The sequence below is a fragment of the Xiphophorus maculatus genome, chromosome 4 (genome assembly GCF_002775205.1).
Source record: "Xiphophorus maculatus strain JP 163 A chromosome 4, X_maculatus-5.0-male, whole genome shotgun sequence".
In the NCBI taxonomy this organism is placed as follows: Eukaryota; Metazoa; Chordata; class Actinopteri; order Cyprinodontiformes; family Poeciliidae; genus Xiphophorus; species Xiphophorus maculatus.
The window spans coordinates 27,196,405-27,340,583 of NC_036446.1; the positions used below are offsets into that span (position 1 = coordinate 27,196,405).

The 144,179-nt window shown below is 39.7% G+C and overlaps 1 protein-coding gene across 3 annotated transcripts; it reads right to left on the reverse strand.

The window, feature by feature from the left end:
- Positions 1-6,626: 6,626 nt before the first annotated feature.
- On the reverse strand, positions 6,627-70,141 carry c4h15orf59 (chromosome 4 C15orf59 homolog). Of its 3 annotated transcripts, none has more exons than XM_005807104.2 (3): positions 69,372-70,141; positions 67,242-68,875; positions 7,145-7,939 (listed from the first exon to the last, which is right to left on the reverse strand). In XM_005807104.2, the coding sequence occupies exons 2-3, from the start codon at positions 67,383-67,385 to the stop codon at positions 7,145-7,147; spliced, it is 939 nt and encodes a 312-aa protein (XP_005807161.1). In that variant the 5' UTR covers positions 67,386-68,875; positions 69,372-70,141. The 3 variants fall into 3 exon arrangements, with proteins under 3 accessions (XP_023187515.1, XP_005807161.1, XP_005807160.1); XM_005807103.2 differs by lacking the exon at positions 69,372-70,141 and adding an exon at positions 69,077-69,286; XM_023331747.1 differs by lacking the exon at positions 69,372-70,141 and having other exon boundaries at positions 6,627-7,939; positions 67,242-67,385.
- Positions 70,142-144,179: the final 74,038 nt, after the last annotated feature.

The following is a 144,179-nucleotide window of genomic DNA, read 5'->3' on the forward strand; positions in this document are numbered from 1 at the left end:
ATTGGAATTAATACTCATCTGTTTACTATGCTTTGGAACATGTTTCTTTTTTTTTAATCAGATACAAGCTTTCTTGGTTGAGTTGTAGTAATTTTTTAAAAGTATGAATATGCTATGACTATAAATGTATATGGTATGAATATTTTAGGGCTTAACTATGTGAGCTTCTTAGAAGTTAAAAGCTGCCACAACACACATGGCTGAGAAAGCTTCTGTGTTGGAGCAAGAAATTTGCATCCAGCTTTAACTAGTTTAGCAACAGTGTTAAAGACATAAATGCTGATGTTCCCAACCCTGAGACAGTTGCTCAGTGGTTGTCACGAAAGCGCTTCATATTGGTAGAAAATGTTCATAAGGCTGTTGCAAACTTTTAATATATTCCTATTTTAATAACATTACAACCTAAGCGCAACCTGGAACTGTGAGCTTGTGGATTTGAAAGCATGCTGTATTTATGTTGTTGACAATTTCTGACGTTTAGTCAATAATAAATAGCCTGATGTGTCCATAGTTGGAGTCAAAATAAAGCTAGAATTGTATTAATTTATTTATTGTAGTAATTAAACAAAACCAAATATCTTATTTAGACTATTTTGACATTTTTTAGTAAAATTTGTAATTAAGCTAATTTGTAATTTAGATCTTTGTCTAATCAGAAACATTCCTTAAAATGCAAATTGTTGCACCAATTTTGCTGGTTGATTCTAATAGTTTATTATATCAAAAACAGAGCTTTAATGGAATTGATTTCAGCTTTTCCAACGTCATCAATCACTCTTTGTCTTTGTACGCCTGGCTTTGATGGCTTTATGCATTAAGACTTTGTAAGAACTTTTCATCTGTCACCAAACATTGTCTGTTTTGTGCCTCATGACGTTTGTTTCTCTTAGAATATCATACTTTATTGTAAAAGTTTTCTTTTACAGTGAAGCAGGTCATCTGATGGCATTGTTTTTTTTCTTTGTCCCAAGAGCCACCCCTTCCCCCCCTCTCACACATATCCACAGTCCATGCCCTTCATCACCTGTGAAGGTCTAATCTTGTCTGCGGTGGTTGCATGGCTCATCATTAATCACTCCGCAGACCCAATCAGATGGTGACTGATGGTTGATCTGGCCTTGTCCGGCCATCCCTCAGTTCTGAGGGTGGCTATTTGCTCTGCTGGACCACTATATTGTACTGCGCTTGTGGCTGATTGTAACTGCTGATTGTGTGTGCATAAAAACAGGAGTGTTGTCTTTATCGGGCACAACATGTGCCGTGCAACCCTGTGTCAACTGTTTTGTAGACGTAAAGGTTCAGCACTTTGCTCACAGTTTGACTTTGCACGAGTTTGAACAGAAGCTGAGACGGTGCATTATTTATCTGCCGGTCATAGGCAGTGTGGGGTGTGGGCCGAACATAAAAGTGTGTGTGCACTCAAAGATAAGGAGGATATAAATGTCGCATAGCTGCAACAAATCAAATTTAGCTACTCCAGCTGTTAGCCGATCTATTGTAATCAATGAGACGGTGTTGACCTCCTCACTGCTCACTTCATGAACCTTTCGCAGTCGGCACAGAATGTAAAGATGTGTCCATCCATTTCCCTCAACTCGCTTTCAAAAAGGCCAGAGAAAGGAACGTCAAGGATGCATATGAGAGGCAGTAAAGAACACATCTAGGCGCATATGTGCATGACACCCGTCCGTATGCCCTAGACATTCAGCAATACATCCAATATATAAAAAAAGTCAGTGATTGAAGCCCCCATACCCTGAGGCTGTGATTAGAGAATCGATCAGCGATGAGAACCAATACATGCCCAGTGCTGATGTCAAAACACAGATGGCATGACTCATTTCACCACCTTCTGAAAGAGTTGTTTTGTGTAATCCCCTCCTATGGACTTGTCTAGCCAAACAACTTCCTGGGGGGGATGTGCTCCGTCTGGTTGTATTGATCTCCATTAATTGCCGTGACAGGAAAATATGGCATTAAATACGAGTCTGAAAAACGCCACTTTTCTCCATGCACAAGGTGCAATGGCAGCAATGACATATTGGCACAACGCACATTCACAAAATACAAAACAACTGCTTGGTGCTCAGCGTTACTGGTGGTGGAGGGGCAGGATCTTTCCGCTTGACGGATCATTTTGGCATCAGCCCGCTCTGGTTTTCGTAACCTGTGGATGCCTCCTGTCCCTGTGCTACAGAGAACTGAGGATACATCTCTGCCCTATTAGGGATGAATAATGAGCTTGTTGGCAAAAGAGACATTGCTAATATTTTGTCCAAATATCTCAAATCTGCCCCCAATGATAATGTATTCCGTGTCGGTGCCAAACGGCTCTGTGTTTGAGGAGATGATTTCACTGCAGATACGACTAATAAATTCTCCGGGTGCACAAGAAGGAAATAACTACCTCCTATCGGGCAGGTGCATTGCCATCACAAGATGAGCTTTGTTTTACTGTAATTGATGCTCTGCTTTTGCAGAGGCATATTTTTGTTTGTTTATGCTAATGGCCATGATGGCCTGTTGGTCTATCCAGCAGGGAAATGGCAGCCTATGCTTCAGGGAGCGAGTCATTGATCTCTCCTCTGTGCTTTTCTTCACAGGCACCTGACGTTGTCGGAGTCGACTCTGTTTTCTTAGACTAAAGAAAACATGTGAAAAACCAGGGGAAGAAATCACTTCTGCCTTATTCATGTATACCACATCAACCTCGAGTTAATTATTGCTTGTGGGGCGTCTACCAAGCTGCCTGCGTCAAAAGTGCACTGTCCGCTCTCCTTGTATTGGGCTCTTGAGGCTTAATGCTGCCTAACCAGCAGAGCTGTAATTCCCTTAAGCTGTGCTCTATGCAATAACTGTTACGCAGGAGTACACAAACAAAAACAGAGGTGGTCTGTTTTGGATGGAAATCTCCGCAGCCCCTAATAATCTTCGGCGTTGCGGCGGTCATTTGTACTTATTGAACACCTTACACATCACAAAGTGAAGAACAAGAGCTGCTGGCCTCAGATAAAAATCAACCTGACTTGTTTCTTTAAGTTGTTGGTTTTTTTTTCGCCGTTTGAGGAATTTCCTGTCAATTTTGGCGATTCAGAAAATGTATCTTGTGATTTACAAAAAAAAAAAAGCATTCATGCTTTTTTCACAAACGTCTGTGTATTTAACTTTTTTTGTGACAGGTAAACAGGAATTAAAGCCTAATTGTGAATTGGAAGAAAAATGATCAGTTGTTTTAAAAATGCAAATAAAAGTGTCATGCTTTTGTGTTCAAGCCCTCTACATTCATTCAGTACTTTGTAGTACTTCCAATTAGTAGAGACACAGAAGCAAGTCTTTTATCTCAACCAGCTTTCTACATCCAGAAATTGACATTAACGGCCCTTTATGTCAAAATAGTGTTGGACTGGATGGATAGGATATGTGAATATACAGTAAATTTGTATGCCTTGCTGCAGATACATGATTGAATTTAGGTCATGGCTTTGACTGGGCCATTCTAACTGGTCCACTGCAACTCTGGTACTATGTCATATTCTGGCTAAGCCATGGTTGTAGCCTCTGTATGCTGGACACCTGCCCTACATCTACACCACTCAGCATTGCGCTTTGTCATCCCTTCTAAAGAAAAACATTGCAACAACATGACATTGCAACCAATCGTGAGCATCGTTTGTTCCGAAGGATGTGCAAAACGGTTCTTTTTCCATTAGTCCCAAACAGTCTCTTCCGACCAGAACTCGTCCTTCCACATGGCTCATGGCATAATTCATGCGGGACTTCTTAAGGCTTTCGTTCCACCATGGCGTTCATATTGTCTGATAAAGACTAGATTTAACGACTCTTTGGATGCTTCAGACATGAATTGCTCTTTTTGCCCAGCGTTGCCACATTAGGTGTACAGCCATGTCTTGGCAGTTTTCTTTGTGACATACTGAACAGTGCTTTCTGAGATGTCCAATGGCGATATGTTTTTTAAAACTTGACAGCCTGTATATCTTGATTTCTCTGGTGTGTTTTTCTTTCCCTTAATGCTGTTTGTTTGTTAACGTTCTCTGACAAACCTCTGAGGTCTTTCTAGGACGTATACTTGAATGAGATTACATACAGCAAGGCAAGTGACTGGATTTTAAATGGAGCATCAGGGTAAAGTTGGCTGAATACAAACATGCACCAATCTTTTCAAATGTTAATGTGTAAAGAAATAATTCAAAACCATGGATGTTCTTCTTGCTGCCTAATTATAGCACTGCATTAGGTTGGCAGGTCAAATAGCACCCCAATAAAATGAACTGAACTTTGGTACTATGGTGAATAAAAGGTGAAAAGGCTCAAGCGGTATAAATTCTTGCGCAAGGCACCGTATATAGCAGAAAAAGAAGGCTCCATAATCCCTGCCTCCTATGAAAGGCTAAGTACCCACTGGGTGACCAGAGGCAGAAAGGTCGGCCTCACCGGAGTCAGCAAGGATTTTCCCGTTAAAGATTTCAACATTTCACTTTTCTTTTCAATTCTGAAAACACAAGGGTATGAGGACCGCACTCACAAAGCTGTTTCCCAGGGTAGGACATTGGTGTGTGGGGAAAGCAAATAAAAAAAATAGAGGAAAAAAGAAATAAAGTAAAGAGAAATCATTGAGCGAGTACACTCTTTTCTTCAGCCACCAGCTCCCACTCCTGGAACCACACTTTTTGAAATGTCAGTTCTTTAGGGCTACAATTCTAATTTTTGTCCTGCTCAGTGTAAGTAAATAGATCTGACTGTGAGTTTTTGTTCACAGATCCCAGGAGAGTGGCTTGCACGCTCAGCAAAGAGACCCCTCACTGCAACCTCCCTCTAACATATTGATCAGGAATGGCTATTGGCGCTGGCCCTGTGAATAAAATGCTGCTGTACCGAGTTCAATTCCCCGCTGGGCCACTGAATGAAGAGACAAAACCTTTAGCGCTTGTTCCCCCCCCACCACCAAAGCCCCTCATCCACCCAATTGCTATTTAGCTCCGCTTCTACATCGAGTGTCGCCGCTAGCAGGCACATCGAAGGACAAAAATTGAAATGTCACTTTTGTGGAGCTCTACTTCCGAAGTGCCTGTGTATCTGTTTTGCTGCCTGTCACTCATACGTTTCAGGCTCCGCGGCAGACCAAGGAGCGATCAGAATGAGATGGTTTATGAGACCGAAGGTAAATGGTGTTGTTTTTCTGACTCTACGCTCAGAGTCGTTTGTTGACATCAAAGAGAGGAGGAAGCGCCTTGACACATGCATCTAGAGACATTTCCCTCCTGGAAGCAATAATCCTCCTGACATTTGAAATTACCAGAACATGAAAAAACGCCAATGTTTATACAGATTTAGGGTACAGAATGAGTGGCGTTTTGCTTACACATGATAGACAAACCTTTGCTTTTTTTCTCTCCTTGTGACTCCTTCAATTGTGTGACGAGGGGGGAAGATTTTTGAGATCTTTCTCTCTCTGTTTAAAATAATTCACTTAAATGCAGTGGGGTAAATAATTATTTGATCTTCTGCTGAATTTGTCAGTTTATCTCCTTACCAAGAAATTAATGGTTTGGACTCGTACTGTGTTAAAACTACATCAAATACTCCATACAATCCGCCACCTCCATTGAACCCTCTCCACCGTCATGGGCAAGACCAAAGAGCAGTCAAACGATGTCTTGTGGATTTCCCCCATTCATTAGCAAGACGTTTGGTGAAAAAGAGGGCGCTGCTGGTCCAACAACTTTAAAACAAAAGAGATGCAAAAATAAAAGTGAGTTTTATTTTGCAATAAAATAAAACTTTAGAGCTCCATGCAAGATCTCACACTATGAAGAAGATCAATTAGGGACATTTCTTACAGTATGAAAATGACCCACACCATAAAGTGGAGGAAACATGGGAGGGGCTTAATGGTGCGTTCCAGTTTTACTCGGAACGGGGAAAATCCAGGAAGATTAACAGAAATGCCCTCCGAAGTTGGATTTCCCACAGGGAAACATAGGAGCAATTTTGACTATCCTCAGTTATGACTTGAGGCGGACTTCGTGTTTCAATATGGCCGTTGCTCACATCAACTGGAGTTGGAAGTTGGAGTGAAAACATGTTTATTTTACAAGACACACATGCAAAAGTGTGTCTAAAACCAATGTTACATGTAACGCCTGTAACTCTAACCTGAAAAACTAAAAGTGATGTTTGCTTATGGAAATTAAAGCAAATAACGTTTACAAGACCTATTGCAAGCAATGTTTGTGCCCATGTTGAAATTCCGACTTCTCAACCAGAGCGCTGCTACTTTGGGTGTGACTTCAAACCCAGCTCAGAGTTCCCACTTCCCAGGTAAATTGATTGCAGCACGAGAAGCAACACATTAAAGTTCTACAGAGAACTAAACCAACCAGGGTTTAGATCAGGGGTGGGCAATTCCAGGCCTGGAGGGCCGGTCTCCTGCAACTCTTAGATGCATCTCTACTTCAACACACCTGAGTCAAATGAGGTCATTAGCAGGACTCTGGAAAACCTGACTGCACGTGGGAGGTGATTCAGCTGTTGAATTCAAGTGTGCTGGACCAGGGAGACATCTAAGAGTTGCAGGACACCGGCCCTCGAGGACCAGGATTGCCCACCCCTGGTTTAGATCATAATCCCTTTAGAAATGACAATGTGGACTTTTGAAGGAGCAGACACTTCGAGTTGTCAAAATAAAAGTCTCAGCACTTTTATTTTAAGTGGCGTAAACAAAAAAACCCTCCTGAAATGTCTGTGAATCTAGTCACCAACTACGGAGTGCTACTTACGAATCACCACCAAGCATTAAGTCACGTTTTGCTTCAGGATCAAATTAGTATTTCACTAAATTAGAAACAAAATTCAGCAATAGATAAAATATAATAATTTCACCCACTGTAGGTCCCTTCATTGTAGTTTTAACCTGAGTATGGATAGACTTCTTTGGACTTTACGTTGTATTTTATATGATTTCCTTTTGTGTGTTCCCTGAGCCACAGAATGAGTTTGGGTAGTCAAGTGATTTCCCATATATCATTTATTTATTTAGTAATTTATTTATTTGTGTATTAATCTATGAGCTATGTATTTAATATTAAATAATGCACAGTTCTCTTCATGAGATTCGCCTGCTTCCTCAGTGGTCCTTTGCTTTCTGTTTGGTTGGAATATAGGGCAGTACAGTTTGAGTGCTCTTGTCAGAGACAGTTTGTGTGCTGCTATTTCTTAACAGTTTTTTGCGGCAGCCGGGATTTAAGAGACCTTTCCTGGGTAGCGTGTGGGCTCCCGTCATCGCCGTCACCGGCGAGGAGCCATAGGAAGGGTCCAGACAGTTATATAGGAGCGAGTGCTCAGAGGAAGAACGCTTGGGACCGACTGAGCTGCCCAGGAGACCCGGCTCTGTGTCGCTGTCTGGCGTGGCACAGCCGCTCTTGTCCTCCCGCAGCTCCTCCTGCTCCTCCTCTTCGTCGTCGTCGCAGCACAACGCGTGGTAAAGAATCTTGTCGCTGAAGCGGACTCTCTCCCGCGTGCCAGAGGTGCGCGAGGTCTTTTGGCTGTGCGTGGAGCTGCTGGCCTCCTCGCTGGAGGAGTCCGGAGTAATGATGCGTGGCCCATTGGGGATCGGAAGCCCGCCATTCATCTGGGAGTAGACCGAGGCAGTGGTGGGGGGCAGGGTCTGGGTCGGGATAGTTCCTTGACCCAGGTCCTGTCGTAGGTCGCTGGATCTGCGGGCGGCTGCGCCGGCGGCCTCCAGGTAACTGCAGAACTCCCAGCTGTCGGAGAGCACATCTGCGTTGAGAAAGTCCAGCCTGAAGGCTTCTCCCAAACCCCGCTCACTGCTGGATGTGCTGCTGGCTGTGGCCACCGTCCAATCATCCGGCTCCTGGTCAAAGTCGAAGTCAGACGTTAATTTGTCGATTTGACCCACCACCTGGAGCAGGAAGGAGGACACAACAAAAGAACCATTGAGATGTTTCAGAGAAGCCAACGACGTGGAGAATAAGCTCTCTGACGTGTTTACTCTAAGCAAATTTAATGCTGAAAGTAAATGTTGGGGAAAGGTAAAATCTTTAAGCACAGCTGTTCAGACTCTAATATCTAAACGTGCTCCAAGATCTGATTCAGAGATTAAAAGTCTGCTGTATTTCTCATCAAAGTGAGTCAAACTCTGTCTATCCAGTTGCTGTCAGCATGTGATTTTGTCTAATGTAGCTCATCATCAAAATCATCAAAAACAATCATCAAACACGCATCAAATATATCAAGCAATGTTCCAGCTGTTTTTAATCAAAGGTAACTCTAAGCAAATGGACTTTTAGGCTTGATTTCAAGGATTTAAAGTTTCAGCAGTTTCGCAGTTTTCTGGAAGGTTGCTCCAGATTTGTTGAGCGTAAAAACTGAATGCTGCTTCTACGTGTTTGGTTCTGGTTCTTGGGACGCAGAACCAGAACCACTAGACCTGACTGGTCTGGAAGGTTGATACGACAACAGATCCTTAATGTTGTGCTAAGTCATTCAGTGATTTATAAGCTAACGACGGTGTATTAAAGTCAGAAAAATGAAAACAAAAAGGCTTTTCTGTTCCTCTGATGAGATGATGGAGATGGATTTATCTAATAAATATGTCTTAGAGCTAGCTGACACATAACTATTTAAAAAAAGCAACTCCTGCTGTTAAATTGGCTATGTAGCAACATTTAGGGCACTAGGTAGAAAAAAAAAACAAACCAAAATGGAGGCACTGACAACATATGATTAATTTGTGAGCGCTGTGAGGGTCCTGTGTCTCGCTAACCATTAGCCGCTAACGATGTGTGTTTGTAAGTGTTTCAGGGCCACCCATGGCACAAAACTGAAGGGTTGTTTCATTTGATCATCTCTCCTTCTGAATCTAAAACAGCCAGATCCAAGGTGTCTTACCTAACCCAGTATCCAGCATGTTTGTTTCCCAAGCTAAACACGCATAAATTTAAAAAAAAAATTAATAAAATGTCATTACACTCCGCATAAGCTTGATGACATGCTAAGGAAATTCCTCCATTGTTACAGCTGTGTTGGAGTAGAGGCATGCCTAAGAGATGCAGGACACCAACTCTTGAGGACCTGCAGTCAGGCATTCCTGACTTGCACTGATCAAAGTTGAACTGAATAATGTTGCACAAAACAAAGATTGCTTAATATGTGCAAAAAAACTCTTAACAAGAAAAAAGAACTCTATGCTTTTTGACACCACATTAGAATTTAGAAAAGACTAATCTAAACACCGACTAATCGGATCTGCACTGGAATGTTCTGCATCGATCTTCAACAGTTCGTTATACATCGAAGCAAACAAAAGAATGACTTCACCGGATGGAAAAATAAAAAAAAGATTTTAGATGCATTAATCTATTTGTGAAAACAAAGCTAAAAGGACAAGAGACTTAAGACATAAGACAGACATGATGCTGGTGTATGAGTAATCAGAGGAGACGGCGTCTCATTCAGGGGTTGGAGCGACCGGTTCCTCATACTTGGGAGCGGCTACGAATGCGCCGTTTTGGGGAGATTGTTGTTGCGATTTCACAGAATATTTCTGGATTCAACACGTTCAAACTTTTCATGAACTGAGCAGTGCTGTGAGAGCTCTGGTGGAGCTAGTGGCATGTTGTCTGAAAAAAACTAAAGCAAACCACCATCCTCCTACGCTGTTGTCTTCTTCGTCTTTTCCACCAGCAGTAACATCCGGATGTTGATCACATGACTCGTGATGTGAAAAAAAGTGCTCCAGTTGAGGTTTTGCCAAATACATCTATTTTGATACGGCTAAAACGTCACCTCACCGTAACACTAAAGTGTTTAATCAAAAAAGCGTTAATTTTTCTTCTAAATTGCCATTTTCCCATTAAGGAAATTTATTTTCGGAATTTCAATTTGCACAATGCTATGGTTAACGGAAACACAGCTACTCCCAGCCTCATCTTCAACAGCTTTCCCCGGCTGAGAATTTTGATCCATAGCATCCCTAAATGTAGTTCTTTCTTTTTGTGTCTGTTCCTCTCCCACCTTCACAACAACTTACATTCATGTTAGCTCCTGCAGCTGTCTGCATAATTAGTAAACTGAGAGCCAACAAACAGTATCAAAACAAACTTTCAAAAACATCTGGAACCACAGGAACACTAAGCAAAGATAGTCAAAAAGCCTAGCAGAACTTAAACATAGCATATGCTCCTTTGGTACCAGTTAGTGTTTTCTTTCACGGCTTTATTTTGCCCCAGTCTTACATTATTCAGATGGCTCACAGTTACTCATTTGCACACAAAACAACATTTTTCTCATACATAATGTGCAGAAACAGTAGAACAGGATTATTCTAAAAGAAATGGCTGTGAGCTTGCGTTAGACTTAATCTTAGTGGAATTTTTGTTGTACGGCATAACATGACGTTTCCAGAGGCTTTCTGTGCTTGACATCCTACTGATGTGCAAACGCACAACCGCCCCAAAATCTCCACTGCCAAGTTCAGCAAAAGCCAAGGTTTATTCACAGCTGCTAATAGATCTGTTTGCTTTTCCAAGACTTTTTTTTTTATCCGTGAAACCTAAATTTGTTTGTTAATGTGTTTGAAATGGGTCGTGTTTTTCAGCACGGCCTCCTGTGGACAGGTGTTTTAAATTGCTCCATGTCGCATCCGCACAAAATTAAATATCCTCTGGAATGAGCTCGTAACACTGACAACGTGCCACGACTCACGAAATAGCAGGCGGAAAGAGGCGGAAAGAAGCCCGTTGTCTGATTGGTTAAAGCTGCTTTGTTTTTTTTAATTCATAAACACACTCTAAATTTCATGCTTAATGTTTGTTTTTTTCTCTACTGTGCGCCAAAATGAACAGAAATATCCAACCGCTGCATGAAAACATATCACTAGTAGACATTTTATTTATTATTCCCTCTAAATTGACCTGAATGCTTCTGTGATCAGGAGCCGCGGTGTTGAGTGTTTGATGAATAGAATGCCCTTCAGTTGAAATTGCGCTGCTTTGCTTGACAACACCTAAAATCCAAGCCCTCTGTACTTGACATTTTAGCTCCCTCAATCAGCACATTCGGCTTTCAACAGCGGATTGTGAAACGAAAACACTCACGGCACACGTAGCTCGTAAACGATGCATTTTCCCCCAAACTATCCAGCAATTAAGCGCTGTTTTGAACTTTTGTTTAGTTCTGCAAAAGAAAGAGAAAAAAGAGGTCACGTGGATTAGCGACATACATGAAGATGAGAAGAGGAGAAACTGTAATTTCATCCTGAGAATTATAATTATTTGCAGTGTTTGCTTCTCTCGGGCTCTAATGACTGCAAAATAAGTGTGATTGCAGCACAAATTTAAATCTCATCCCTGTATTTAAACCAAGAAAATAGTCCATCCACAACTTTTAATTAAATTCTGAGCATTACCACCCAGTTTCAGAGACTAGTTATTTTTTTTTGCATACATTTCATTTTCTTCATACACCCTCAATAAACAGAACATTGATAATGATGATTTAAAAAAAAAAAGATTTAAACAGTTTTTTATTGCATTTGATGACAGAGAGATTTGGATGTGTGAGCACTTTATAATAATGTTGAATAAATTAGTTGCTGTTGTAGAAGCATGGACTTTTGTGTGCTTTAGAGTCCAGTTTATTAAATGATCCCAACACCTTTTTTTATACTCTGCAGGATTGATCCCCCCCCTCCCCCCCCTCCTCAGTAGCAGATGGAAGAAAATTATGTTTGAATCTTAAGAAATCAAAATATGGAAAACCTGAAAGGCTCTATAACTCCAGAAAATTGCTGAATCTCAGAGACATTTCATGCCGTCAAGTGAAACCATCTATATTTTGAATCCAGCTGTACGCCACCTCCTGCCTGGCTTTGGTTCGTCTGTCAATGAGTCTTTCTTTCTTTTTTTTTTTTTTTTTTTCAGATCCGCCAGCTACATCATCGTACACCTCGTGAGTACCTGGACGGTGCGCGTCTGCTGGCAGACTGTCTGAGGGAATTGGGCTGTATGAATCCTCTAATCCCTGAATTACTCAACCCTGTTTGCTCTGTGATTTGCAGACTTTAACTCATTGGAGCCGTTAATGTAAAATGCCTCTCCAGGCTGGGAGAGAGAGAGAGAGACTTAAAACGCTTTGTTTACTTCTTTAGACAACTATTAATCAGCGGATTTAAAAATTATCAGGTGCATTTCAAAACATCATTAAACTTGGAAGTTGGAGGTTGCATCGTAGTTACTGCGGCATGTTGCAGGTTCATTAAGTGTTGTAACTGTCTTGACTTAAAGGGTCTGCTGAGACTCTGGATGGTTTATGCAGCAGCAACAGAAAGCTCTGCACTTTCCTTCTTCAATAAGTTGTGATGAAAGTGGAGAACAAACTGGAATGACTTGAGAGCTTTTGGGCAACAGAATGATTGTTGCCTGTGCTTTTGGTATTTTGGACACTTGCAATGCGCAACCGTAGCGACAAGGTATTGTTTTAACTATCGGGAGCAGCCGATTAGCACCGGAAAAGCTTAAATAACGTCTGAACTATGACCCCAAATCTCAGAGGATTTGAAAAGGAGGCTTCGTGGATGCATGGCCAAACAAAGATCTAAAGAGGGGCGTCAAAGGCAAATGAAACAGATTAGCTGTGCTTCATTAATGACGCCGTTACTGTGAAATATTGTCTCTGGAGCCTGGAAATCAAGCTGCTAGCTTGTCAAACAGCAACAGACGCTTCTTCAGATTCACTGCAAGTCTGACTGCTCACAGCAACACCATCCACAACTACTCTGGAGATACTTTGACGATATGAGTGACGGCAGCATTTAATTTCCCTTGAAAATAAATAAATTTTTTTTAGTTTTATTGAATTATTTTAATTTAAATAACTGAGCCCATCATGAACTCGTTGCTCACAATAGTCCCTGTAAGAGAAATAAAACAAACGCTGACTATGCCCAAGTGCTGCTACAAATGAAAATGTTTTTTCATGACCGAAAATAACTACCGATGTACAGGTGCATCAAAATAAATTAGATATATGAATTCTTTCAGCAATCCAACAAAAAAACCCCCCCTAATAAATTAATTAAATGAATTGGTGTATTTTAGATGTTTATTTAGGTAAATGTTGATCATTTTGAATTACAGCTAACAACACAATATCCAGTTTCCTTAGAATATTATGTGAGATTGCTAAAAATACAGAATACAGAGGCTGTCCATATTAGTGTATAGTACATTTAGTTTCTTTTTGCACCAGTGCAGCCTAACATGAAGGTGGTCTGCCTGTGGCTCTGCTGAGATATCAAGGAAGCTCATGTTACTTTAACTGTGCCATTCAGCTCATCTACATTGTTGGCTCTGGTGTCGTTCATATTCCTCTTGACAAGCACATTGATAGCATGGTTATCATACCAGGCATCAGTACCTTTGGGAGTTTGTACAGGAGCCAAAACTTTACACTTGAACCTCAAGCAACGTGAATTCTGGGGCTTTCCGCTCTTACTCCTCACTCAAGGTTATTGATTTCCAAATGAAACCTTTTTTTTTTCATCTATAGAAAACAGCTTTGGATCCCTCAGCAACAATCCAGTCCTTTTTCTCCTTAGTCCAGGAAATGATTGATGTTGTCTTGACTCAAGGAATGTCACTATTTTGCTTCTCAAGGATCCAGGTATTCTTTCTGCATTTGCCTTTTTTTCTACCCCACTTTCACTTTCTACTAAACTTTCCTTCAATACAATATGGATACAGCACTCTAAGCAGCCAGCTTCTTTATCAGTGACCTTTTGCGGCTTACCCAGCATGCGGAACGCGTCGGTGATCATCTCCTCAGTAGCTGTAACGTCGGTTGTTTTCTCCGCGATCGTGACGGCCATGATACTACATTTCTTTCTTCTTTTTTTTGAAAAAAGGTCTATATTACTTTCACCTTGTGAAATTGTAATTTGCTGAGAAACAGAATTTGGGGATTTTATTAGATGTGACCTTTAATAAAGAATGAACTGAAATGGATTCCTGAAATGTATCCCTGCGTGCCACAAAAATAGATACGATAAGTTTTCAGTTTTTGAACTGATTTACTGGAATAATTTGGATGATATTCTGATGCATTCAGATGGGTGAATAACATCATGCCGGTACATGTTGTACCTCTTTTATTTTTACTACTGGACAGGTTCACTGGACTACTTCTTCCATGATGATCCTAAAAAAGTAAAAAATATGAACAGGCAGTTTAGAGTAAGGAAAAAGCAGCCTGTGAATCTCTGCTTCTTTTTATGGCTCTCACACTCTTTGCAGTTTATGACACAGCGATGGCCTATTTTAGTGACTGAAAAGACTATTTTCGACACAGTTGAGCTGTAATGGATTGTATGAGAGTTGATGTTCTGTAAGTGCTGCAGATTTGACTGTAACTTCAGTCTTTAATTTTCTCTCAAAGACTCTGCCGATGGCTGTTTTCATCACTGTTTGGTTTGAAGAGTGCGATTGTAACAGTGTCAGTCATTTTCGTGTGCGTACTCTGATCATATAAATTTTAGAAAAAATTTTTTTTTCAAACGTAGGTGTTTAATTGGTCTAATTTCAGAGCATCTCTCTGTGCATCACAGTAAACGTCTCTCCCATACGGGCTTTTCTATAAATTTCAACCAAACGAGTGAGTGTTGCGGTAATTTTAAGTGTTATTGTAATTTCTTTTTTTCTGTTTCACTGCACACTATCAACCAGCAGCGATGAGTCAACTGTGTTCACAGCACCTGATCAACTCGGAGCTTAGTCATTTCACAGCTCTCAGAGGTGCTTTAAAGGAGAGGTTGCCTCGGCGCCATCAGACGGGGGTTTATTACTGTACCTCAACACCTGTCAGAGATGATTGGGCTGGGTAATTGAGGGTCAGAGTGAAAGAGAGCTCTTTGAGCCTTGTCTGTGACAGAAAGTTGGAGTGATGGCAATGACAGTCCACGATAATCTAACACAGGGCCATGGTCAGTCATGTAAAAGCTCTTGAAGAGGCTCCTCTTTGGCAGAGGTGTGATTTAGGAAATAAAATCACCCCCACTGACGGTTATTTAGGCCTTGGCAGTATATCGGCTTTGAAAAAAAAAACGTTTTAACTAATATTTAAAACAAGATATAAAAACAGACATTAGTGTGCATAAAAGCTATAAAATCTGAAGGTATTTATTTAATCTTTTTCTTTGCAACGACTAGGTAGTCAGAGTAGTTCTTTCTCCAGGGTCCGCCCAAAGCAATATCGGTTCTTTTAGTCCGATAAACACATAAGACCCGACAGAATTAGTGTAACTTCACGCTGTACTTTTAAGACCATATGTTTTAATAAAAATGGCTCTCATTTTCTTACCTCACAATATGTTTTCCAAAAATATTTCCAAACAACCTACAATATAGTTCATATAAGTGAGATGACACTCTTTGTCATCTGGAGAAAAAACTCTTATAACCTCTTGTAACCTAGTTGTTAAATTACCTAAAATAAACTTTTTGTCTGTCTGCATGTGGGAACTGATTACCCCGTAGAAAACTCATAAAGAAAATGCAGATGCCACACAAAAAGGACCACAAAGAACACATTTTAACTGTAAGTCAAGAGTGTCAAACACTGTCCAGTTGGAATTATTTTTATAACTTAAACTTAAGCTAACACTGGTTTACTTGGTTAGCTATTGGTCACACATTTGCAAAACAGTTGACTCTGGACTCTGCATAACCCAACTAGCTAGTTAGTTAATATCAGCTTGTTAATTTACCATTTTTACTCTTTAAAAAGCAATGTTGGAAAAGATATTCAACTGAAAACAATGCTCACGTGAAAACTACCTTCCTTTCTATTAGTCAAATATTTAAATGTGTATCAGAATCAAAATGGTAAAGTCTTTGTCACCTGGCTGAAAGATGACTTCTACACTTTTTCATAACTTATATGGAACATATATCAGGTTGTTTGGAAATATGGATGAAAAACTGACAGCCATCATGAGGGAGCTAATGGGGAGCCACTTTTATTAAGCTAACACTTGTTTAGTTGGTTAGCTAGTAGCGACATGTCTGTAAAACAGCTGGCTGCGATTCCTGCTTAGCCCAACTAGGTAGTTGGCTAATATCAGCTCGTTAACTTACCATTACAGAAAGCTGTATTGGAAAAAAATATTCAACTCAAAACTATATTTACATGAAAACTACCTTCTTTTTTTATTAGGTGTCCAAGAGCTAAATGTGCATCAGAATCAAAATGGTAAATATATGTAATGTATTTTATATTCCAGCAGCACAAGGAGTAGCTTTTATTATCAAAAAAATTACTTAAAACATGTTATACATTTTTATTTCTAACTATTAAATTAATGCCAAGATAAATATGACATTGTCATACTTTTACTCAAGTGTGTCATATAGAACTATACATACTGACTACTCTAAGAATTGACCCCGAATCATTGACTGCTGGGATTTGCTCTAGCACCCCTAAACAAGATTATACAGGAATAAAATGGGCTGGATGAATAACTGTTGGTGCCATTAAAAATAAACTTTAAAGACTTAACATAAGGATGCTTTTTCTCCCCTAGATCCCCTATGTGTATCACTAATTGAAATTGGACCAAAACATTAACACAGGAATACAGGCAGAGGTCAAAATCACTGAATGTGAAAATTTAGGTGTTAAACGGCATCTGCTGAGAAGAAATATATAACACACTCTCTAATCACCGAGATCTTTAAACAGATGTTTAAGGGGAATAACTTGATGGGCATTAGTGGCATTCTATATGAGCAGATTTTTGTTTGCTGCCGAGTAAACAGATGGAGATTGCCATCTTTTACAAGTCTTACATAAAAGTGCATATTTATCATGGCTCTAATGATGTCTGTGGAAAGCCTATCATGTTTCCACATTTATATTCTAGTATTTACCAGCAAATAAAAACTGCTTTGAAATCTGTGACGATGTGGTTTGTACATATGTAAAAAATAAATCAGGTGCAATTTACCAAGAGAACTCGGATAGAACGCCCTCGCTGGGCTCGTTTGAAATGCACGACGTGTGAGGGAATTTTCGCTGGAGCGCTTCATTACTCTATATTCAAACGGTTTCTCTCCATCTGTTACTTTGCCACCCATTCTTGCAGGAGTCATTTTTCAGAGGAGTTTGCAGCGCTTGTTTGGTTATTATGCCCCATCCTGCAAGGCTTTGCTTTTGTTCACGGGGAAAAAATTGAAATGTTCATTTGAGCTCTTCAAATAAATCAAAACAAGCCTTGTTTCTTTCTCAACATGCTGCAGTAGATTTCCATCTTACCCCTGTGCAGCCTTTCCAGTGCTGAAAGCGCTTAATGCCAGTCTGGAGGTCTCAGCAATTATCAAAATGGCCTTGCATGCTGGCTTCATGAGTAAATCAGTCACAAATATTGTTTTAATGCAGTTAGCGCATGCAGTTTTGCACTCCCTCACCACCTTATTCTTATTTTCTCTCAATTTAAATCCCCCCAAGACAAGAATATGAATGGATTCCAGCCACTTGCATTGTTTTGATATGGTTTATCTTACCCCCTGAAGCTAATTTATCATCCCAGACTAACTCTGAAGGAACATATTTACTGCATTACCAAGGAAAATCATCCAAGGAATCCCCCAGGCATGTGCAAGTTTTTTTTTTCTTTTTTTTTAGATGTCTTATTTAGCACTGGATGAAACAGTGGTTTGGGATTTTAAATACTCAGCATCACACAGCTACGAAAAGCTCAGAAATATGAAGCTTAATGTTTTATTAAGCAGAAAGCAGTATCATGTAACTCAACTCAACAACACTTTCATACTGAGCAAGGATATGGTGACAGTGGAAAGGAACAACTTTTAGCGGGAATAAACCTCCAGCAGCAACCAAGTTCAGTATGAGCAGCCATCTGCTGCGACCCTCTGGTGATTTGAGAAGGCAGACAGGAAATGTGGAAAACACAAAGAACTCTTTTCCAGGAGATTTAAAAAAAAAAAAAAAGCAAACCACAAAACACGGAGTATGCAGCCTGTTTATCTTGTTCCATGACAAACTATCATTGACCAATACTTATTTTTCTCTCGCCTATTTTAATTTTATTCTTTAAAGTGGTTGTACTATGTATTTTCTAGGAACAATGTGCTATAAAATTGCTGTATATAACAAACATGACTTAAAGAATTCTGCGATAGTCTGGCAACCTGTCCAGGGTGAACCCCGCCTCTCGCCCGAAACGTTCGCTGGAGATGGGCACCAGCACCGCTCCCGACCCCACTAGAGACAAAGGTTAGAAAATGGATGGATGGACTTAAAGAATTGCGACTTAAAATTGTGACTCTGTCTTTTTAAAAAGATCCAGCTCTTACCGACATTCCGCCTCAGTCACTCCATCACAACAATGCCATTAACAACCGTTCTTAAGAGTGGACTGAAAAGAAGTTCGTATGATGAGCTCAGTAGACTCGCAGTTCCACCAGGTGTTTGCTAATTGCTGCTGCCGCTAGTCTGGAGGAGTTTTGTGGGGGGAGCTTAGGGGCGCAGAGCTTTGTTAGGTGGAAGCTCGACTGGAGTACGCAGCTTCCAGAAGGAGCTTTAGTGGAAATAGGCAGGGCTTTCTGAGACCAGCTTAATGGTTGCTGGTCTCACATCCTGCCATTAAGGATTTCTCATGTCTGAGAAATTCAAGGATTTCTCAGACATACATGGAAGAATCAAAGCAACACTGCAGGTATGTTTTTGATGAGGGAATAGCATTATTACATGACGTAAAGCTAAAAAAAAAAGTCTGATCTCTACATGATAAATAAATGGGCAACATCAGAATTTTTATTTTTTTTCACTCAGGAGTTAACAACTCTGCACTTACAAAAATGATCCAAGTGAACCAACTTAAAACAAATCACATAATTTGTTACAAGTTATCAGATGAAGTTTATCCAAGTAAATATACTAAGATAAGTTGTTGTGAAACAAGTATAGTTAAATTAAGTTTGATGAACGTAGCTTTATTACACGTAGCAAGTAATTAACTCATTTTTTAAAGTTGGAGTGCCATTCTTTCTTTTTTTTTCAGCGTGGATGTTGGGCTGACATTGTGACAGTTAATAACTATTAACATAGCATCATATGTATGAATAATCTAACGAGCTCTGAGCCTTTCAAAGCTTGCATTAGGGAAGCCGCTGACAGCTTCACATAACCTCACTTTAAAAAAAAATCTTAATCTCTTATATATAAATGTGTTGTTAGTCTTTGACCTCCATTTGCGTCACGCCAAGCAAGCGAAACAATGCTTGCACAGAGCAACAGCAGCATGTTCCACTCTCTTCACAAACGTCCGAGGCCAACTTGTTTCTGCTTTAATGTGAGCGAGGCTGATCTCTGCGTGCTCGCTGTTAAGAGTGTAAACGTATCTAGGGTGCTTGGGATTCCAGTGCGGTCTGCTCTGCAGAGATGCAATGAGTATTCGAGTGGACGGCATTAGCAGAACGAAACCAGAGGGGGGCCTGATTTAGGTCAGGCAATCTTGATTGGTGAGATGCATTCTGTGGTGTTGGCACACGGATGAAGTGTCCTTTGAAGTGTTCACTGGAAGCATTTGGTGTAATTATCCTGTCATGAGAGTAGCTATAAGCTCGAGACTTCATTAGGCGCGTGCTTCGTTCTTTTTCATCTTTTCTCATAAAAAAAAAGAGCCCCACTCATCCTTCTGGAAACCTTCAAGTGCTAAACAACGCCATGATGAGCAAAGAGCCAATACCTCCTGACACCTCACTAATCAAAAACATCATTACAAACTTCACCATGTAACGGGCTTCATTTATCCCCCAGGGTTTGTTTTTTTTTTATCTGCAAGAGGTGGGCTTCTTTGCTCCTTGAGGCCTGGGAAATCAACCACTTCCTTCCCCAAATTTAGGTCATTAGACTGGACAGACTCATCTAACAGCTGCAGGGCATATTTGGGAGGTTTATGCTATCAGCCTGGAGAGGTTATGGGTTGTACAATCAGGGAGGGAGCAAGATGGTAACAGCAAGAGGGAGGCAGCAAATGCAGCATGTGTTGTTGCTGGCAGAGCACACTGATCATTTATTGAGGTTCTCCTTCATTGCTCCTATCCGTGCTGAGAGGCCTAGTGCCGGTAATGACCAGAAAAAGATGGTAGGGCCACGCTACAGGGCTCCTCAGTCTGTCTGCTTCCCAGAGATAGCGACGGATTAGGCCTGTGTAATGTCGGGTCATGCTGCTCACATGCAAGTGGAAGGAGAGAGCGAGAGGGGGGGGGGGGGGACACACGTGTGTACGCGTTCAGGTCGCGCTCACCCATTTAATGACTCAGCGAGGCTTTTATTAATTTCTCTTTTTGCAGCGACTGTTTTAAGCGTCTGTCAGAGGTACGCATGTGTGGTTGATGGGAGTTCTACAGGAAATGCAGGTTGACCTGCTCTGGTAAAAGTGACCGTGAGACGGGGGAAAGCATCGCTGTGGGAGCCGGCTCAGTCCAATCCAGCAGTAAATCCCTCGTCCTAATACCTCAGACTCCCAGTTTGTCTACCAGCCAAACCAATAAGCAGACACACAGGAAGACTATACTTGAAGAAAGGGGAGGATAGGGGGATAAAAAAAACCAAAAACTTACAGAGCAGTTCCAAAGCCATGTGGTTATCCCAATTTTTGGCAAGAGAGGCTCCCAGTTTTTTTGGTGCTGGAAGGAAATATTTGGACTTACTTAAATTACAATTCATTTGATTTGTTGCAACAACAATGTGCTGCATATTTCTTATTAGAGCAGTAAATTGGTGTAAACACGTTAATACACAAAAATAAAACGGAACAATATAAACACATTTTCCACGCTGTCAGAGCCGGTTTGACTCACTGATTGTGAATAGTCTCGCAAACGGTTAATGCTGCCTGAAAAAGTAATTATATACACATCTCATTACAGACTGATTATGCGGCAGTAATTGATTTGGTTGCATCTTGGGGTTTGACTTATTTATTTGCCACTTACAGTATAGTGCGGAGAGGCATTGACCTACACAAGCAGCAGCAGCACTATTTCTAGCTGTAAATTGAGAACGTCTTTGGGAACAACACGGCAAAGATCGGGACCCAGACGTTTTTTCTGGCACACCGTATATAAACGCAGCTGTCCTGGGTTCGATTTGGAGCCACGTCTTCCAGTTTTCTCTCTGCCATTCTTGCTAGTCTACCGATCAGTAAAGACCACGATTGCCAAAAATGTGTTAAAAAGCATTTCCTTTTTTTTTTTTTTGAATATTGTTTTTAGAACAAATATAAATCTTTCCACGTTGTTTGATGAACAAACCAACTGCATATTAACAATTACCACAGGTTTTCCTGAGCTGAAACTCAAAACCCTTCAGTAATATCTCAGCAGCGTTCTCAGGCTGCATGGTGGCTGGGTGTCACGGCTGTAAAAATAGAAAACTCCCAAAAATATTCATATTATTTCATTTTTTTTAGATTATAAAAATTTATGGTACACACACATTTTGATAATAATGTTGAGTTGAAACGAATGTTGAGGAAAAGCTGAGTTCACTTTTCTGTCTTTGTAATAGGTCGTCATTCAAAATTCTTCATAAAATTATTCATACCAATTTTCATATTTTATCACATTACAGCCACAAACCTCAGGATACTTTGTTGAGACTTTATTTTGTAGACGAGTGCAAAATAGTTCATGATTGTGAAGTAGAAGGAAAGCAATCCAGCCAGCCATTGTCTGTACCTGCTTGTCCAGCTTTAGAAACCTAAAAGTCAGATTAGTTGGCGTTTTATCCGATACTGGTTATGAATGTAAACTTAAAATCTTCCGTGAATAATTTATATCTTAATTTTCCAAATCTTTGTTTGAACCTGATTTAAAAGAAGTGATTTAAAGCAGAGTGGCTGTTAGAGCACTCTAATCTTTGCTCTTTCTAATTCCTTTATGTATATCTAAAGATTCAAATAAAAGTAACTATACATAAACATACAAACAAGAAAAGCAGCAACAACATGCAGTGTCAAAATATTATTTTAAAGGTGTTCTAAGCAGTTTTTACATCACCTACCACGTCCTAGCACCAAAACTGTTCATCAAAATCATCAGTTTTTTTTGTAACAGTCGCATTTCCATCGAGCAAATTTATTTTCCGATTGTCAAATTGAGCGAAGAAGTGGTCAACGAAAGCACAGCTACTGTGACCAAGTAATTAAAAGTGGTAAGATAAATGCAAGATGTGAGGTGGGAGAAGAAATTCATATTGTTGACTCCAACCATGTTTCATTTGCAACATCTGGAACTTCTCCGCATCCTTTTATCCACCTTATTTCACAGAAATACAGTATCTCTTGGCAACGCAGACACGTCTAAGAAAAGACAGGCCTGAATTAAAATCTCTTCTCAACTTTAGAACCGATTAGCACTTCGCTTACAGTCAAATTATCGGCCACATGGACCTCCCTCGCTCCTTAATTGTGCGTAAGGATGAAGCTGCGAGCAAATCTGCTCGGAAAATATTTAGCTTTGTCTGTTCTCTGAGAGAGAGAGAGAGGGAAAAAACAAAACAAAACACTGAGTTCTATTTATAGTTTGTCTGGGAAATGAGTCATATCAAGAGTTACCATGCAAAAGCTATCACCTGCTGCCTTTTAGTAATTAAGATTCCTTACTTCCAGGTTCATGTTACGGCTCCCATCACAGCCTGTCTCCCAGAGCAGGAGACAGACGATGCCGCCTAAGCAATGCCGCAGAGCACGCCGTTATTGCAAAAAATATCCAGGGGTCTAAATCGGTTTGTGCACACCCAAAAGTGAGGAGAAAAAGGCCAAGTTAGCTAAGACTACTCTGACAGCTATCATCTGTTTTTTTTCTCTTTTCCCAGCGAGAAAATGCAGTCGGATCTATCACCTCTCAGTGTTGAGGCGGGAAGCAGAGTCTCTCTGTCTGCCATGTAAGGTCGTGTGAATAAGGACGACTCTGCCATGCAGCTCACTGTTAATCATGCAGGTATCATCCATGACAGCTGCTGGACTGTTTTCAGTTGTTGACATAACTGTCTGACGTCCGTAAGTCACAGCAGCTGCTGGCACTTTAAAATTTTACCACACACAGACTCACCCCCGCGCGCAAAACAAACACACACACACACGCATTTGTTGTTGGTAAGTGTTGGCAGTGAGTGCAGCATCCGGATCGGTTACTCAAAAAGTTAATTAAGTTTCGAGTTGCTGTGGCTGGAAAGTGTAAGCCAGTAGGGGGAATAAGACAAAAATAGCGGATAAGACAAAAATCTTATCCGCTATGTGTTAGCAGGAGCATTTCTGGAATTAACCTATGCCAAGATTTTTAAAAGACAGCCTTTAAAAGAACAAAAATTTTTTTGCAGTCACGCTGTAACAATGGTTTCAACTCCTTTTTTGGGGGGATTTCAGGGAAAATGTTGAATTCACCAAATTTTCTCTATTTCTCTCCCCTTCTTGTTGCTGTGCATGGCAGTCAGCTGTATAAAAGAAGTCCCGTGCACTTACAATACTGGCAAATTTATTAGTTCCTTGATCAAAAAGTCTAGGAAAGTTTCATGGTTTTGAAACTAACATGGTCACCCTTCAAGGTAGCAACAATTTAAACTGCAACGGCAAGCTATGAGTGGCAATTAAAATGATAGTATTCAAGAGATCATTTCCACTGCTTGTTGGGCTGTCACTGGGCAAGCGGAGTTACACCAAAACACCTCATTTGGCGTCATATCAGTGTGACAACCATCACGATGCACTAGTACATCTTGTGCCTTTCGCAAGCAGTGTGGTTTTTCTGTTCCCCGGTCATTGGACTATGGTGTGTGACGCAAGTCACTCCACTCTAACTGTACCGTATCATTATCCTGTGGTCCTACAACTGAGGGTTAGTTCATATGGGCCGCTTTTACAATGGAAACAGACACAATAGCGTCTTCAACCACACCCACCGATGCCATATTGCTCGCTGGAAACTAGGCAATTGTTGTTGTTGGCGTGTGAAAAATCAGTTTGACAGTGTTGACAAAACCAGGAAGATAGAGCACATAACACCAGTTTTAAAGTCCCTCCACTGGCTCCCTGTAGCTCAAAGAATAGACTTTAAAATACTGTTGTTAGTTTATAAATCACTGAACGGCTTAGCACCACAATACATTAAAGATCTGCTTTTATTGTATCAACCTTCCAGAACCTCTCAGGTCTTCTGGTTCTGGTCTGCTCTGCATCCCCAGAACCAGAACCAAACGAGGAGAAGCAGCTTTCAGCTTCTATGCACCACAAATTTGGAACAAACTTCCAGAAAACTGTAAAACAGCTGAAACACCGACTTCTTTTAAATCTAGACTAAAAACCCACCTGTTTAGGATTGTATTTGAAATGTAATCAATTACAAATTTATTGATGGAACTTGACTTAATGCTGTGTTTTGATTGTTGATTCTATATTGCATTGTGTTTCTGTGTTTGATATGATGTAAAGCACTTTGAAATGCCTTGCTGCTGAAATGTGCTATACAAATAAAATTTGATTTGATTGATTGATTGACAAAAACAAATAGGGGGCAGTGTTGTACCCCAAAATGAAAAACTGCACTTTTACAATTAGCTTCATCATATGCAGCTATGGAAGCTCTGCGGAATCAAAAACAGAACCTAAACCTTTCTTATCCAGAGAAGTACGAAATCCTTCAGCTTTGCCTCTCTGCATGCACTGCTTTAGCTTCATGCTCTTTAATATGTTATAATATTTTGTGTATTTTGTATTTTTTTTCTCCTTTCTATTAGTCACGTTGACGGATTTGTTGGCAACAAATCAGAAACATGCAGCAATGGCTGGAGTTTCTGAGAAGCAAATATGGATTTAGAGACTAGAAGTCCAATAGTTTTTGCTTTTAGAGTTAGGTTTCATTTTCCTTGTAGTCTTCATGTGTCCTTTCCTGGAAGCATTTGCAACTTTCCCTTAACCTGCAGCATAAACGAATGGTGTGGTGAATCCTTCAAACAGCTGTTATATCAAGACATGGCTGGTTGATCTATTAGTTATGGCAGATGGGGTCTCCTTTCCATTAGAAGTAAAACAAATATTTTACTACCATTCTGTAAGTGCTTGGGGTATCTTGACTATTTCAATGAAAAAAAAAACTCTTAATCTAATTGATACATGTTGACATGGCATCTATATTTTGTGTAAGCTCTCAAGCTTGATAGTAGAGCAACCATATGAAAATGTTCTGACACATTTTCCATAAATCACAACTACTTACAAACAGAAATGAACATTATAAGGATTAAGAATGTTTCAGTATCACAATGACTTCCCCGTGAATGAGTACCAAGATGGTTTGTAGTAGGAAACCGTCTTGGTTTCCTACTACAAACCAGACCTCTTTTCCATCCAAAGAGGTCTGGTGGTTTATGGTTAGGAATTAGGATTTGGATTAATATTAAATTCTTAATCTAATGTCAGTATAGTTATCTGAATAATGGTAATTTCTCAACGTGAAGATATTGAGCAAATCTCAGGCTAATTTTTTATTTTCTGTAAAAAAAAGAAAAAAGAAACTGTACATTTCAGAAGATTGACGGTGAATTTCCATCTATTTTCACTAACTGAAATTTGTTGTGGGTTTTCATTGCAGCTCACAGCCGGCGGTGCGTGACTTTGGAGCAATAGTCCAGCGCCGAGAGTACCAGCAAACTCGACTAATAATAAAGGGCATGCAATCAATATGCCACTAGCATTTCTAGGTTTTCTATGCCTGCAGTGCTTATCTTAATGGGAGTGTGCTCCATTTTCTTTTATAGTGTGTGAACTCGTATATCATTACCCAACAAATATAGCCCAATCTGCCACAGTGGAGTGAAAACACAGTGGGTCAGAGGAGCGAAAGAAAAAAACCAACTCCTTCATGTAATTTGTTTTTATTTAAACCTTCGCCGCGCAGCTTTACGGGAGCCATGGCAAACCTCAAGAATAATTTACTTCTTCTTAGCTTTGCATTGGGCTGCGGCAATCAGCCAGCCAGCGGGTTTTTTTCTTCTTTTTTTTTGAAAACATTATGTTTCATGAACTATACGACGGAGGGTGACAAGCTCAACACAATTAGAGTCCTGTGGGAGGTCGTTTTATTTTCCTTAAAGCTTTTTTGCCTGAAGTACTGCTAAACAAATACCGACCAAGCGTTCATTGCATTAATAAAAAACACAACAATAACATTAAAAAGTAAGAGAAAAAACAACAACAACGAAAAACCCCTATGGTTGTTAGTTTTCGGTTCATGCCAAAAATTATACTTTTAATAAAGCCGACACTTGGTCGTCCTTTGGCTTAATATTTTGTACCCATGTGTTAACATGGCAACAAATCCCTGACAGGATTTCCTGATGTTGTAGGCTATTAGAGTTTGATGATAGGGGCTGTCAAAATATTTTCACTGTAAACAGCATAAAACATATTTTTCAGGCTAATCCATCAAGTTATGAAAATTATGTCTTTTCTCACCCACATGCATCTTCATTTTTCAACTTCTATACCAGTTACTTTTGTTTATATGTTTTAGATTAAAAAAGACAAAAAAAACTCCAGTGTTTTCTTTCCATTAGAAACATCCAATCCGACTTTACCGAAACCTCTCTTAAATTTTTTAAAGATACTTTTTCTCATTATGCTTCTTTGAAGATAATACAGGCTACGTACTGTAAGTCTGTGATGTTTCTGGAAAGGAAAAAAAAGTTTTTAATCAGTCACTTTCTCTTTGTCATGGATCTGAGAAGATGGGAGCCCTTCAGGTAGATGAGATAGAAAAATAAAAAACAAACCGCATCTGCTTTATCGAAAAAAACAACAACAAAATTGCAGATTACGTTTGTTCTTTGGTACAATGTTTGTTTGAGTTCTCACAGCCAAGTGATTTGTATTCGGTGCGGTGTTAGCACTTATGAACCAGAAAATGTGGCCAAACAGCATCAAGATTAATACACGCAAAATCAGGCATGATGATGGCAGTCCATCAGTTTCCCTTGCCATATAATCTCATGGAGCACTGCTTAATCGTTCATCCAAAAACAGCTCAATGTGGCACAACATAGCAGGGAGAACATTAACCAAAAGCAGCTAAGGGGCCTATTGCAAGTGTAGTAGTTATAGTGAATCCACAGCTCTGGTGCAAGAATTTGTTGAAATTAGAAATCTGGTTCTAACTGAGCGGTAGGAAGAAAACCACTAGAGTTCTTGCTAACGTTTTGCCACGAGTCATGTAGAAACGTGAAAGAAGATGTTCCGGTCATATTTTGTAAAATAATTTAACCTTTTTGAAAACCAGTGGAAAGCTAACAGTGCATATCAATCTAACCACATCATGTTTACAGTGGGACATCCCACATAATGCTGTCGAGATCCTTGTCAACAACCTTTGGCAACAGCCTTTAACATGCAGCCACAGCTAGAAGAAATAGTTCAGATGAAAGTATACATGTGGTCGAATGGCCCCAGTCAAAGGCCTGACCTAAAACCAAGTGAGAATCTGTTTTTATTTTAAAACTAATAACACATGTTTATCTAATCAAAATGAGCTCAAGTTACTTTGCAGAAAACAATAGGCAAAGATATCTTTGCTCTCCAGATCTGCAGGTTGAAATTGCAACTAGGCCTGTCACAATAACAAATATTGTTGAATAATTAATTGTCCCAAAAGTGATTGCGATGAATGATAATATTGTGATAATATTGTTATTTTGAGACTTTTGTCAAGTAATATAATCATAATGGCAAAAAATAATGCTCACATTATTGAACAAATGAACACATTCTCAAAGATCAATACACTTTAAATTCTAATGAACATTAAACACTGCACTAGTTTTAAATATCCAAAATAAATAAACAACAACAAAGAAAACGAATTATAAAGTTTTTGTAAACAAAATTGTCCTTAAAAAAAAGGTTAGTTGAGACCTTATTTATTGCTCATTTCGACAGGCCTAGTTGCAACTGCAGTGCCATGTGATTGAAGCTTTTCACATTTGTAAAACATATTGCAAATCATATGCTGTTTTCTTACCACTCCACAGTTATGCAAAGTCCCAATACAATGCACACAGTGTACATCTTTAGACTCAAAAAGCCAGCCATAGTAATTTTAGGATTTTACAGGCATGTTTCAAACTCTGTATGGAGAGTTTCTAATGAAGCAGGTTTATTTTTATTGTGGCTGGAAAGTGTTTCCTTACCAGCGTTTGGTTATTTCTGCCTGCAGATAGGACCCTGCACACAAAGGGTCGCAACACCCACACGTATCGTGATGGAGAGCGAAAACTAAGCTCCTGAGTAATGGTGAGCTCCCCTTCCTCGCCACCACTGTGCTAAAGTAGGCCACAGATATTGGAATCACCGACTCCCATACCGCTTTCTCTCAAAACAATTTGTCATTGCTTCTAGGGTTCTGCCATCTCTATCTGTGGCAATCTGCAGAGCGGCCGCCTCAGAGAGTGACAAAACCTGTCACAGTGCGTCACTTTCCCTCTCTCCCTGGCAAGCGGCGGGACATCTTTGATTCGGCAGCACCTTTATCAGATATGGCAGTTCCTAAACTCTGCCTATAACAGCGGGCGAGTCTAAGGAGAGGAGCCGGTGACTTTACAGAGACCTATTTGCAAACAAAATCACCGGGAGACATTCCCCACAAGGCACCATCTGGCAGCCACATATACCTGCCTCTCTCGCGACATCGCCGGCTCGGCTATTTATAGACGCTCTCGCGTCCGCCCGCCCGCGCATTGCATCGTGTGCAACAGCAACCAGAACCTAGTGAACTGGAGAACTACCTCCAGGCAGTCAATCATCTGAGTGACAGATGCCAACACATTTTCCTCGTAATGTTTGAATCTTCCTAACTGTCTGCCATATCTGACGACGAGAAATGAACGATCATCCCGCCCTTGAGAGAGAGAGACTTCGCAGAGACGACGAGCCCTGAGATGACCTTCTTTGTCCCCGTTTGAGCTCTTTTCGTCTCTTGTCCGGCTCTGCGGCTCTGGGCATGCCGAGACGAGCCGCAGAGCAGAACCTCCCTCTACATTGACAACGGCAGAATTTGTGATGATTATGGGAGTCGGCAGTGGACCGTCGTTGAGAGTTATCAATGAAATAATTAGCGTGTCATCTCATAATGCAGGAGTCTGGATTCTCTTCATTGATATTATGTTATTGAACTTCCATCCTTCAGTCCTTGGAATCACATCGAGAGCCGTAACGGAGCAGAAACGTGCATTTCAAAGCCTCTCGGTCATTTTCTTCACATTTATATGCATTTAAAACCCACATTATTATACTCCATATTTGACTGAAGTGCTAAAATATCTTATAATTACTTTTTAAAATTGTGTGACAAAAACATGGACTTTTTTTCAGGTGTTTTTTGTATTTATGTCCACATCATCACCTAACTTCCGCTATTGCTTCAAGCGAGGTTTCATCATCTTGGAGGAAGTTTTGAACTTTAGCACAGTTTCTATGTCAAATGCAACCTTTATGTGTGGGGGGGATTAGTCATCAAAATCCAGATGTTTTGGCTCGATTTTTGCATTCCAAAGCTGAAACGGCTTGTTTTTCTTCCCTCTTGTTATTTTGGATAGATTTCCTCAGCCATGTCGCTGGGAACAATTAGTCAATGCTCCCGGATCAGCTCCTTTAATTACATACTGAAAGAGCCCTCATAAGTTCCAAAACATATTGATTACTTGCCTGAGACCTGCGAAGAATACATATGCGTTCCTTGCGGAGCGATATCGCTGCATATTTTTTCCTCCTAACAATTCTCCTGATTTGCGTTCTAATGTGTGTGCGTCTCTTGACAATTGTAGGCAGCAGATTTGGCAGGGAGACGTGGTGGTGTGCGGAGAAGTGTTATCTCAGCCACAGAAGCGCTTGCAGCAAGAGGAGCCTGATAAAGAACATGGGGGTGGGGGGAAATCGGGTTAACACTGACTGTGTTTTAGTGTACAAATAAAGTGCTGCTACTTCTATTTTAGGTCTTGTGCTAAGTGTAAAGGGAGGGTGATGGTTGTCCAGTGAAATGCACACCAACAAACAGAATCCTTACTAAAAGTATCCATATCCCTTAAAAGCTTTCATATTTTTGTCACATCGCAATCAAAAATCTGATTGTATTTTATGGAAATTAAGTAGCAACTTACATTGGACCAATACTCTTTGTCTCTTGGGTTTCATTACTGTCATTTTTGCTCATCTGGAGGGAGGAAAATGCTGCCCAACATTGTTTTAACCTAATTTCACTTATAACGCACGAGCATGGTTGGATCAAACCATCGTATTGTAGCTCTGGATGTTTGTTTAGTTCTGTTGTCCTATTTAAAGATGAATCTCTTTCTCAGTATCAAGTCTTTTACAGCCTAGAACAGGTTTGATGATGCGTGGTTTACTTCATCCATCTTCCTAGACACTCCGATCGTCTTTATTGTACCTTCTGGACCACAATGTCCCCACAGTATAATTTTGCGGCCACTGTATTTTACGGTGTGAATTGTATTTTCAGGGTAAAGTGCAGTAGCGATTTCCTTCCACACATGCAGGCCAAAAAGTTGCGTTTCGGTGTCATCTGAGCAGAATACCATCTTCCTTGAGATTGGTGTGTTCCCCACTGGCTTGTTGCCAACTGCAAATGGGTCTCACAACCTTTCTTTAACAATCAGCTCCTACTTGCCACTCTTCTGTAAAGGTCTGGTTGGTGGTAGTGCATGAAAAAGTTAGATTTTCCCATCTGAGCTGTGGATCTCTGTAGCTCTTCCAGAGTTACCATGAGTCTCTTGGCTGCTTCTCTAATTAATGCTTTGGTAGCCTGGCTAGTCAGACTACTCGGATAACCAGTGGTCATGTGTTAGGAGACTTAGAGTCACTTCATTCTCCTTTCACTTTCAAATGGTAGACTGAGAAGTGTCTGCTGTTGTTGTTGGTCCTCATTTGTTCTCTAATGTTCTCTGACAAACCTTTGATGGCTTTGCAGAGCAGATGGATTTATGCTGAGATTAAACTACTAACAGATGGACCCGTTTCACTAATTAAGCAATTGTTGGCTTTTTGCAGGGATATCAAATGAAAGGCAACTGAATGAATACATTTAAGACTAAAACTCTTCATACCACAGGCAGATTTAGGTTTAAAGTAATCTATTTGTTTGATCAACGTGAGGGTGATGGCAAGAAGAACTTCCAACCTCAAAGACCTGAAATTCTTAAAGAAAAACTACCAAAATCTAAAAAATCAACAAAAAAACCCCCAAAACAAAACAAAAAAAGATCAGGAGGTGGATTGATGAAAGAGATCATTTGTTTTTCAAAATGAATATTCCTTTCTAACTGTTTCATATGCTTATGAGGGATGCCTGTCTCGTTTTAAACCGGAAACCAACTCTTGACTCATTCAAAATATTTGTACATCTCAATCAGACAGAGGTCTGATTTATTTGGGCTTAATTGTTTTGCACACATCAGTTTTTAGTTGGTAGAGTAAAACTTCAGAAAACTATGTATCCTTTTACGTTCCGCTCTGCATTCTTTTAACCTAACACTTAAAATGCTTTAAGTGTTAGGCTAAAACACTTAAAGTTTTAGTGTTGAAAAACTTTTAAGTGAATCGAACGAAAGTTTATGGTTGTAACATGACAAAGTGCGAAAATATCAAGGTGCATTTGAAGGTGCTATGTAACGTATACACTTTAGCTCATTTGTGTTTGACTAAAACCAATGTTTGCCCAGTGACAGAGAAGTAAGTGCAATTTCAGAATGGATCAGTCTGGTCTGTCAAGCTCACACGGTTTAGAGGAAATAAAAGGGTAGCGAACCAGAAATGTTGCTGCATTGTAACAGTCATCACTCATCCATCGGATATTTTCTTGTCTGCTGCATTCTGTTTTGTTGTCTTGTTTAAAAAAAAAAAAGTTAAAAAAAAGCTGAACCTGGGTTGCTTACTGGCATTCAAGCAATATTAAAAAGGCCAACTACTACAGACAAATAAGCAATGCATAGTGAAGGTAAAGGAATGGGGAGGCAGTTTTCCATCCTTTCTTCTCCCTCTCATCATCTTTGGCTTTGGGCTTTAAATTAGCTGTCCCATTGTGCTGAGCTGCTGACACGAGTCGGAAACGCGGTTTGAAAAGCGACGTATTGTTTCATGTAAAGCACAATCATCAGTTAAGTTTAGCTGACTTTGGCAGGGAAGACAAAGGATAAGATGAAGAAACGCCGTACAAATGGCTTGGTGAGGTAGGGGAATGATGGCTAACCTGCATCCCTGAGAACCTTTTGTGAGTATCTCTGACTGAACTGTCATTCGTCTCAGCCGTATTTCTGCCTGACTCCCTCCTCTATCTGCTCAGTCTGCTGGTAAATCCGTAAGACCTAATGCAGTGCCTGTTTGCAGGTGCGATGATGTAGAGATCAGCATCTGAAACAGAGCACCCGCCCATGCAAGGTCTACACTTCTGTTCACACGCTGCTCTACAAGGTTTCCAGGCACGTTTAAAAGAGGGCTACATTAATAATCCATGGATTCTGAATCTGTGCGTAAGTGCAGTGCCAACCAGTGAGTGCATGTCCTTAGATGGCCATTCGTTTGACACCTTTCAGAGTTTCTCCCCCTCTCTGTCTCTCTAGCCCCCTCACTTGGGTAGCTGAACTTTGATTGATGACATCAAAAGGAGTGGTGAAATGTGGGGGCTGAATGTAGAGATAACTGACTGCTGAGAATGACTCAGTCTGTAGTGGAGAGTCAGTCTTCTGCAGCCTAGAGGAAGAAAGCAAGAGGGACGAGACTGGAGAAGGTATCATGGGCTAAATGAGGCCTTGTGGCCTGGTGAGCACACTGAGCTTCATCATCCGTGGCTCATGTTCGGAGGCCAACGTGACTAATGCTAATGCTGCTTTGTTTGAGAAAAGAAACATCATGGAGTCGACGTGATGTAAACAAAGAGCAAGAGTACGGCATCACCTGCAGCTTCCTGTCCAATCAATCAAGTCTGGGAGGACAGAAAACAGAAACTCGCAGCACAACACGCAACTGCAGCGCTACATATATAAGCACTTACTGTCTTGAACATACTGCCACACTCATGCTTTCTGGCAGATACGCCTTCACCCATAGAACAACAGCATCAATCACCAGTTTTTCAAATAAAAACAAGTCGCCATAAAGACACAATGGATACATTTCCTGTATACAACACACCAAGTCATATGGACTGCCAGGCCGCCTCGTGTTGCTTCCACCCTGATGCCAAACGGTGATTATTGGAAAGGAAGCTTGTACATCTAACCTCGAGGCTATAAAGTTTTATTTCGAGGGCAATACGTGTGGCAGCTTTGACTAGATCTCTGACATCATCGCACAAATTCCCTGGAGTGTGACCTTGAATTGTATGTGATAAATTTAAGCGGCTGCATAGGGCGTGCTTGGGGAGGTCAGTCACCGCAGAAGAAAAACGCCGTCTTCTGCGTCTCCTTCGTAGCCGTAATTTATGCATCATATTTTTCTTTCTTGTCGCAAGGTGATGGCTGCCAATAATGCCAGAGTGGCGGCCGAGGGGTTTGTCGCGCTCTCCCTCTTTAAATAGCCGCAGATCTAATCTGCAGACAGCAGCAGAGTTCTGACAGATCCTGCCTTGGTGCCTCCTCCCACTAGGTGACACATTCTTATTTTTCCTCTCCTCCGCTCTGGTATTCACTCCATGGAGCACTGGCCCCGCAAGCGATCGTCAGTTCTGTTCTCCATCCATGTCTGAAAAACCAAATGGATTTACAGGGTTTACTGTCAACCTCTCCCTTTTTTCCGGGCTTATGAATGTGGGACTCTCTTCCGTCTCCTCCCTTTTTATTTCCACACTGTTTGACTCTCCATGATGACTTGGTCGTCCTTCTTATTGGAGGAGTGCTGTTGTAGCATTGGCTTTTTATTAAGCGTATCCTTCACAGGTGACCTTATAATATGTCTTGACCTAAGCACAATATAGTATAGTCAAAGCTCGGTATATAAACTTCATGAGGCTTTCAGGCAGTCCTGGCTCTTTTGATCCTAAACACACAGGAGTGTTGTTTGATTCCCATTTTTAAGCCCACTCAGGTTGGGCTTCATTTCATCTCGCTGCCCTGTTCCTAGGTACGGGGCAATGAGGTCACTAAACCTGACTTCTACTAGTTTAACCCAAATAACTGTGCATAAAAAGGAGCAAAATAGTTTTTCTAAACGTGTTTTTACAATATGGCTCCATTCAACGTTTAAATAAGCGATTTTACGATTGTTGTTATGGAATATTGTGATTATGTCAGAAAACAGTCGGTTCACTTTGCGCACAACTATTGCTATGTGTCTCTTATTTCAAAATCTTTGAGACTCATGGCAAACCAGTGTCGGGGAAAAGACACCGTCTAATTAATGTTTGTCTGGAAAACATTTTTTTGAAGGACCTAAGGTTTGCCCCGCAGGACAAGCGTCATCCTAACTCTGTCAGCACTTCTCTGCGATTAAATTCTGATGCTGACATGCACAATGTTGGCACCTTCAACAGTGGAAAGAGGTCTGCATCGGTGTCCAGTCGTCCACAGCTACATAAAAACACAAACTGCACAACTTTTAATCAAAACCAGTAAAAATGTCTTCTGCCGTTCAAGCTCCAGTTGAACCAAATGGGCCAAACGTTGGTCACAACATGTTCCCCTTTTGCAACAATGTCACAGGTTCAGTGTTCATTCACTGAATCACTTTTGACAAATACTGACAACTGCACATATTCCACATACTCCACAAGAGCTGGAATGCTTAATCCTTGTCATAAAACTATCGCAATAGATCAAATCTATCTCCCTTTGCTGCTTTTAGCACATCAAAAAGGGACAAAATGGTCACTTCCTGCCATCCAAAGATGGCATGATGAAGAGGGAAGCTGTATTTATTTATTTATTTTGCTTTGACCTGTCAGTTAAAGGAACGAAAATGTATATGTGATTATCAATAAGACAATCTGAAAGAAATAATTAATAAAAATTGAGTTACAACAAATCATCCATGTGTAACAGTCACAGAATGCATGTGGGGAAGCTGAACAGCCTCCTTACTTTAACAGCATTTCACAAGGAAAGTACTAAACAGTTGGTGCTAATTAAAAACACTTGTATAACTCATCTTTACATGCCCATAGAGAAGCAATTCTTCTGAAACGTTTTAATCCAATTTCAAAAGCAACCCAAGAATTTCACCTTGGAGTCTACAAACATCATTTATCATGTTAACTATCCAACCTTGTAACAGTACGATTAAAAAAAAAAACCCCAACAACTTTAGCATGTTTTGAATGGCTGCCAAAAAATTTGCCTCTTTTCTTAAATAGATGCATGACTGAAGTCTGCAAAGACTTATTTGATTAAATTACTAAACATGTAGAACAGCATTCATCCTCCTCCTCATGCCTTTGTATTGCTGTTACAGGACCTTTCAGTTGTTGAATTCACCATGAACTCCACTGTACTTAGATAACCATTGCAGCAATCGGGGTTATCAACTGCTGCAAAGATTAGTTTCTCATTTCTTAAAAAAACCCCATGAGGACAAACATTGTCCTCTGATTGAAGAAAAAGTTAGTCTATTTTTAAAAAAATTGTTGTTGTGTTGCAGATTTCTGCCCAGGTCCCTCTTCAAAATGAGATCTGGACCTCAATGGTTAAATAAAGGAAATAAAAATAAATCAAAAATTAAAAGAGCCAAGTCTTTGGCATAAAACACAGAGGCAGAGAAAACAGAGAAACTTGGAATAAAAACCCTGGAAGTCAGGGCTATTTTTTAATAGTTAAGTAAAAGCATCCCTACAATGCAAGGTCCCTTTGGATTTAGTAATTTAGTCTGTTTCGGAGTGCAGTGTGAGGTCATTTGACTATCAGCTCGTCCCAAACAGGATCATCAATATGACAGCAATCCCATACACAGCTGCTGAATTATATGGAAAAGAGAAAGGAATCGAGACGCAGCAGCGATCCCAGCTGAAAACGCTGTGTTGAGATCGTAGAGAGATATGCCTAAGCAATGTGCACAAACCTCACTGAGCTGGAGACGATTTGGAAAGAACAGCCAACCAAACTGCCTCTGTAGTGACATGAAAGACATAAAGAAAAAAAGGCTGCTTCACATACTACTTCTACAAGTGACTGAACCAATCTGTTTTCAAATACATGTTTATTTTTGTTTAGAGAAAAATAGTGTGAAATGTGCTTTGTATGTTCTTTTTTTTTTTTACAATTGGAGGTAGAATTAAATAATTTTATACCTGGCCATGCTGCTTTTGTTTATTTCTAAAGCGTGAAATTGTACAATTGAAAGAGATTTTCTCTTTCCTGTCACCGTACACATTAAAAAAGAGATAAAAGGGAACAAATAAAAACATACTTTCACAATTTTTTGTAGTGAAATGAAGAAGTCATGCATAAGTTAGCGTAAAAATTGTGCTCTACCTTTAAAATTGGAATTAATTACTTACTTAGTAGTAATTAAGGTGTGAGTGTCGACACAAATTGCAAATAGTTTCTGCATTTGTTTATGATTTTTTGTATATTGGTCTTCTGACTTTTGTCAACCACTGTAGAGAACCCAATTCATTTCAATGATCACCAAAATGTTTAACTTCCTTGAATCTCTAGAGGCAACAGAATCAAAAAAACCATCAGTCTTAATTGATGTTAACTTTTTAAAGCCAGCTCTAAGTAAATTCTGCATCCTTCCCGTCTTTATTCCATCGCACCAACACCAGAAGCCAGCTATTATGAAACGCCGTGGCCCATTTTGCACCCGAGCCCATGTTCTAGAAGAGGATGCAGCTGGGTGTAATTTGCTCGAATGAGGGAGAAGAAAACAAGGAATTCAGTTTTACTTGCTATTGTTTGATGACACGGGGAAATCCATTTCTGTGAGATATTCTCTCGCCCCTACTCACTCCATGCACAATTAATTTGATACAAGCTACAAGCATAAATCCAAGATGATTATGCTGCGTTCAGGACAACAGCAACGAACATTTCCATTTTCTCAGAACTGAAGAACAGAAGGAGACAAGGAAATTAGTTTCTCTGTATTATGTAGATGCCGCCTCACTCTGCAGCATCGGCAGGATTCAGCGGCTGAGGTGTGTTTGCGTGCGAGAGCTTGTGATTGGATGAGAGGTGAACGGGATAAGCTTATTAAAATTAAACACGCTCCCTGTGTTTGTACATTTACATTAAAAAAAAAGAAGAAAGAAAACGCTCCATGTTTTCGTTTCTCTTCGGAAAACCTAGCGTGTTTTAACAACAGCAGGTGTGGCCGTTTATGGATTATTGTCAGACTGGGTCCATTAAGTTGTACGTAAGAGGAATGAGAGTTTATTCCACTTACTGGCTTCCCCATCCTCCATCACGGACACAACGTAGGAGTAGCTATTCGATCTGGAAAGTGGCCAGTCGTTGGGTTAATAGATGGGTTTGACCAGACGTCTGCGAGGTGACCGCTAGCTGGCAGTTTGCTGGATATGGTTGCAGATTGCAAGTGGACATGTACTCTGCTTCTCTCACTGTGCAGTTGTCACTGTATTATGAAGCACTCTAAAACTCCCTTTTTCTCCATCTGCAGTTCCAGCCTCTCCAGTTCTCATTTTTTAATCTTTTTACTTTCTCCACTGCCAATGTCTTGCGAGGCGCCATCGCGAAGGCACCATTGCCTCTGACATTAGATCCCCGAACCAAAGGAGGGATGTTGTTAATTAGTCAGGCGAGTTTGATGTCAAAACTGCACGGTGGAAAGGATGTGGAGGAATAGAGGCAACAAACAGAGAATCTGTCCTGAAATTACCCATCTGTCTTACAGAAAAATGTTCCACATTATCAAAAGTGCAAACTTTGGCACTATCCTACTGTAGTTATTAATGACCCTGATGCAGATGCAATCGCACTCCACTTTGACCTGGAATTACATAAAATTGTATGCTAAAATATGTATATTGCTCTAAATATTCACTCTGTGTGTCCTGGTTCCAGCTACTTCTTATTTCAGCACTGCTCTGCTTCGCGGTTTAATTTGGCTTCTGCTCTCATTTCCAGTGCAAACAAAAAGGGAAAAAAAGAGAGAGCAAGAGAGAAAAAAAGAGAGAAGTGGGGGCTGGGGGTGTTGTTGTGAACTCATTTTTCTTGTAGTCTCTTGAGAAGAGCGGCGATGAAATTGTTAAAGAGACGGTTTGGGCTTTCGGAAAATACCGTTCTGTTAAAAGGTTGCAGGCACTCAGTTAACTTTCTTGGTTTTCTTTATTTAGTAACCAGCTTTTCTGGTTCCAGAGGTTGAAGGTACCAAGCAGTTCAAGAGGCACTGAGGCCAAAGTGATCTTGGCAGTAAAACTCCAATTAAAAAAAAAATAATAATAAACGTGAAATTGTGACAAGAAAGTTGTGTTATTAACATGCCAACAATTATGTTTTGTATTCGGTTTGCATTTATGCATAACCTTGGGATTTATAGGAGGCGGTGCTCGCCTTGTGACCTTTCTGACAGAATTAGAGAAGGGAACATATCAAGACTTTCTGGTCAGAATAACTGTTTGAAATACATAGTGGTATAATCAACGGTGATTCACTTGAAGGCTAATGGTTCGAGCTAATTGGATGCTACGTTGTTGCGCATCCCACAGCTGGCCTTGTAACACAGCCGTGATGCAACGCCGATTGGGAGGAGATGAACTGAGTCAAATTTTTACTTGTGAAAATAACAATGATGATTTAAAATATTCAGACAACTGCACAGGAGTGTTGGCACAGCAACATGCAGAAACTCACTTTAGCATACAGACATGAGCTTAGAAGATATTATGCTGAGCAATGCAAGCCAAAAAGGGTTGGTGTACCTACTTGTCATGCGATATTGCTGAACCTCATCTAAAGCTGCAGGTTAATAGATGCTGAATTGTTTTATCTGTGGTAAATTCTACATTCGCCTCAGTTTATTTTACATGTGGCATCATTAGCATTTTTGCCTTTATGTAAATTTGTGACAATATGGATGCTATTTTTTAAATTATCTTTTTTTTTTTCCTATGGACCTGCGTATGCTCCTAATAAAGTAAGCTAACTCGGCAGCTGAAACCGTGATAGTAACACATGAAAAGTCCTCGAATGATCCATTTGCTTGTAATGCCTAATAGTAATAGACGGCGCCGTCGTGTGGCTCAGCTGGTAAAGTCAGCAGGGCTTTAATTGGAAGGTGCTCAGATTGAGGTTTGATTATGGCACAGTAGTTTTCTGATGATGCTTTTTTCTGAGTTTAGATTAAAACAGGTTTGTGCTTATGTTTATGTTTACATGTAAAAGTCAAAATTGCGTGTTTTTTTTCCCACCTGTCTTTCATTTTAACTTCAAGGTCAACAATATCCCAATTTTAGCCAAATAGTCCTGAGACAGTTTCAACATTTCTTAGATAATAAACGGTTGCTGCAGACAGGGACGATTTTAATTGCTCCTTATAAGAACCCCACTTCAAAAATCTAGAATTTACCTTTCAAAAGGAAATGTTAGGCAAAAATAAAAAATAAAAATAAGACCTTAGAAGTCACACTTACTCATGGCTGCTACCAAGTAGCAATGGATGGTTTCCATAGAAACGCTTCCATGTTTCTTATGCATTGTGATGAAAGATAAATTATTAGAGTGTAATATTTTTTTTGTATTTCCTCATTAATTATAATTATTTAGCATAAAATCAGTCGTAATTGTTGTACCAAAAGTAAAAAAAAAACCCACCCTGAAATAACATAGATTGATGCAAATTTTACACCTGTGAGTCAATCTTTTAAAGATTACATTAGTTCTGATGATCAATATGTCCAAACAAATTCCTGATCGGGCCTCACTCTCCCTAAAGCAAAAAGTAAAGTGGTTGTAGTATGTAACCAGGGCGATAAATAACATCAAAAGTTTGGAGAGTCTCTAAAAGATCCCATCATAATGCAAATGGGAAATTCATTCAATGGGTCGCACTTTATTTGGATTGTTCGTCACTCGGAACGCTTCGGTTGTCTGAAAAGCTGCTCATAATTGCACAAAAAGTAGCCGACATATCTCCGGGACACAGCCAAACTTATGCTTGAGGTTACTTCAGTGGCACAGTGTCCTGCCAGGCCTCAAAGCATTAATGCAGCAGAAAAGGAGGAGGAATATATGAGTGGACCCTTGCAGCGCCGTGTCGGCTTTCCGCTGACCTGATTAGTATTCTGCATGCAGCACAGGATGCTGGTCTAAATTTAACCAGCAGCAAATACGAAGGTGGCCTCACCATCGCTGACGGAACAGATCCGAGCTGCTCCTACACCTGCTGGTGTTTGTGCGTTTCTCGCCCGTGGCCACGATTCTGGCTTTGGAGCAGCAACAGTTTTCTGCGCGGAGCAGATTGGCCGGGTTTTCAGTGACGCGCCTCGGTGCTGTTGGCGCGACGCTACAGGCTCCGGTCCTGCTGCTGCGTTGCTGGGATTCAGCTGCAGAGACGGCTCATTAATAAATAGCCGCTCTGTGAAGTCGTGTGGCGTTCATGAGACACTTTAATCACCGCTTTGAAGAAAAAACTGAAAGGTTTTAAGTCAAGCTTACGTATGAAAAGTTTTAATATGAATTTTCCAAACTCTGTTGTATCAGTGGGACTTCATGTGATAGACAAACCCTTTTTTTTAATATATATAATCAAAAGTTTAGAACAGCAAAAATAAAATGAAAAAAAAAAAATTGTATGTAAACCCTTTTGCTTTGATGCTCATCAATAAAATCCAGTGCAATCAACTACATGGCTGGCTATACACTTTACAAATTTGGGTTTTATGAAGGAGTTGCAAGTAGAAAGCCATTCAGTTCAGTCCAATAAAACTTTCATAATACAAAAGGATAATTTGGAATTTTGTTGTGTACAATTTCCTTTAAAGAGTTGTTGCAGAAGCCGATGACCGTGGGCAGGAAGGAGTCTGTAATACAGCACATCTGGAAGAGCTTCTGACTGAAGAAAATCCAGTTAAAACAAAGAAAAACAAAACAAATTTGTTTTCAAGCAATCACATCTGAATATTATAGCTCAGCTTCACACAAAAGTGCAACAAATGAGTAACTAAACAGAGGCAGCAATGCATGTCAACATGCTGCTCTTTCTAGCTACTAAAGATGAATCTTTGTCGTATAACAGTCTCATGAAGAGGGCCGTCCATAATATTCTTGATATTATGAATAATCACTCTTTGCACAATAATCTCGAAATTTTCCAGTCTAGCTCATAGAATAAAGAAAAGCAATAAGAAGTTTAATTTACCAAAAAAAAAGAACAAAAAAAAAGAACAATGTTCAGGTCTCAGAAAAACTGAAATGTTCTGGTTAGATGAGACTTAAACTGAACTTTTTCACATACATACCAAACGCCACAATGGATGGAACACTAACACCGTAGATCCTCCCCTTTACCAGACCAGCAGCACACAGTGAAACATGAACGTGGAGGAAAATGCAGATGGATCTAAATACAGGGACATTGTACAACCTGCTTGAGCCTGGATTGTTTAAGCTGACCAAAAAACTGTTTACATGCAATACACAAATGAATATAAAGTTTTAGCCTCTTTTCTTTATTTTCAATTCAACTACTTAACCTAGCATCTTAAAGTAAAGCAGGTCCCCTCCTCTAATGCTTTAGCCACTAGATGTCTAACGATGATCTGTAAACGCTCCCCATTCTGCTCCAAGTAGTGAAAGTGGCAGTAAATAGATAGCTTTGTGGGGAACCAGTGAGAGTGAAAACAGAGCGAGCGAGAGGAAAAAAAGTGTCCATCTATCAATTAAATGACAGGGCCCAGTGTGTGTGCAGGGAATTAGGAGAATCCAATGGCCTATTTTTTTCCTCTCAATGGAAATCGTCAACACTAAAGACAGCAATAATGGACAAAGAGAGGAAAACCGATAAAGTATATAATGGGGAAAAAAGAAAAGGTGGCGCTCGCAAAAGTTTACAACAGTTCTGCCCCTCGCCACCTTAATTTGGAGTCTCGATGGGTGGGGTTGCCTATTTGCAGTGGAGGACCTTTTGTTGGTGGGGGGGAAAAAAATACTTCCAAGTTGAGCTGCTGTGCTGGATTGGTTTATTGTGATATTCTAAGCGTAAGCAGCACCTCCCTCAAAGGCCGCCATTTCTGCCTACGGTTCAGAAGCGTGAAGCACGTCTGTCAGTTATTTTGACAATGTGGCGTGAAAAGGAGGGTTGGAAGTGGGTGGGTGGGATGAGTGACGATTCTGTTAGCTCTGCCAGCGCTCCCTTTTTACACCGTTCCTTGAAGCTTTTTTTTTTTTTTACCCCCCTTCAATAGCTCAATGCTCCTCAAAAAGATGACAGTAGAAGTCTCCGATTCTTTTTTTTTGCATTCTTTCCTTTATTTTCTTTATTTTAAGCAAAAAAAAAGAAGTCTATCTGCAGCATCTGCTGCTGCTTTATTGCTTTATCTGATAAATGATGAGCTGATGCGCACCCCTCTCTGTTTCACGAGAGGGGTGAAACAGAAGCCAGTTCACACGTCTTTGTGGATCCGATCCGAACGTTTAGTTTCCATAGCACTGGAAGACAGTCATTTTAAGATATTATTCCGATGACCTTGCAGCGGCAGGATATTATCTATTTATCAGTTTGCTGAAGGACGTCGCATAAGATCCTGATTTGCAACAATTTACTGCGTTTGCGAAGCCTTGGACGCAGTTTTCACAAAATCCGAGCTCGGCTTTGCAACAAAGAATGCTTTCCCTCAAGGATATCCACTTGTGTTCAAGAGTAAAAGATCAATAATGCGTCCTGTGCCTCTACCGAGCCCACTGATAAAAAATAAACAGGATATTTGTGAGGTGAAAGTAGCCTTTATTGATCTTTGTTATCCCCTTCTCTGTGTTCAACTCGAGGAAAACTGGTTCTAATTGCAAACATTCGTGTAAACAAGGGCCCCTGTTTCTACGCACTTTCAAGCTGGTTGAATATGGAGGCTCTTACGCCTGTGACCCACTGAAGGACGTAGCAACTGGGCCGAGTTAGTGAGTTGGTGTGAAGCAGATTTCGATCCAAAACGCACCATTATAACCAACGCCCCTGCTGCCCCTTAGTGTTTCTACAAAGCTGTATTGTGTAAGCTAGCAGGTAAGCTAGCTGGTTTGTTGTCCAGACTGTGGAAAATTATGTGAAAAAGTAAAACAAAACAAAAAAAAAAATCCTTGAATGTACAAATTTGACTTGTGATCTACTAATCAGACATTTCCTGATCAATACCAGTTTCTGTTTGAGTTTACAATTTTCATTTTGACCGCTATCATTATTTAATGTTCTCAAAATTCTTACATTTTAATGGAAAATATAAGAAAGTTGTGTGAATTCTTTGATAAAAGATGTCCAGTTGAATCAAAAAACTAATATAATTTTATGTATGAAAGCACATGTCCCAACCTGAAAACCCCCATGCAGTATTTTGAGTATTTAAAGTGATAGGTGTCTACAAGTAGGCACAAATTTGAAAGTAAAAACGTTTTCAGGCTTTTTATATATATATATATATATATATATATATATATATATATATATATATATATATATATATATATATATATATATATATAAAATCATAAAGGTTTGATGTGACCTTGTATCCTTCGCTGTAATCACAACTGGAAGTTTTACCACTGTATCCACAGCTGGATGAAACCCAAATACTTTCCTTACACAGTGTATTGATTAACAGCAAAAGCCTTCATTATGACAACTCCTCTACATGAACTGGGCTATTCAAAGAAAGAAAAAAAAAAAACATTTGCAGTTTGATGATTACTTTTCTACTTTTTTTTTTCCTTTTCCAAAGTCTGCACTCATACATATGTATAGTGCTGATGCAGGTGGACAAGAGTGGGCTGGGAACAGCATGAGCCAATGTTGTGCACAGTGTATATCTAATTGCCTGACCACCAACAGCTACAGTCAATTTCAGATCCAAAACTTCAGTTTTTTTCCTGAGTTGATTAGTGTTTCCCCGTCCCCACACCATTTTCCCCGGAGCCTGGCGGAAGAGGGGCTAACTGCCCGTCTATCCGCGGTTAGAAATTTCCAAATCTGGAAATCAAGCTGGAACCGTCAGACAGAATTTGAAAGCCTTAAACCCTCTCTACCTCTTGTGCAAAATTTGGCCCCGGAGCTGTTTCCCTACTGCCAATGTTGCACCTGTGCAATTACGCTGACGGGGAGGTGATGGCGTCGCCCTCCTCCTGGTGTCTCAATTGAATGGGACGCATTTGGTCAAGAAGAGGAGAAGGCTTTTGACGGGGTGAAAATTTCCAAGGGGCTCTAAATTTTCACATGGATTTAACCAAGGAGTATTTTTGTGTGAAGATATGAAGCTTTGTGAGTCGTTTACATTCACAGCTTTACATCAAAGCAGAGTAACAGCATTTCTTTTTTTTCTTTTTGGACAGTTATATAATTCAACATTGGTTTTTTTTTCCTCTTTGCTGGAAATTTTAAATGATAAAAAAGGACAAAATGTTAAAATATTATGTTATAAAGTCAATTAACAAATAGGTTTAAAAAATCCACAATTACAAGTGTTTTGCTTTTAACCTAATTATTATTGAAAATTGGTTCTTGTTACCAAGCATTGAGGCTTTTGATCCCAAGCAGAAATAAGTTGAGGGGCTTGTATATTTTTAAGGGGCTTAAAAGATGTTTGATCATTTAACCATTCAATTTTTTTAAATTGTCTTATTAGTTTATTGTCATGCTGAATGTTGTTTTCTATCAATATGCTTCTCTGTGACATAAAAAAAAATCGTTAATTTGCAAGATTGTTCAGTTTTGAATTTATACCAACTTAAAGTTTTTGCAGCGAAGTACATAAAGTCGCAACAAGCTAGAACTATTTTTCAAAGTGCCGATGCAATTTTACAAAACCATAGTGGTTCTGTGTCAGTACTGTTTTGGTTTTTGGTTTATTATACCAAACACTCTACAGTTTCTTTCCTGATTAAATGTTCTTTAATTAAATTACAGTCGCGTGAAAAAGAAAGTTCTTTGTGAAGAAATCTTCACGCACTGATCTTATTGTTTCTTTTCTCTGAATAATAAACTAGCTTAATTGCACTTGAACGGAACTGAGTCGAGTTGATCTGAATTGAATTACCTTAATTTATTCATTCTACAATAGATTATCCACAATGTCTATTCTTCCTGAGGAAACGGGGAGAGAAAAGGTATTTTACACATGAAGAAAAGAGTGTTCAAAAAGGCATATAAATCCAAAAATCCAGCTGAAGTATTTGAGTTTTTAGAGAGTGCCCCTGCGGCTATGTGCAAATTAATATCAGCTGGTTTAATAATAGCTGAAAGTGCAAACGCATTACTCCGTCATGAAGCCATGGCCCTCGTATGTTTCCGACACAGAAGTTAAAATACCAATTCAAAGAGTTGTTAAAGATCCAAGGAGCCTTTTGCTATCAATCACTGCACAGGACATTGCAGCTGAAGAAAACGTGTGTGATTTTTGACGAGACAATGAAATACAGGAGGGATATTTTGTGGTCAGACGACGTTCAAGCTGAACTCTTTGAACGCACCATCTTTGGATCTGAGGACACCATAAACTACTCTAAAAACACCATGCCAAAAGTTTGCTGCTCTACAGCAAACTGTACCAACGGATTCATGTAGCTGAAGGGAGGATTAATGGATAAATGTACCGGGACATTTCTTATCGAGACAAAAATCTAGACAAAAAACTGTTTATTGGTGTTGCGGAAGAAAAACTTGAAGTACTAAAATGGCTTAGTTAATCACCTCAATTGTCTGTATGCTTTAAATCAGTGTTTCTCAAACTTTTTCAAGCCGAGGGCCACTTACCCCATTTAACAAACACTCACGGACCACCTATCTTGAACTTGATATATATACAACCTGTTAGTAAAACATTTGTTTCTTAACTCATGGTGTTTGTTCTGCCTAAAGTGAAGGGTGGCTCTGTTTTGCAAATGTGACTGGTCACAATAAAACCATGAACGCGTCTACTTGGGGCATTTTGAGTTATTTACAGATTAAAGTATGGATTGTAAGCTTTCCAATGATAGAAAACATACGGAAATGACTTTATTAATGACATTTCAGGGTTATTTGTAACTTAGAAGCCAGTAGATAGTCCAACATAAATAATTTAAAATGCAGTTAGTCAGCGTGGGGCACAGCGCTGTTCACCGCCTCGTCACAGTCATGTTGAATTCATTTCACTCATCACAGCCGCAGACTGAGATCTGCAATCCTGTGGCATGCTATGTATCCAAATAATATTCAAAAACTAAAGTTCTGCAACTCACCCTGAGACACTTCCCACCGGTATCTTCAATTGTTCTTTTTAGTGGCCTCGTTTTAAGCCATTTATCCATTATTATTTTTAAACACAATCCTTTGGTAAGTTAGCTGTAGTGTCGCACTTTAAGCTAACGTCACGGCAAACAAAACGGCTGTTTGCATGCAGAACCTCGTGGACCACTAGGGGCTCCCGTGGACCACCAGTGGTCTGGGGACCACAGTTTGAGAAAGACTGCTTTAAGCAAATCTACAGAAATGACTGAAGATCAGAGTGCAGAGAAAGGAAACCCAGAACCATCAAGAATTTTAGAAAAATGGCTCAACATGACACACAAGCATTGGATGTGACCATACAAATATAAAACCTTTTCTTCCACTTAGTTCTATAAAGATTGTCCCTCTCTACAAATTTAGCTGCTGGCAGCCCATTTAATTTTTTTATTTTTTTTTGCCTTCATTTAGGTCGCAGCAGATGTCATTTGCCTAAATGTAGACCAAAGCTATTTTTGGTTGTTACAAATGACTCTACGAAGCAATGGTGACGCAAAACAGATGGATACGATGCTTCTGCAGGGCAGGGGACTCAAATCTGTGAAGTCTGAGATAAAATAAAAAAAAAATATTAAAAACAGAAGGCAAGCGAGAAAGGACAGAGGAATCTTTTATGTTCACGTCTGAACTTTCTAAATATGTTTAGACAAGCGTTTCTGATACAGACACTGTCATGACAGGTGTTTAATAGATAAGGTATTTTATATATATATATATATATATATATATATACATATATATATATATTCTGAGTCTGTTTGACCTGCAGCCATTGCATTAGTGGATGAGCTGCTGCCCCTCTGGCTCATGCACCCTGAGGATGAACACACTTAGCCCCCAGCCCTGTTTACACGGCTCCAGCTCTGAAAAAGAACTGTTGTCTGCAGGCCAAGAGATAAACTCCTCTCACTTTCTCTCTTTTCATTTTGTCTGTCTCTCGCTGGTTCCTCTTCTCTCGATTTCTCCTTTCTTTTTCAATACACACACATAAACAGACTGTAAGAGACATCGTACACCCTGCTTTTCTATTATCATTATTTTTATTTTTTAATGCTGACTCAAAGGTCTCCACTTAAACCCGCCTATGGATGGATGGCTTGGGCACCCTCACCCTCACCTGACTCTGAAAGTACCGACTGCGGGCGAGGCGCTGCGTCAAGCTGCCCTCTTTGCCAACGCGAACAGCTGATTTTAGAAGTTATCGTCTCTGCTGCGACCTTGACGGGCACCGGGGGGAACTATTGCAGCCGTTCTCGTTATTCCTCCCTCCCTACCTTCTTCTAATCCCTCTCGATGGCTCCGGAACCCAACAAGAACGGGTCATACGTATTAGGTCAATTAGTCACGTAGAGTTTTGACTTTTTTTAGCTCGCCGCTAACGCACACGGAATAATGAAAGCTCAAACCCACAGATCGAGGTCCATGATTTATGTTTTCTTAGTCCTGGAAAATGTAGCTTTGTGAGGGTCAGTGGAGACACAACTCTTCACATTGGCCCGAAAGCGTTTATCGCTACTTTCAACCTTAAGCTTTTTTCTCTCTGCTTTTTTTTTTTTTTCTTTCTTCTTTTTCTGAGTACAAGTGCAGACGAAATGAAAAAGTATTTAAATTGTGGTCAGTATCATGTCGTAGCTCGGCACCTGGTAACGTAAAAGCAGTGGGTCGCCAAAATAATCTGTGTGAAGTAATTCTTAGCATTTCTGCCAACCGTCTTCTTTCCTGTGTGTAACTTCTGCTCTTCCCTGGGAGCATGAAATCACTGAGTCATAGTTGAATCGAGGACACCAGAGAGGTTTGACCTGTCAAGACTCCTCTGCTGTTTTGTACGTTGCCTCACAGATATGGATTTTGCTGCATCAAGGTGAATGTACTATTTTCGCTTATTCCTTACAAGAAATTCAATACGAGTCTAAAAACAAAATAAATTAAAGGCGAGCTCGCGTAGCACTGCTCCGACCTTTCACTTTGTTTATTACGTTGTCCTTGATGTAAGGCAAGACTAGTTCAATAAAACCCTTTAGTTTGACTGCTGTGATTTCAATCACCCTTTAGAGTGAAGCAGAAAGTTGACATCAGTGTAATGTTTAATTCAAGTGATCATTGTGGCTGATTAGCAGCTTTACTTTAATGAAATTATCCATTTAGTCTGTTTGTAGTAATTGTAAATGCTTGTTTTTTTCTGGCCCTGCGGGATAAAGTATACATTACAAATCCTTAGCACTGAAAGGGAGCGATTTGTGCCCCCTGTAGATAACACCAGGATTAAAAACAAAAAATCTTATAATGCATGAATTCATTTATATAAAGTGCTTTACAAACCAGAGGCAAACAAAGTGCTGTACAGGCCCAAACTAGAAAATACAAATGTTATAAACAATGCAATGGCCAATGCGAAAAACAACAGTGCTCTCTGGAATTAGACGTCAGTTTGAAAACGTAAGTTTCATGGAGATTTAAGTCGATTTAAATCTCCTATTCCATAAAATGCAAATGTATGGATGAACTTTACACCGATCAAAGTTTTCTAGCCTGTTTCCAATTTGCCAACATTTTATTTTTTTTCGCTGATTGCTGATTTTTTTTGCAGAGCTAAATTGCAGGTTGCTGAAAACATATCATTTTGGCCATTTTACCATGAACATTTTAAATCAACATTATAGCTGTTTGTTTTACAGAGAGCAGTCTCTGTACAACGTGGTTATTGTTTGAAAGTAAAGATAAAATTGCAACCAAGCTCATATGTTTAACTCTTTTAGACTCTGTTACAATTTTTATGTTTTTTTTAAAAAGTATTTGTAACAGAGATTTTATTGACTCACACAGTGATAGCTAAAAGGTGGTCTTACTGCTTTACGTCTGATTCCACCTGACTGGCCTTTCAGGTCCATTTGTGACACCAATTGATCTTATGAGACATTTCCAGGGTTTGCTTTTGTTTTGGCTCCATTTCTCTGTTGTCAAATTGGTAAGACTGATGATATTAAAGCAAGCTGAAGAGACTGATGGTAATTCCAAGGCTCTTAGCGGTTGAAGACCCTTGATCAGATCATTCTTCCCTTAATCATACGGCTATTTGGCAAAATAGCCGCTTCCCACAGGCCTCCCACTTGTGATCACTGGAGAAAAACGATAAGCGAGCGGCCACAAGTCAGCATGAAACATTACATCCAATCACCAAAATGGGAGTGGTTCATTTTGGAATTATAGCAGGAGTGGATATTGCTAGAAAAACTATATTCTACAGAAACTGAAGGTGAGACATAAATTATTCAGTTTCATCAGAAGATGCCAAGATGTTTGAATTGGCGTGTACGGGCGTGTGTGTGCAGGGGTGTGTGTGTGTGGGGGGAAACATCAGCATCAACCTAACGTGAAATCAAGGGGAATGATTGATTCAGCCCAGCCTCCAAAGAAAAACTGATGAATTAGGAGAATAAAGTGAATATTTATCTGTTCAATGTCCCAATCTGCTGTAGCTTTCTCTCTTATCAGAATGCGTTCTAACACACAGCTGACTGCAGCCCACATCGGCCTGCGGTCCTCCTCCAGTTAATATAAAAGCCGATCACAAAGTCTAATTATATTTTTCGCCCTCCGAGGCCGCGCCGCTTTGCATAAAAGTCACAAGTCTTCATCATCTTGGCCATAAACTGCCAGCCGCACAGGTGACTGCTCAGACGACAAAAAAATGTTAATCACCCAAATAGTCTGTTGACATGTTCTGTCCCCCTTCTGCTCTTAGCTGTGTGTCTGAATAATTAGGCTGTCCTCAGCTGTGCCTCTTTCATTTCGCCCTGCCCCGCATTAGGTGCTGTGTTGTCACGCTGTTGACAATGACAGCGGTGGCAGCCATCCATGCTGTGCCATTGGCAGAGTTTGAGCTGCCAGGGATAAAACAATGACAGAAAGAGAGACAAGCAGGAGGGGATTCCAGAAACACACAGAAATGCTTTTGAAGACGCTCACTTTGGCTTCATTTTTCCTGGGTTCTCTGTGTGTGTCTTTGATGGTGTTTCTTTCTCTTCTGAGATTAAAAAAAAAAAACATGCATGACTATATCACCATGCCAAAGCCTGTTTGATATCAGCAACATATTCCTCCTTCATAACTGAGCTGGTTTCCCGTTGGAGGGATCTCTGAAGAGCAGGGCCAGCTTTTTTTCACCTGCAGCCACAGCACCTGTTCAACCAACACTTCCTGGCACGGACCTCGCTTTCTGTTGGATCCATGACGCCGTTGCTTTGGATTCAACATCCAACAACAAACTCTAGCCGCGCGTCGGTACAAGCCAGCGGCTAGCAACTAATCCAAAACATCTAGAGGGTTTTACGGCGGACACAGAAGCGCCCAAGCTAGCCCTGAAAATCACTGGCCACAATTTTTTCTCTGCATCCAACTCCCAGCACGCAAAGACTCGAGCGAACAAGTGTTACGGGGCGACGGCGCACTCTGTGCCGTGGCTGTTTTTATTTGGCTCATTTTCCATGCGAGCGCGTGCATTTTGTGATTCATGGGTTTTGTTGCAGCTGCCTGCGAATCCGTCTTTGCAGGATACGCAGGTTTTATGGCGTTTGAAATCTGACTGCTCAGCTTTCACCCGGCAGTCGGTCAAAGCTACTGGAGGTAAAAACATCCATCACCGAGACACTGACCATGCATGAATATTTTTAGTCTTGCCAGTATGTTTTTTTTTTTTTTCGATTTGCACAATGAGTTAAAGCAGGAAGATCCACTGCAGTTCATTATGCAAACTGGATATGGGGGGGAAAAAAGGAGAAATAATTTAACATCAAGAAAGAAAAGCTTTTAACAACAAAAATGAAACTTAATGAAATCCTGTTGATTCTGTTGGATAAGGCACAAACCACAGTCAGAAAAACGTTTTGAAATTTCGAAAAATTCCACAGTGATCCATACTTACCAAGTTATGTTACCCATGTTATTCCTATACCACATCCACCAGCACTCACCTAGTGTATGTCTACATGAGCACAAATTCATTTGATTAGGTTTATCACCTACAAAAGTCCAATTCCGAAACATTAACAGGAATTTTTCAAATCTTATTTATTACCTGAAGGCAGTTCTGGATGTTATTTCTGGAAATTTGTTACAATTTAAGATTAAAGAATGTGTGTTTACATAAAACTAGTCATTTTATTTTTAAACCATCTTGACTTTAATATGATTAAGAATAAGTCCGCTTTTTAAGAACTGTTTATTTTTGTGTACATTTCTGCTTTAAACATCCCTTGTAGCCTTGTTGCTAGTATTATTAATGACCCCTTTTTATTGTCCCAAATAGAAACCAATGGCTGTGTGATATTTTAGAGAAATTAGCTGAGAGTGTGACTCTTTTTGTGTAGAGGCACTATTTTCCCTCCCCCAACAAAGTATCTACAGTGGCTGCAAAAGTATTCAGAACCTCAGAACATTTTATTTTCTCAGCCAAAGTTTGCAATGTTTGTCACTGGGATTTTATAAGACAGACAAACACAAAAAAGTGGTATAGTTAACTAAAACAATCTATTTGTTTTCAGATAAAGCCTGAAAAGTGTGGCAGACATTTGTATTCAGCCCCTTTTGTTTTGCTTCTCCTAAGTAAAATCCAACAGCACCTTCAGACGTTACCCAATTAATAAAACAAGTCCACCAGACTGTAAATTCCTACATTCTGTGAATGCCACATGTGTTTGTTAACAAACAGAAATGAGCACATCAGACACAAAATTCAGAAAGAGGGAAAGTTGTTGTTGTACTTTGCCAAAGGCCATGCCGGCAGTGAGATCAGAAATGAACTTTTCAACCAATATGCTAAATGGTGTGTTGTGGAAGATGAACCTGAGCGCGTCATCTTCATCGCAGATCATGGTGGAGGCAGGATGAATGTGTTGGGATGCAAGGATCCCAAAAAAAATTTCAAGGTCATTCAGCAAGCATAGAAAAAAATGCTCAGAGTCGATGGACAGAACTAAACATAGAGCAAGCCTGGAGAAGACTTGAGACCAAGGCAGAGGTTTCCTCACAACCCCAAACTTCCAGCCACCACTACAATGGATTGGGTTCGATCGAAGCAAATTCATGTGTTAGAATGGCTGGGTAAAAAGTCCAGACACGAATCCAACTCGGGATCTGTGGCATGACTCAGTGATGTCTTTTCAAAGAGACTCTCCAGCGAGGCTCACTGAAAACATGAGTTATTTTGAAAAGAAGAACGGAAGGAAAAAAAAAAATCAGTCTCTAGCTATGAAACGCTGGTAGAAACATTTCCCCTTTGCTGTAATATCAGCAAAGAATAGTTGATTCAGCGTAGCTTAATACAAATGCACACCACACCTTTCAGATTTTATTTGTAAATAGAAATTCCATTTTAAAATGAGACACTACCATATGCTGGTGCATCTATATCCTTTTAATAAGAGGTTTGTGGCTGTGACTAAAAGAAAAACCTTTTACATTCAAGAAATATTAACCCTTTTGCAAGCAACCCACGTTCAAAGTGTAATTTTATGTATTAAAGTTTGAAAACTTTATTAGTACATTCCACTATCATCTTTTTTTTTTCTGCCAGCAGCTGATATTTATTTACCAACATAACATTATTTTCAGCCGACTCTTGGACCGTGCAGATGTCGCCAGAAGATAGTGCCAAATGTAAGAAATGAATTTAACGTGGCGGCGTCCTTATTCTGTCCTCTGACTGCATTTTATCCCCCTCCGCCCCCCGACAACAAGAATATGTGCTTGAGGAAATGTGCTTGGTAATAAATGGATTGAGTCAACACTAATGCGTACCTCTGACAACTTCCTTATAGAGACCTTGGCCATTTGTCTTGTGTGATAATATGATCAGAAATTGGAACAAATGTACTGTAAGACAAGGTAAGCAGGAGGACAAGACTCATTCCTCAACATCCCATTAAGAGTTTTATAAAATGGTTTTACTGAATAAAGTATTCAAGTCAGCCTTTCCTTGTTTCCATTCCTTGAATGCAGGGGACAAGAACATTTATCACACTACAACCAATCAGTTTTGTTCCTGTTTTTTTTTTTTTTTACCATAATCATATGTGCAGACAAGACCAGATTTAGAAGGATGTTGTCCCCTGAGTGGCAGCCAGTTTTGCAACGGACACACTAAAGTTTAAACAGATGCAAATTGTAACTGAAATTTAGGTATAGATCAACTTTGATGTTTCCCCTTGTCTACATAATATTTTTTTTCTTTCTTAAGCAACTTTTCAATTGCACCCTTATAACATTTTTTATTTTTTGTCATAAAACCAGCTTGCTTTCTATAAATGCCTTCATCGACACAAAAAACTTACTTAAAATATTATATTTTCACTCTGTATGTACAGTATGTAGTGGTGAAGCAATCACAAACATCTGGAATGCTTTGGGCCCAGTGTTAGGTTAGATATGGGACTACTGAAGCATTGTTTCAAAATGTTTAATATTGGTTATCTACACATAAACCCAACAACATGAAACATACAGTGGACCTCCGCCTATTCCCTGTTCAGTATTTGTGAACTCGCCTATTTGCAGATTTCTCTGTGGCACTTGACTCCTTTCCAGCTCATGCCGACAGAAAAATCGGACGGAAATGGAAACATCTGCCGTTTTTAAAACAATTTTGTGTAGAGCACATCTAAAATATTCAAAAGAAAAACGCAGCTTGTGGTTACCTGAAGAATTCGTAGGACAAGCTACTTGATCTGCTATTGGCTGGTGTTTCAAAAGCAAACCTTCCTCTGCACTGATTGGTTGTGGCCTTAGGAGCGGAGAAAACGAAGACTGTGGGACAAATAATGACATTAAGGTTTTGTGCTAATTCTAGCATATTTACATTAATGTTCACAGTAATGCTGGTAGATGTGCACTGACGGTTTCCACAAACACCGGCCAAATCGCCAACGATACATATTTTGATAGACACATGATCAATGTCATTAGATAATTCATCTGACAGAATATTCAGTTTTCATTGTATAGTATATTCACTTAACTCCAATCCAGAACAGCACAGGAATTCTGGGTAGGCAGAGGAAACCTTTAGCTGTTCAACCTTTCATGGTGAGCTAAGCAAGGTGGATGGCATCAACTTACTCAGTTGCTCTTTTGTTCCCTAGCAACAGCCCGTTGAGTAACTTGCGCAGCAGCAGTTTCAGGGTTCGCCACCCTGCCTCATTAATGCTTAAAAAACCAACAACAAAGACGTGGAGTGAAAACTGGATAAAACAGGAAAGGTCACGCCACCATTTTGGCAAAATTTCCGATTTTTAAAACAAAAAACTGAACAATAATTATCTATGCTGACTGATATGCAAGTCTTATATTGGATATGCCTACTAATGCACATTAACGGTTATTTGTTGTTTTAACTGTTAAAGTAGACAGTTGTAAATGTTTTTAGAGGCGGTCTCAAATATCCATGAATTCCCTGTGTTTGTGAGTGGATGTGGTCGCTAACCTACTGCGAACACCTGGGGTAAACTGTGCAAGTTATACGGGCTTCAACTTCTTAGACAACTTAAATATCCTGTATAGAAAATATCCATCTGTTTTTCAAAAGAATATATGTACATATATATATATTGGGCTCCCAAAACCTTGTGACCAAAACCACTTTCATGGTAAGCCTTGTTTAGCTGTGTGCCATTATCTATAGAAGACAACCTTAATTGAAAAGGTGATGGTTAGATTTTCTTTAATCTTCAAGAAAATCATGATTCTGAATATTAATAGCATTAAAGAACAACCATATTATATGATTGCAACTCATGGACATAATGTATCAATATGAAAATTTAGTGAATACACTAGAAATCCTTGAAAGACCTTGAGAAATCTGGAAATTTGCGTAGGGATACAGCTACATCATTGTGCAGTTTAACTTCTAGTTCTGGGTAAAACTGTTCAATATCCTTTTAATAGGGATGATTTATGAGACGTCATATATTGTGGCTAAAAATAAAAGGAAGGACCAAAAAGGCTCCAGATGATCACTCAGTATAACACAAAGACAGGAGCTGGATCTGAACTTGTAGGCGATGCCAAAAAATGGGGCAAAGGAAAGTTCCTGTTTTCCATGTGACCTTCTCATTAGTGTCCACACCTTAGGGGGAAAAGGCAACATACTAAGGCTTAATTGAGACAAAACAGCCTGCTCCTTAGTACACTACGCTTTGACACGACGGAATGATGTTGCTTTTCTCTTAGACTTTGATAGACGCCGCTTCTCACACCATTAGCTACAGCCTACTGATTTTATCCACAGCCCCAAAAGATAGCCCCAAAACATCCCCGAACACGCCACAAAGTACAAGCACAATTTTAACAATTGTTCTAAGCTGTTCCACCCAGTCCGTCACAATTTCGTGAAGCTGGAGGAACCATTATCCCTGTGTAACCTTCGTGCTTCCCTCTTCCTCTTTTCTTTTTTTTTTTTTCCTCCTGCACACTTTCTGGAAAACACATCCTCCTCCCCATTCCCTTTCGACTTGCATCCACAAACTGTTCAGCGCTTTCTCTCCCTTGGAACAAGTCTAAAAAAAAAAAAAGAGGTTAGCATCTGAACCACAGAGTACAAGCATGCATAGTAAAAAAAAAAAAAACACTGTTTTATCTGTAACTAGCCCTCTGAAGGTGTTAGGTGATAAAAATCAATGAGCACAAAGAGCGCAATTTTTGGAGTGTTTACCTCAGCAGAGGTCTAACCTAAAACCTTCATTACAGTGTGTGCTGAGAGCAGGGTTCGCAGAAGGAGGCAGAGCTAATCCAGTAGGTTTTGCAGGCATGATGGGCTTGTCAATATGCCGGGCCTGCATCCTAAAGAAGCTAGATCTCCATGGCAAAACCAGGTAAAAAGGGGCTCAGGGGAACCATTTGCATGTTACGCTTTTTTTTATTTTAGTCTCTCTACCTACTTTCAAGGTTAAACGCTACAACAGTCTCTGCTTGTTCTTTTCATCTCCCTCCACACTTCTTTGGTGACTTAAAAGTGCTCCATTATATCATACATAGGAATGTGATACTATCAACATGGCATCACATTTTTATTTTAAAAGCAACGATTGGTCACGACTGCGGCCAAGTAAGATTCAATAAGAAATCAACTCTTAGGGGAAAAAAAAAAAAAAAACGATAATCAGGCATTTTACTTCAACTCCTCAGGCAATACTTTATCAGTGCTGGGAATAATTGAGCCACTGATTCATTCCAGGGATGGAAATGGGAAAAAGAAAAGGAAAAAAGAAGAAGCAGCAGAAGCAACCACGGAGCTGAGCTCAAGGCAGCAACACAGGTGTGGGGGGAGATGGCACGGTGTTTTGTATTCAGGAAAGAATAGATAAGGCTCGAGGTTCCTCATTCTTGTTGTCTTCCTAAGCAAAGAGAGCTCTGCTGGAGGCATGTCACCCAGTTTAATTTAGGAATTTAATTTCCACACACAAAAGAGGTCTGACAAGGAAGAACAAATTGACAGACACGGCGGGCGGGTACTTCATTTCCTCCAAATGGCTTTTAATGAGAATAAACCCTTTGGTCAAGGTGTGTCGGGTTGAAGGGCACTCTCTTCTTGTGTGGTTAAGCTCTCAGCCTTTCCCAGTGAGTAACAGTCACCCCGCTGAGCTGCTCGGTGTGTTCGTGAGGCCCCCTCCCCGCCTTAATCTAAAATAAATAGGTTCTGTGGAAGAGAACAGGCTGGACTGTCCTCGGTGGAGATCACTGGGCTGTGGTCAACCGGGCAGTAAAAACCCACAATACCGGCGGTCGAATCAAAATGGTAGTTTAGTGGAAAATGATCCATTAGAATGCGGCCTGGGGACTGGTTGTAATTTCTGATCGTAGGAATTTGTTTGGAGGAACGAAAAGAACCAAGGTCATCTTGCCAAGTTTGTTATTGAGGCTCGTCAAGTCAGATTCGCCGGTGGATTAGAATGTGGCGGTATTTTTTCGGTATCGCACTCCCAACACATAACATTGATATTGTAATAAAGGGAGATTCCAAACCTGAACGGTTATGTGTGTCATGATCTGTGTTTTTCTGTGTATTTATTTCGAGTTTCTGTGTCTCTGAGTCTCCGTGTTGTCCTGTCTCCCCTTGATTAGTTCCCAGGTGTGTCTCATTCCCTGATTACCTCCTGTGTATTTAGTGTCACCTGTGTGTCTGTGTCTTTGTCGGGTCCTCGTCTCATTTTGGCGTCTGTCTGTTGCATGTGTTCTTCAGTTCATTCGTGTTCCCAGTTGCTACCTGTGTTGAGCCCTGGTTCTCCGCTCAGCAGTGCTGCCAGCGATTTGAACTTGTTGAATCTTCCTGGCTGTGTTATTTTGATTATTTATCATTAAACACCATCATATTCACCTCTACCTGGGTCTCCAAGCGTTCTGCCTCACCATCTACACCCCACTTCATGACAATGTGATGTTTTAAAATTTTGGTAGAGACTCCCATTGCCCTAACCAAATATTGGAACAGTATTGCTGTAAAAACCAATTGTTTCAAATTGGCTGTGCAAAGAAATGTTTAACTCTTTGCTTCCTCTGATCTCTTCTTCTCCCGTCATTCCGGCTGTTAGAATTTTCTGCACAGTGGCGCCCGGCGTTTATTAGAGCGACTGCAGCATTAGCAATCAATTCACCTTGGTGATGCTACAACTTGCTGTCAATGTGTGCTTATATGTGGAAGTAGGCTGCTAATTTTCTAAAAGAAAAACTGAAAACGTTAGAAGCCTTTATTTAGAGAATTGTTGTAAATCAGAAAATTTTTTAAAAAATGTCGCAAACAGCATTGGAGCTGACAATGACTAAAAAGAAGACATAATCTGTGCAAGCTAAATTAAAATAAATAAATATGCAAGGCAGCTACTTTAATATAAAAATGAAAATTCAGATTATGCAGAAGGTCAAGCAAACAATAAATAAATAAATATGAGAGGCAACAACAAGGAGATATTAGGGAGAGCCTGTGATAATCTGCGATGGAATTAGCCTTGGGACTGAAGACCCAAGGCTAACTGGGCGTCTTCAGCTGGAAAGTTTACAGTCTGCTGTGGAGGAGTAGGGTAAACCCTGGGTGCAAGACCTTTGAAGCAAGGCTGATTTCTGATAAATATGAAACATGCCACAGAGGCATTTAGAAGCAAAATGGAAATAAAAGAAGAACCAAATGGACATAATAAATATTTTGTGGTTCATGAAGGTCACAGAGATACGACGTGGCTTTTGATACATTTCAACATTTGGATCAGGTTCTTAGCCAAAAGGTTAAGACATAATAAAGGCTGTAAAAATAATTTCATCAATTTCAGAACACCCTAATTCCATTTTGATGCACTTGCATAAAATCACAAACATATTACTAGCATAGAGCCTGTATGTTGGGTACTTGTACAATAAGCTGATATTTTTTGTGATATTCATATTGCGTAAAGTAATACTTCAAAAACAATTTTGAGCTATATTATGCAGCTGATTTGTAAAAAAAACAAACAAAAAAACCCCTGCAAAAATAATCATGTAATGCTTTTCTTTTGGGCCTTTATCTGTTGCATAGATAGCTATGGTTTGTAATGGGGTTGTAGTATTTGTGTCGTTGATCTAAGAAAGCCGTGTTAAAAGAGAGTATTATGTATTTTTCAGGAGTATAGTGCCATTTTATACCAAAATCAAAACTATATTGCCCTATATAAATCAAAAACAACTTCAAAGAATTTTGACTTTGCATCGTAACTGTACCTAACACCTTGAATTTGGTCTGTGTCTCTTTAAGAATATCCTTCTCTTTCACAGTAGCAAAGAGTCCTTTCCTTTAGCACATTATCACAACAATGTCTCTCCATGCTGTCCATTGATGCCGTTTACAGCTGTTCTTAGGAGCTTTGCAGTTCGTACGATAAGCTCAGCAGGTGCACAGTTCCACTAGGTGTTTGCTAATTGCTGCTGCCGCTAGTCTGGGGGAGCTGTGAGGGGAAGGCGTAGGGGGTGGAGTGCTCTGTGGGGCGAGAGCTCGGCTGGGCGACTGAAGCCTCTAGCCGGATTGTTGAGTAAATAGGCGGTGCTTTGTATGAGGAGGTGTTGAGGCACGTCTACACGGTTGCCACGAGAGATTCAAGGATTTCTCAAACATGCCTGGATGAGGCACAGGAACACTCCATGTATGTGAATGACATTATAACATGGTATAAAGCTCAAAAGAGTCAATTTTGCATGATACCCCCTAGTTTCAAAATCTAACAGAAAGCTTTAAAACTCACTAAATAACACTCATTTATCATAAAACATCGCAAACCCGTCTAGCCAGATGGTGATGCTATATTATTTGGGGTATGGTCTGACTATAATAATCCAGTCTCATCTACATGCCCGTAAATTTTCCAGACTGCCATCCCTGCAAAAATAACCTAAAGCAACCAAATGGACTCGGTGTGTCTCGCTGGAATCCTTTATGGTTGTTCCTCCGTCAGTGAAAGAGCAGCTTGTAGCCACACTTGTGGTTTAATATTAAACTGCATCTACTAAGCAGTTTTCTTCTCACTGGCCTGCTCAGCAGCAGCATCAGCAGGGACAACAGTGCGAGGAGAGGACATGGCCCTTCAGAGGAAAAATAGCTTTTTGATTTTGGTTTCAGTCTCCCATCGGCTCCCTCTGAGTTTGGAACAGATTCAGTTCAGTTTTACTAGAAAGGGACCCCTCCCAAATGTGGAAGTCTGTTTATTATTATTATTATTATTATTATTATTATTATTATTATTATTATTACTGGTTTTAGAATTTATTAGGAGATGCCACCAGTTGCTGATTTCTATCTCTGTGTTCACACAACTGTTTAACAGCTGAATAATTTGAATGTGAGAGGTCACCACATTTCTCCTATGGCAGTTTTAATTGGACACGCTCCATTTTTTTAGTAGAAACGCTTAGTTTTGACAGACAGTGTAGCGAAATTACACGGCTCAGATTGCTTAAAGGGGGGAAAAAAAAGGGTTGAATTCATCCCTTGTTTCTGCAACAGGAAAACATTGTGTCTGTGTTTCCTTTGCACATTTTTAAACTCGAAACTACTTGGTGGTTGATTCTTGTTTTACTCTTGTTGCTTTTAGTGCTTCCTTCTTGGAAGAAGAAGAAGAAAAAAAGGGCTGACATTTGAAGTGCGCAGATTTTACCTGACAGTCATCTCTTGCTGTCGGCTATATCCTCCCTCTCAGAGCTTTAGTAGGCCAGCCTCCTGCATTACATAAGCATATGCACACAAATACCAAAAGGCTAATCATAATTGCTCTTTGTCGAGCTTTTATTCATCCTTCCCTCTTGGAGCTTTAATTCTACGAATCCTGATTGCCTTCCTGTGTTCATTTGTCTTGGGATGAGCACCAACATGAAGGATCTGCAGCTCCTGCTATCATTCTGCATAATAACTACATCCGCATAATAACACTCCATCATTCCTGTTTGGTTCCATATAGACATGTGTAGCTTCCTCCCGCCCTGTTTTGTTCCCCCCTCCCCTTTTAGCCTACGTCATTACGGCTTTTATGTTGTCTCAATCTTTTAGCGCTTCATTAATCTGTTTAATTTACCATGCTGAATGTCTGTAGTTAACACCATGGGTTAACTCCGACATCTGTGTCTCCACGGTTACCTTTTTGTGCTGAAATTCTGTTTCTGCAGGGTTTTTTTTTACAGTTTGTTTGATATTTCCTTCCAGTCCATCCCCCCTCCTCCCCACGCTTCTCTAATGCCCAAGGTTGACACAATAACTCGATGAATTATTTCCTCTGCGGACGCCATTCATGCCAGTGCGTTATTACAAATGGTGTAGTTTATCAGTGTATTACCTTCCTGTGTCCTTCCTTTAGGTCTGTCTCATTTTACCTGTCATGAGAACTGTAATGGGATTCAAAAGGAAGACAGGCTTCAATTGACAGTAATGGGCTCTTGAAGGGAGGAAACTAGCCGTGCGCTGTAACATTTCTCTTTCACAAGTAAAGGAGTGTTGTTGTTTGATGCCATCCAGCAAGGTACAAAACAGTGATAAGCTTGATGTCACCTTTGGGTTTTTATCCACAGTCGAGGCTTTTTAGACATACACTGTGTTCTGGGTTTGGTGGGGGGGGCATCACATTTACAATGTGATTAAAAATGTTTTAAAATCAGAGGAGTATGGCTCCAGGTACATTTTTTTCAGGATGCTGTGCATCTACATATTGTGTCAGATTCCAGGCCCAATAACATCAAAATGCTTTTACTGCACCAGCAGGTGACAATAACAATTACATCAACATTTGGAAAAAAAAGATCCTGAACAAGCTTAAAGCTGCTGTAGGCCAGAGATTCTTACAAAGACAAGTGCAGCGGGTGTTTAGTTTCACTCAGTTTACCAGGGGTGGAGCAATACGCCCTGATTTTGAAACGACGATACTCAATTTCGCGTTCAGGAAATGAGACAAAATCCAATGTGTGACTACTGAAAAGAATCTTAAAGAATCTGTCCAGTCCAGACTCATTCGAAATGGTAAAATATCTCTGTGACGTTGAACAGCATTATGAGTAATTCTGCAGACAGATTTGTTCGCAAATCGCTCTCTACAGAGTACAGTACCCACAATACTCCGATATAGATCAGTGTCTTTATCTATGTACCACGGTCCAGTCTTATTAAGCACAAGAACTACAAATCTTCATTATTTTATATTTCAAAATAAAAGCTTCAAACTTAAGACCCTCGCCTCCACATTTGAAGTTTACAGAGATAGCTTGGGTATGCTTTGTTTGACCAATGAACATAATGACAGCAACTCAACTAAAACAATAAATAAATAAGATTGACATCTCTTATGAGACACCTGCTTTTTACTCTTTCCTTTAATTTCCCCACTTAAATCCAGGGTTTAAGAAAAGCAACTTCACCATATGTGGTTTCTGCCAGTGGGAATGTGTAAAATGGGTCTCTACATCATTGTAGAAATAATATTTACTGGTTGTCCAGTTGTCATACATATACTCAGACTAGGTTTTTTTTATTTTTTATTTAACTATGGAAAGGATTTTAGAAGATCTGTTACCAAACGCTGCAAATTGTAGCTTTTAAGTCTTGGTTTTTACCTCAGACCTAACCAATTGTGAAAAAAGTAAAAATAAATGAATAAAACAAAAAAATTGTGTTGCTTTGGATGATCCTAAATTTATCTTTTCAATACATAGACGCTAGGCATTTAAAAAACTTTCTAATTCAAATAAATAAATATACAAATGAATAAAGTTGGGTTTAAATGTCAGCTTCAGAGACTGGGCATGGGGAAAAATAACTGCATGTTTAGTAGAGTTTATTAAAACAAAAAAGAAAAGGTCCCAGGACTGCATTTCTATTCGCTTCCAAATAAAAATAAAACCCCAACACCTCGTGTTCCCTTCTCAAGGTCCATCCAACTGCTCAGTATTTTCAGCAATGCTGTTAAAATGCTTTGCTGAAGAAAAGTATCATTTGTAAATGCCTCACATGAACATCACAGCCCACTGCCTTCCATTTACATACTGTGACGGTGATTAAAGTTAAACAGTAAGTTCACCACAGGGTTCGCTCAGACCTCACCGGGTGTTGTCATAGAGACTCAAACTCCCCGTTAAAAATGATGACGCTTGCTTTTGTAAAGAATTTAAGGTGCGAGTTGAGAACATGCTCCAGGGAAGAGGGACGCTGTGCAATGAGGATGATGAAGGCTGGCAGACAAGAAAGTAAGACCCCTAAGTTGTGACCTCTTTTTGAAACTTAGTGGCTTTCATGCAGAGCTTGTAGCTGAAACAGCAAAGAACAGTTTGACCTCACTTCAGCTCCTTGTTTTTACTCGTGGGGATTTTTGTTCTAAATAAAAATAACAATTTAGGCTTATGTATTTTGCTAACAAGTGGTAGTCAAGAAAATATAACATAACTTAGCTCTTTCTTTTATGTGCAAACCTACCCAATATCATCATTATCACTATTTATCCTATCAAAGTTAAACAGTAAATTTTGCTCCTTACCAGAATATTTTCACAGTACTGAATGATTGACTTTGGCTATTATTATTATTATTATTATTATTATTATTATTATTATTATTATCATCAATAATAATAATAATAATTTTCAAATATCAATCATTTATTTTAAAAAAAGTATTATAAATCACTTTAAATACACCTCAAGTTAACATAAATTATTTAATTTGCCTTGCAAAATTAATATATCTCTTGAACTTTTAAAAAATTATTTTACTTATTTTTAAGCTATAACCACAATTCTTTATTTATATGGTTTGATTTTCCTGTGATTGACGAACACACACACAAACCCCCCCCACAAACAATGTACATGTTTTTAGCCTCTTTTTTTGTGGTATTCCTTAGCAAAATCTGCTGTGATCATTTGCCTTCAGACGTAACCTGAGAAGTTAGTACAACAAACCTCTGTGTGTAATCGTATCTCATCTGGATCCAGTCTTACTGTGAAGGCCTAAAAAGACTAGAAGGGACCGCTGGCGAAACAAACAGCATCATGTGGCCCAAGAAACATGGATGGCAGGAGCACGGACAAGTTTTACAACATTACCCCACACTGTGGACATGAACTGTTCAAGGAAAAATATTCAAAACAGAAACAACTATGGAGGAGCTAGCAGGAAAAATCAGTGAACAGGACAACTATTTGTTGTGGACACTCCGATTGCAAGTTTGGTCTGTGAAGAAGACTGCCCAGGAGAAAACCAGTGCTGTAGGAAAGCCATAATACGCCACATGTCCAGTTTTGTAAAACATATGAAGACAGACAAGACCTGGACACACCATTGCCACACAGCGTAACATGATGGTGGCAGCATCATAATTTTCTTCAGCAAAAAAAGGGCAAGTTGATCATAGTTGACGGTAAAATGCATGGGCAGTCCTGGAGGAAAACCAAGTGAGTCCAAAGGACTCAGGACAGAGACTTGCAAAACAACAAAACAGGACACTTTCTGGCTAGTCTGACTGATGGGCTTTGTTCCAAAGAGAAACGCAGCTTCCAGCCTGTAGTTATGCAAAACTGTTAGTGACACATCACATCTAGGCATACAGGACTGACTTTGCATTCAGATTTTGATTTTAAGTGTTTAGAGTTTAATAAAGTTCCATGTCGATTCACTACGGTCTGTGTATCATATGAAATCTAGATAAACACATTAAAATATGTGATTGTAATCTGAAAATACAGCTTAAAGGGTGTGAATACTTTCTCCAAAAACACACATTTCCTGAAGGTGTTATTTCCAATGGCTTAAAACCTGACAAAGACACATCTTTAACAGCTGATGAGTAGGATCCATGTTGACCAGAATGGTAAGACTTTATTAAGACTCTTTAATCCACTTGACTTTTAAAGGGATAGACTAAAGAGAAACTTCAATCTGCTTTATCCCTTTGGGGAAATAAATGAGACCAGAACATTGAATGAAGCCAGATTGTGTTGCAGTGTCACAATTAAAAATAAAGACAAAAAAAGTGTCATGTTGTTACTTGGAAAAACTTCTTTGAGATTAATTTTTTGGCACAAAAGCCATGTGCATCTATAAACGTTGCAGCGTGAAGCAAATTTAGTGACACCTTTGTTTGCTTCTGCACAGCTTGTGCTTTGGAGTGTTTGCTTTAACCCCTTTTAGCACCCTAGAGTCCCCAAGGACCTTGTGGGTGATAATCAGACATTACTGCTCCTTCGCTAAGTTATCTCTTTCACGTAGTGGCTCATCATTTATTTATGTGACAGTTGTTATCTGTTATTGCCTTCCTTTCATGTGGCCAAGAATGAGATGTTTTATGGAACAGTAGGCGTCCGGCGTGTCTGACGGCGCAACACTGATCCCGTTTCTTCTTCTTCCTTTGAAACCGGTGGCGGTCTCCTAGGTCAGTTAATTGCACGATATTGATATGGGTATTATGGCTGCCGCTGTAGCTAAAGTGATTTTGTCGCTGTTTCAATATGTGGGATTGTGCTCTTCCAATAAAAAATGACATTTGAGCCACTTTGTGCAGCCCTCTCTGACGGGGTCTGGAATAAGAATGGCGATATGCGTTGGTGCTGGCAGAGGCACAGGCTGTGTTTTTGTTTATAAATAGCTCCAGCCAGCATTGGGAGCCAGGAGCCAGCATGGGACAACTTGCAGTTGTCCCATAATCATCAATCACTCCCGCACGTGGGCCGGCTTCTCTTGCTCGCCAGAGAGAAGGTACACACTGCGAGCGGTGCCCTTGCACCTCCCAACTGCTCAAGCAGAGCGCGGTGAGTGGGACAGTGGGTGGAGAAGGCGTGGGGAGGGCTGGTTCTCATGTAGTGATGGAGGGAGTTATGACAGCTTTCAGACCCCCTGCGTCCTTTCCTTCAGGTCATTACGTGCTCCAACATCCTCCATTTGACTTCTTCAACACACACACACACACACACACACACACAACATGCACACCAACAGAATTTCCTCCTCTGTCTAATCGTGTGATGTGTAAGGAAGATGTGGGTTAGGTGTAACTGTTTGCTAGTGCTTCATTTGTCTTTGTCTATCTCTTTTCATCTATTTCTGGGGAAGAAGGGCTCACTGCTTTGAGAACCCTGCAAGGGGGGAGATCCTGATGAGATTTTGTAGTCCCCCATGTATGAACAGGCTCTGACTATCAGCGCTCTGACACACGTCCTCAGTCCAACTGCAGTAGTTCCACATGTAAGATTCCAATAAAAGCATGTCTTTGATCATCTCTTCCCAGACATTTTGCTTGTGAACACATCACACACACATTCTGTCTTTCCATCTTCACAAAGACTTTGCAATAACTTCCACTCGTTGTTTATTCCCTTCTATTGCCTTACCCTAAACCCTAGGATTAGGGTAATGCCTAAACCTAATCCCAGCCTAAACACACCACATATACATCCTGCTTTTCCATCTTTACTAGGACTTTGCAGTAACTTCAATTCACTGTTTATTCACTTCTATAGCCTTACCATTAACCTAAGCATAATCTTTACCAGAACATGGCTACCCCTAATCCTAGCCCATACTCAGTTCACATCGTAGATTTAAGCCAAACCCTTAACCCCAAAACAGCAATTCATCTTTTGGAAGCTAGGCCTTGGCCACCAAAAGGAGCAGTGGGTCTTGACAATGTAGTATTTCTTGAAAAAATGGGCTGTACAAGGTGAGAAATGCTAAATCACACACATAAACACGCACACACGCCAGCGTTACTATGGCAAAAATACAGTAAGGATCCAGATGATCCTTAACAAAATGGTTATATAACTATTGCGGCGCCAAGTCCTGTAGCTTCTCTAAGCCTGCATCTTTATTCCTTTTCAGCCTTGGCTTTATTGCTTTCCAGCTGCACCTTTGTACAAGACGCCACTGAACACACGAGACGTTTGTAAGTAGCAGATAAGCAACTGTTTGCTGACTGTGAAAGCATGTCAGCTTTGTGGTAAACCAAAAAAAAGTGATATCTCATCCCTTTTCGCATCTTAATAAAAATCTCTACGCTGCAAAGGAATTTTATACCTAATTAGACCCAACCCACCTAGAACCCAATATATATATATAAAATTGTTTCCCCTCCTCCCGTACCGGTGTCTTTTCTTTCCCTGTTCCCCTCTAAATCCCTTCCAAAACGCTTTGACACTTGTAAGCTGATTTCTCGAGCCTCACCTCCCGGAGTTCCTTGGCCACATCCTTGAGCTCCTTGAGAATGCCTTCCAGCTGGTTGATCACCATCTTCATGTGGCTGCGGATGCGTTCTCTCGGGCTGGGGGTCTCAGAGGTGTCCCGGGCCGGAGCTCTGCTGAGGGACATCCTTTACAAAGCAACGTGGGGCCAGTGGCCAACAGGCTGAGGGCGTGGGGGAGCCGAGTCGGGGTCCATGTCTTTGGCTACGAGGAGCCTCAGTGCTACTGATCCGAACAGGGGCCCCGGCCACGCAGGGAGACCTCAACATCTTAAAAGCACCTGGGCAGCCGAAACGCCTTGCCTCGCCTGCACACTTGGCACAGGGTCACGCTCTGAAATCCATGCCTTCTGGCAGACACTTCCCCAGATGAAGAGAAAGTCAGCATGGGAAAAGTTGAAAGGAGTAAATCCATTGAAAAAGGAGAGAGAGGGGGGAAAAACACATGGGCTGAAGCTGGTGAGGAACTCTTACATAACCACGTTGAGCCAACTCAACTCATCTGTCAAGTGTGTATATTTGAAATTGTTCCCAGGTAGGTGCTATTTTTGAAAACACCCGTCTATAAGGGGAGACGACTTTTCCTTCCCTGCACAATCCTGTTCATCTGGTGACATCACCGCAGACCAACATAGAAAAGTAAAAACAGCGGAGAGGTTCACGTCAATCCTTTTCAACGGTAAGTTTCATACACGGTAGCCTCGGTAAGAAAAAAAAAAGAAAAGAAAATCCCAGCAGTGGCTCAGTTTTCACAATGATCTTTTGTTTCTATTCTCCCAGCTAGCCAGAGGGGACAAGATTTGGCTTCTAAATATAGTCCCCCAGTGAGGGCTGCTGTCTATAAACTAAATGATGGATTCTTTTTGGAAAAAGGGGGAATATTCCTCTTACCCCCAGGAAAAAAAAAATACGATTCTTCTCAGAAATCAAAATGAACTTTGTCTCACATCCAATATCTTCACAGATGGTGGTCTAACCTCTTTTTTTTGTCCATGAAAGATCTGAGGTGAAGGACTGTTTATTTTTTTCAAAGCAGCATCCAATCTCCCCCCTTCCTAAATGCGGAGCTCATTCCAGGTGATGTGGGATCAGAATGAATTGATTTCTAAGCCGGCAGAACGTGACTTGTGATGACAATTTGTAGAGGGATTACAAACGATCATGGTCCCAGTGAGACATGTGAACGGGGGGGCCGGAAAGCAAATGAGTACCATCCCCTGGAATCCGGGTGGCACATCGTCTTATGCAACATCGCTCTCCAACTCCTCTTCCAAAACACTGACCCACGGCGGTCCACAGGGGTGTGCCCAAAAACCAAGGGAGCAGAAAGAGAGAGAAAAAAAAAAGGATTCTTGTCTCCTTCAGTTGTTGCTAAGGGAACCCAGTCTGCCTGCTTGTGCTGTGATTGGATAATTATTTGACTTCTTATCCATGTACTTAGTTTTCTCCACAGAGTCTCTTCAGAGGGGAAGGGATCTCTGTGCCATCCGGCAGCACAGAATAAATCCCATGAAAGCTTCCCGACGGAGCCCCAGCGAACGAACGGGGGGGAGAGACTCTCGCCAAACGCAGGGCGCTGCCACGGCCATGGGGTGCGCTGGCCAACTGCACATGGCACCTGGACGGACGGACAGACAGACAGAGAGCAAATCCGTCACTCACTCTGACACGTCTCACCTGCCTTCCCTCATGTCCCAATGGCACGTAAAACGGTGAGAGACCTGAGGACGGACACAGCGGCAGGAAGGATGTCTTGCAGCTTTCAAAAATACATCTCTTGCATCACCCCCACACACACCCAGGACACACCCCTACTCACCTTCCCTGTACATCACTATGCTGTTGCTATGCCTAGAGCCCACTGTCCAGGCACAGCACGGTTACTTAAACTGCGCACAAAGCAGTCGGTTCTTCTGAGGTCCTTCTGTCGCACACAGTCACACTTCTCACCGTCTCGCTGTTCTCTCTTCCTCTCACTGTCTCTCACACAAAACCCACACATTCTCTCTGGTACTCACACACACTCTCACACACTCTTGCGCTCTCTCTCTCTCACACACACACATGCAGAGTTCCTACCCCACCCCCCTACCCACCCTCCTCCCACTACTTACTGTCTTGACAGAGAGAGAAGCTTCTATCAGCAGGGTTATTTCACTCTGAGGTTGTGGCTCATCAGAGGAGGAGTACAACTGTAGGATGGAGCTGTGGAGGAGGAGGATGAAGAAGAGGAGGAGGGGGCAGGGGACATGAGATGGGAACGATGAATGGCCCTGATAGCACTCTGGAAAAAAGGAGAGAGAGAGAGAGAGAAGAGGCAAAAGATGACTAAGAGCCGGGGAGGCGAGGAGAACTCCTACTTCGGATTGTGATGCGGCCGCTGCCGTCACTCAGACAATCGCGCTGCCGTAAAAGCGCTGCCACCCGTCATCCCATCTGGAGGCTGCACATTGAGGGGGGGGAAAAAAAAAATAAAGCAGCGTGTTATTCTTGTGACATCCTCTCCCTCTCAGTGTTTTTGGCCTGCTACTGTGTGTCTGTCTCTCTTCTCTCTCTCTCTCTCCAGCTCCCTCCGTCTCTGTCACTCTTTCTCCGTCCCTGTCTCTCTTGCCCCTGCACCCTCACTGTGTCCTCGCTGACTGCCGGATGAAGAGGAGCTGATGCCAGAGTTTATCGTGGAGCTCAGGCTCCTGCCAGCACCACTCGGCTCCTCGGCTCAGCTCTGTGGAGGAGGGGCCTGCTGCTTTAAAGGCGCAGCGTATCATGCAGCGCCTCCTCTTGCCTCCTCTCCTCTCCGCCACTGTCGACACTTCCTCGCTTATCTCCTCCCGCTCTGCCCGTCCAGCTTTTGTCACTGTTTTGTGTTGAGGGTGTTATCTCTCTTAAATCAACTTGAAGTCTTCTTCCGCCGCCTGCCAAGCAGCCCCCCCAGGGACCGAGTGTCCAAAGAACCCTGGATGTTACATCATTAATAAACAAAGCAGGTTGGTGTTTGATGACCTCATCTAACTGACAGAAGTAGGTAGGGAGGGAGGAGCGGCATGACTTTTTCTCTCCCTTACCTTCTTCATTAGGCCCTTAGTCAACAACAACAACAAAAATGCAATCTTGTGCAAGCTCAAAACCGAATTCAAAATTGTGAAGTTTTCACTTTCAAGAGAATGCTGGAACCATAGCTTGCTGTAAACAGCCAGAGGGCCTCATGTATTCCTTTGCATAACTGTGAGGAGGGATGAGCATCAGACGTAGGTTTAGGTGGGTCTTTCATGCGGTTCTGTTTGTTCTGGTGTTCTCTGGTGGTTTCTGCCATTCGGATCAGAGGCATTACGCTGACGCTGTGAGGCTAATTGGAGGAATACTCTGTGCTAGAGAATAAACTCTTTTGCGTCTTTTCTTTGATCAATAAATGATCACGTTTTACTTTAAAAAAAAAAGTTCGCATTTTGCATAAGTCTTTCACACGTGTGTCACAACGCAGTGTCATCTTAGGGCTTCATCAACGTTTTCGCCTCAGGTTTTAAAATGCATTATGGCTCTCGGTGGAGTTAGGGAAATGTATCGCCGTTCGCATTTCTACATGGTCCGTGCTTCGTTTTGGACAAGATGCTTCTCACAAGCCACTCGTGTCAAGAGACATTTGTCCTTCTGCATGTTTTCTTCGATAGTCACTTTTCACATTCCCTTCTCCCTTCATACATGGGAAGCTCAACATTTCAAACGTTGCAACAAGTAGAGGAGCTGTGTCAAACTCCAATCCTCATGAACCGGGTGTCCCGCAACTTTTAGATGCGTCCTTTGTCCTACACGCCTGAATGAAATGGCTAAACTGTCTCAGTAAAATACAGTCGAGCTCTACAGAGCCCTACTAACGAGCCAATTGAAAACATGAAACTTCTAAAGGTTGCAGGACCCCCTGCCCTTGAGGACTGGAGTTTAAGACAACTGATGTAGAGGTTTATTTGTGCCACAAACAGTCATTTTAGTTGTTTGTGTCACAAACTTTTAGTTGTGTTACAAACACATTTGACCTACTATTGCAAACTTCGATGTATTTTATTTGATATAATGTGAACAAATCTGGGGAACAATCTGTCTAAAGAAACCAGAGAGTAGATCAATTTTAACTCTTAAGATAAAATTATATATATATATATATATATATATATATATATATATATATATATATATATATATATATATATATATATATATATAAAAATTCCCTTCTCACCCACCGCGGGTGGTTCTTATCCTCTGAGCTCGGGTCCTCTACCAGAGGCCTGGGAGCTTGAGGGTTCTGCGCAGTATCTTGGCTGTGCCAAGGACTGCACATTTCTGGACTGAGATGTCTGATGTTGTTCCTGGGATCTGTTGTAGCCATTGGTCCAGTTTGGGGGTGACTGCCCCGAGGGCCCCGATGACCACAGGCACCACTGTGGTCTTCACCTTCCAGGCCCTCTCCAGTTCCTCCCTGAGGCCCTGGTATTTCTCTAGTTTCTCGTGCTCCTTTTTCCTGATGTTGCAGTCGCTTGGTATTGCTACATCTATCACAACGGCTTTCCTCTGTTGTTTATCCACTACGACAATGTCTGGTTGGTCGTAGTGTTTGGTTATATATATATATATATATATATATATATATATATATATATATATATATATATATATATATTGAGGTACAACAAGTATGTGGATGCTGTGAAGTGTTGTATCTTTTCAAGGACAATATTTTGTTTTTTTTGTTTATATATAAACATTACCTGTTTTGTGTTTAAAGATGTATCTTCATGGTTTATGGTTGATTGATGTTTGCTTATGGTATAGCAAATTTTTTCCCTCCAACTACTCGTTTCAAATTCAAAATTTTGTTTACATCAGCATGTGACATGTTTATTTTAAACCGTAAAATGTATGAAATAAGCAAACACACAAGTGAATAATAAAAATAAACCCACTCAAAGCAATGCCCAGTTTAAAAGAGGAACAAAAATATACATAGTTGTCAAAATGTTTCTGAATACCTGAATAAAATCAAAAGTCACCAATTGCAAGCAACCCAACGGGTTAAGGGAAACTACAAGTGTTTAATTTAATTGCAGTTTACATCGAGTACATAAAAGGTAAAAACAACACAGCCGACAGATCAGAGACCAAGTTGGGGAGAAGCTTAAAGCAGGGTTAGATTAGAAAACACTATGCCGAGCTTTGAACATCTCACCAAACTGTGTTCAATTCATCACCCAGAAACAGAAAGAGTATGAATCTGCAAACGTATTACATGGTCTGCCCAAGTTGCTAATGCGTGGAAGGAAAATATTAATTGTAATTCTCGATGGAGCTGGTCATCAACATCTTGGTTGGGAAAGTAAGTTGACAGGGTGGCGTTTGGGTTGTACTCTCCATAAATCTGGTCTTTGTTGAAAAGCGACGCCAACAAAGCGATAATTTGAAACAAATGACGAGCGTTCCTGCTAAAGTTGGTCAGAAACCGTGTAGGGCTGTGACTGAAGGCGCTCTGGTCAGTTAAATATTTCGTATCACATGCAACACACCTCATGTGGAGAACAATGGACGCTGCAAATTACCCAGTACATACCGTCAACACAGTGAAACATGGAGCTGACAGCATCATGCTGCGAAGATAACTTACCTAAGCAGGGAAAAGGAAACTGGTCACAGTTATGGGAGAATGGGTGGATCTAAATACAGAGCCTAAAAAAAGTAACAATAAATAGAACAGAAGCCAAAAAGATTAGACTTTGGAACTACAAATCCCCTTAGGGTTTGCAGCAAGAGCTGGTGTTACAAAGTATTAGTTCATGGGAGTTGAAAACAAATGCAATTTTTACACTTCAGATTTTTATTTGTTTAGCAATTTCGACACTTTTCTTTTTAATGCGATAGCTTTTATTGGTCATCACATAAAACACAACGAAATTTGTTTTTATAACATGATAAAGTTCAAAATGTATGGATACTTTTGCAAGGCTCTCTGTGTATTTTATCCTCTAAATGTATGGGTGGCTGGCCTTTCTGTGAAACGTCTGCACTGTTGGACACCATTAGCTGCAGGGCAGTGATGCCTTTATGGCAGGGGAGTGGGAATATTTCCTTCTTGTAAAATACATGTTTTAATGCTTAGGTCATCATGACTTGTGAGTTTTACTAGAAATCTCCGGTGACTCTAGCAAAATATTGGTTCCACTTAATATTTCTGCCAGGGATTTATTGTGCCATGTTTATAGAGACACTTTATAGAGTATATATTTTTTTTTTCTAGCTGGGCACAGTTTGATGCATAAACATGGTCATAAACACATGCTCGTGCAGGTACAGGCCCACCAAACACATAAAGATCAAAGTGGATATTCTTGTCCTGACTGGTAATTTGATATTGCAAGAATAAAGCCCGAGGTAAATTTTGTATTTCTGTACATTTTCCCCTAGTTGATGCAGCAAATATCTTTTTTTTCCCCTCCCACAGCATCTTGCAGAAGTGCACAAGCATCTTCAATATTTCCACGGTTTATCAGGCTAAACCCTCAAACTATTTTGTATTATATGAACAGTTTATGCTGTTCATATTAAGTATTTTATTGGGATTCTATGTAATACACCAACAGAAAGTAATGTAAAATGTAAACTGGAAAATACATTTTGTTGTTTAGCATGTTTTTTCTCCTGGCAGGTGAGCCTTCACCCCAGGCTAATAACTTTCCTTCATTTAGCTGTGGGGTCAGCAACCTTCACAACCATGAGGGTCAATTTTTGCCTTTGATCCAACCAAACAAAATTGACTTGGAGCCACAAAAGTTATATGAAACAAATGAGCTGCATTAAGCAAAAATAGGTATATTTTATGTATTATTTTTAAATGACAGAAATTCCATTTTATTTTTGTTTTTAAGTTTTAAATGAAAGAAAACCACCAAACTTTTACACAAAAGGAAATGAACACGTGTTCATTCCTTTTGTGTAAAAGTTTGGTGGTTAAACCAAACTTTTGCTGAAGTGTGTTCAGTGTATTGTTAAATTTCTAATAGAAAATGATATCAAAAACACGCACACTTTGCAACCAAAAAGACAAAAAGCAACTTTCAAAAAAATATTTCTGACACTATTATTGTCATTCTTTGTGGAAATGCTTTGCATATTTTGCATAAAAAGAGCATTTTTTTTAATTTAAAACACTAATCTTTGACCAAAGTTATTAAGAGACAGCATTTTGTTCAGAAAGTTTTATTTTGGCCAAATCGGACCAGAGCAGATTAGACAGAGATGTGATTTTTGGAAACATGAAACTTATTACCTTTTTTTTTTTCAGCAATCGCTGAGGAAACACGGTCAGATTTGTGTCGGGCACAAAATATTTGTCTTGTTGACATGTCTCTCACCTCTCCTCCAGGATTACCAGAGCTAACGTCTCTGTTGCCTTAAACTCTCTTGTTGCCAACCTCTATGTTCAGGTGGAAAGCTGTGTCTGACCAGATTTGCAGGTGTGCATTGCTTCCGCTGTGTTCCAGGTAGAGGTTAAAGAAATGCTCGAATCTTGAGGTTTCTTTTCGTACGCTAACTCCACAACTTTGTCCACGGTCGGTGTGATGTACTGCTTGGTCTTCATGCTAGTGGTTCATTCTTTAAAGAGCAACTCTATTTTTATCGATATTTATACCAAAAGTAAATAATTGTGTACTTGTAATACGTGAATTTTATTTTGTTTTGGTGCATCAGTGTTCAGGAAACTGAGCACTTTTCAAAGTTTTATTCATCCACCAACCCTCTGAGGCCTTCACAGAAAATTTGTTTTTAATTACACATAGTTGCGCGATGTTCACTAATCATGTAATCTAATTTTACATCGAGGAAGAAGGCAGCCGAGTAAAAACTCACGCCATACTTCTTTAAAATTTGATTTTAGAAATATCAAAAACCATTAACCATTTTATTTTCCCCCTTGCAGTTACATGGCACTTCGTATTTATCTGTTACATAAAATCCCCCGGGAGTACAGAGGTGGATTTTACAGACAAAAATAAATACATTCATATAAAAAAATATATTTAACAGCTTCTAGGGGAACAATAATAAACAACAGCTGAAATTATTTTGATACCTATAACATTCTCTTATTGTTATTTTGATTGTGATAGGCAGACCTAAGAAAAACAAGCAAAAACAACATCTAAGTAAAATGGTTTACTAGCAGTTTTAAAATTTTGACAGATTAAAACAAATATAGCAAATTGATATTACCCGGGTAGTTACCAGACATGCTTTTCTTCGCTTTCCACCTGAAGTTTTAAAATAAAGTTCTCCTGTCAATAATCTGTAACTATCTATTTGCATCTTTGTGAAGAGAGCTGACGTCCCTTTAATGATGTTTAGGGGGGGAAAAAAGGTTAGAAAAGTCTATTTCAAAAGGTTGCCTTGATTTTCAAGCTTATTTACCTAAATGGTGTCTCTTCTTTGCAGATCATCTCCCCTGAAGCAAAACTTTTCTCTAATTGAGTCCTCAAGACCCTAAACTTTTCTTTAGCACTCACAATATGAGAATGACACACAAACTTAAATTATCAGCAAGAAAAGTCCAGATATAGCTGATAGATAAAAAACACAAATATCTAGACATAGTAATGCTGTTTAGCATAGCATAGACCCTACTGTTGCCCAATTATCATGTCATATCATTTTCCAGATGTTTTCACACACTGGACTAATGCAACAAAACATTGGATCACTTAGAAATTACACAATCTGGAAAGAAAAAATAAATAAAAAGTGGATGTAGGACATGTGATTTTCTTGACTTTTTTTGTTTGTTTTTACCAAAAAGGATTTTTAAGTGAGAAGGAAAGCTGTTTTTTTTTCTTTTTGTTTCATGTCTCCAAATATGCTTTTCCTTCCCTGGCCATCATGTGGCACTGTTGTGTAGTTGTGGCTGGCAGCATTTTCTCTCCACAAATTTCAGAGTAAAATGGAGGATAAAGCAGAGAAAAGTTAAATGTGATTGGTCTAACCTCGATGCCCCATGGAAATAGGTTGCTGTATATGTTGCACAGCACAAATGTTGTGTGAAAGAAAACCTGTGTCAACACAAAACAGGATCAGCGGGAGTTCAGATAACTGGACTTTCTAACTTTACCCCCTGGCACACAATGTAAATAGGTTGGAGCCAAAACATTTGCAGTCTGTTCTCCTCCCACATAATTTATTTACAATCATGTGTTTTAATAATTTTGGAGTAATAAAAAGCGCTCTCGCTAAGAGGCTTAAGGGTTTTCCTTTTTAATCTCTGCAAATCATAATTTTTTTTTGCGGGGCAAAAAAGGAGTCGCGAGAGACGCATCTGGCGAATAAAATATGCATGATCAAACATAAACACTGACACTTGTTCACGGTTTTGCCATTGCTGTCCTTCATTTCACACAGACAAACCGTGTGGGACAGAGAGCTCAGCCCCGGCCTGTTTCACAGTGACACCAGCCTGCATGCTGACCTTTTGATATTTCCCTCCTCGCCCCTGTGCGAACTTGTGTTTGTCTCTGACTGCGTGTGTGTTCTTAAAAGACTCGTGCGGCGGAGTCGAGCCTGTATCCGACTATAACACTTTGTGACGGATCAGTGCTCTTGCACAGTAAAAAGAAGCTTAAGTGATTGATGTCTCATTTCCTTTAGTCGCCGCTGGTGTAAATCTGAAACGAGGCACGCGGCAATCCTTGTGATAAAACAAGGCTACCTTTTGGTGAACCTTGCAAGTTTTCGCAGCGGTTTTGGGCACCGGAGGCGGGGGTGGAGCTCAGCATTTTTTCTGCCGAGTAAATGTCATAAAAAAAAGCCTATCGTCTTACCTTAAGTACCTACTACACATCTTTCTTAGTGATTGTTTGAGGTGTCAAATGTCAGAGAGGAGCAGGATGTTTCCCTCAGAGCAAAGACGGCTTTCTGCTCTGAAGCTGATGAATGCTCCATTTTGCCTACATTAATTTATTCCGAGTCAAAACAGTTGATTGATCTCCTCATTTGCTTGACCAGACACTGTGATCATTTGTCTTGATGTTATTCAGAAGGCAACGAAATCCCGTCGTAGCAAAGGTTGCCTTCATAAATGCCGTAGCCATGCCAACAAGAATATTCTCAAACAAATAGGATTGCAACAGTTTTCCTTTAAACATGACTCTCTCGCATGTGTTCTAGATTATCTACCTGAATGCACTGACTTTCAATAATTTCAGTGCGTTTTCACAACAATGCGGCGACATCCTGACTTTTATTGTGGATCTGTAAGGCTTTGAGAAATGGATAGAGTGTAAGCCAAAGTGAATCTGAAGAACACAAGTTTTCTATTAACAATGTTAATGAATCAAAAACAAGCAATAACTGTTCATGAACCCTGTTCATGAATACATTGTTCGTCAAACCTAATTTATTCTTATGACAATTGATTTTTTTTTCTGGATCTACAACATTACAGGTTTGCAGCAAAAAAAAAAAAAACAAACAGAGGCAAAACATGAAATTATTGGAAATGAAAACCATATTTGCTAATTAATATTGTTCTTTCTCCTAGATATGATTGATAATATGCCTCACACCAAGCTAACTGCACCTTCCTCATTTTGTTTTGACTTTATGAAAAGTGATAATAACAATAAAGTTTTGATAAATCGATTGATTTGCTAATGTTCTCGAATAAGCCTTCAAAGCCTTTCCGCAACAAATGTACTTAAATTGAGATTAAAACTGACATCAATAACCCAATGAGCTACTTGTTCCTCACAGCAATTCTATGGTGTTTGACTGACGAGTCGCCCCGCTCAGATCAACATGTGACATCATTCAAATAAAAGTACCCCTGCTTTCAAAATTATGCATCTATTCAAAGAAATCTTATAATACGGCTGCAATAACCAAAGTAAACACGAGGTTATGAATGATTGAGTATATTTGAAGCCGAGGCAAGAAATGGAGAAAAAAAAAACTCTTTCTGAGTTCGCAAAGAGGCTGCAGGGCAATTCAAAACAGAAGATTTCGAGAAATATAAAGTGTTTTTTTTTTTTTTTTTTTTACCTTTTGCATAATCCTTACTTACTGAAGGGACAACTTATACCAGCTGCTCATAAAGGATAAAGTTTACTTACAACATAACATCGTTTAGAAATGATGAACATAATTTCTCTTTATTGTGAATGCCAATGTGAAGCGATCTGAGTCACTATGAGTTATTATTATTATTATTGAGTAAATAAAGCCGTCTAAGCACTGCCAGACTTCTGCACAGGAGGAAATATTTTGTGGTAGGAATGAATGTTAACTCTTTGCTCCGCTCTGGCGAAATCAGTGCAACCGCCACTCACATTTTGCAGCAGTGACCAAATATCTCTACTTAAGCCCATGTTATTCTATGCAGACGCTCAGTCTGCACTGATGAAGAAACACTTGCTTTGGATGAAGACATTTACGCCCGTCTCTGATTCATTTATAGTAACTTGATCGCTTCCAAACACTGGGTTTTCTCCATGTCGCTTTGTGTGAGAAATATAGTAAGACAAAATACTGACACCAAATTCAAAAATACTTTATTTATCCCAAAGGGAAATTAAATGTTGTTGCAACTCAGTAATTAGGATCCTTCAAAAAGTTATTGTAGATGGTGGTGGCTGGTGGCAGGAAGATCCAGCTAACTAGTAACAACCAATCAGAGCCAGGGGAGGGTCTTAACTCTGTCAATCAAGTCTGTGTGTGTGCGGCTCCCCCCCACTCCCTACCTCCTTCCTCTCTGCTGTTATACAGTTTCTCCTCGTCAGCAGGACCTGTCATGAATGCTAAGGCTAGTTAGCATGTCCACAGATTATGGCAGATTAACAACTTTTTTGTTAGGGTGAGTTGCTTCTCCACCATTTGCCCTTTTAGCAGCGCCTTCATGAGGATGATTTACAGCTCTAGGCCCCTCCTCCTGGCTCTGATTGGTTGTTTTTGACTGGAAGCGGTGCATGTGTTCAGATGGCAGTAGCAGCACAGGGAACAAATGGAGGAAATTGATATTTTCACAAATTATCTGGCACATAATAAATACACAACATGGTGGACGCTTTGACAAATATGTAAAAAAATATCTATTTTTATAAAATTTACATACTGCAGGTTTTTTTTTTTTTTTTACCTCTCCAGGGGGTCTTTTTTTTTTTTTTGTGGGCTCTAGTGTCCCTTATACGACAGTAGGCTGACAGGAAACTGGGAAGGAGAGGGGGGAAAGACATGCGGCAAATATCGTCGGGTCTGGGAGTCGAACCCGCGACGGCCGCGTCGAGGACTCAAGGCCTCCAAATATGGGTCGCGCTAACCACTATGCCACCACGGCACGCCCGCATGTACTGCAGGTTTAAATGACACCCCCTCTCTCTTAACACTACTAAAATCTGTGCCGGTAGATGACTGACATCTAATTATTTCTATAAAAGCTTAAAGTACTTGAAGTTACCAACTGCCTTCCACTCAGTAGCCACTTTTTCAGCAATGCTGCTTTGTAATAAAGCCCGGTGTGCACAACAAGCTGAAGCATGTTCCACCTGTTTCATGTTTCTCCCAGTGTCACCTATGATCACTTATACAACACTGCTTTTTATTTCCCTGCTCTTTAGTATCCCCTCAAAGGCTTGTTTGAAAAATCCATTCATTGTGGAACGAGGCCAAGTAGTGACATAGTCCACAGGTGATGGTGAACTGTTGTTATTCAGCTCAGGTCCAGCCGTGTCAGCTACGTTATGTCAACAGAACATACTACTGCTCCAGCACAACAAGAAAAGGAAACAAAAACCTGTGCTCTCCACAACAGGGCTAGGTTGGTCACTTGGAACAAAAGTTTCTGCCAGCTTCTTTGTCATCCTTTCTGCCTCATCGCTGTTCCTCAGAAGTGTTTCTGTTTTTCGTAGCTTGTCAACTCCACCTCACTCACTTTCATTGCTTCACTTGGCCAAATGTAAAAAAAAAATTCAAGCTTCAGTATGTAACTTTTATTTTTAAAAATATATATATATTTACATATTAGTTGAAACTGTCACTATGTCGTGACAGCATGATATGATAATCTGTATGAGTCAGCTCCTCTGCTTCTCCCAGAACTCCCAGTGCTACCTGGAAACAAACAGAGTCAGGAGGAGGGTCTTAGCGCTGTCAATCATGTTAGTGTGCCCCCTTTTTATCATCTCTCTCTTGCTATCTGGAATGCTATCCATTTCTTGCTGACAGTAGAGTCTGTCACGAAAGCTCAGGCCAGTTAGCCACCAATTATGGAGGATAAACAGTTTTTCAGGGATGTTAAGTAATTTTTCTACCATTTGCACGCTGAGCAGCACTTTCACAACTGTGATTGACAGCGCTAAGACCCTCCTCCTGGCTCCGATTGGTTGCTTTTGACCGGGAGCAGTGCATTACTTCAGACTGCAACAGTAATCCAGGAAGGAATTGGAGGAGCTCTTTATTTTCACAGATTATGTATCTCAATATAGTGACAGTTTTAACAAAAAAAAAAAACAACCACGTATCTTTTTATAAAAGTTGCATGCTGCAGCTTTAAGGCCTGGTAAGGGCTCAGTGTTGGACAAGCACATAAATTATGCTGTTACTAGGCACCCAACATTTTATTTATTTTTTTTTCAAACATGATCTTGGGATGGATTATGATTGGCTGTTGAGTTAAATCAAGTGTACTTTTTGTATTAACTGAGGTTTCACACTTTCACTTTAGTGAGAACTTAGTGGGTTTTTTATACTTTTTTACAGTTAATGAAGCGATGTGGTTTCATGTGCTATCATGCAGTTTGTGATCGATCATCAGGCACATTCAGCATGCAAATATCAGAACCCAGTCTCTTTTAAGTACAAAAAACTTTGATAAAATCTGTTACGTCTGTGAAGGTAGTGTGCTGTGTGTTCCCAGTAGCTACATTTTGCAATCCATAGTGCAACTGATGCACTACAGTGCATTTCACTACTGGATGTCAAAGGATAGAAGCAAATAAACAAACATACAAAATTAGCAAAATTCACAACAATAGTTGAGAAAAATTGTGAACTGAGTACTGAACCATGAGGATTTTAGTGATTGCCAATCTGGACTAGTTTGTATTTTTTCAGCAAATATTTTTCAGTTATGGAAAAAGAGGTGAGTCGGAGTTGCTTTTTATTTTTTGGCTCTCATTTCAATATTATTTAAACAGAAATTGAAAAATGTAACCAGCAAAGCATTAGATTAGTGACTGAAGACAAAAGAAAGTAAATCTCTAATGATTTTAAGAAAAGGGCTGCACAGTGGTTGGTAGAGCTGTTGCCTTGCAGCAAGAAGGTCCTGGGTTCGATTCCCGGCCCAAGGTCTTTCTGCATGGAGTTCGCATGTTCTCCTTGTGCATAGTGGGTTCTCTCCGGGTACTCCGGCTTCCTCCCACAGTCCAAAATCATGACTGTCAGGTAAATTGGTCTCCCTAAATTCTCCCTAGGTGTGAGTGAGTGTGTGTGTGTGTGTGTGTATGTGTGCATGGTTGTTTGTTCTGTCTGTCTCTGTGTTGCCCTGCGACAGACTGGTGACCTGTCCAGGGTGAACCCCAGGACGTTAGCTGGAGATGGAGACCAGCACCTCCTGACCCCTCTAGGGAGCAAGGGTGTTAGAAAATGGATGGATGGATTTTAAGAAAAAAAATCCTCCTAGACATTGCAAATTTAAGCATTTCCCCTGTTTGCATGTCCAAAGCGTTTCCAAAGCGCTCCACGTTCTAGTCGCAACAAAGAGTCTTCAGCTCCTATTACCTCCGGAGCAACAGTGTGAACACAGGCAGCTAACTGTAACACAACCAACATATGAGCGAGCACAGGGACCGTTACGGCTTGGCCACGCTTTCTGAGGGTCACTGTGGTTATCTCCTGCTGTGAGGATGCACTGAAAATAGAAATGAGCCCAGCATGCTGAGATATACTGTGGCTCGTGTTATATGGACTTTCTCTGCAGGAAACCACAGAAAGCCATATGCTCTCAGTATGATCACAACACTGTCCTTTTGGTGGCTATCACTGCTGTATGTATTCTTTTTAATTTACTTCATTTCCTTCTTTCTCAGTTTTTATTGTTTGAGCAAATGAAAAAAAGAGTAGAATAGTTTGTCAAGCTGGTTCCTTGATCTTAGAGGAAAAGGGTAAAAATGACTAGTAAGGATTCTGTTCCCACTGTTTTTACTGTCTTATACTGTCTTTTAAATTGCTGGATTTGCTCTAATTTGTTCTAGACATTTGCAGTTCTAATAAAGAAATGTGGATAGTGTAGATTTTGCACTATAGAAGGTAGCAGGAATATATATTTTTATTAAATTTACATTAAATCATAACACAGTCCATGGTATGGAAGATGTGGGGAAGAAGTGGCAGCATTACACAGGTTGTTGATATAAATGAATGTAGCCTCATATGTCAGCATGGAAATCAAAAGGTACGCGACACAAATTATAGAAATGATCACAATTTTAACTTTGGGGGAAACAAAATTTATTCTGTAGATTTTCAGTCATGTGGATATCATAATTTCATCAATTCTATTGTGTGAAAACCTCAAATTCACCTCCAAAACTGACTGATGGTAAGTAAAAAGTCGGTTCTAAGATGGATTGACTTTGACCAGTGACTGGCAGACGTAAACCGAGAAATCAAAATTTGATCTGATTAGTGACCGCACCATGCAGAAGCTACAGTGTTTCCTCTAAACTCCTACTGAGGGACGATGACGCAAAGTCTTCAGTATCAGTGAGGTATTTAGAAATGAAGTCAGAGGGAATGTACAGATGTAGGAGAAACTGTTCTGGTGACATTTTCCAATACTTAGCGTTGTCAGTCACCACACACACCACGTGAGGCTGCTCCCCCCTTGCTCTCTGCAGCTAGCAAAGCCCGTCATAAATGGTCATTGTAGTTAGCATGACCACCAATGATGGCAGAAAAACATTTTTCCTATATCGGTAAGATGTTAGCACATTTAGCAGTGGCACATGAGATTGATTGACAGCACTAAGACCCTCCTCCTCTCTCTGACTGGCTGTTTTTGGTCGGGAGCGGTGCATTTCTTCAGACGGCAACAGAAGCTTTTCACAGATTAGCCGTCTCATCACACACTCTTTGTAAAAGTTGCATACTGCACCTTTAAGATGAGGACCTCTGCTCTTCGAAGAATGCAAACAGCAACTGCAGTTTATTAATAGTAACTGTGCTGCCAGTGCTAATTACTAGTACATGATGCTAATTACATGTCAAAATGACATCAATAAATTACAGCCACTCATGTCAGGAAGACTAAAATATACATAAATATCTCAAATGTCGTTGATGGAAAGAGAAAGTATTCCTTGGAAGTGTAAAAAAAGAAGCGTACAACAAATAATATACTCTAGATGGAAAGTAGACAAGTCAGAGTGAAGTGATTAGGAGAGAAACAATCATCACCGTGGCAACATCCAGACAGCTTAATCTCTCAAAAACATTCTTCTCCACAAAATTGCCGCTAGAACAGTTGTTAATCAATTGAGTTTGTTGCTGAACTTATCAACTCATCCACTCATTTTTTGGTTTGTTTTATTTTTCATAACATAACCACAAGATTCTTGGTTTTTCCTATAATTTAACTCTTAGAGAGAAATCAGAATCAGCCAAAAGCCAGGGGTCTTTGTCCTGTAGTTGTCACAGCTCTAAATTACATAAGATGATGATGTTAAATGTTTTTTTGGCTTAGAAAATAAAAGGAAATAATTACAGTCCCTATAAATGTAAGAGTACACCCCTGCAGGCGTGTGCGTGCGTGTGTGTGTGTGTGTGTGTGTGCGTGGGTGTGTGTGTGTGTGTGTGTGTGTGTGTGTGTCATGAGTTGCTAATTTGCAGGTGCAGCAATCACCCCCAGCCTGCTGGCAGTAAACTATCAACTGAACAACTGTGCGGTCGCCTTGGCTCTGACGGTGCTCAAATCTGCATGAGTGGATGAAAACACAGCCTTGCAGTACTCACGCAGAATCCGGAGAATTCTGCGGATAATTCCCGTCTGTGTCAAGGAATTTCAGAGAAAGATTACAAAATATGTGACCTACAATAGCCTTTAATCCCACAGTGATCTTGACACCGTTTGCACTTTGCCCACTTTTAGCTGTTTCTTTTCATCTCCTCTTCTTTTTTTTTCCTCCCCTTTTCCCCCCAGCATGTTCATGTTACAGAGGACGCCCTCTATGTCTCCTTGTGAAATCCGGAGCAGTCATCCCTCTTTAACCCTGCCTTTCTCTCGGAAGCACAAAGTATCTTTGGTGTGCTGTTTGCCAGAAGCTGTAAGGTAGAGAGCGGTGGAATCGCAGACGGGCTCGCTCAGATAGCCGACTGTGCATCTCTCATCGGCCCTGCCTCCCGAGCCACGTGCTAACAAGCCCAGCAGCCTCATTGTGAATTCATAACAAGTCGCACCAATGTGGGTCATCTCTGCTGGCTCTAAATCTTACCGTGCTTTCTCTCCTTTCTCCCTTATTTTTCTCCCCTCTTTTTCCTAACGCACCTGTTGGCTTTTTTTTTTTTCCTTTTTAAAGTATATTGGTTTGAGTATTGCCTTATAATGGAGTCAAGAAAAACACATTTTCTGGCAGGGCAATTTCTTGGAGGGAAAACGTGATTATGAATGTTTTATCTGTACAGTCAAGACCTTAATTAGAGCCCTTTGAAAGACAATTGTTCGGATAAATAGAGAATGATTTAGACACTTTGGGAAATTGCCGCTGTTTTTTTCGTGTGATATTTGTTGATCTGTTGTGCAACATATGTGAATCGTATCCACTGGGCTTTCAGACATTACCGCTAAAATAGTGGTGCAGCGCTCTGAGGGAAAATAAAACAGACTGGAAAAGGAAATCTGCTACGTTTTTTGTTTTGTTTTGTCTTTTTGTTCTGTAGCTTTCTTTTTTGCTAATTACATATTGAATGATGATATGAGGAATAAAATTCTGGTTACTCGTCTTACCACTACACAATTTCTATCATGGCACTGATAATCAGTGAAGATGCACTAATCATCTGTCCAGAAACTGATTTGCGTTATTCAGTCATTTCTTCTTTATGCTCTGATCAGTGATCGGCAGTTCAAAAACTGACAAAATCATAATATTTTCCTTTTCATTAAATGCACCAAAGCTAATTTCTCCCCCTGTTTTCTGTTTTTTAAATGCATCAGCCAAGAACATGCACTTTGATGCAGATTTTTAACGGGTTCTGGGGAATCAGGAAGCTACACTTTGATGCATATAAAAGGGGATAATTGTATGCTTCTTTTTATCTTTTGTTGGATTTAATATTACTGCCTTTATCAAAGAGCATTCAGCACATCCTTTTTGTTTCTTTTCTATGTGTTATAGTCTTTACAAAAAAAATAAAACAAACAAACAAAAAAAATCCGATTCAGCAGGTCAGGTTCTAATAATCTGTAGTTATCCCAGAATATGTGTCCCTTTTTAAACAAAAAAAAAATCATCAAAGCAAATAAATAAAAAATGTTGACTTTCTTTTACTGCCAGAGACTGCTTAATGTAATTCTTCTTGGTCAGAGCTTAGCGTTTAGCTGAGTGAATCGTTGTTTCCTGTTGGCGTGACTTTAAAGGGTTTGCTCTCAGTATGTATTCAGAGACTACGTAACAGGCCTCTTTTATAGTAAAATCAAAGTAATAAATATTAATAGTGGTAAATATTACCAAACCGAAAAAATATAACGAAGATATTGAAAAGCCATTAAATGTTTCAATATGTAACAGCTACTCTTTCTGAAACTGTATACTTGCTGATACATTGGATGTGTGATAAAGTAAATGGATGGTGTATATATATTTTAGGATTAGCCTGACCATGAGATATCATATATACATATCTGAGGGTGTAACAAAACACCCATTGTGTAACAGTACCCTGTTTTACAAGCGTCCATTTCCCAAAGACAAGAGTCATTTGTGACACACATTTGGTGTGAAACTTGTGATCTTTCCTTTTCCACGGTGGGTTAATTATTCTTGCATATAAATGATGCTGATGCAACAGATTTCCTTTAACTACAGTAAATGAATGTTGCAACTAAAACATGATGTAGCACCATTTAGTTACTGTGTTAAGTGCTTCCCACTGGGGTAGGACGCACCAAGCACCATGAAAAACCAGGAAAAACTTTGAATCAATCACTAGAGGAGAACAGAGTTTAGAACAATAAAATAAAAAAAAAAACTGTTTGATCATGGCAATAGCTCTTGCTGCGGGGAAATAATTCATATTTTGTGCTCCCAGTCATTTTTATGCCTTTTTGTGTTTGAATAATTTTAAGATTAAGCCCTAGACGATGGCGTCCAATATTACTCCAGTAAACAGTGCGCTGCTGTGTGGCGTCTACATTCTTGTTCTGCGCATGCGGGTTGCTTTGGCGAAACAGAAGTCTCATTGCTGCTGCTTTTAATTAGTACTATGAATAACCACATAAAAAAATAATAATAAAAAAATTGGATTTCAGCAAAAAATTGTAATTGAGCAGGAAGATCTGCTGTGTGAACACAATCTACGATAGCTACTTTTGGTAACACTTTATTTGGAGAGGTGTACATAAGACTGATATAATAGTGTCATAAACATGACATAACACCTATTATGAACAGGAAGGAGTCTTTATGAATGTTTATGATTGTAGTTGTGAAGTCATTCGGTAAATAATGACACTTTTAATGCAAAGTTGTACTAAAAATTGCATTAAAAGTCCATTAAAATTGCCAACTTTGCATTAGAAGTGTCATTATTTACCAAGTGACACTTCATGACAACAGTCATAAACATTCATGAAGACTCATTCATGTTCATAACAGGTGTTATATTATGTTTATGACAGTATTATTTCAGTCTTATGCACACCCGTTCATTGTCACATTTTTTTAAATTTTTTTTTAAATTTTACTACAAAAATATTTAAAGTGAAGAGTGTCAAGCACCATTTTCACTCAGCCAGAAATAAATCACATTGACTAAAGTAGAAAGGAAAATGTACATTAAATATGTGCATAGTGTCCGCATTACGAGTGACTTTCTATCACCGCTCCTCCCGGGGAACGTTTTCCTAATCGGCATCGACAGAGTCCTCACACTGCAGCAGACCCAACCTTCAGGTCCTGTCTAATGATGCCTTCTTAATTCCACACGAGAAGTCATTAGCTCGTTCAGATATTTATGGGGTATGAAAAGGAAGATGCTGTCAGGAAAGAGGAGGAGGGAGAGCTGCTCAAGTAAATACGCCAGTGAAAATATGCATATGAAAATGTACTCCGATCCAGTGATTGAATTATTTAGCTCGACCCTCATGCCTACTGCCACTCTTGTTACATTGCCTCAGGCAGCCCAAGTTTCTTTCTCGTTGCTACTGTTCGGAGTGCGTCGGGAGACAGTTGCATTTCGTCAGCTTGGCATCGGTATGCTGGGAGTCGAGATCGTGCGAGGACGTGGCTAATTATTATGAGAATTTGTGGAATCAGTCATTATGTCAGCATCACTTAGAATGAAGTCTCTGCCTCGGTGAGATGCAAAAAAAAAAAAAAAAAAAATCAAACAGTTTACACAGAGTAACTGCACAGGCAAAAGTTTGCAGAAACCATTTCATCTTGTGCACATTTCTGGTTTGTTGGGAGGAACTTAAAGTGAACATGATACAGTATTTCTGTCAGTTCTTGGTGTTCATGGTCCAAATCACATGTGTCAAACTCAAGGCCCGCGGGCCACATGTGGCCCGCTACGTCATTTTATGTGGCCCTCTCCCCCCCCACCACCGTTTTACAGCCCCATTGATTGACTTAAAATAGGTTTTGAGCACGAATTGACTACAAACTACATCTCCCATAATGCCTTCAGATTCTTACCAGCCAACATTACGGCTTCTCGCCACTAGAGTGCAGCAGAGTCACCTCAAGCTGATTATTAATTTTCCCAGCGAATAAAACTGAAACATCGACAAGCTAACAAGCTAAAGAGCGAAGTTCCGTGACGTTTCAATCTTGGACTTTTACCGTCTCCTGCCCCCTGATTTGATGCCACAGCTTCGACTCCATGCAGCTCGTGTTTTTTGTCCATGTTTGGAAGCACCTATCTGTGCGAACAGATGTTTTCAATAATGAATTTAAACAAGACCAAGCACAGGTCGCGCATTACTGACGAAAACCTACACGCCATTTTGCGGATTTCCACAGAATAGAACTAAAACCAGACATAGACGAACTGACCAGGGGAAAACATTGGTGAGCACGAAAAACTAAATTTAAATAGAATGAATGTAAAACCAAAACTCAGTATACTGGAATATGTATATAGTTTATTGATTTTGCTTGTGTTTTGTGTTTATTTACACAACACAACACAATGAGGATGTGTGTGAGTTGGTGACAGGGTGAAGAGGATCAGCTTTGTGTTCAAGGACAGGCAGCATCACCTCATAGTTTTGTTCTTATGTGAAATACATGTTCGTTGTGTAAGAAATAACGAAAAAGTTTTGTGAATGAAGTTGAGAGTTAATATCAAAACTTGTTTTTATTCTTTGTCTGCTTATCTTTAAAGCAGACAAAGATTAATTTTCCCAGCGAATAAAACTGAAACATCGACAAGCTAACAAGCTAAAGAGCGAAGTTTAGCTGAGCAGTTTAAAAATACTGAGCATATTTTTAAACTGAGCAGTAATTTTGCATCCATGCAAATGTAATATTTAAAACTTGAATACATAAAATCAGTCATTTAACAATATGAGGTGTTGTTTAATTTATTTTTAACATTGTATTTTAATACATTTATGCTAGGGTTGCCCAAGTCTAGTTTTCCAGACCATCACTCTGCAACTTTAGATGCGTTCTTTCTCTAACACACCTGGATCATAAACTCATTCATAGGCCTCTACAGAACTGAGTTGCTGCTAATGAGGGAAGTCAACTTTTTGTCTGGGGTACGTTTTAGCAGGGACGCATCTAAAAGTTGCAGTCTGGAGGACTGCACTTGGGCATTCCTGATTTATACCGTCAATGTGGCCCTTTGAGGGTGGCCAATATGCTGAAGTGGCCCTTGGTGAAATTGAGTTTGACACCCCTGGTCCAAATGAATGATGGTGGTATTGCCAGAACAGCTGTGTCTAAACCAAGTTTAAAGGAAATGATGCTGAAGAAGTTGATTTACACATATGGGCAAAAATGTTGGTACCTGTAACTTAATATTTGGTTTTGCAAAACTTTGAGGCAATCGCTGCAGCTGCAGAGTTTCTGTTAATGTCAGCAACACTTCTACATCTGTCCACGGGTTTCTTAGGCCCAGTCGTGAGCAAAGTGCTCCCCTTGTCTCAGGTTTGAAGGGTGTCTTCTCCAGACAGTACGTTTCAACTCCTTCCACAGATTTAGATTGTGACTAATACAAGTCCGGGCCAAAATGCTCCGATGTAATGTTCTTGGGTGTTTTTCGCAGTGGGTTTTTTCTTCATCTTAGAAGACTCATGTCCAGCTATCGAGACCAAGCTTTAAGACAGTAGGCAGCATTTTTCTCTCCAGAATGATTTGCTAGTCTTGAGATTTCATCCTACCATGCACAGATTCAAGAGACCGAGCTAGATATGCAACATCAGTCCTAGAACATAATCCTCTTCCATGTTTCACAGTAGGGACAGTAAGTTTTTTTTTTCTGGTATTCTACATGTTCAACATCTGTGAACATACAGCTGAGATGCCCTGCTCGCACACCTATTTATGTGTGTCCAGAGGACATTCTCCCTGAAATTTTGTAGTTTATCAATAAGCATTATGGGAAATTGCAGCTCGCTTTTTTCATGATTTGCTTTCAACAAGGTCGACGACTCCCGTGAAGTCCACTTTGACTCAATCAGTGACGGATGGTGCCATCTGACACTGATGTACCATGACCTCCGAGTTCACCTTTAATTTCTTTGGAGGTTTTGCTGGGCTCTTTGGTCACCGTTTGTATCATCATTTTCTTCAGTTTGTCATCAATTTTCTCACTGCGGTCACGGCCATGGAGGTTGGCTACATTCCCGTGGACATTAAACTTCTTAATTATTAATGGAAGGGGAGCCAACAATGTTGTCCATGTGTGTATAAACACAGTTGGCTGTATTTGATTTTATTAAGAGGTTTCAGAGTAAAGGGGTATATCCAAATGCACATTTTCCCCTGTTAAAAAATTTGACAACCATTTCTCAAATATTTATTTTCTCTTCACAGTCATGCAATAAATATATAGAGTACATACATTTTGTTCCTTCTCACCTAAAAGTCCAATAAAGCATATTTGCATTTGCGGCTGTAATTCAACATAATATGGAGAAGTAAAAAAAAATATAAAAAATGAAGGTATATACATTTTTGCAAGGCACTGTATGCCTTACATTTAATATAATTATGTCGTGGGGGATCATAAAGCTTTTATTTGTTTAGTTTTTGATCAAATATCATCTCAGGCAGGTAGAATTTCACCTTCTGTTGAAAATGAATGTCCGTAGAAAAACTTATTTAGGAGCATCAGAGCTGTCTCGAACGTTCAGGCCTGTATCCTGATGTATCATTTGGTCAGTGGTGTTTTGTCGGACAGAAGAAAGTACAATCATTTTTGCTACGTTTTATTGTCTAATTTCTCAATAAATATGATAAGTTTGCTAATGAAAATCTTAATTACTTCCACTGCTTTCCTGCTTACATTGGTCTCTACTTTATTGGCATGTAATGCTTGAGAGAAGAAAAAAATGTTTTGGTATGTGGCAAATGGAAAATTTAAGTCAATGTCAAGACGGCGTTATTGCCACAAAAATGCGTGTTATAGCTAGATTATCTGTCACTGCATCTGCCACCGGACACAACGCCATGACCTATTGGTGTATAAAAGCAACATTCACTTTACAAGTTCATAAAACATACATAAGAGTATCTGCATAGCAGATTTCAAGCCAAGTGGGACCTCTGATTCTCACTCGCATCAATACATCACACAGATAGAGCGCATTGCCCCCTCTCCTGCACCCACCGCCCCCTTCCTCGCCCGCCCCTCTTCACTGACTCATCAACAGCCGCTCAACATGTGTCAGGCTAGCCAGCAGCCTCCATCTGTCTCCCCGAGCGCCAGCCAGCCATGTCCATCCCAGAGAGCCACACAGGCTGAGAAAAAAAGTAATTCCCAAGACAAAGTGCGTCATGCCATGCAGCCGTTCCCCTTGAAAATGAGAACTCCATTTGGGGAGCTGAGGTAGTTTAACAGGGCGGGTGGCCTGCCTGTGTGTCAGAGAGCCAGGGAAACATGCAGTGGAGAGCTGCATGGCTGTAGATAGTGAGGGGAGATTTGTCATCCTCAACCGCAAGCCGACATGATGGCGAGCTGATTTAATACAGAAGAACACAAAACACACAAGTCCACAGATGGGTATATCATTATGCACCGGAAGACATATATATATATACTCTCTCTCTCTCTATATATATATATATATATATATATATATATATATATATATAGAGAGAGAGAGAGAGAGAGAGAGAGAGAGAGAGAGCGAGAGAGCATAGACATACGCACAAACAAGACACAGAATTATTAATGCTCAAGTGCCCGGTGAAAACAAGCCTGCTTCAAACAGGTCGGCTGAGGCCGATTCAGTCTTGCATCAGACGGTTGACGGCTTTTCTCAAAAATAAATGTTGAGCTTCAGCGTTTTCTGATAGAAAGCTAAATGAATTATAATGAGTCAAATGCAGTCTATCTGAATACCAAAATATTACTTATTGTCTTTTTTTTGTTTTGATTGTTTTGTATACGTCTTTATTTTTTTTTAAACCTCTGTGCATTTGTTTGTAATTGCAATAACGATCGTCATAAAACCTGAATTCCAAGACTTTTTAAAAATTGTATCTACTTCTTTTTCTTACCAATAAACATCAACACAACATCAGAGGCTTCATTTACAGTGAGGAAAGTATTACACTGCCTACACCAGCTTGTTTCCTTCCCACATTTCACTCTGTTGCAGGTAAGAGATGGTCACACACCCGGTGATTCATGTGACCTAAGAGAAACATTATCGCCATTCAATTCTAATGTTCAAGTGCGTATTGGTTTGCACTTTCTGCTTTGGACAAGGGTCAGCATTGTCACCTTGATTGGTCCATGACTCCTCAAGAAACTGTGAAGTTCTGTTTATCCTGAGGCTTTTCCATCAGAACCAGTGTTAGCTTCCTCAGCTGTTCGAGCCCCAGTAGCTCCTCTGTTGGATCTTTTGCTTTCCAAGTTCACTACTGTGTCATGCTCAGATATGAACCTCTTGCTTGTTCCACCCTTGGACCAGCTTTCTTTTGATAAATACTGACCACTAGCAAACCAGGAACTGAGCAATAGAGCTGCAGTTTTGATGATGCTCTGATCCAGTCTCCAGGCTTTCACAATTTGACTAGTAGCAAATTCACTTATTTCCTTACACATTTATCCTTTTTCTAACACAGGAACTGTGATGATAGACTGTTAACACATTGCCTAATATCTTCTACTGACTAACAAGTGTGATGATTTAGAGATCATTTGTGGACTTCAGTAGTCAGTGGTTGTTAGATAAAAAGTGCTAGTTCTATTTATAACATGGCATTTTGTTTGTGTTATAAGTGAACAAATCTGCTAGCAGAACTAGAATTTTTTTTTATCTACGTTCAAAATGATTAACCTGAGAGAATCTCCTATATCTTTCTGAAAAGTTACTTCTAAGGTAGTTTTGTCTGATTTCAAGTGTTAATCAGATTTTTGCACTAGAAAGCAGACAAAAAAAAATCTTGGCAAGATTTAATGTTTTTTTTGCGGCGCAATCTGTGTGCATCCAAAAAAACTCTGTTCAACCAACGAAGATTTAAAGTACAATGCTTTGTTTCCATTCTCGTATTTACCTGTTCCTACGTCTTATGTTATTTTTGACCTTGTAAAATACTTTGGTCATATAAAACTTTATATAAATGAATGATTGATTGATTGATTGATTGGAAATAAATTACTTTGACCCCTGAAATTCTATGCAGACAATGATGACAGTGACTGCATCTGAAAATAACCAAATGTTTTAAGTACTTATACTGTCAGTATTTATCGCTACTTAAAGCCACTTTCTTACTCACACATTCAGAAGAGAACAGAAAGTTTTACTATTACATTAGCATTAGCTGTGAGACTCACACTCAATCAGGGGTGTTGTACTTTATAAAAAACCACGTTCACGTACTCTTGACGTTTAACTGTATAATAACATGTATGTTGTTTACAGTCTAAACAGCACTATTCAAACATGTCCCTTGCAACCTCTGAACGAACCAACTTCTGTTTAACAACCCAACCAGCTCTAACTGATCAAGGTGCTCAGTCAAACATCCACTGTATGATCTTGTTTCTAAACACGACTTTCAAATTGACAGTAAAAAAATAAATAAAAAAATAGCCTGAATGTCATCGAGTCACTGCTCATGCAATAAGAACACACATAATATGACCCAACTCCAATTGCGTTTCAATTAGGACTTGCGTTGAGTTGCACTTTACGGGTTAATTATTTTATGAGCTGAAATCTCAAGGAGGCAAGCCAATAAATTAGAAATGCAAAATGACTGAAAAGTCCCCGCGCCTTCTCGTGAAGAGAACAGAGCCACCCGGGTGGTTCTGTTTTAACAGTGTGACGTTACCAGGAAACATGAAACCTGGCGAGCAGACGTACAAAAATTCAATTGTCACTGAGATCACTTTGATTAAATGTGTGGCACGATGCATCAAGGTCAATTGTTTACTGAGGATCAATTTGTGACAGACTTTATTCATGTTGGGATTAGCAATGCACAGATTCAACTTTACCTGGGCAAAATTAGTTACTTTCTTTGAGCTCATCCTAATCACCAGACTTTTTTTTCCCAATGTTTATCACAATATTAGACCAAACAATTTAAGGTCTGTTAGGATTGCTGAATATACAAAAGATATCACAGCTATCTTTTGTATATTCACAGCTATCAATATGACACCACAAAATCTCACACTGAGCTATGAAGATGCCTCATGTGAGATAGTGGAAGCTGACAGTGAAACTAACGCCATTGCTTACTTTCTGATGAATTCCACATTTTCCTGACCACTTGGGAGCAAACAAAGAGCATTGAACCTTTATTCGCAAAAAATTAGTTCATCCTGAATCATGAAAAAAATAAATGTGACACCATGGAAAAGTAACATACCTGGTTATGACAAAGCAGAACACTAGGATTCCCTTTTGAAAAGGCACTCACTGACAAAAAACAAACATTTTTTGGAGACATGTCCCAGGTCCTTATCCAAAAAACCAAAAAAAATGTTTGGTCCTCATGACCATTTTTGAATTTGCATAATACATCCCCACTTTGGAAGTACTAGGGTGGCAGAATCATGCAGTTCAGGTGTTTAGCTGTAGAAGCAACTTGCACACCTTGCAAAGAAAATGGCTCCAGTCGGAAAGAACATTGTTAATAATGTCAAAATAACATCTCAAGGCAAGATTTGAAAGTTTTGGTGCAAATGGGTTAACCAAATGGGCAGTGTGATCTGAAGCGTACCACCAAATTAGTCACAAAGTGGCTTAAGGACAGCAAAGTAAATATTTTAGAATGGTCATCACAAAAACTCCAATGTCAGTCTTAAAGAGAAATATTTGCAGGCAATCCATAAGCAAGACGGCATCCTGACCTAACTCTGCTACACCAGCTCTTGCAGACACGGACAATCAATTCCAGCAAAATTGGTGTTTGGCGTGCCCGTCGTGCATTATAAATAAACTTTTGAACTCATCCAAATATTTAACCAGCTCATCAAGAAAGTATTTTCCATCACTTGAGCTTTTCCGCTAATATCTGACACATGTTTAGGGAAATCTCAGCTGTAAGTTTTCGAAAACAAACCTACTACTCCACATGACGCCTTGTTTGTCTGTTCCAACGTCTTTCTCTTTGTCAGTCACGGCAGGTGACTGAAGAAAAACACAAAAGGAAGATTAGCGCTCACTGCGTGTTTTCTTTAGGGATTTCAGATGAAAATTATCCAGAGATTATGGAGCAGACGTGAATTCTTCCTTGAGTGGTACTAATGAAAGCATGAATTACATGGAAAATGATTAACAGAATAGGACATTTGAACAGGAGGGCCCGTCTAATGTCTGACTAATCATTAAATCAGTGGTTCCCAAAGTGTGGGGTGCGCCCCCTGGGGGGTGGGAGGGGGCAGTGCCATTGATCAGGAAGCAGTATGGATGAATGAAAAAAAAAAAAAACAGTTACACAAAAGTGTTTCACTGTAAAGATGGTCTGTAGCTTTGTTGCAACCTGAAGTGTGAAATAAACTTCAGTGGAATTTGAAAACAAAATATGTATATAGGTTTATGTCTGGTTGAACGATGTATGTGCTCAGTTGATTTTTTTTTTCTTTTTGGGGGGTGGGGGAGATTTTATTGTAATCCGTAAGGGGGCCCAGAAATTCTTTGGGAACCACTGGGGGTTTTCCAAAGAATGGTTCCCACAGTGGTTCCCAAAGAAAATATTTGGGAACCACTGCATTAAATATTTATGCTTAAGCTAACTTTAGGTCAGGAATAATAAAAGCCAAATTCAAAGAAGCATGGAGGCATTTCTCTGTGTCATTATCTCATCTTCTACGGAGCTATCATAGTCTTACAGTTATCGAGCGCCTTTCAATATTTAAATTGGATATATAGGAGCATGTACAATATGTTGCTGTGATGCTGCCGGAGGAAAAAAAAAAGGTTCCACATCAGATTATTTTCAAAACTTGTACATTTCTGCTGCGTTGTGAGCAAAGTAAAAATAAAGTGAAGCGTTTCTGCTGGGGTTTTTTTTTTTTCTCGAGTGGAATATATTTGATGAATATCAGCCTACAGTGAAGACTGTCAAAGAAGATATAGTGATAGGGTTTGGAGAAATGAAGGAAGTTAGAGAATTTTTCAGGCAAAGAAATACCACTTCCACCTGCACAATGACAGGCATATAAAACATTCACCTTATCAGCGTTCTGCTAAAAAATTTATCTTGTAGCTTTGATATATTTTTAAATAGATTTTTTTTTTTTTTTTTAAAGATTCCCCTGGAAACCAAGATTACATTAAAGATGCCGGCTTAGTAGGTGCATGGTTATTTACTTATAAATCATACTTTAAGGCATGCGGCAAAATTAAATGACTTATCAAGATGGGTTTTTTTTTTTTGCAGAGCTCACACAACATTTCTCACAGATTTCGACTTCAGGCGGAGAGTTATGTCGTCGTTAAAAAGCATGAAAGAAAAAGAATTCAATTTTTTAACTCGGAGACAGTTAAAGATAGGGGACGGCGTCTCGGCAAGTCTGCAACTGTGTCAGTGCTCCGTGAGAGGTGCACAACTTTTGGGAGATTTTTTTAGAAACTAATCCTTTGCTTGAAACCTCTCCGCAGCTCTCTTCATGGATCATTTTTGATTCCACTTCACTATGAAATATACCATACATTGTTATGAAGAAATTCCTCTCCACCAAAAGTGGAATCTATGAGGAACCCCCCTCCATCTTAATAAGTCATTTAATGTTGCAGCATGGCCTTATAAATACATAACTGCAACTTTCTTCTGCTTGACAAGGATGCACAAGTTTGGGCAGCGTACCAAATGCAAATACATTAAAATACATTATTGTGAAAGGTGAAATTCAAAGTGTTTCAGTACTTTTGATTAGTATTTGTAAGCCATATGCATGCTTGTGGATTTTTAGTCCTTCGATCTTTATGTATTGGACATTATCCAAGTGGTATGTTGTGTCTTCCACTGACCTCTATATCCCAACTATCTGAAAAATCTGTCACCTTGTATTATTGGCCTTCTCCTACATGTACCTTCTACATGCATCTGTTATTTAATTTTATAAGGAGCACCACAATGTTATCTGAAGCTAGGTTTTGACATGGACACAGGAGCTTGTTGTTACTTTGTTGTGAAACCTCAATACTAACCGCAAAATCTCCGGAAGGTACGACTGCCTTTCCTGTTTCCAGTCCTCTGTGTATTAGCAACAGGCTAAGTGATGATGTTGCTGGGGAAAGATCCGGATATAAGGCACTTTATTTTTTTTTATTTTTTTTGCTGACAGCAATGTTAAAACCATTTTTTTCCCCCTTATTTCTAGTAATCCTGGGAAAGAACCATTTGTTATAGCACCCTATGAATTTTGCATAAGGTTTGCATTAATCACAGACCTCTTTGGCTGAACTTCCTCTCAGCTTAAAGATGGTTTATTGTGCTGCTGAAGTGCAGAATGTTCCTGGGTGTGCATTTTCTGGCTCTGCTAATGTGAGACGGTTTGCATTTTTTAAGCGAGCGACCGCTCTCGGACGAGCATTCGTATTTCCTAAGAGGATGGAAAACAAGGAGCAAAGACATGGATGGGACTGAAAAGTGCTGCACAGTTCCATTATTGGAGGTGGCTAAATAAGCCTGTGATCATTTGTAAGTGCAGGAAGCCCCACTGTGGGATTAATGTCAATAGCAAAAGGGACAACAGTGGTATTTGTCGGTGTGTGTCTACACCGGGGTTATTGAAAAGTCAATGCATTTATTCTTTTTTCTTCTCTTAGCTCACACTTCTGCATACACCTCCCTGCATCACGAGCAGATGAGCAGCGTTATGCTTTATCGTTTTATGAACTGCTCGAGGGTCAGACTCCCCACGAAGAATGCAAGGATGCCAACCGGGTGCAGTCGCTCAACGCCACTCTTTGATGAGTCTGTCACTCATCACCAGGAGTCTCGCTATCTCCTCACTGCTCACACACTGCTCAGCGGTGTCACTGACCGGCAAATAATGAGTAGTGACAGCCAAGGACAACCCTGTGCTCAGCCTCAGCCTTGGACTTGAGTCACCATGCAAAGCAGCAACACACACACACACACACATGCGCGCACCCCCCCGGCCCCCCACGCCAACATGCACACAAGGCAGCAGCCAGATGTAAATTTTCACAGACGGGTATGTTTACATATACACTGGCACATTTGACAACGATGGTTTAAAAAGGATGTTAATGTTTAACATCAGTATTTTCAGATAAATGTCTCATATTAGAAGCTAAAAAGTAAAAGAAAAAAAAAGAATTTAAACGCATATGCATTCATATAGTCTTAGTATAAACTGAATAACTTTGCAAAGTTTTAACTCAATGAGTGATCTGTATAAAATAAGTAGCATGTCATCCTTTCCTCAGGTTGACATTTGTTTTACATACATTCATTTTAGATATATTTCCTGGCCAGCATGCCTCAGTCCAGCTTCTCCACTGAGCTAAAATAAACTTTAACCTTCTTGTTCTTTAGGTAAGCATCAACCTTACACCTCTACACATCAAAATCTAAAATACACAAAATCTAAGAGGCTGTTCAAACCTGAACTAAACTATTTTACATTTACTAGGCATATAAAATCGCTGACATGAGAGTAAAGGAACACACAAAGAAAGTGTATTTAAATGTAGAATAAATCATTTTAAACTGTTTGTTAAATCAAAGAAAGGGAACTTATTATCTTCCCAGAAATAATACAAGCTCTTCTTTTGCTTGTGAATATAATATTGTATATAGTGTTGTCGCATTTGTTGCACGCCCGTGTAATTTAAAATCTTCTAATCCTCACCTTTTGTTTTTTGTTTAGATTAGATGAATCGTTTTGTCCTATGATTGGTCAGCTGGTCTCACATAGACATGCTGTATCTATTGTCTTCCTTATTTCTACAATTAGGTGCACAGCCAATCAGCAACAAGGGAAAAAATATACATAAATCAAGTCATGATTTTAGGTAATTTTGGGGTATTTTAAGGTGGAACTACCATATAAAATTTAGAAAATATATTTATTTTCCATCTGTTGGTACAATGGCTGCCAAAGTGCTTTCCAAAAAAAATGCAGTTTGTATTTATTAAATAAGCATAGGAGCCTGCCTATTATATTTGATAATGCCATTTCCTATGTGGCAGAGATAAAGTTGTGACTCTGTGTGTTATGAAAGATGGGATTTTAAAGCCTGTGGGAGAATGTGTCCTTGAAAAGCAAGTCTGGGTTTGATCTTAAAGGATTTACCAGTGAAGAAGACTTCTCTAATGTTGAAGCATAATGCATTTCTGAGTTACTAAAGCATACATTATTGAAATAACAACTTATCCCATCACAGCAATCCGAGGAAAGTGCAGGCTTCACATTGGTCCGATTTAGTGCTGGTAATGCAAAATACAAGGTGACATAACAGGCAAAATGGCGAGTGAAATGCAGAAAAATTAATAATAAATGCAGACTTTTGTCTCTGGCAGTGAAATGGGACTTGACTGTGTAATTTCCTCTCCTCATTATACAAAAATTGCATACTTCTAAAAGCCAGAGTAAATTTTAAAAGCCAGAAGAATTGCTGAGACAGATTTTAATGGCAGGATCTTACCTCCCGCCTCCACTCCAAAAAAAAACAAACCCTTTTGCATATGCTTTTGAGAACAATTTAAGTGAAAGCTTGACGGGACACTTACTTTGAGTGCGGGCAATTCATGAGATTCAATATTTTAAAAAAAGACCGGGGGGGGGGGGCAGGAATTTAACTCTGGGAGAACTATGCTTTTATATAAGGGCTCCATTTTGTTAAACAAATGCAGATCTGCAATATTAACAAATGTGAGATCCCAGCCAGGCGACCCTGACTGTAAAGGGCTGCGGAGGCCTTTAGACGTTCACACTCGAAAGTGGTGAGTCTGGGATGACTTTAGCAACTTTGGTAAGCTTCAGCAGTTGCTAGCTCCCTTGGGCACTAAACAGACCTCGCTTCACACAGCCTGAATTGTGAGAGGACACAGAGATGCTTGGCCTCAGTACACAGGAACTGAAGCCTCCAGGGCTCAAACGCCAAGAAGCAGACAATGATGTCCTCTATCCGTCTCTCTTCTCAAAGCCGATTAGAGTACCGGGGGCCTAGTGGAAGCGACTATATCACTCCTGTCTGTGTGGAGACATCTTCTTCTTCTTCTTCATTTTTTTTCTCCAGCAAAAATCTTGAGACACAATCTGACAGCAGTCTTTGGAAATCTATGAAAATTGCAGAAAAGCTTTGAATTGGAGGAAAATTGACATCGCTGTGGCTCATGCACGTTGACTTTTGAAAGTGTGCGCAGCCCTCCAAGTTTTCTTTTGCATTTTTTTTTTTCAACTTAGAATCACAAGGTTCAGTTTTATTGGGGTCTTATCTGATAGATCAATGCAATGTTGTAAGAGTGGAAACTCTTTTAAAGGTTTGTCTTTACCAGCTATGCACATCTAGAGAAATGTGTGCCTTTTCTTCCCTGCAGAAAACTTTAAAGTCGGTTGTACTTCTTCAAATGTGGATTAGGATTGATTTGATTAAAAATGATTAATTCTGAAAAACAGTTGTCCTCTAAAACCTGCTGTGCTGCAGGTTTTAGACGGTGTCTCTCCTTCAGTACACTTGAGTCAATTAATCAGGTTATTAGCAGGGATCTGGAAAACTTGACTGAATACTGAGGAGGTAATTCAGCCATTTGACTGAGGTGTGCTGAATCAGGGACACATCTAAAACCTGCAGGACACTGGCCATCGAGGGCGGTGGATTTGAGGACCACAGCCCTAGAGTAAGGCTCTGCAACCTGCGTCTTTTTGGACCTTCCACGGTGGCTCTTAATTAAAACCGTTTTAATTTAAAAATAAAGCCCAATTTCCTATTGTACAAATGATAAAAACAAGCTAATTTGTTTTGAAGACTGATGGTACTTTTGTGGCTCTAAACAATTTTTCTTTAGCCGAACCAAAGTCAAAAAAGGCTCTTCTGGTTTTAATGGATACTGACCTCTGCCCTGGGACTTGGTCATCCTCCCCTGTCTGTTCCTTCAAATTATTCGCTTACATGCACAACTTCAACTTTAACAGCAACTTCAATGGGGTTAAGAGTTTGTAGAAAAGGGAGAGGATCATTTAACGTTAAATTGGACGGGAATATCAAGACGTAGAGTCAAATGAACTCGCACTTGTGTCATCCCACGACATGTGCTGAAAGATTCAACAAAGGTACAAAACATTGGCAACCAGAACTGATATTAAAAAATAAATAAATGAATACATTATAGATGCCTAAAACCAATGCAAGGGATGTGTGGATTTGCTTGACTTACTTGCCACCAAGTAAAATTCCCTGTGAAATCTAACCACTGGCACGTGTAGATGTTCTCGTCTCGCACTCCATTATGCTTTCTGGGATCAAGGCCGTCGCTGCTCTACTAGCAAAGAAGTACAGCTCTGAAGATTTATAAGAAGATCATAGCGAGCAGAAGAAAGTTTTAGTTAACAGCCAACATGTTATAACATAACCCCCCCCCCCCCCCAGTGAATGTAAGCAAAGAAATGAAAGGAGGCTTCACACTGAAGATGAATAGAGATGGGTGTGGTAACCATGGTAACAGGTATATAGCCGTATCAAGACATATCACTGCAACTGAACATATACTGTCTGGGACTGTAATGTCTTCAACCACGACAAGAATCATCTTCAAATGATGGCATGACCACCCACAATTTCATTCAAACTTGTCAAAAATGAACGTTGTAAATGATTTGTGAAAAAAAATAAATAAATAAAATCACGCCTTGCCATTACTTTTTAAATAAAAATAGACAAATTTTATTCATAATAGCTTGCTCTTTTCAACTTTTGGTTCAAAGATGTCCCTCCGCTGATTAAATTTTTTTTTAGAAAAAACAACATTGCCACAAGACCTTTTATTGTAACTTAAAAACAGACATAGCGTGCTCTGTCATAGTTGTGGCACATTATACGGACTTACAAAGCCCTTAAAACACAAAATGGATGTCGCTGTGTTAATGTATTAAAAGACAGAGTAATGTCCCCCCAAATAAGTTACATTTGGTTCAAATTACATGCTTTCTATTAATCTGGCATCATGTCTATTGTCTGACTCCGTCTCTTTGCTACTCTGTCTGAAACGGCTCTCAGCCCAGAAAGGACCAAAGTGGACCGCTAGCCTTTTGTTTCCTTTTTTTGTTGTTCTAATAGCTCAGAGGCAAAGCCAATGTTCTTTGTAAGCTTTCCAGACAGCTATGTAACGTTTTGTTTAAAATATATATATATATAAAAAAATACAATCTATTTGTACCCACCATTTACTATTCTTCATGTATCCCATATGTCATCTCCGATGATACCATCCACGCATCCATCCGTCCATCCGTCTGTCTGTCCAACTAGTCTCTTGTGTATTTCCTACACTGGAGCACCACTCCAATTTAAAGTGCAGTCAGGGAAAGTAAAAGTGTTCTGTGGAGGAAAACTACACTAGCAATTGTTCGGGAAATGACCAGCCAGAGCAGAGAGAACTGTCGACTTAATCAGAGCAGAAAAAGCTTCACCTGACACCCTGACAACTGTTGTCTTTGGAAGTTGCCCCCTGTCAAACCATCAATGCTACTCTAAGACATTCCAACTGAAAAGCCTCTTACTTTTAAAAATAATCATAATTTTTTTTTATTATTCTTATTTAATCAAAAGTGGTAATAGGAGTTTGAATGTGTGGCGTCTTGAACGTTCCTCCATTCCACAGTTTAGACCGTAGGATATATAGATGGCTGACAAATGAGGAAGATCCAAATATTTTGGACACAGATAATACTATCAGTGCTTCTGTGGGTCCTATGAATGGTGTTTTCTACTTTAAGATCCCTGTGAGCCGTTATTTGCATTTTTAATATAACTGTTTCAGTGGAAGTGAAATTGCTGTGAAATCAACTCAATCTTGTAGGCCCATTGTGATAAGCAATAAATCAATTAATCGATAAATTAAAACTGTCGACCTCATTTTAATTATCGGCTTTATCGTCTCTTCCGGCCTTTTTCTCTTTCTGTTGAAGACACTGAATGAAAAAAAGGATCAACTCCGGTGCTCTCCACTGACCCCCCCTTCCTCGTTTCCTTAGTGTAAAGCCCAGCGCACAGGACACGATCTTAGAGCTGTCGCCCATTTTCAAAACCTGACAGATCACACTTTAGCCGACAGAAATCCTAGCTATAACTGTTCAATCGGTTCAATCCTGCCGTGTGGTGTCCAACAATGTGCACAAAATAATGGCTACAAGTTCAGTTAACTAATTTTAATAATAATTATTCGCAATAATTTTTGAGACAATTAATCGCTCAGCAAGATTCGTTATCTTGCCAGGCCTACATTCTTGTACATTTGATCCCAGTAATGTTAGATGGTTCAGAAATCATGCTTTAGACTTGTCCTATGTTTCTCTATTTACAAAAACGTCATTTGCCCCATTTTACTAAAATACACCTTCATAGTTTTTATGTTTTAAGTTAAATGTTGCTTAAGCCTCAAGTAATAGTTAGAGGGCATATTAAATATGTTAAATATCCATGAAGATATTTAACATAATCTTACGGCTCTTTACAAATAATTAGTGCATTAGTGATATTTACATGTTAAAAGGTCATCCGTTCTTGATTGAAATTTGGCATAATTTATTTTGTTAAAGAAGCAGTGCACATGTAAGTGCTGGTATTTATGCTGGATAACAAGTAGGAATTATAATTTTTAAAAAAAACCTTTTCTCCTTCATAGCTGGAAGTGATGATTAAAGATTAAAATACATGCGGTGAAATTAGTTACAGAAAACACACCCCTAAGCAAGCTATACTTCTGTGTTGGATTATTATGAATATTTTCTGTACCCATGCATCCTCCTCCTTCCTGCAGAGTCATTATTCTGTAATCTCTGAACCTCTATATTACATTAGAAATTCAAATGATGTTTTAGCCATCACTGTAGAATTTATGACTGAGGAAGTTCGCAGCTCAAGTCAGACAAGGATTTTTTTTATTGTTTTTATCAACCACTATTGTCTTTGGTAAAATGTCCTGGAACCTTACATTATTCCAACAAAAGACTAGCAAGCTAATTCTTTTCAAAAACCATCTATTTGTCATGTTATTTCAAAATTAGCAACACATTTTCACAATGTTAGCACAGTTACAAAAACAAAAACAAAAAGAAACCCCTTGAATCTCCGGAATTTAGCATGTGGAAATAATTTTGGTAATTGTAACAAACTTCAGAGAGCGAGGATAAAAATAAAAATGAAAAAAAGTGTATCTATTTTTCTGTGTATATAAATATCTGGTTTCAACTGTAGTGTGTAAAAATATTCCTGCTCGCTGCCACATCCATCCTGATGACAGCAAAGGAATGATGAAAAACAGAATCATTTGGTTTTTTTATTCTCAGCTTCCTTGTCTTTAATAAACTAATAATTACAAGAATGTAATTAAACTACGAAGGTATAATTAGCTCTGTGCTTGTAATTGTATCCACTTCTCTCATTGCCAATGTAAATATATTACATTATCATTCTACAGCAGTGCCACATAGTCTGTTTCACTTACTGTTACGCAACACTCCTTCAAAGTTTCTCACCAACAGTAAGAAACGGTTGGTAAAAGAAGTGAAGTGCATCTCCCTGTTGTGGGACTTTTTATTCTGTTTAAAATAACAATTCTCAGCACAGCTGTTTAAATAAGCAATGCTAATGGACCTCGGAGACTTGGTGATGGGCAATATCTACTGAACTGAGCTCCATCCGGCTTAGACACACCAAGTTTTATGCTTCTTCTGCTTTTTCCCCTCAGGTTTGTTCTTAGAAAGAACAAGGAGACAATGTTGTACTTCTGTTATTTAAAGATTACAACAGATTCACAGGAGAAACAACAACAACAACAAAAACGTTCTAAACTAGATCCTTTCTACTTTGCTTTTCTCTTCTTTAAAAAGCAAAACAAACACACACAAAAAACCAAATCGAGACCCCCTCCCCGCTCTGGATATTTGCCAACCTTGAAACATGAGCCAGTGTGTCTGAAAAATAAAGGCACTTTCTCACAAGACTGAAATTTTCTTTCCAAAAGATAACTCGGCTGACATTTGGGGAAATGTGGACAAGATTGCAGACCCCTGGAGAAACTATTCAAACAAGCCAGTGACTTCTGTGTTTGCTTTGCAACGGGGAGGAAGAAGGAGAAGATGGTAGCGCCAGCCTAAGAGCTGGAGGCTCTGGTTGTGTCCAGCTTGGTCACTTTGCCCTCAGTCACATTCCCAGTCCCAGAAACTTTATTTGCATCCCATGCGCCGCTGGACGGGTCTGGTGCTTTATCACATCGCGTCGATTAGCTTCTGTTTTTTTGTGCTTCAAACACAGATAGCCACTTTGCGTTGTTCCCCTCTTTCCCATCAATGGCCAAATGATCATTTTCGGTTTTCGTGATTCACCGCTGCGCTGTATCGAGGCTCGGCTCAGTTACACAGGAAAACGGACCCGACTCAACCCGCTGCGGCGCTGATTCTGACCCAGTCTGTCAGCCCAGTCAGAGGTATACCCCATCCCTCTGAGTGAGAGCGCGCCTATCGCAGAGAGGAGAACGTTGCAGGGAGATACAACTGTGTCAGATAACCTAATTGGACATGAAATGTTATTAGCCCCCCAGCCAAGGCGGTTAAAGTTGATTGGGGCTTGTCGTTACAGATTCTCATCTCCGGGTTAGTGATAGGTGAGCGTGAGATTATCATCGCTGCTTGAGATGATGCTGAAATCCTTTTTCTGACAGCTGAAATCTGTGCACCACGGCGTCATCCTGTGCCTCCTTATGGTCATGTGTGAGGAGGCGAGTTTTTTTCCTCTTTCTTTCTTTCTTTTTATTTATTTATTTATTTTTTTACCACATTCAGACCTACAATTCATCCAAATCTTTGGACTCCAGAGTCACGCATGCAACATGGCATCAAGGAGAGAAGTTGTCGGAGTGTTGCTCGTCTAACTGAGTGGGTCGTTTACAGGGAGTGGGTACCTGGAAAAGCCGAGTTATTAAAAAGGTGATGAGATTTAAATGTGTTTTCACATCTAACAGGTTTAGTTTGATTACCTGATGCTGCACTGCACATCTGGTGTATGAATGAAAGAAACCTAGAGAAGCACTGCTGGTGTTATTTTTAAATTGTACACTGTTTTTTTTTTAAAGGTGTCTTTGTCTCTAGTGGCCTTTATTTGAAAGTGCTAAGACAGGAAAGTAGGTAAAGAGGGAGGTGGAAGACATGCGGCAAAGGTCACTGGGCCGGGAATCAAACCTACAACGTCTGGAGGACTAAGGCCTCCTTATGTGGCTTGTGCTTAACCTCTGCTCCACTGCAGCACCCCAAATTACACACTGCTCTGTGATGGGGATTTAGATACAATCTGTTCATTTCGGAGTACAAATTATTTATCGTAATTCATTTATTAACTAATAATACATTTAAAAGACTTATGCACTTGCATGACCAATCTCATGAAGCAGTTGTGAGGTTGTGTAGTCAAAGGGTAAAAACAGGCAGTTCCAAGTCCTTCTGGTGGATTTTATTGTTTAACGTCTTGTAGTTTATTAAATCCTGCTCAACCATCTAAATTTTTACTGGTTTAATATCAGATTGGCAACACACCTGCACTTTATCAGACCACACCCTGATAAAACAGGCCAAACCAAACGCCAAAATATAAACAAAGAAACAGGCATTAGATTATTTATCTAATTTACAAACTCATCTACACTAATGAACGGTCTGAAAATAAACATTTAATACAAGGCAACTAGAAAGGTCAGTTTAAAGAAAAACAGACAATAGAAAAAAGAAAGAAAAGAAAACCCTCCTCTTGGTAGAACCCAGTGATGCACTCAGTGACGTCACACATCCATTTAAAACAGGAAATGCTGGGCCGACCCCTCCCTTCCACACCTGCTCATCTAAAGGGACAAAGAAATTGTGAGTATAACAGAAACAAACAAATAATTGACCAGAAGTGTAACTTAGAACAAAAGAAACATTTGTTATCTAATGGTTTTGTGCTGTTAGCTGTAAATGAAACACTTTTGCAAGGCAAGTTGATCATGTCAACGAGACAAACTTGCCTGCAGAAACACAGTTAGTAAATCTCACGTGATAATAATGAGGGGGATCGTGGCTCGGATGTTCAGACAAACAGGTTTTTAAACTGCATCAACAGAAATATTTTAATGAACTTACAATGCTTTTAGATTTAGCCCTGACACAATTTACTAGGGGATCCTTCACACTGGGTCACTAAGTGCCGATATTATCATGGGAATGTCTCTGTGCAGAAAAAAATAAGCTCAGACTAATTAAAAATGTTTATCCGGTTGTGATTCTTTTAATGGAGGAAAGTCATGAAAAGATTGTTGATATGAGCAGCATCAAACTACAGCTGAATTATTTAACAAGGATGTTATTATACACTCATGTTGAAAAGAAAGTACACACTTTTTTAATGGTTAGGGTTTAAAATATTAATGCATAACTTGATCTGCTTTTTATCCTTTTTTTTTTCTTTTTTAACCAGGTTTCTAAAACAATTTCAACCTGATCTCAAGTGTATACAACAGTTTTTACTTCGTCATTATTTATTAAACAAAACCGAGGCCACGTTGAGAAAGCTGTTTGAAAAAAACCAAACACACGCCGTGATTCGGAAGCTTTTACCACCACTTTAGAAGTCCCTAACTTTTGAAAAGTTGGGATGTGTGTGGGATTTGTCGTCTGTCTCATCATTTTGGAGCCTCACTTTACTTGACGGCATTGCCTTAGCTTCATGTAGTTTGGGGGAATTTATTCACGCCCAGTTCACTCAAGGCCGCGGCAAAATTTCAGGAAGTTCCTTTTCTAGTCCTTCTGCCATGGAGTTGCAGCTGCATATGGGATCATTGTTCTGTCATCAGAGGAGGCAGGTTACCTCACATTTGATATCAAAATGCATCAGATAAAACGATGGTTGATCCTGAGGCTGCAGAGCGATTCCAAATCACCAGCCCTTCACCGCAATCCTTGGTGGTTAGCATGAAGAGTTTGTGCTTGTGTAGTGTGTGTTTTGTCAGAAATGGTGAAGCTGTTAAGACCAGAGCTTTTTCTTTTTATGTCCTGCTTTGCAGAACTGCAATTGAAGAAGGATGAACTTCCTTTTACCCGAGAAGGAAGGCATTTCCTTTTTGTCATACACAACAGTCGTATTTCGAATCTGAAAATCTCAATTCCTCTACGATAAACAATGCATGCATATTTGTTTTTATTTCTCTGCGTAGATATTTGGTGATTTTGAGTACTTGTTAGTGGGTTTAGGACTTGTTTTTATTACTTATTTACTTTTAATTATTTACATTATTATTATTATTATTATTATTATTATTATTATTATTATTATTATTACTATTATTATTATTATTATTATTATTTACTTACCAAGAAAGTAGGGGGGACGGAACATAGTCGACACTGATGTTGATAAATGCAATGTAGTGTAAAGTTCTTGTGTGGTTTTACTGATGACCTTACCTGCTTTGAAAGCCACACACAATCATTTAAATGGTTTTCTTCACAGTCTTCGTTATTGCTGACACGCCCAAAACTTTGATCTTATTTGAAGCTTTGTTGTTTCTAGTTTAATGCTCAAAAATACCTTAACAAGTGAACCAAAAACTATTTTGAATTTGTCAACAACGTATAAGATTTTTAAAACAAACCTAACAATAGTTATTTTATTTTATTATGGACAACCTTTTTTGATAATGACTTATCTGAATCAGTTCTTAATCTTGTTTATTGTGACATTGCTAATGCAACACAGCCCCACTGTGTGCTCTGACTGTATGTGTGCTGCAACATTAAACAGCAACATACTCCAGCACCAGGATACCCATTTAGCTTGAGTTAACTGTGCAGTGTTCATTTTAATGCATTTGGAAGCTACAGTCTGTTTACTGATGACAGGACAGATTTTTAAGCACAGCTAAAGACGCGGGCTGTATTTCTGCTGGCATTAAAATAAGAACTGGACGCAGTCCCAAAACAAAACAGAAATCTGGCCGGCCTGGTGCTGTGCACTTCTAGCATTCATTTTGTTTGTCATTTGCTTCATTTTGTTTTATGTACCCTGTGGCTGGTGTTTCCTTTCCGTGACTTTATGGGAGCAGTGATGCATGGTGACCAGACGGAATAATTACCCAATTTCTGCTCCCATTGTTCAGGAGAAGCACATAGCTCTGCTGAATGCCCCGGCTTCGAAAATTGGGACCAATCAGCTCGCAGATGAGCGAAAAGTGCAGGGAATGCTGTGGAAATTAATTTTCAAAGCTCACCCGGACAATAATGCGTGTCGTGTTTTTGATCGAGTTTCACGTTTCGCCCCCGCCTCAAGCGATGGATCTTTCAGTTGTTGTTTGGTCAGTGAGAGATTATGTGTGTGTGAAGACAGACATGAGTGTTGTGAAAGTGTACCACTTGGGCATTAGAGAGTGATGAGCCGTAGAAAGTGTTAGACATGTAATCATTTGAGCTGTTCATCTCTCCGTTTGGTTGTGTTAAACCCCGTGGGGGGGGGTGAGGGAACAGAGTGGATAGCCAGCGCGCTAAGGGGGCCAACATCCTGGGCTCCCATTTGTTGAACCTCGGAAAGCTCACAAATAAGAGTAGATCCAACAAGAAAGGTGCAAACAGAGTAGATTTCCTTCCACGTCACTCTAATTCCTTCTGCATCTGCTCCGCGCTGCAATCCTGCAAACCCTTCTCCACTTCGCTCACTCTCTTTCTGCTCTCGTCCCCCTTCGCCCTCCGACGCAGGCCCATCCATTTGGGCCATTTCATTGTGCTGCTGTTGAATATACTGCAACCAAATGTGCCAAAGGAGTTGGTTTGCGATAATATGAAAATCTGACCTCATCTCGCAGGGGTCACGGGCAATAAACATCTGACAAGAGGGTGGGCCGACGGAGCCTCAAATTCTAATTTTCTCTCAGCACCTTGTTGGTTCACTGTGTTACCAGGGTCAGCTCGCCTCCCCTCTCCCCGTGGTCAGTTCGAGCCCGAAGAGCGCGGTGCATTTTATTTCCGAGCCTTCGCCCTCCTCTCTTCTTGAGCATCCAGATTTATTGATATTGACCTTTTGCTGAAATTAAGCGCGCAGATCCCTGAGCAGCGAGAGCAAAGTTTAAACCAATTAAAGAGCACTTCACCAATCAGCAAGTCAAGGCGAAAGCTGTCTCACAGGCTGGCCCAGTAAAATTATAATCATTTGCACTGTATCAAACCCTGTTTGCAGGGGCCACACCACCTAAGTAGTCTAATTAGGTGAGTCACCTTAAAAAAAACAAAAGACAAGACTCAAGAATCACCCCGAGTCTGTAAACACAGCTGTCATAATGGCAGTAAAGAATATTTACACAGTGTCCACACATGGTTCGTGCATAGCTATCGTAATAATTTCTCTCTAAGTACAAAATAAATCTAAATAATTTATGTATGCTGTTTAGGGGAATTATTAATTTTTGTCCAACGTGTCTGCTGACCATGAGAGCTGACAGACCCCGACTGAAGGGTTCATGTGGACATGGGTTTAGGGTGATTTCACACCTGAAAGTCCAGTAGACTTGGTTTTGTACCAAAGTTGAAACATTTGTAATATTTTCAGCTGCTGCGGTTCACTTTAACGCAGCACTCGCTGTCAAATGAAACAAACCCTTTGAAAAACCTGTTCACACCCCCATGGTGGCGCTGCACCCAGAACTACCGAAGAAAACACAAAACCACAGAAGAAGATGGTGAACGTAGCGTCCTTCTTCACAAAATGCAAACAAAAATGGAGTGACACCAGATTTCAGTGTGTGTAGGTTTGCTTTTTTGTCTTTGGTAAAAAACGACAAGCCATTTCTCCTGCTAGTGCTAGACCGGGGGGGGCAACTCCAGGCCTCGAGGGCCGGACTCCTGCAACTTTTAGATGCGTCTCTACTTTAGATGCGTCTCTACTTTAGATGTGTCTCTACTTTAATAATGAGGTCACTAGCAGGACTCTGGAGAACTTGGCTGCACTTAGGAGGTGATTCAGCTGTTGGATTCAAGTGTGTTAGACAAGGGAGACAACTAAGATTTGCAGGACACTGGCCCTTGAGGACCAGGATTGCCCACCCCTGTGCTAGACTCACACATTTGTTTTGGTTGTATTTACCCATAATGCCCTTTCTTCCTGCTTTTGGAGCAGTCTCCGGTCTGCTTGACGTTCTCACAAACCAGGCCAGAATACACTTCTACCAAACCAATATCTAGGTTTTTACACAGACCAGAGTTCCCCTGTTTGGTCCACTTCATTAGAGTTCGATTGTGGACAAATTTTGATATTTTCATGCCCCTCCAAAAAATCTGATTCGTGCCACTATGCGACACGATCCGATGATTTTCATGTTACATTTTATCCAACCTTAATGCCATTGATGGGAGACATGCATCGTAACTGTGTACCAGAAGAAGAAAGACGTACTAAATCTGGATGTAAACAATGGCTGAAAATTATAAATGTCACTGAAGTGCATCACATCACAATCACCTCTTCTGGTCCTGACTGCTCATCCAATGCTCCACAAAAATCTGTTCCATTTATTGGTTGTGAACAGTTCACAAGTTCATTGTAGGCATCTGTATTTTGATTTAAAAGTTTTTTTTAAAAAGTTGGATGGTTTGTGAATTAATACAAACTCATCTACATTGAAATTAATGTCTGAAAAATGCTTAAGTCCTAGAAATGAGAGCATTTCAAAAGCACAAAATATTACCAATTATTTCTAGTCTAGTTTCTAGTGCAAATATCTTGGTACACTTGACATAAGACAAAAATGTACTTTTTCAGCAAGCTATAAGAGCTTTTTTAAAGTTAATAATTCCTTTATATTGATGAAAAAGTGCTAGTTGCATTGGCAATTTATTTCACCTATAACATGGGAAAAATATCTTGTTATAAGTGAGATAAACAGCCAATGGAACTAGTACTTTTACATCAATAAAAATAAATATTGACTTATTACAAGCACCTATGTCTTGTTGAAAAGTTACTTGTAAGTTCGTTTTGTCTTATTTCAGGTATGCTAAGATATTCAAACTATAAACTAGAACCAAAATTATGAGGTACCATGAGCTTTTACATGGGTTAATATCTGTCACACTCAGAACGAATCGCTGTTGCCATGCTACAATTCAGTGAGTACATACAGTTAGATTTCAAACAACTTGAAAATTGTTTCCTAATTCAACACGTATGAGCAGTCACCAAATAAGTCATTAGTTTCAAATTGGTCCGTACCCTCGGCACTCTCTAAAACTGCAGATTGAGTCCCTCTGGTAATGTTCGAGCTCCCACTCAAAGTGAAGGAGTTCAAGTACATTGGCTCTTTGCTCATTGTGCTGATAAGTGAGTGTAAGAGGAGTGTGAAATTGACAGGAGGATTGGTGTTTCAACTCTCACCCACGGTTCAGGCTTGCGACCGCAAGTATTTTGTCATAGTTTTAAGTTGTTTAACTGAGACTCCGCCGCCGTGAGGCTGAGATCACAGGTGGAGGAGCTTTGAAAGCAAGACCGACCTAAGTAATAAATTGCTGCTGCTTTACCTTGAAACGAGGTGGCCATTTTGGAGAACCGTTGAGGCAGAAGTGTTGATGGAACCGCACTGTAAGCAGCAGATGCTACTGTTCGTCCTTCTCAGCCTGTTGAGTGCTGGCAGAGAGCCTAGCAGCCACTTTCCTGAATAATTCTGCTAATTCCCATTTTCACTGCTACAACACTACCTGTTGTCTTTGAGGAGGAGGTCTGTGTCCTTCATGCATGCCGGTCCCTCCTCACACATCAATCTTGACTTTTTAATGCAATATGGCCGTCTTCTGTTCTACACAGCTCTTGTCTTGTCTTCGGCACCGAGCGTCCTCCTCTTCAGAAGCATTTTGAACAACTGAACGAAATTCTTCATTGGCAAATTACTCTGTATGCTTCTGCAATCCTTTTTAGGTCCAGCACTACAAGTGCACGAACAGTATATTCGTGTCTCTTTGGTGTATGTGAGTCAGTTTGAACTTTTCCATTCCGCTCCAAGGCCCAGCTGCTCCCCAGGTGACGGCTCCATGTGTTCTGCATACAAATAAACCCATCTGTCTGAAAGACACGGCGTACAGTTCAGCCCAGCACCCCATCCAGTGTCAGAATACAGACATGCTTTTAACAATGCAGTGCAAACAGAGGAAGGAACACTGGACAGAGCTTTAACACTAGGACTACCAGGATTTTGAGAAATTCCTATCTCTACCAAGAGGGGTCAGATTGGGTATCTTCCTAGAGCTACCGAGAGGGGCCAAACTGGGTTATTAGCATCCAAATGTGGCCAAACTGACGACTCTGAATGGTCTAATTAGCATCCCTGTAGATGAGCAGGGGGGAGGAGAGCCAAACTCACTACATCAACTTTCACGCTCAAAACACAGCAGTTAAAGTCACCTTCTCCCCACTCCCCAATTCAACATTTAGGCGTATGCTCACATTTTATACATATAAAAATGACTGCAAACAGACGTGCAATTGCACTGTTTCTCTTAATTTTAAAACATTTCAGTGGATAATTATGTAAATGGAATAGAAGATAATTTATTTTTAAGATTTTTTACTCAATGTTTACCATTTGCATGTGAAAAAGGCACAATTTTGTGTTTCATAGACTCAAGTGTGCTCACCAAAGTGTTTAATGTAAACATTTTCATCAAATCCAAGGTTCTTTATTGCATTTACATTTTTATCAACCCTTATGGAATTGAGTTACAAAGACCAATACCTTTACCCAAGCAATTCAGAAATGTTCTTCTGACATTTTTACTGTACCAGCTTACATCTTATTCAGGCCCAAAAACTGGATACAGTTATCTGTCGATGATAGGCAGAATGTATCTTAGGGAGAATTTAAAGTTCAACACAGGGCTAACACAGAAACACACCAAGATGGCTACTTAGATGTACTAAAACAAGGTATTTTGAATATTATTAATATTTATGCTTTAGCACTGCTAGAGGAAGTCCAAACACTAGGGCACGAGAGAACGCAAACTCTACAGAATAAATCCAAGGCTACGATTCAAACTGGAGATCTTTTTTTCCAAGGAGACATTGGTAATTACCACACCGCTGTGCTGCTTCTGTGTAACTTTGTATTTATTGATATTGTACATGAAAAATGTTTGAAATGTATCTTTGTTCAATGCATTTGTGATTTTTTTTCACAAGTGAATTGGATAAAATACACAGCAATCTTCAGCATAAGATAGCTCATCTTCTCCACAAGTTGAAAAAAATTGCATTTCCTTTCCCACTTATAACACATTGGCATGTGATGTACAAGATATTGAGAGTGGATTTGCACACATCTGCCACAGGTTCCCAAAGTTTCAGGAGAATTGGGGTAAATTCACACCAGCCCTCTTTAGCCCACGTTAATACTCTTTTTCATTTGCCTAGAAAATTTGGTTGATTTAGGGAGGTGTGAATGTGTACTCAAACTCTAATGCGGACCAAAGAAGTGAACTCTGGTCCTCCTAAAAGCCTAGGTCTCGGTTCAGCTGAAGTGAACTATAGTGCGGTTTGAATGTATACGTGAATGCCAAGTGGTCCTGAGACCGCTCCAAAAGCAGGAAACGCACTACAGCAGAGGGTACTTGTGTGCAAAACAACATTCTCCATAGTTTGATGCCTCATCCCCGACTCATGCTGAGCAGATTTTGTTGAACAGTGTTTGTTTTTTCACATTTACCCAAAGACAAAATAAACATCCAACAACAGCTAAAATCTGAGGCCACCCCACTTTTGCTTACATTTTTAAGAATCAAGTTGTGCTTAGTGTCTTGTTCAGATTTTGTTCTGTCATTTCCTTCAGTGATTCTTAGTGCAGCATTTTCACAGGCAAGAGGATAAACAAGTTGCTAATGGGGTTTCATTTGTTTAACACAATGCAGTGTGAAAGCATATCTTATCAACTTAAAATGTAACAGATGTTACAATTTTGAATGTAATGATTATCATGACATGTAAACAAAAACAGAGTCACGTCAGATTTTAGCAGTTGTATGACTTCATTTTTATCTTTGGCAAAAGACTACCAGGAATTCCTCCCGCTAGCGCAAGACATGCACATTTGCTTTGGTTTGTTTATCCAGAATGCTTTGACCTACAATTCACGTTTTGCTTTTGGAATGGTATTCACTTTGCTTGGCACATACTTATGCATTCAAACCACACCTAATAACCCTGGTTATTAGGTAGACCAGAGTTTGCTTTTCGATTTCTTTATGGTTCCATGTCATAAATGCCGGGGGTTATTTCTGTGTTTTTTATAGAGATAAGAATAACATTGATGCTGTGTAAAAGATCGACAGCTTGTTGAGTATTAAAACCTACAAAACCAACAGCAGAAGAGGCAGTCAACAGACGGGGGTGAGGATGCATGCAGTGTGATAGGCTTAGACATTGACAATTGTTGAAAGGATGTAGATGACCTGCATGGAACAAGTACTCTTAGTTTTCCTGCTAATTACTCTCTGATTCCAACTGAACACACCTGGAAGATGGCAGCTAACATCCTTTCATCGACATCATTAAATTGACTTTTCACCATAGTGTACTGTGAAACCCCAGTCCTCTATTGCAATTTCAGAGAAGAAATTATAGAAAAGACCATAACCATCCACCAGTCACTACAACAGCTTATTACTAAATAATTAATATAGGCTAGTGGACAGACATTTCTGCCTATAGTACACATTTAAAATCAATTAAATGGTGCAGTTGTTGTTGCTTGTTAGGTTAACAACTGACCTAACAAAACGTATGCAGTAGATCATGAACAGTTTATTAGCTGATAATTTAACCACTAAGAAAAGACATTTAATTTTGTTGTAAAGTTTGCAAAAAAAAAAAGCCGTAAACAAAGGATGCAAAATATACAAAGTTTTAGAGCGCATCTGCTATTAAACTGGTTAACATGTTGTTTAAAAAAGAAAATTGAGAGTCAAGACAAGATACTAGAGGGACAAAACTTAGAAAACAACATCAGGATTTGTTGTAAGAATTACCATGCAAAGAGAAACTATGCATGGGACTTGAAATATACTGCATTTGGTGAGCAGGGGGGAGGAGAGCCAAACTCACTACATCAACTTTCACGCTGATTGTCCTTGGAACAGGATAGTAATGGCCTTATTTACATAACAAAGGTGCCGCTTCACACCCTCTCTTGGAGGGCCAAACTGGCCCCTCTCTGGTACCTGGACGAAGATTCCCATTTTGGGAATCTTTGGTAGTCCTAGTGTTAAGTGCGTTTTGATTGCAGATGAGACCCTAGTGTGGCAAAAGACCAGTAACTAGTGCGCCATACATTCTGCCCCCTCTTGGCCTAGATTGGCATGGCCAGTGTATGCGGACACTTGCAGTCGTGTGGGGTCACACCATTATACGTTTTTATATATCATGTAGAAATTTGAAGAATATTGAGGTCAAATCTCTGAAACTGTTTTACTCATGGAAGAAAAGTTACAGCAATATAGCATAGCTTAGCTTTTCTTACTAATGTTTTCCTACGCTTTCCTTATGTTGTTAAAAAAAAACCCACAGTCTTTCATAGGCCGTTATACTTTTTCCCATCACAGTACATGCATTTCCATGTTTTCGTAAGTTTTGTTTTGCACTCTGTCTTGTGTTTTGTTTGTAGACTTGTTGAAATCTAATTTAAACACTTGAGAAAAATATACCAATATTTGTTTCCTTGTGTAAAAATCTAATCTACTTTGGGATAATCATACGTGTGAATGGACAACTAAAGAAAATATGTTGATATTATTTCAATTGTGTTTTTGGAAAAGTCGTTGCACTATAATTACTTCCTCTAAAGCCTTAAGTCATTTTATAAAAGACTCTGTGAAGGACTGCTTTGCTGCACTACTTATAAACTTGACATTATATTAAAGAGACTTTCAGATATTATTATTAATTTATATTTCTGGTCATGAGCACAGTTTTATCTCAGTGGTCTTTTTTTCTGTTACCTGAATATTACACAAGGTGTCCCCCAAGGCTGTATGTGAGAGCCAACCTTTAAGATTAGGATTCATGAACTGAATGTAATGATGCAGCCTTCCATAAACATGGCGCCGACACTTATTGATGGCAAACACAGTTACCTCAGTATTTGAAGCAAAAGAAAAACATCTGCAGGTTTTCCTGTTACTCTGTATATGAATTTGATCAGTTTTCTACTTCATATATATATATATGTATATGGGTGTCTTCACGTTTGTTCGGGCTTAAATATTCAAATATTCCAAAACGTAATCTTAAACATAGAAATATATCCTCTGGAAATTTTGAGCTACATTCATTCTACTCAACCAAAATTTCTTGATAATAATGGAAAAAATTAATGACACAAATTGTCCTTAGGATCTTTCAGAGCTTCATATGTTACTCAAACAGAACGACTGCACTCAGACTCTTACTGCATTGTTTGTCGCTTTAGTACAAACAGTACTTGGGGGGGAAAAATGCCTTTTCCTACGTCTCCTTCCCATTTGCACAAACAAAAAAAAAACTGAGGTTGTGCATCGTCATTAAACTGAAGGATTTCAAAGCCATTTAAAGACAACTGAGACGGTTGTTCCTGTATTTAATGTTTTACTGCTAGTGCCTTCTGCTTTTAACCCTTTGTATTGTTTGTTGTCTGGTTTAATGACAAGACCTTGCATGTTGTTTTAGACTGGTCTCTTTGGCAACTGAAATATTGCGTGTCAACGAGATTTATCTGTATGTATTTTGAGTTCAGTTACTGAAAGTCATTTACGCTGGAGTAGATGTACAGTGATGTCAGTAGTGTTGATATCTGTCGACTGTTGTGCTGCTCTTTGGTTGTTGTATTTGGCGGTGAAAATGTAATGTGATCCTGTTGTTGTGGCAGAAGAAGCTGGCCATAGCTGAGGGAGCAGCCAGCGATAGACATTAGGAGAAGCTGCTGTAACACACTGTGCTTTTTGTTCAGAGTCATTCTAAAAATAAATTTGTTACACCGGAAGTTACTATATATATATATATATATATATATATATATATATATATATATATATATATATATATATATATATATATATATATATACAGTACAGACCAAAAGTTTGGACACACCTTTTAATTCAAAGAGTTTCCTTTATTTTCATGACTATTGACATTGTAGATTCACACTGAAGGCATCAAAACTATGAATAACACATGTGGAAATATGCACTAAACAAAAAAGTGTAAAACAACTGAAAATACCCCTTATATTCTAGTTTCTTCAAAGTAGCAACCTTTTGCTGTGATTACTGCTTTGCACACACTCTGCATTTTCTTGATGAGCTTCAAGAGGTCGTCACCTGAAATGGTTTTCACTTCATAGGTCAACCTGCCCTGTCAGGTTAATAAGTGGGATTTCTTGCCTTATAAATAGTCGTGAAAATAAAGAAAACCCATTGAATTAGAAGGTGTGTCCAAACTTTTGGTCTGTACTGTATGTATATGTATATACACACATTGACACATATCAATAGTACTATACTAGTACCACTATAACACTATAAATAAACAATATGTTGAACGCAAAACTGCATGAGAGTATCAGTCGGAGAAGGTTCATATGGATGCTGTATTATAACTGTCTGTATTTAACTGTGAGAAGCAAACTTCGGTCTACAATATCATCGTTGTGAAGTATTGCTAGATCTTCACAATGATCTCGACTTGAGCGAACTCTAAACCTCAGTGTATTGTTGCCATGGCTAAAGTCTCCATGTTTATTTCTGCATAACATCAGAAATGCAATTTGGTGGTGGTGGGGGGGGAAGCAGTCATTTATGTCTAAAAGGTTGGTCCTTCCTTTGATTTAGACTCATTTTCCTTCCATGATTGTCATTGAGAGTAAAGTAGCAATCAGGCGACTGGCTTCCTGCAGCCAATTTAAAAGGGACATTTTCTCTTATTTGGACCACACTATGGTAGAGCAGCCTTTCAATCTCCTCCGCAAGAAGACAGTTTATTTGATGTCAGGATGTCAGCAGGAAACGGGTCAAAGAGGGAGAAGAAAAGGTGGAACTCATTCTTTCAGTGGCGCACATCAAATAAACCAGATCAAAGTCAAACATTAATAAGAGGAATTCACCTGAACTTTCTTCTCACTGTAACCGTGTGCATCTTTTGCCTGTTTTTTTTTTTTTTTTTGGATGTAGTTGTTACTTTTTGTTGAACAGACAATGTCTAGGAAACAAAACTGGGTCTTTTTGTCTTTATCAAGAAACTTTTGTCTTTTTTCCTCTTCCTGCAAGTTACACAGGTGAACAGAACGTATCCCTGCAACAAACACAAAGGAAAAAAAACCTTACGGCCTTACAAATTTGTCTAGTTTTTTCCTTTTTGGTTGTTGTGACCTGTTTCGGCTCATAAAACAAATGTTATTGTCAGGCAAAGACAACAAGAGAAATACTAAAAGCAGCTTTAAAAAGATGATCTTATTCTTGTTTAAAAAGGAAATAAATATCCACATCAATCTTACCTTATATGAAAAAGTAATTACCCCTTCAGCCTTTCAACAGGTTGTGCCACTCCTGATTGCAACAAAACTACTATTAGGCATTTGTAAAAACTGGCAGTGAGTATGTAATACAGTTGTGGTGAAATTTTACTCTTTAAAGAGTTGTTTCAATTCAGCCACAATGGAGAACTCTCGTCTTCATTAGATTCAAGATGAACCTTAGGTTTGGCCACTCCCAAACCTTCATTTTTTTGTTTGAGCCATTCAGAGGTGGATTTTCTGGTGCGGTTTTTCAGCATTGTATTCCTGCGCAAACTGTGCAGTTCCTGAACTGATGACTGGACGTTCTCCATCTAGCTGTTCTGGTAGAGAACACAATTTCCAAGAAGTTCAACATGTACTTCATCTGTTCACTGAATATTTTAGCTAACCTCTGTGGAGTCAGCAAGATGCTCCTGGCTAGTGTGGGAAGAGTCTTTTTGGTCATCAGTGGTCTTGACCTTGATGTTCCTCTGGATGCTGTTATTGTACGGTATTAGGGTATGGCGTCTTTATGGCCCAAGATATTTTTGCCTAACTTGAGTTGTTGCATTTGATCTATTTTAGTAATTTGTTGATTCCACAGGGCTGAATGAGGCTACTAACAATAGAGTCACTAACCACACTAATGATTTAAAGAGGTATGGAGCTCCGTTTAGTTTAATATGGATACCTTTTTTTTTCTCCTTAGGTTTTCTGTGATGTTTGAATTCTAGCGTTTTTGTTTTTTTGCGCAGATTGTTACTGATGTGAAAATGTGTTTGATGATCTGACACACATGTGAGACATCCCTATAGAGCAAACGCGTTTTAGAAGCACCGCATTTGTATTCGGCTGTCAGAAACTTTTTAATCCACTCTTGGAAGCACGTTTCTTTCACCCAACACACACGAGAATTAGCGTCTGTGACGATCCACCGCAAAGCGGCAAGGTGATTCAGTTGGATGTGTACAACCCTCTCATATGAAATTGATCAACGCTGCATGGCTGCACAGGAGGCTTAGTACACACTCAGTATGCTCGGCAGTAGAGCGCTCCTGACCTTCTATTGACAGTTTTTCTACTTGTGTCACCTTGTGGATCAATTCCCCCCCTCAACAGTAGAAAACCGAATGCCACCCTCGCTCTGGGGAGCCTCACTTCTGTATGGATGATGAGGGCGACCAGTGCGAATCCAATCGCTCGCCGAGTGCTCTGAATAAATCTGCCTACGAAGCTTTATTCCAATCAAACGCGTAATCTCTGAGACGTTCAAATTCATCAACCCTGTCACCTCCACTAATCCCTGTTTTTACTTCGCTTCCGTCGTCGGTGTCCCGGACCTAAACGCCGCTTTCCGCATCAGCTCATGAATATTTACCGCCGCTGCTGACTCATAGGAGAGCGGTTTTCACGCCGGCACCCAACAAAAGATTTCCATTTTTTAACATGTAAATATGGCAGTGACAATAACAAAGCAACAAGAAGAGGCTTTTATTCCATCAGTGATTCACATGCCTAATCCCTCCTCTCAGGCGATTTGTCCTCCCACTGTTGGAGATTGAAATTGTGACGCGTCTCGAGCTCGTGGCCCAAACTGCCGACTCCCGATTCGTGCGGCGTTTGTTTATTATTCCGTCCGACCTTTTTCTTTCCCCTCATCCCTGTGATAAATTGTGCTTAATATGAAATGTCTTGACTGATGTACAGCCCGTTGTGTTTGGAATACGGAGTGTGCCGAAGCTCGCCCGCCTGTTTGTTCTTGTGCAACATTTACTTTGAAGGCGAATAAACAAAAGTGGTGTCTGAGAAAAGGGTAGGGAGGAAATCAGCTGAGCGGTGGCTCCCCACGACTCCTGGAGATTTGGCAGAAGCTTAGTCAAGCCCACTGGAAGTGAGTGTTTTAACTCCGGGGGGGAAGGAGAGGTTAGGGAGTCGATCCAGGCTCAGGTATCCCTGGCTTTGATTTTTATCCCAGTGAGAAGAAAGACTGACTGACTGTAGCTTCAACACCGCCACACGTCAGTGTGTGGTGATCACCCCATCGATCATCGATCATAATGTTCTTTCTTTGTGATGGTTACTATTTTATGAAGTGCACCAGTTCCTCCTGCAGCAAAAGCAGCCCTACAACATGACACTGCCACCATCATACTTTAATGTTTAAAGTTCTCCGGCTTTTAATAATCCCATCATTTCATCACATGACAGGTGGGTTGATGTGTAGTGTTAGATTTCCACCTTGCATCAGTTTTATTTATTGCACCTTCTCCTACATGTGTCCTGTGAACCCAACACGGCTTGTCTTGTGGTAAACTACAAGTAGTATTTCTGATGGTATTTTTTTATTTCATCAATAATAACTTTTTTTTATTTTCTTACCATGCTTCCATAAAGGCTTCCTTAAAGGCCAGATTTTTTTTTTTCTCTCTTCCTAATCTGTGCTTCCTACTCTATGTGACCTTTAGCATTTTTGGTAAAGTCGTTTGTGTCTACTGTGAGCTTCTGCTGCTGCGTTTTTCTGTCCAACTTGCAGATTTTTGCATTAGGATGAAAAATCAAATTTCAGAACTTTGTAAAATATACTGGCCAACAATTATTGCTTTTCAATAATAATGCACACATTGAACAGAAGTTCCCGTATCGTTTTCCTTTCACTACTTTACGGTTGTGTGATGCTTTGTATTGATCTATCAAATGAAAATCTATAAAATAGTTTGTGATTGCCAATGTGTCCAAATGTAGAAAAGTTCAATATTAATATTTTTCCAAGGCATTATTTACTAAAGCAAAAGTATTTCAGTCCAGAACCTGACATTAATATATAAAAAAACTTAAAATAAGATTTTAAAAAAACTTTATTTAAAGAAAAGTCACTCAACAGTGAACTATGAATGATTTTAGCTTAAGAAGTAAAAACTAAGGGCCAATTTGAATTACTTCTTCATAAAATAAATTAAATTTTCAGCCAGCAAAGTAATTCATAAAACAGCACGTAGTTCTGTTTGGCTTGTTGTTGCTAGTTCAACTGTAATTCTTGGATCTGTTCTTTTCCAGATGTTTCATGTTTTCATCCTCCCTTTATAGCTAAATGCAGTTAATTGTTCCTTATTAACCCCTAAACCAGGAGCCCTTTGCTGCTAAAAGAACTGACCCAAAAATGAGCAAAAAAAGCACTTTAGATCTTCCCTCAATGTGTCCTAGATGAATTTACTTTATTCCTTTCCCCACTGTGCACCTGAATGATGCAAGAACATAAATAATAAAAACTAACGAAACACAAGAAAAAAAATACTAACTCTGTCCTAATGTGATACTAAGGCTAATCGCATCTTTCTTGTTCCCTTAATGAGGCAATTGATTTTATCTGACACAAAATTGACTTTGCTTGTTCTTTCTTTATTTTGTTAAAGCAAATTCCACCCTGGCATTAGCTCAGAGGAGAGGCGCTGCCTGCAGAAGAGGCTCGGCAGCCGTTTCGCATGCTGTGCCCCTATGTTTAAGCGTATTCTTGCAGCGCTTTGTGCAACCGTAATTTAATAATATATACTATGCTATGTCAATGTAATAATGCTTCAGGCACAAGAAAGCTGACCTCTTAAAAAACACCTAGCTTCTTGATTTGACTAAGATATCTAACAAACCAAATCATAATATTAGAGAAAAAAAAACACAGTTGGTGTTTCTTATCATGAGTGACATATTTTGTAGCAGATTTATAAAATAAACACACAACACTGGGGGATGCCTTCATGGCAAGAAGTAGAAAATATATTTTTGATAAGGCCATACATTAATAATACCAACTCCAAATAATGTAAATGCTTCACCTTCTCCTCCAGGCTATGTCATAACACACTATAATTACAAATCCAGATTCAGCGCCTAAAACATATTTCGAGGGCTGGAACAACCGGGAGTTCTTTGGCGAACACACAAGAAAAGAGACAGACGTTAATTGCATTGAAAGTTTATTCAGGTTCAGCAGTTTCTGTATTTCAGCAATCCAGCCATAAAAAAGAAAAGTAGAAACAATACCACAGCTGCATAATCCCCATTTTCTTTGCCAGAGAAGAGGAAACGGCTTATAAGATTCCAAAGCGAAACGTCTTTCTGTTGCTTTATTGGCGGCGCTGGGCTCCAAGCCCTTTAAAGAGCAGGATGATCTGTACCGCGATGAACCTTGGAAAAGGGACTCTATGACTTTCCATCAATTCATATTAAGTGAACACCAGACACTGAAGTCACACAAACCCGGAATCGAGAGTAAAGCTGGAGAAATGGGATCCCCCCTGAGTACCGCAGGAGGAACTGTTGGCTTTCATTGGGAAAAATCTTTAAATCCTGCAGGATGAATACACGTCATGCCCAAATAGCTCAACGTTGCAGTTGTTTCATCTACTGCATCCTGGGTGAGCAGTACATGTTGCTTGTTCTCCTAAATCTAAAGTTAATGTGTAAAAAACAAAAACAAAACAAAAGCACAGAAAAACAATCCTGTTATCAAAACAAAAGGTTTCATAAATCTCAAACTGTGCTTCGAAGAATCTGTGTTTGTTTTAGATGCAGATAGTTCAGTTTTATTCAGGTTAAATCACTTCTGTTTTAACCTGGAAGGGAACTATAAAGTTTTCTCTTTAAAAAAAAAAAGTAGTTTAATCAAAATATCAGACTTCGGATTCAACGTCATTTGTCAGCCATGATGCAGAAAACTGCTTCTTTTACTGTGTACTGTGTGAAAAACATTTGAATGCTCAAGTCTTCGTTGAATAAATATGCAAAAATAGAAATAGAAAAGTGAAAAGGGGCACAAGTGACACAAACCTCTGTCCCACACACAGCTCATCTCATCTCGCCCTTGGTAAGGAGCTCGTTTGAAAAATCACAGAAACTTGTGTGAATCGTCTTCTCTATAGAAAACTAGAAATGTGAACACGCAGATGATTTTACAACGGATGCTGAACACATTTGACGGTTTTTATCTGTCGCTCTCACTGTGTGTAATCCTTTGTTGTTGTTTTTGTTTTTTTAAATGAACACTGTGCTCAGAAATACTGAACCCTAAAGCTTGCTATCACCTTCACCTCCATCAACTTTCAAAATCACCTTTTTACTTAAGAATCTTATCATCTTAACTTCATCGCTGCGGCTCGCTTCCTCGTCGCGGATCGATATTAAATCTCGTCAGATACTTTCAGGGCCAGAATAGATTCTCCGCATCACTCCTCTTCTTCTTCTTTTTTTTTTTTTTTTTTCGGCTTCTCCTGTTTATTGAACCAGACAAGAAGCAAGCGCGGTACACATGCTTGTCTTCTTAAAGGCGACACCGGTTGATTCATTAAGACCTGAAGCTTGCAGGTTTCTCTCCGGCGAACGTGATTGACGTGACGGCTGTTCTATTCTGCTGAACGCCCCCCGCCCCCGATTCCTCTCCTCCCCTCTCACCTGCCACACAAATCTGTTCACCTCGCTGCCATCTCACTAGCTCTCTCTCCGGATCAAAGGATTAAAGGTGAAAAAAAGTATAAACACCCGCTAGCTACCTTTTAGATAGTTTATCCTTACTCCCTACCTTAGTGCACCAGCAGCCTGAGCCTATCCCAGCAGAAATATACATATTAAAAAAAATAGAAAAATAATAAACACCAAGAAAACCAATCGAATCAGTCCTCACCCGATGATGCAAATTACTGAGGTTCTTGTGGATCTGGTCGGTCGGCAGTCGCAGGGACGAGACCTTGGACCTCCCCTCGTTCCGACCAGGAGGTTTTGACTGAAGACCAACTCAAGCTGGCCAATGCATCCGATCTCCCGTCGCCCTCGACCTCTCCAACTCGCCAGATCCTGCCAAACTGTTGCGGAACATATTTAGGATTAGAAGTTGGCTTTGTAAGAGCACAAGGAATCGTCTCCATAGTTTGATTGTTGTGCTACCGTGACTACAATATGGTGTAATACTTGTGTTTGAGCTGGGTTCGTTCACAAATATATCAGAGCAAGTAATAACCAATAATTAGAGATGGATTTTAAACTTGGCCAATTAAGCTGTGCTCCCTTTCACAGACTTCACTAAATCTATATTGAAACCCTGTTAGTGATGCTGAGGTTCTTAGTAGGGGGGAGGGGGAGGAGCCTAAATCATGATTCTGTGTAAGGCCCCGTATTACCTTGGCCCGGCCCTGCATGAAGAGCTAAAGCCGCTGCGCTGCGTCTCGATGCTGGAATCTACCTGGAATCCCCAGGTGACCCTTTGCCAGTCCTGCTCTGCTTTTGGGACATTTTGATTTATTTAGTTGTGGCATGTTTGGCTTTATTCTGTGGCTTAAATGACAGGTAGAGTATTTTCGCTGATGTTTATGTGATTATGTGAACTCTAAATGCTATGAGCTGAATCTTCCTTCAGCAGTTGAGGTTCTGCAGTAACTCCTATTCACAGCCGCTCCCCTCCAGCCCAGATCCCGTCAGCAGCCTGGTAGCAACGTAAAGGTGAAGCCGAGAACGAACAGGGAGCAGGCGGTACCGGGGCTTTGAGCTGCGTCAAGGTGACAGTCGCGGTACCGTTTCTTTATATCAGAACGTCTGGTTCTGACCCACAGCGGTGGAACAGACAAAGGCTGCTTGTAGCAAACCAGGCATTTAGTCCAGCACTGGGGCAGAATCATGAAATTAAAGCCAGAAGTTTTCTCTGCAGCTGAAGCATTTCTGTGTTTTGGGGCGAGGCGAGTTTTTCCTCCTCTATTACGAGGACAATTACGAAAAATAAATGGAAACGGTTTTTCTAACGTCAACATCAGAGGCCTAAGTTTTTATTCACAAGTGTATTTTGGGGAAGAAAAAAAATAATTCTTGCCCATAATCTGATAGATGGAGGGCGCAGATCTGCTCCCCTCCTCCTCACCATGGGTTTGGTGTCTGAACAACATGGAGGCAAAGAAACTGAGAATCCCCAGTCGTTATTAGACCTTAGGGCTGCCAGACTCATTTATTTTGCTAAATTGTTACATTTAGCTAAATGTTATTGTTAGGGTTACGGTAAATGTTATTGTTGAGGAGCGGAAGCAGGCCTCCTGACACAGATAAAAAAAAAATATAATAATAATAATAGAAAAAAGGTCAAAAAGGGCACTAGGGGCATCAAGGATAAAAGGGGTGGGGCTCAGTCCCCTCCCCCCTTCACCCTCACTTTATAAAACAATCCCATGAAAATCACATGTGATCACATGTGGTTCCCATTTTCCACATGTGATAAAGTATTTTGTTCATGTGATCCATAGTTTATTCAACATGGGATCACATATTTCTCACCTGTGCCTTAGTTTATGTGCCTCTGACATAAATAAATGTTAAGTTATGCCAGAGGCATAAACGTCAGCTTAACGTAAGCAACACTTATATTTTATGTGTTAATAGAAATATTTGATAATAATGTAAAGATGCATGGAATTGGTTTCCCTTTAGCTCCAAGAAAAAAAAAGAGAAGTACTGTGTACGCAGCTTGGCTGAATATCATTACTTTTCATTAAACCTTTTTACTAGCCTGACTTATCTTGTGTTCATAGTGAACAAAATGCCATTACTTTTGTAAACAAACTAGTTTTGACTAAACGTGTAAAAATCCTTGGTGTTTTTTTGGTGTGTAAACCTTATCTAGGTTCTACAGTGTGCCTCACACTGTGCTCACAATGTGCTAAACAGCCTGGGGATCAAACCAGCCATTTTGAAATTTGAAGTGGACCATTGAGTTACGGTTTCCCATCTTTTTGGCAGGTTGGTTCTGCCAGACATCCAAGGTTGACTGCTTTACACCCACAGGTTACACGCACGCACGCCTTTTGGTGTGCACTGAAACCTGTCTGCATATTGATGTGCTTGTCAGTAGACATTGACCAGTTGCCAGTAATAGGTTTTCAAAAGTCACAGTTTCAAAACTGCTAAAAGAAATGTCTCCTATATACCGCTCCTTTAGTTTTAAAGTTCTTCTCAGGAGACGCCAGAGAAGGTTCCAGATTGACTGGAGAGGCGAGAGCAGCTCAGCGCTCCCCCTTCTGCTACTTCCTGGCTCAAAAGAAATGCATACAAACGACATTCACAGCATAACATAATCACTATTAGTTGCAATCATTTTTAAAATATTTTTTTGTTTTGTTTTCTATGAAATCAATTAAATTGTGTTGTTTTATTAACCTTTTTTTGTGAATATCATACCAGAAAGTGTTCCAATAAACAGTTCATTTTAAATAAATACCTTTCAAACATATCAAATCTGAATAACAGTTTGGAGCCGTCGGTCAAAATGCAGCACTCAAAATAAATGAAACACACATTTACTGGCTCATATTAGAATTTTATATATACTAAATTTGTATTCTAATTTGTATAAATATTTTTCCTTCAAAAAATATTTGAAATTTTATTTTTTTTTTAAGAGATTAGAGAGGGCAGATATTCTTGGCAGGATGTTTCCATCGAGTTTGTTTGATTTGGCAGGTGGAAGATCCTTTCTTTTGTTGCAGTTTGTCAAAAGGTTTTCTTCTTCCACCTTGAAATTGTCTATGATTGACACTTGTTTTTGTTTTGGAAATACACTTGAAGATTGCTGTTCATTTTGTTCCTTCACAGTTTCACGTCTCTGCAGATTTGATACTTTTGTCAACAACTTTTGTTTCACAAAAAAAAGAAGGAACCGCTTGTGTGCGGTTTTTGTACCGCGAGTGCATCAGTCTATTCCTTTGGTGTACGTGAAGGTATACACAGTTGAAATCTGTGAGTACTAGAATACTCCAAAACAAACTTTTAATAGCTTATTCTAGTAGTTCAAACACAAAATATACAGCGCCTATAAAAAGTATTCAACTCCTTTGGTGTTTTGTCCTTTTAATTCCTTTTAAAAATCAACTTCGATCAACAAAATTTGGCTTTTTGACTAAAGTAATCAGTGTAGTCATGGTGACTTGGTGGCCTGTTAAAGGATTAGACTCTTCTTTGATCAGTCATTCTGTCTGAAATGATGGCCTGAGCTAAGCAGATTTCCAGACATGCCAAATCGCTTCCTTGACGATGGATTTAACTGAATTCCAAGCTACGTTCAAGAGCCTTGGAGAGTTTTTTCTTTGCTCCATTCACAGGAGCTCAGGAAAAGAAAATGTTAGCAAAGCAGAGAATGGTACTTGCGAGAAAGTGAACGATGATCATCTGCTGTGAATCTGCAGCGTACGTTTTCCACGGTCTTTGTCAGTCGCCAAATTTCACAGGATCCATGGCTCCCAGCAAACTTTGTCAAACGCACGGAAACGGAGGGCTGGAACTCTTCACTTCTGAGATTGAGACAGATGAAACAAGCTGCAAACATTCCTGGACTTTTTTGGGGGAGTCATCGTCCTCCCTTCAGGAACAAATCTGCTTCCAGCTAACTAGATGCTTACAGCACACAAAGGAAACTGAATGTTTAATCATCTGGCTTGATTTGGGCGCTTGTAAGAAACAGTTTGTAACTTCAGACAGACAAACTGCTCGAGCATTTATCTGTAATGCCTCGCTGTGATTCCAGCCGAGTTGTTCCTGGAACACAGAAATATGTTTCGTGTGTCACGAAGTCTGGACAGGCGAAATCAAACATTTTCTTTAAGCGTTTGTTTATTCTTGATTAATCTTTCAGTCTTTGGTTGGTTGTATTTTTTTTATTATTATTATTCCAGAAGAAGCAGAGACAGTAGTTACAGCCAGAAGGAACCATTTGACTTTTAGCTGCGTCTCAGCGTTGCTGCGTGTTGCAGAGGTAAGAAGCAAATACTTGTTCAGGAAAATTGAAGACCGATCATTACTTTCAAGTGATTTACATATAAAATGTTACCTGAAAAAAGGATGCATCCAGGGAAATCTCTGTTTTGACATGCCGGAGCACGACTGTTTTTTCGTAAGTGCGTGAATGAAAGACTACTTCACGTCCGTATCAATTTACGTGTGACATGCATGCAAAATGATATATTTTTTACCAACTGAATTTCTGCTTTTTGAGGAAAAACATATATTAGGTTGTAAAAACTAAATAATAAATAAATAAAACATTCACACACACGCACACACGCGCACAAAAAAACCTCCAGCTTTACTCGTCTCCCTCGGAAACGGCTGTACATTTTGTAACTGCATGAGATTGATCGTGTGAATATTGAGTGCTCAGCAAAGGTCTTGATGGACATGGAAAAACGGAAATTTCCGATGATGGAGTACGGTAGATAAAAAATTATGTGATGGCGGTCTGAACTGAGAGCTCGGCCTTCTTGCTGGATTGCAGAATCTTTAAATAGTGTCTGATATTTAAAACAGACTCTTATTGCAGGAGCGAGAGCTCCAGTGTAATTTTTTTTATGATAGAGTACGCTGAGACAGAAGGCTCTGACAGTACTACTCACCAGACTTGTATTATTCAAGCGTTGCACATTAACGCCATCCTGTATGCTGATATTAAAGCAATAATAAAAAATAATAAAAAAAAAACACCTCCAGTTTTGCTCTTTTTCAGCAAAAAAAGCCACTTTGCCCAAATGAATTTATTGACACTTTCCGAAGCCTGTGTCCCTACATCTAAATACAGTTGACAAAAGGATAAAAAACCCCACAACTTTATGAGCCCACTGGGAATTTTCTGTTTCTGCTGTATGAATATCTCGACCTAAACACAACAATGTGCGCATTATGTATGTATGAGCCGCATCAACACCTCTAAAAGGTTTGCATTCCTTTGTTAGAGAAATGGATTTTGGTTTTAGAATGATAACATTAGAGCTAGAAAAAATTTTATTCGGTTTCTCGAAAAAAAAAAGAAAAGTTTTACGCGGAAATGCCTATTTCACTTAAAAGCTGTTCAGCGGCCAGCGACGCCCTCCAGAAGGTAAAACGGCTAGATGTCATTGCTAACAAAGCTATCTGTTCACAGAGTGCATCTCAGCAAAATGTTGAGGAATGTTTATGCCAATACAATTTTAGCCATTGTAATCCCAGTTTAGGCATGGCTGTACTTTGTTAGAATTTTTGAAGTTTCACTGTAGTAAACATTATCGTTGCCATTTTTGGATTCAGATTTTTACAACCAGACATAAAAATAACACTAATTGAATATCATCTAGAGTAATGGCTAATATCTAAATCTAATAACTACTTTCTTTTCTTGAGCCACAGTTTTGTACACCTGTCTTGATGAGTGCTGCTAGAACAAGAGTATGCTTTCTTCCACCAGCTTATGTTAGCTATGCCTCTCCCTCCCTCTCCGCCCTCCTTCCACATCCTCTGTTGTTCACTTTGATTGACAACTAAACGATAAGTGAGATTAATTAGAAGCTCGCCTTAGTTTCCCGATCTTTAGACATTCCCCCACTGTCTGTGTTCATGGGTGTCTCAAGCATCCTCGTGAACAATTTCTAGTGTAATGAGCAAATGATAGCAGTAAAAAATAAAAAATATCCACATAGTAAAAATACAAAAAGCTTTCTATTTTAAAAAGTAGCTGTGTCAGAATAGAATGATATTAATGGGGAAGTAAAATGTGATTCCGTAGATCAGACGGAAATCAACAAAACTTACAAATTGTTCTGCAGAATCAATCAAATCTTGATCATCTTTAATTATATCTATATCTATTATATATACTGTGTATATATATATATATATATATATATATATATATATATATATATATATATATATATATACATATATATAACTAGCATACATTTCTCACAGGAGTCACTAAAATGACTAAATATGCAAATGAGATATTTGTTTTATTTACTGTATTTTCATCCAGTCGTCAAAGTGCCACTCTTGTTAGACTATTCTTCAAATGCAAGAATTGCAGGAAGTTATATGCATTTTTACCAAATAGAGGAAACAATTTCAGTCGTTCCTGAACTTTTGGATTGAGTGCTCTCATGTGACAGCTGGGGCAATACTAGAATGCAGACAGAAAGATTTGGTTACTCTAATGTTTTGGAAACTACCGGTACTCGTCCATATTTGGATGCAGGAATAATGAACAGTATTTTTGATGTTTTGACTTTAAGCTATTTGATTCAGTTCACAAAAAATCTAGTGATGAGCTTGTAATGAGGCCTGACTCTATTTTAATGATCCTGAAACAACAAGGGGGTTATTCATAAAGTAGTTACAATATCCTCCGTTTGTTCCGTTGTTTCATTTTTATTTGTTTTGTCTCACAAAGCCCACTGTACTAAATTTATGCAGATAGAAAACGCAATCAAAAGGACCAGGAGAAGGTAGCATTGTGCTTTTGCTTCAACCAGAAACACAGATGTTAGTTTGTTTCTTTTTTTCAATACAAGAGGACATCAGGAAGAACATCTGACAAGAGGGACCATGTCATAGTCATGTTCTAAATTGGTAAAAGGAGGTGCTGCTCACTAAAAAAAACTGTCCTAAATGTGTCCTAAGCTTCTGAGCCACATGTTCAGAAGCTCTCAGGAGACAATTAGGTTTTAAAACATTTATTTACAAACTAGAATATGAATGAATTCTGGGACAGATGCCGCAGACTGGAACATTGCAAGGAAACAAGAAGCTAGGTGTGAGGTTGTGAATGATGGATGGATGAGAGATAAGGGGAGGCCTTGCTGGTTGGAGCGCAATGGAGGATGCAAGGGAAGAAGCGAGTGTAATGTGAGTGCGTTGGCTTTGTGTGTGGTGGTTGATCCAATGAACTTGGCCTGCCAGGCTTGGCAGGCCAACGAGAACTCCGGAGACTAGCAACGTGAAAAGCCAAGGGGACTGGGGCAGGTAATGTGGAAAGTGTTGGACATAGGAATGTAGGGGGATGATGAAACTCAGAGGAAGATCCGGAGAACTATCACACCCTTGAACGATGAGGAAATCCTGGGGAGCTGAGATTGAATGAGCAGCTCAGAGGTAACCATTAACAAGGAGCACAACAAGTCGAATAGTGAAGGCTGGAAAATATCTCAAAGAACCTGTAAGAGCACGGAGGGCTCGGGTTACTGGGGCTGTTAACAGAGAGTGACTGACAACCAACTCAATTTATCCTCCTGCTGGTTGGCTTAGCCTTCACAGGTGGATCTGCATCATGGTGTCCTGGGATCTTAAGGGAAAACCAAAGAGAAACCAACCATACAAAAACAACAACCCTCATTCCTGACAGAAGTTTATATCAGACAGAAAATAACATACCTGTCAAGTTTTGGACTTGAGAATACGGGAAATGTTGTCGTCCGGTGCTGCTGTCAGAGCGGGTGGGAGTACGAGGTGGTGAGGAGGGGACAACGAGACTCATGGTTGTTCACTCCAAATGTGTTTTGAGTGACGGGCGCGTCTGGTTTACACTCAAGGTCTACGTGGAGCACCGGAGACGTTGGATGCACTCGACTCGTCAAACCTTCAATGACATGCTGGCAATTTAATTTAACAAAAGTTGTGCAATTAAGAGGTCATTTGAGTTTTGTTTTCTAACCTTGGAAATGTGCTAAATCTGCATTTGCATTTGTAATTTTCTTTTACTTAATTATGTTAATTGTTGAGTAGAGCCGGTACAGGAACAGATCTGGCTTTACATCTAGGTTCAGATTTGGAATTGTTCTTGGAGTTGCACAATATGTGCAAAGCTTTGTAAATTTGTCTCTGGAGCGTTTTTACCAATCACACTGAGCCATTAAGAATTTTTTTTTTTTAAAAAAGAACTGTGTGGCACCAAATGTTGAAAGATGTTACAAATCATTCACTTTACCACTGTCGATGCCTATAGCATAGTTGGGGTGTTATGAGTCATCCTTTAAATGAGCTTGTACAAAATTTACTTGGAAGATACATATGTAAAGGGATACACTGTGTGTGTAATATGTTTGAGAACACTTTTTTTTTTTCTCACACTATTGGAACTGTGTGAAATCAGCAGCCTTTGTTGTCCAGACTGAAACTCATCAGCTACTAAAGGAAAGTTTTAGATCAAATATGCATCCTTGATTTATAGCAAAACACAATGCTGCACAAATTGTGTTCCTCAGAAACCATGAAGAGTTTATGTTTGTGCCTGTACTGCAGCCCGTGTTTTGGGGTTTCTCCTTGGTTCACTGCTGCGTGTCTGTGGCCGCCGGAGCCTGCAGTAGTAGAACATGAAGGTAGAGTCAACAGTTCCGCTTTGGTTGTTGCTCTGAAAGAAGAACAGGCTTCTTACCCTCAGGTAAGGAAGCATGGTGGTTCATTTACATATTCTTAACATCCTTATCTGCATGTGCAGATATCTGTGAAAGGCTTAGAGTGACTGAGCCGTAATCTTTGTCTGGCAAAGATTGACTAACCAGGTGCAGTATTTTCTGTTCCAAACAAAGCGGCGATAGGTGTTTTGTCATACTATTGACCTATAGCTTTCTGTCAACATGTGACACTAATAGACTTCTAGCATGATGGATAACGGAGTGAAATGCCTGCCAGCAGGCTAAAGATGTAATCTTTATCTGTTTCCTGAATTTTAGAGGTATGAATCTAAAGAGACAACCGGCTCACGGTGGTGCCTTTGACACGGTGATTGGTTTGGAAGTTTCAAACATTTTTAAGCAACCTCCGACTGACGGCTTGTTTTGAAGATGAGATGTGTGGTGCAGTTATAAGTGATTTCTCGCAGATTTACAATGCATTTTGATGTATTAGAAAATGAATGCTGTTTACTATGTATTGCTCTCTGGGAACCATATTTCCATATCCTCCACTGTCGTGCATTTGAATGGATTTGTTCCACCTGAGTTCTCATTACCTGACAGCGACGTTATTCTCCTTCAGGAGTCTTTAACGTAGTGTTTTCCTCGCAACAGGTCTTGGAAAGTTGACAGTTTTCTACGTGTGTGAGATTCAGAGCAACGGCTTTGGAAGGGTAAAGGTTAAAATAAGAAGGTCGATCGCAAAGGAGCCGCTCATTTTCTTCAGTGGGGGCAGTAAATCCTTGTAGTTATCTTGGATTGCAACAGACATTTTGAGAAAAGGTTTAACACACACCAATTCATCCAGATTAGCATATTCGAATCTGCATCAAAATAATGGCAAGTTGGATTGAAAAATGTCTATGTAAGCTGTATTTTATGAGATAAACGTTGCAAATGTTGCATTTTAAATGAAGGACTAACCATCATTAAATATACATTTCAAAACATCCAAATATACGTTGATCCATCTCTGTTTCGAATCCTATATAACTCATTACCAATATCGTAAGTCAATACCATGACTATATATAAACTATGTAATAAAAATATGTCTTCCTCTAACATACAAATTGCTTTCTTATCTCCCCCTCCCAAGATGAAAAGTTGTGATAGAAAAACCTCCAACTGAATTGCAGAAAGGAATATTTTGGAGACCTAACAGAGTGGCATTCTCCACAGATTTAGAAGCTCCCGAAGTTGAGCCCAGGTAGTAGTAATTAGCCACAGTTCATGAGGAAAAAATGCAATACAAAAAATAAAAATCTAACAGCAGAACATTTAACGTGGCAATTACTGCCCCGGTTCTGACCCGGATTATTACTCTAATGTGCACATCAACACTTTATTATTGGCAAGCTATGCAGTGGATGTGTAAAAACAAAGAACCAATGAATGGCAGCGCTTGACAGTCTGAATTTCCACCATTTACCAACTATGTATATCTTTATACGCATGTGGGCTTAAGTGCATTAAAGTAGCAATCCTAATATAATACCAAGGACACCATCTGCCACAACACTCTAACGCTGTACATCTATATACAGTTGGTTTTCTCCGACGTACATGTCATTTGGCCCAAAACAAGTCTCTACAAGCGGACGCTGCAAATGTGGAAGTTGGGAATGAAGTCAAATACTTACATCAAATCTGTTGTTCTTACAGAAAAAAAGGGAATGTATATACAGTACAGACCAAAAGTTTGGACACACCTTTTAATTCAATGAGTTTCCTTTATTTTTATGACTATTGACATTGTAGATTCACACTGAAGGCATCAAAACTATGAATAACACATGTGGAAATATGCACTAAACAAAAAAGTGTAAAACAACTGAAAATACCCCTTATATTCTAGTTTCTTCAAAGTAGCAACCTTTAGCTGTGATTGCTGCTTTGCACACACTCTGCATTTTCTTGATGAGCTTCAAGAGGTCGTCACCTGAAATGGTTTTCACTTCATAGGTCAACCTGCCCTGTCAGGTTAATAAGTGGGATTTCTTGCCTTATAAATAGTCGTGAAAATAAAAAAAACCCATTGAATTAGAAAGGTGTGTCCAAACTTTTGGTCTGTACTGTATATATATAGGGGGTTGAAAAACAGTATATATATATATACACATACAGTATATATGTCACTACTGCTAATTAACATTGGTAATTAGGGAATAGCATTTTTAGCAGTGGTTATTGCAGTCTGTGGGTGTCAGCTAGTATGTTGCAGTGACAGATGACACATACAGGTCAAAAAAAAAAAAAAAGCCAAGAAAGCAACGCATTTCTTTTACTTGTGAAACATAATGATTGCAGTGATCTTAATGGTCTTTCTGCTGACTCTGTTAGCGCTTTCTGTTGTAGCTAAGCTGTGTTAGGTCTTCATCCTTTAGCTTTAGGGGATTTTTGCTTTATTGGGGCTTAATAAAGCAAATATGAATCCCATATGAATATGAATATTTGGCTATGAACATCAAAAGATTTCCTGGTCTACTTATTTGGCTTGTGTTTTAGCGATTTATTTAGGAGGCTCATCTATTAATTACTTTCTCAAGCAGCTGTTCAAAAGAACGCTTGAAGTAGACAGACTCATGTGCACTGGCTGACATCTCGTGCGCAGCTTTCCTGATTTGGATGCTCGGTGTTTATTCAAGATCATTCAATAGGTTGCTACAAATTGCTTAGAATTGTTTTTCTTTTACATGAAGGAATGTGCTGATGGAACTCAGTGATGAGCCTTAATTTGGGTCAGATTGAATTCATTAAAATCAAATCAAATTTTAGTTGTATAGCACCTTTCAATAACAAAGCATTTCAAAGCCACTAGAGTCAATACGTAAAACCCTTTGGGTAAAAAAAAAAAAAGAGTTGTGGTTACGATTGCTACAACTAAGAGGAATCAGAAGTTGAGTTTCAATTTTTTACTTAGCAAACCAAATTTTTGCTGTGGTGATTAAAGTGAAATACCACAGAAATACAAAGTCATAGAACACAATCAACAACATTACATTAGAATTGAACTTAACATTACATTATGACTTCAGTTCTTCTTTCTGTTCTTCTTGTGTTGCATGGTTTAAAGCCACTAAAAGCTTGTATATGATTTTGAAAAATCCAGTTGCACATTACGACTTACCAAGTGTGTTTTGTTGTGAAAAACCTCCTTTAATTTCTGACTTGATAGCCCAGTGACTATTACTTAGAATATTACGACTTCAACCTCATTTTGATCTGAACAATTCCTAAAAAATAAACTTATTTGAAATCTATGAATCACAGATTCTGTTGGAGCAGACAAATTGTCAAGGTTGACAAATTGTCTGACAATTATACCACAACAATTTGTCAAGTATTGACTAATTGTCAAGGTGCACAGGTTCGAGTCCTGACCTTAATGACCTTTGCTTCATGTCTTCCTCCTCTCTCATTACCCACTCTCCTGCCTGACCTCTCTCAAATAAAGGCCACCAGAGCCAATAAAACCCTTAGGGTGAAAAAATGGGTTGTGGTTACGATTGCAACAACTAAGAAGAATGAGAAGTTGAATATTCCATAGAAATATGAATGATGATGATGCATTTTTTATATGGCTGACCTGTGGTGTACCTACATCAAGCCATGATAAAGAAACTGCAAGTAGCTTATCAGAAATCCTGCTCAGACTTCAAAGATGGAGATATGATGGTCAAATGTTTGTCATAACCAATTAACGTTTCATGCCTTACTGAAGAACTTTGTGTATAAATGTATCTGGCTATTGAATGTGTCAAACGACTTAATAGTTGTGTCTCTATATGTAAGCTGTAACACATAGAGACACAAGATACACCTCAATCTTTTTTTAAGCATTCAAACGACTGTTTGCATTGGGATGGTTGTGTTTGTCTTCTTTACTCAGCAATTTATTTTATATTTCTTATTTTCAAATGACATGGTCAACTTTTTGTGTAGGAAACAAAGGCATATCATTATTCTAGAACTGCTGTTCTAAGGCTATTTTCTGTCGAAACATCCTCCAGAGAAGTAATTAGCAAGAGACCCACACCGGCATGCAATTATCTCATCAATTACGTTCCTAAAAGCGAGCGAGAACTTCATTAGAAAAGTGTCTATACGCATCAAACCCCAAGCTGTCAAAGCCGCGAGAGGTGAGCAGAGGTCTGGACCACCTTAGTGTCTTTTACGCCTTAATGTAATCCCCCTCCTAGATTAATGCTGCAACCTCTCCGGCTTAAGAAAAGTTCAATAAATTCCCACTACAAGTCGCTCACTTGAGTCTAAACTGTTTTTCTTTTCTTTCTTTTTTTTCCCCTTGTTGTTGAATCTCATGGGCACCAACTTGTCTCTATCTCTTTCTTCATTCTAATATGCAGGATCAGATAAATGGGCCAAACACATCAGAAGTAATTAGCTCATGGATTGTTTGCAAAATTGCCTGCGGGGCATACATACATCATAACATAGTTCTATGTAGTCAATTTATGTGTGCAACCCTGCAAAGTAAAATGACAACAAAATCATTATTTGTTCACTCTGGAGTCTGTTTGCTCAGGATATCCACACACAACTTGCACAAGTGATTGCATACTTATTGATCTGCTCTTTGGACCTCTTATGACTTTTAATCAGCATATTCTTTTTTCTCTTTTGTCCCCCAAATCCTTAGCTGATACGCTACACCTGTTCTGTCATCGGAATTGAATAAATCTACACTTTACTCTTTTGGCAATAAAAAAAATAAAATCTATACGTCTCTAAATGTTTGTGATCAGTAAAAGACCAACGACGCCATAAAGTACAGAGAGGTTTCGCTTCGATTTCATTATATTTATATAGACCCTAATTCAAGACAAAAGCCCTTTCAGGGCAGTTTGCTCAGAGTGAAGCCCAACAAATCCCCTTTGAGCGAGCACTTGGCAGGAGCAATGAGGAAAAGAAAAAACCCTTTTTAGGAGCAAGAAACCTTTGGCAGTAGCAGCCTCAGGAAAAGCAGCCATCTGCCTCGACCAGTTGGGGTGTGGGGACAGCAAGAAACAAACCGTACAGAGAGAGACAACAAACAATAAACACTGGGCAGTTTGTTTAGGCCAGAAATATTCATCTCTGGAGGCAAAGATGCTTTCTGGAAGGTACGAAAAGAGGGGAAAAAAATAATAAATAAAAGCAGGATGATAGATGGTAAAGGCATGCAATAGTGATATACAAAATGTCTTTAAACGGGAGGTTTTCAGTGCTCCATAGAATGGAAATTATTGTACAATAACAAACTACTCTATAAAAAAAGGAAAGTTATAAATATAGAGAGTCTAAATTCCCAAAGTGAGAGATTATTTCACAGGAGGAACTCTATGAACACTAAAAGTTTTTGATGTCTGGTTTGACAGCATTGTCAAACGAAGCATCGACCACTAACAGGACATGAATAGAAACATATTTAATGTCTGACTCTGTACGGTTTGATACAAAATTTATGGCATAACTTTGGGTACCTTCACATAAGCCCTGTTTAGTCCACTTTAATTAAACTGTAGTTTATTTGCCTAGAAGGTCCAGTTCGTTTGGGAAGGTGTGAATGCCCAATCAAATTCTGATGCGGACCGAGCATTATGCTTTGGTCAAAGTGAACTCTGGTGCGGTTCAAATGCATTTGTGAATGTGAAGCAGACCGGAGACCTCTACAAAATCAAGAAGTGGACTACAGCATAGGGCATTCTGGGAAAATACAGCCAAAACAAACGTGTGTTTAGCTCTAGCAGTAGAAATATCTTGTGGTCTTTCACCAAAGTCGAGAGAAATCCTACAGCTGATGCTTCTCCATTTTGGTTTACATTTTGTGAAGGAGGAACGTCGTCTTCAGAGGTTTTCATGTTTCCTCCAGGGGTTCTTGGTGCAGCGCCACAACAGGAGATGGAGTGAACAGCTTTTCCAAAAGGTTTAGATCATTTGACACGGTGTAAAAGCAAACAGCAGCAAATGAAAATTTTACAAATGAGCCTCCCAGACTATCGGGTGTGAAAACATCCTAAGACGATTCCTGGGTAAATGATCATATAAGTGATTTGGCAAACCTTTTTCAAAATTTTGTTTGAAACATAAAATTCACAGAGTAAGAGGAAGCAATTAATGCATCATATTACAAGTGCTTCTTAAAAACAAATAGAATCGACCAAAGCAATTTTATTTCAGGAACTAGATTCTAAAACCGACGCATTATTTTCACCCAAGAAATGGAATGAAATATTTTAAATGTTTATTTGTTAATTCTGAAACTTATGAAAACCTCTCAGAAAATTGGGATTTTGCACACAGATGTTTTCAAATCAGAATCGATATCTTATTGGCAAGACAGAAGACTACTGATGTGGCCACATTGACAACAAACAAGTTATTGCTGCGAAAGCTGGTTGTTCACAAACCTTCCCATAGATGCAAAGTGGTAGAAAGTTGAGTGGACGTAGTGATAACAGCTACCTCGAGAGGAATGTGGAGGAAATCTCACTCAAGAGTTTGAAGGAGATTCGGAGGGTTTGCATTGTTCGTAGACTTAGAGGTCCAAGAGCCACAGAGGGGTTCAGGACATTAACTACAGCAATACAGAATATTGGTGGATTGATTCATTGTCATATAAATATTTTTTCTTATGAATTAATAAACAGGAAGCTTTAAACTTTGATAGCTTATGTGGCCTACTACTAAATATCAGAGTTGCTGTGATTACCACTCACTCCCAGGTTGACCTACTATCACTAAAAGCTGATTGTGGACGACTTGGTAGCAAATAAACTTTATCTTTCACCGCATTAATTGCACAGTGATGGCAACACCCAGGCTTAGGTTACTGGTTTTATACACTGGTGGTAGTGGAAGTGATTGGAAAACTTGAATTATATTATCTTTTTATAATATATTTTATATTGGATATCATATGGATGTACAAAGTTTTCACAAACCACTTCAAAGATTCTTTGAAAAAAAAAAAAAAAAATCAGCCACTGTTCTCTGTCATGTCTTCTGTTACAAAAGACAAAACGAAGCAAATATCCCTTTTTAATAGGAACACACCAGCAAACCCGACTACAATGTAGACAGACCTTTTGCTGGCCCATCAAAGTGCAACACATTTTTCATTTTTAGCAGAGGGGGAGAATCAAAGAACCCATCCTTCGAGCTCACAGCCAGTTACACAATATCTTCTGCTGCCTCCACTTTTCTTCCCGCGTGCTTTCATCCGACCCTCTTGGAGAGGGGACAGCGGATTCTCTTTCTTCTGCTCCTAGGCCTTTCTGTTTGATCTCGGTAATTCGGCTAATGAAGCTGGGCTTCTGGCAGGCAGCTGGCATGCACACTAAAGGCAGCAGCCCTGAGATGTGGCCCCCAGATCTCAGTCGACCTCATAGCGTCACCCTGTCTGACTCAGCAGCATTCTCTCCTAGAGGAACCCAAATGCCACACGAACGGCGTGAAGGAATCGCCCTTAATCACACACTGCTGCCAAACTATCGCAATCCAGAAGTAATTTAATCTGGGTCGACCTGATCCTAGCAGTACCAGTGAACCAAGTATCTTTTTTTTGTTTATTTTTTTACTTTTAATACGTGGCATGTTTCGGATTTATATTGACTCCTCTCACGCCAAGATTGTGTGGTTTGTTTCATAGTGAAATTTTAGTCGCCTTTTCTTGGCAGTTTTGTAATCCTCGTCCGTTTACTTCAACGTATGAACACGTCAGCATCAACCTGCTTTTTCATTTTTTTTTTTTTTTTTAAGTTATACTTATCATGAAATTTGAACTGTGCCAGACCGAACTTTCTCTTGGGACCTGGGAAGGGCTGAGAACCTTCCGAGTCGGCGGCCTTCAAGGCAATTGCAGACCTCTCAGAAATGGCCCCCCACCCCAAAAAAAATTTAGCAATTAAACTAACAGCAATAAAAAATACAACCTATTCACCGCAAGGTGGTGGCTGCCGAGCTTGTTGTTGGTTTTATTAATGCCAGATCTATTTCCTGCGGTATGGAATATGACCTGAGGTATGCTCGCTGTGTGTGAAAGCTTCCAGTCTCTGTAGAATGAAATATAGAAGACATGCTCTGCTCTGTGCACCGACTGAATGCCATGTCCTGCAGCCAGGCACAGATGGCATGAGAGAGAGCCTGAGCTCTATAGAGTAACCCAACTGCAAGGCCCTGACAGAAAGACTGTGGTAGAACAAACTCGATGCTTCCCATCAGCAGGATCCAGCTCTGCTTACCAGGCGGCTACGCTTTCTGAATTTCTTTTTAGGTTTTGTTTTTATCTCTCCTTAGAACAAACTTTGCCGCCCGAATGCCGTAAATACGCTGCGGCGTGGAAGCATTCTGAGGCGGAGCAAAGCAGCAAGTAAGATCGTTTTCATTTGTGAGCAGAGATTTGACAAAGATTAGCGCAATGTCGGAGCGTTACGATATTGTCTGTGGATCAGTTGTAAGCACTGTTGCCTCAAACTAAGAAGGTCCTGCAGTAAAATCTCGGCCTTGGCTCTTTCTGCATGGAGTTTGCATGTTTCTCCAGAGGTTCCTTTCAGCCAAAAACCAAGACTGCTGGGTTAATTGCATACTTTAAAATGCCCCTAAGTATGCATGTGTGCATTGTTGCTTGTTCTGTGTGTCGCTGTGCTGCTGTGTGACGGATTAGCGACTAGTTCAGAGTGTACGTACTCTCTCGCAGAATCATCGCCAGAGATGGGCACCATCACCCATAACGCTGCACAAATACAGTGAGCAGGAATAGATTTATCTTTGACTAAATTGGGGGATGAAATCTGTGAAATTGAAAATGGACTCTGTAGCGTTTTACAAAAATAACTGGTATACGTAGCAAGAGTCAAAAGTCTTAAAAACCACTTCATCGTATTGCCTATTTGAAAAGAATAGAAAAATGATCAGAACTATAAAATTAAATGGACTTCATTGTAGCAGTTTCTTAGAATCCCTGCAAAATGTTTATATGGGGGGAAAAAAAGAGACAATTAAGATTTTGTTTTAGAGAACCAATACTGACAAAGTTGATTATTTTGAACCACCTGTAGCTATGAGATTGTCTTCAGCAGTAGCGCAAAGACAAAGCGGGGGAAAAAGTTATTATGTATTTAAACCAGCAGAGGAGTCCATACAGAGTTAAAGGTACATTTATGTTTGCATTGATGTTATTATTCTTAATTTTCTTTTTTTATAGCTAATGGAACTACTTTAGCACTGGCACAAAATCACTTTTTTTTCCCCTATTTTTCTCTGTTTCCACCTGCACCTAAAACTGTTTCTGTTCCAACTGATGAGAGACAAAATTTTCGCTTCAGTATTTTATTTGATTTAATTTATCCCCCCCTCTCCCCCCTTTCCCCCGCGTTTTTGAACTATACTGCGTTACAGTCATGTGGGTCTGGACTCCGGCAGAAACCTGTCCTTGTGAGTTCACTTCGGCGTTTCTGCAAAAATGCCACAGCGCAGGTTCACCATTTCAGCATTTCCATCTTACATGCGCAGAGATTATAGTCCCTCTAATGCAAATTCTAAAATTTAATTAAACCGAGCTGATGGAGTTTAGAGTGGCAGCAGAGGCAGCAGTTGTGGGTATGTAGGCGTGAAGACTCAACCATACATGGCCCCGACAATAATGAGCTGGAGTGGGCCGTCAGTGGGTGGGGTGTTAAAGTGCTGAGCAGGGAAAGTGAAGGTGAGCCTCCTAGGACTCATTTGATGGGAAGGTGGTGCTGAGAGCAGCTCAGAAGCTACACACACACATACACACACGCGCACACGCCCACAAGAAAAAAAAATCACAATTACCTATAATTACAGCTTGAAAACTGTGGGCAAAGGGGCTCTTTATCTGCCTTTATTGGCTCAGCACTCCACTGTGCCTCTAATTACTACTCTCCCACTTGTGCCTATCACTTTCTTTGGCAGTTGCCATATATTGTTAAGGCACCCACAATATGTGCAACCCCGCTCCCCACCCTTCTGAATGGGGTTTCATTGAAAACTCTTTGCACCACAATAGCAAAGGGCTTTGATTCTTTCTGGAAGATCT

What these genes read in the sequence shown, in the direction of transcription:
- c4h15orf59 (XM_023331747.1), bottom strand. Translation starts at nt 67,385, where the DNA reads ATGTCCCTCAGCAGAGCTCCGGCCCGGGACACCTCTGAGACCCCCAGC. An exon ending in TGGCCAAGGAACTCCGGGAG is followed by an intron (nt 7,940 to 67,241) that starts GTGAGGCTCGAG and finishes TTCCTGCTCCAG; the next exon opens with GTGGTGGGTCAAATCGACAA.